The sequence below is a fragment of the Malaya genurostris genome, chromosome 1 (assembly GCF_030247185.1).
Source record: "Malaya genurostris strain Urasoe2022 chromosome 1, Malgen_1.1, whole genome shotgun sequence".
Taxonomy (NCBI): Eukaryota; Metazoa; Arthropoda; class Insecta; order Diptera; family Culicidae; genus Malaya; species Malaya genurostris.
Genome location: NC_080570.1, coordinates 59,421,676 through 59,565,854, shown reverse-complemented (window position 1 = coordinate 59,565,854; position 144,179 = coordinate 59,421,676). Strand labels below are relative to the sequence as shown.

At 36.8% G+C, this 144,179-nt stretch overlaps 6 protein-coding genes across 6 annotated transcripts; 1 reads left to right on the top strand and 5 right to left on the bottom strand.

Moving 5' to 3' along the window:
* Nucleotides 1-46,219: 46,219 nt before the first annotated feature.
* LOC131440190 (uncharacterized) lies at nt 46,220-70,136 on the bottom strand. The gene is made up of 4 exons (XM_058611253.1): nt 69,667-70,136; nt 66,079-66,474; nt 65,366-65,590; nt 46,220-47,185 (listed from the first exon to the last, which is right to left on the bottom strand). The coding sequence occupies exons 1-4, from the start codon at nt 69,988-69,990 to the stop codon at nt 46,976-46,978; spliced, it is 1,155 nt and encodes a 384-aa protein (XP_058467236.1). The 5' UTR covers nt 69,991-70,136; the 3' UTR covers nt 46,220-46,975.
* On the bottom strand, nt 47,193-60,974 carry LOC131440192 (uncharacterized). The gene has a single exon (XM_058611254.1). The coding sequence runs from the start codon at nt 51,387-51,389 to the stop codon at nt 50,592-50,594; it is 798 nt and encodes a 265-aa protein (XP_058467237.1). The 5' UTR covers nt 51,390-60,974; the 3' UTR covers nt 47,193-50,591.
* Nucleotides 70,137-73,838: 3,702 nt separating the features above from the next.
* Nucleotides 73,839-83,202, bottom strand: LOC131440189 (uncharacterized). Its single transcript, XM_058611252.1, has 7 exons — nt 83,022-83,202; nt 79,770-80,183; nt 79,035-79,569; nt 77,571-78,977; nt 77,334-77,505; nt 74,655-75,260; nt 73,839-74,591 (listed from the first exon to the last, which is right to left on the bottom strand). The coding sequence occupies exons 2-7, from the start codon at nt 79,822-79,824 to the stop codon at nt 73,911-73,913; spliced, it is 3,456 nt and encodes a 1,151-aa protein (XP_058467235.1). The 5' UTR covers nt 79,825-80,183; nt 83,022-83,202; the 3' UTR covers nt 73,839-73,910.
* Nucleotides 83,203-92,553: 9,351 nt separating this feature from the next.
* LOC131440188 (myosin regulatory light chain 2) lies at nt 92,554-94,990 on the bottom strand. Its single transcript, XM_058611251.1, has 3 exons — nt 94,831-94,990; nt 93,496-93,711; nt 92,554-93,423 (listed from the first exon to the last, which is right to left on the bottom strand). Exons 1-3 carry the CDS (start codon nt 94,831-94,833, stop codon nt 93,010-93,012), a joined length of 633 nt encoding a protein of 210 aa, XP_058467234.1. The 5' UTR covers nt 94,834-94,990; the 3' UTR covers nt 92,554-93,009.
* A 14,537-nt stretch (nt 94,991-109,527) lies between these two features.
* Nucleotides 109,528-111,513, bottom strand: LOC131440187 (pyridoxal phosphate homeostasis protein). Its single transcript, XM_058611250.1, has 6 exons — nt 111,443-111,513; nt 111,266-111,377; nt 110,432-110,644; nt 110,219-110,372; nt 109,921-110,162; nt 109,528-109,811 (listed from the first exon to the last, which is right to left on the bottom strand). The coding sequence occupies exons 2-6, from the start codon at nt 111,356-111,358 to the stop codon at nt 109,737-109,739; spliced, it is 777 nt and encodes a 258-aa protein (XP_058467233.1). The 5' UTR covers nt 111,359-111,377; nt 111,443-111,513; the 3' UTR covers nt 109,528-109,736.
* Nucleotides 111,514-117,074: 5,561 nt separating this feature from the next.
* On the top strand, nt 117,075-118,025 carry LOC131436535 (outer dense fiber protein 3). The gene is made up of 3 exons (XM_058605329.1): nt 117,075-117,206; nt 117,268-117,486; nt 117,545-118,025. The coding sequence occupies exons 1-3, from the start codon at nt 117,185-117,187 to the stop codon at nt 117,994-117,996; spliced, it is 693 nt and encodes a 230-aa protein (XP_058461312.1). The 5' UTR covers nt 117,075-117,184; the 3' UTR covers nt 117,997-118,025.
* The last annotated feature ends 26,154 nt before the right edge of the window (nt 118,026-144,179 follow it).

Sequence of the window (144,179 nt, the reverse complement as noted above, 5' to 3'; positions counted from 1 at the left end):
TCATAGTTCTAGTGTAATAGTAATCAATATCAACAAAGATTGAACTAAAATATATCTAAATTATCAAATGTTCACAAATCCATTACGAATCAATAAATCTCCTTTAACAAGTCAACAAAACGTGTGGTGAGCCCACTGCGCTCAATCACTGAAAATGTTCCTGGTTTCTATGTGTCGGTTTTGCCTGTTATGCTTTGTGCGACGATTCGTTCAACTCATGCTATTCTCATGTGACTGGTATTCTTAGCAATATTACTGTAGTATTCTTGAAAAAAAAACTGCTCATTTAATAGAAACAGGGAATTTTTTTTGGGTGTAAACTAGCGTAGACTAAAAACCGGAATAGATTCGAGCCCAAAATTAGAAGTTTTTTTTTAGTTTTTTGCAGTATCGGTCAAAGTGTCAAATTGAAATTTTAGGCTCACTTTCCCCCGTGGTCCCAGATTACCTTTCAATTTAGCCTATTATTTGTGAAAATCGGTTTGGCGGAGTGCGAATACGGTGGAGAAGGCGAATGAACCATGAACTGCACCAGTTGCTGGGAGTACCAACCCTCGTCCAAACGACCAAGGTCAGGCGGTTACGGTGGGCCGGGCATTTTGTTAGAATGTCGGAGAACAACCCGCTTAAAATGATCCTCGATAATGATCCGACCGGTATAAGAAGAAGAAGCGCGCAGCGGGCAAGATGGATCGATCAAATTGACCCTTCGCAGCTACCGAGGCTGGCGGCGAACAGCCATGAACCGAGTTGAATGGAGACGCCTCCTGTATACAGCAGAGACCCGCGTGGTCTACGACTGAAAGAGTAAGAGTAAGAGTTTTGAAAATCGGTTGAGCAATATGGAGACCTCTAAAGAAATTTAATGTCTATGGCTTGAAACTTACATGACCTATACAATTCCAAATATGAGCATGGAACAGGTTTGAGTCCATTTTAGAAGAATTTTTAGATATTTTACATTATTGCTCTAAACGACGGCTATCACATTGTAATTCCGGAAGCGGATGTCCGGACAAAATTCAAAAATCAAATTATCTCGTTAGTCGCATGAAAAACTGAGCACGCACTGTTTCGTTGTTTATCGCACCGAAAATCGCTTGTCACTATGCAACGCGTCGTGTTTACTCTAGAATACATGTTAATTGTTCGTTGGGAACAAATGAACGAAATTCAGATCCTTTAATGATCGCATCGCGTCGCGTGTCGCGCCCATTCTGGCTTCATTCTACACAGATGAAAATATTTCGTGAATTTATATAAATTTTCATGTTCATATTTGGAGCACGCAATTGAACGGAAAGTTACTCTATAGTTCTTCATTTTTCAATATGCTTTGAAAGCAAAACTAAGGATTTTTGGAAATGTACAGTCTTGTTTATTGAAAAATCAATGCATTGCAATTCGATTTTACATCGATCATGGTTTTAAATAAGGTTCTCGAATGAATTGATGTCTATTTCATAGTACTATCGATTCACATGTTGTGTAAATTTCATTTTTTTCGGTGTATTTGTAATGGTTCGTTTGCAGTTCCACTTCAAAGACAATGTTGACAGGCGGATTTTGTCCGTTATTTAAAAAACTACAAGGATCAGCCCCATGTGGTTGTTCGACCCATTGATGTGGAACAAGGCAACCAAAATTTCTAATGATCGACAACCAAACAGTTAAATCAATCGTCACACTTTTGAATCCGCTATTGCACGAGAGTCTGCCAACACCGAAAGTTGTTTGTTTTATAGCCGACGAAATTACACCAATATCCCAAATGTATGCAATTATATCTTTGTACATACTTGCGATACGGATTTTAATATTAAAGCTTCTCTTCGTAGAGCTTGTGTTCAAGTTTTGATTGCAAACAGTGATTTTTATAGCGTTAAGTTTCTCTACCATTCTGCGATTTCGGTTGAAGCGTTAAACTTCTTCTCATTATGAATCGAGTTCATCTTATATAAATTATTAATTAATCTTACACACTCAACATTTACCCTGGGGTAGTTGTCAATTTCTTAGGCGAAACGACATAACATGGAATTTCATCCGAGCTTGCATGACACAAAATCAGAGCATACCAATTAAAGCTTCAAATCGTTTTATGGCACTTTTTGTCTTGCTGTCTAGCAACAACCTACCTCTAGCATGCTACGCGTAGGACTGAAACGTTAGCTATAATTTCGGTTCTATTTATAGATTCGCGTGCTTCCTACAGCTTCGCTTTTGCATCTATTGACCAATCAGAGCGATTCTTTTCCTTTGATATATCGCTTACTCCTTCAAAACCGTCGTCTATGGCAGGGAAATCCGATATGCCGGAGATTTTTATCAGATAAAATAGGACACTGCTCGCTACTAATCGAAATTTCAATCATTTATAATTGAAAATACGTGGCTTGATACATTCAAATCGAATCTTAGAAATATTTCCAATCAAATAATGAAATAATATTATTAATGGATACAAAATATACTGAGCTGTAAGTGTTTAAAATCTAACCACATTTCTACGTGTATTTTTCCTTGAGTGCACCCCTATATAAAAAATAAAGATGTGTTTCACTTCAAAAATCCTGGACATTTTGACGAGCTTCCAATTTGTTTCCACCAGCGATTGTCCACTGTGCGATATAGTGGTTGTAAAGAGCCAAAAACCCCCTTTATCAATCAAATGAAGCTTTTCTCATGTATGTGCATCATTACAGTTAGTTAGGTAATTGTATGCAACTATTTTATGAGGAAAAAATGTGTACATACTGTATATAGAGGCAATAGTGCACGTGATGAATGCGAAATATTTCAAATGTCACGCTTTTCGGATTTCATGTGGTCAACAAAAATCACCTTCGTTATGCTAATTCATTTAATCGAAGAAGTTGCCAATACATATTACTTCATGCAAGTTGGCGTATTATTTACTGTCCACAAAAAAAAATAACTCCCGCAGAGCAACCTTACAATGGGATAGGTGTGGGTCTCCGAAAAACTTTCCCTTTCGAAACATAATAACATTGATCGAACGGGCAGCGAAAAGACACTCTCGAGCAGGTCATCAAAATTCCTACCCATCTTATCTGTCAATAAATAAATAAATGGTCAAGTGGTTTCGGTCGGATGCTGGAACTGTGGCTGTCCCTCCTTCTGACCGGGCGACGATGTTTTCTGCATTTGCTTAATTATATAGTGTTTAACACAAAGGATTGTTCAAATAATATTTCAGCGAACACCCAACCGGCCAATGTGTCAAAAAAGAAGTGATGAACAATTTTTATTAACATGAAGTATTTTGCACTTATTTAAAACATTTGCCATGCGGGTTGTAGTTTCACTTTCTTCCTAGTGCTCGAATAGTGATAGTTCACTGACCGAATTAATCAAACAAATTAGCGAGCGAAAATTATCATAATGTGTTTTCTTTGAATATTAAAGTACATGTTTAACTCATGGTCTTTGCCAAAGATAAATAGTTCCGCTGCTGAATAAACAACTCTCAATGTGTCAATTTAATGTAGCGAGCCGAGTCTGAAAATAAAAAACAACCACCGTCGTACCACGTACAGGACGGGTTTTCGTGCAGGATATCTGTCTAGTAAGAGGTTATATGAAGAGCAAAATCAATGTTGGTTTAGTTAAAAAGTATGATGAAATTCAGTCAGCTCTTCGAACTTTTAAGTTCAATTGTGTACATGTACTAAAAAATAAACCCCATTTAGGTAAAAAGTTCCCCAACAGTACCCATCGCTTCAATGTTTTTTTTTTGCGGGTAATTAACTTTATCGTACAATGAAAATGTAAAAAAAACATTCTTAAATTAGACCAATCTGCCGGCCATTGACCGACTAACCTTCTACGGGATGCTGTGCGGTCAGCAATGCGATGACGATCCGCAGTTTCACATTTTATGCGACGCGAACAGAGTTGTCCATCCATATTTATTGCGACCTGGGGTCCGAAACCGGGACCAAACATCGACCCGAACGCGGAAGGCGTTTTATGCTACAGCTCCAAATGAATGCGAAGAAAGCAAAAGGTGAAATGCGAAAGACGTTTTCATTTAATTCGCGAATGAATGACACCGGCGATTTGACACACCGGCGACGGACTCCGGGGAGGCGACTCATTCCAGCAATTCCGCAGTCGTAGATCGGCTTTCGAAAAAAAAGGATTGTTGATAAATGACCTGTCCGGAGAGGAACCACAACGAATAGCCATGCAGTGGAGGTGTGGTTCTCCTTTGACTGCGGAAAAAATTGCACCGAAAACAAAACAACACTTTCGCCCTTTTTGGTAAGCACAAGCGTCGGTTTCGGACCCCTCGGGGCAAATATTTCTCTCGATGGAGCCAAATTTTGTTTTATGTAGTGCCTTAATTGCTTTCGGGATTGTAGTTTGCCAGCGATAAAGACCGATTATGAGTTCGCAGCCGCAGTTGTTTTGCTGGCGAGCGGTGGTCATGTGACGGGATATGAATTGCGACAGCGGCCGGAAAAAGTTGCCTAACCACGAGTCACTTTTGTGCACGGGGCAATCGAATCTTTCCATCCTGACAGGACAGCATCACAGCCCGACATGGAATGAGCGTGGTGATAATTATTTAGCAGCGAAAGTTTGGCCCTTCCCCTTCATGAATAAATTTGGTATTGCGTGTGTTCCGATATTTTCGAGCTTGCAATTTTCGGCTGTAATTAGTGAAAACATCACCATACTATTGCACTAAAGCTGAGCTAAGTCAATCCTAAAGAAGCATGAAAACAAATCAGCAGAGGCTGCTGTAGAATACCGATCAACTTTTGACTGCACATCCCAAATATTTGACTACGTTCAGCAATGCATCAAACACTCCACATTGCAATTGAATAATCTTTATTTACAAACAATACTTTCACTCTCTCCGACTACGAATATAAATAAATACTATAAAATCGACTTCGAAGAAACGTACACTATTCAACGCATGAGCTGAAAAGTCACTGTTGACCAAAAACGGGAACGTGTTGATGATTCTGAGCTGTGTTTGCCCATGTTTAAACGTGACAAACCGAAATTTTAGCGTCGATATGTGACAATGGATGAAACATGGATTCATCACCTCACTCCGGAATCAAAACGATCGGACAGCAACTGGTGAACCTCGTCCAAAGCACAAAAATCGACTGTAAAGGTTATGGCCTCGGTATTTTGGGATGTGTGTGGCGTAATATTTATCACAGAGGTGGAAATAAGCCCATTTTGCGCACGAAATTGTGAATCCAGATTTCCGATTGTGAATCAAAAAACCGAACACTGTGAATTAAGAAATTGGGCGACAAAACTAAAATTGAAATTATTTTCTAAATTGTGGAAACTGTGTATTACACAGAGTACCAGCAGATCTTATGCATGTTGCGCTTAGATGAATTTGTTCTCTTTCTTAGAAGACAACCAAGCGCAAGCGAAGAACTTTAGCTGCTCTCTCAAAAACTCTTTCGCGCATTTATGTACCGCGGCAGAAATGGATGTACAACGTTTCGTACGGTCTCAGCGCATTTAGCCAAGAACGAGGTTCGAGTGACTTAACTCTCCACTAAGTCCCCGATAACAATATAACATTTATACAATTTTGTAAGAATATTAAACCCTATATTTTCGGCAGTTGTGTTTTCTGAGACTTGTTTAATTATTTTCCTTGGCGTACGGCGCAATTGTTAATGATCAGGATTTCAAAAATGGGGAACTCAACACCACCTTAAAATTTATTTAAAATTGTTTGCGTGGTCATACATAAAAACCATTCGAATATGATCTAGAATTAAATATAGAATTAAATAGGTAAAAGATCCTGCAGTAGAATTCTCGAACTGTTAACTTCGAAGATACTCTTGAATCAGGGCGGGAAAAATCAAGATCGCTGATCGCTTGTGATCTTTCCCAATAAAGATCAATCCTGATCTATTTTTTTTAAGAACAATTGATTTGTTCTTTGAATCACTTTGACCAAAATCAATACTGATCTTCCGTCACACAAAATCGGTAGTGATTTTGGGCTACTATTATCAGTGATTCCTGTAAGATCAAACCACTGGACGATTTGATCAGCTTTGAACATTGTGGAAGAAAATATGAGCAAGATTGATCCATATCCGAGAAAATTGAACGGTAATCAGTTTTGTCGTTTACGTCACGTATACCATTATATCACCAGAATCGTAAGTGACAGCCATTTGAACTTTAAACCTGTTTAATGAACACAGAGTAGCATTTAAACGAGCCTAACTTTGTTGAAATGTTATTTCCGAATAAGACAGTGATACTGATATCGATGAAGACATTTTTAAATTCCAAGTAAAACCAAAATTTATCCTATCGAAAATCATTCGTTTCAAAATTCATTGTAACATCTTGTTTATTTTATTTTGTTCATTTTAGTTTATTTTGGGAGCAGGGAAAAGCCCGATGGAGATGAAATTTGGCAATCTCACTCTCCAGCAGGCGTAAAACCTCTTCATCTTTCGTATCAACAGATTACAATGATCCAACAGATACAATAAGGCTTAACACTAACAACAAAGACTAATAATTAAAACTAAACCTATAACCCTATATCTAGTAGATGACACCAAGCACTACAAGGCAGCAATAGTGTTCTTGCTTAAACTGGCGGAGAGAGAAGAGAAAAATGGATAGGTAAATGGATGATGAAGGTAGGTGGAAGGGGTGGAAAGTAAGCGTGGGCGAACAATGGGGTTAGAATCGGCATGTAGATCTAATTCACGATCGAAAAGATGGTGGAAGACGGAGAGAAAAACGGGGTTAGAATCGGCAAGTAGTAATTAGTGATCGAAAAGATGGTGGAAGATGGAGGAAAGAAGGAAGTGCGAACGGGTTAGCATTTGCAAGCGAATCTGATTAGTTTCCAATAGAAATGAAAAAGACGAAGAAACTGTGAGGGGAAGCGAAAGGGTACAAAAAATATGTGATATGAAAAGATAATACTGACTATTTTTATTTACTGTGAATCAAAAAAATTACTTATTTCCACCCCTGATTTATCGACTATCTTGAGAAAGAAAATTCCATTAACAGTGAATATTAAATAGCGTTATTGGAGCGTTTGAAGGCTGAAATTACAAAGAAACGCAAATTGGCAAAAAAATTGTTTCATTAAGACAACGCACCGTGTTACAAGTCAATCAAAACAATGGCAAAACTACATGAATTGATTTTCGAATTGCTCCCACATCCACAGTAATCGCCAGATTTCGCTCCCAGCGACTACTGGCTGTTCGCAGGCCGGAAAAAAATGCTCGCCAGTAAGAAATTTCGCCCGAAAAGGCAAAAGGTAAATAAGTCTAATGAAAGTAATGTTAGAGTAGCGCTGGAATGATTGCGTTGCTCTTGATGGATATTGCGTTGATGAATGAAGTTCAATTTGAACCTAAAAATCGTGTTCTCTTTGTTGAGCAGGGGACTGTTCAGCTCATGTGTTATAGTGTATTAAGTGTAGAAATAAATGTCGACATATTAAATTGTATCATAAACAATGTATGGTTGCAATGTATGTATGGTTATGTATGGTTCAATCAACAACTGAAACAAGAAACTAAAAAAAAACACTATCCAAAATTATCTAGACCTCTTCAACCAACTCAAAAAAGGCAGTTCGTGCTCGCATCTCACACGACACAGTCGAAAATCATTTACGGTCGCAAATCATATACGGTCGAAACAACAGAAACAAAGACAATACAGTACAGTAAACAATAGAGTGTACGGAATGGTCAAATACGATTTAACAAAGCCGGAATCTTGGCCTACAAGACCAAATTCAATTTGTATAGATTTGAAGCGTTGCAAAGTTAGACCAGCAGCAAATGAAATTGAAATCTTACTTAAAGAACGAATGCATCTAGACGCTAATAATGTAAGTGAGATTCAATTTAACAAAGCGTCTAACTGTGTGTACATTATGTTTAAACGTGAAAGAGATGCAATTGCATTCGCTTCGGTTAACAACGAGGTGCACAGTGTTGAGTGTGATAAAATTAAATACAAAATTCCTGTGCACATGGTGGACAATGCCATAGAAGTATGGGTGCATGACCTCCCCCCGCAGGTCACCGATCAGTACGTTCGGGAGAACTTGTCGCGGTACGGTGAAATCCTTTCCATCGAAAGGAAAGTATTGCGGAATTTTTCCCCGGTATCCGGAATGGCGTGCGAGTGGTACGTATGCATCTACGTAAGGCAATTCCATCTTACATCATTTGTGGTCAAGGTGGGACACATCCGTGTAAAACGCTGATTACCTATGAAAATCAGCTGGTTACATGCGAGTTTTGTGAACAACCTGCACACTACGGTAAACCTTGCACCGAAACTGCGAAAAGGACATCTTCAACCAAAGACAAGGTCAACCGTTCAACAATGGAAACTAGTGAGCGCAGTACTCCTGTTTCACCATCAGCAACTGCAACCAATGTACAACAAGGCGCATCTACAGCAACTAGCAACGAGCTCAAGACTGCGAAAATCAAGGAAAACGAAAAGAAGACGGAAATCAACAACAAAACTTCGGTCACGTAAAGCTTGTACGCAAATAGGCCTGAATAAAAAAATACCTTCTAAAAAAAACTTAAAAAAGGCATTAATACAGTACAGGAAGAGTTTGATCTCATAATTGAAAATGAAATAAAAACATTTTTAACGACTTCTTCAACAACACAACAACTAAATCAAAAAACAACAATTTCCCAAATTAAACGTGTCTCGGCGGGCATGTAGGAAAGAATAGTATCTGCAATGAACCTGCACGTCTCAGAAGAACCTGGACCTGACGGAATACCACCTTAAATCTTGTGAAGATCCTACTCGACCCCCAAAAAACAACTTTTCAACATATCGCTAAAAATATATATTTATTCCAACATTTTCTATTCAGAAGTTTAATTTGATATTCTGAACTACCGTGCAAATAGTCCGTATCTCGGACATACTCAAATTATTCGAAAAAATTGTAAATGAGCTCTTCAAATAGCTAATGAATGAACAGCATGATCGCCTTCAAAGGCCGCTAAAATTTGTAACTGAACTAAAATCGATGCTCTTTTTACTTACTTTAGCGAAGTGTTCAATCGTTACGAACCAATACACCGAAACCTTAATTTACGAACTAAACGGGTGTTCGTAATTGGATGTAATTCGAAAAAAAAGATTTATATAATGAATGTGAAAACCCCCAATCATATGGCTATTTTCGGAACGGATGTGATAATCGGGTGCAAGAAAATGATTTTTGAAATCGTTTCAAAATCCAAGATGGCGATTCCCGGTTCATTGATATTCCTTAAAAACCCTTACAATATGGTTTTGTTTTGTTTCGATTATAGAGGTTTTAACCTTGAGGTCATTCGCCTCTTCGGATCAGAAAAACTTTCCTACCCTATGTGGGGGGTTTGGGAATCGAACCCAGGCGGGCTGCGTGAAAGGCATGGACTTACCCATCACACTGTACCCGTCCCCCCATATGGGTATTTTCAGAATGGGTTTGGTTAGTAGATGTCGGAAAACTATGTATACAGGCGTGATTTTTTATGCGGTTTCTTTTTACGCGGATTTCCGAAATTACGCGGTTTTTTCGCGGATTTTTAAGGTAACGCGGTTTTCTAGTTTTGTCCTAGAAATGCATGAATCGTCAAGATCTGGTGTTATCCCGAATTTTTTTTAAACCAACTCTGACAAATTTTCGATTTTTTTTTCAAAAATAATGTTCAGATTACACCAGATCTCGACGTTTCATGCATTTCTAAGACATTCGGCATCAAACAAAATTTTTGTTCCATTTTGTATTTTTTTCTATGCGGATTTTCGAAGTTACGCGGTATCAAATTCAAAGTACCAGTCGATTGAAGAAAAATTATTTTTAAAATTGCACAAGTTCTAGATGTTTCAAGCATTTCTAAGATAGTTGGCATCAAAAAAATTGTTTTTTTAATTTTTGATTTTTTTTTATTTCCGAAGTTACGCGATTTACTGTACGTTTTTTACACGGTACGTATCTCCCGTGTACTACATAGTACATATGTAAAATTTAACTTGAAATATTGCAACTTAGTATGGAATCCATATATTACCACTCACCTAGAACGCATTGAACCGATTCAGAAACATTTTTTATACACATTGAATAAAAAACATGAAGCACGTTGTTGTTCACCAGTAAACAAACTTTTAAACAGCTTACTATGTCTATTTAAAGGCTTTGATGTGCAAAAAATATCATTTTTGCGACAATTACCGATGTAACGAATATATACTGAAATTAGATCTGATACACAATTAACCTTATCATTGCGAATGTCACAAGGACAAGGATATTTGAAAACAACATATCTCTCATGCAGACGAGTAATTGAACCACAGTATGAAAGCTCTTTCGAAGTAGTATCGTATGTAAATAGTGTCATCTTCATCTTTCGATGATAAACAAGTTAGAATGAAAATGACTCTTTCGTCATACTGAAATGAGAGAGGCATAGAATATTCGAGAAAGTGGTATAGTTTTTAATTACTTTGTATAACGTGAAAAACTCAAAGAGATCAAAAATACATAAGTTTTCTTACAAGAATTGGTTTTAGGAGACTCTTCAGAATATACTTTATATCATGAATTCTATCTTCCGCACAACTAGGGGCTGGGGTCCACTAGGAGATTGATAGTACCTACTATCTTTCTCCAGACAGTGCCAGCCTAGATGCCGTGTGGAATCCGGCGGCAAAAAATGAGCCAAGAATCGATCCACTGGGTTTCTGCTTCCATGTCGTAAAAGGCGACAATTGCAGGAGTTCCTTTTCCCTTTCAGTTATTAGATATTTTCAATGTTTCACTTCTGATTACACTATTTTACTAAATTATCTCTTCATTCAACCTATCAATTTCCGTCTAGCTTCGGAGAAAAGTTTTATTTGGAATGTTTTCTTCTTCCATGTTTTTGATTGTCTTTCAGGATTATGAATTGAATGATTAAAATCAACTAATGCGCAAATACAAAGTTGATAACAGAGATAACATATATCGGTATATTGAATACATAGTAAAAAACAGTTGATATTAATATTTTAAACAATAAACTGAAATTTTTCTCGGTAGCCGGCTGTCCAGATCAACCAATATAACCAATTAATAATTTTAATAAATAATTGTGATAATAAAGAGGAAATAAAAAAGAATCAAGACGCGCGTGAAATCTGTTGACCTTTATTTGGTGATTTAAAATGATTTTATAACAATTGTTTAGAATATGTCAATGCAATGAATCAACTATTTTGTCTAAATCCTATTCACTCGTTTGTTTTGTATCACGTAATTTCATTTATAAAAAAGGCGGATGGGTAATGTCAGACATAACTGGATGTCGTGAATACGAAAAAACTGGCACGCTTCCATCACTTTTCCGAATATCAGTTAGTTGATTGATTGTATGAATTGTGCAAGCTTTCCCCTTTTTCACTAATAGAGTTTGAAGCGATACACCTACATTAAAGTACAGATTAGTTACATTAAACAGCTACTATTCTACAGCTATATATTCTAAACTTGAAATAATTCCTTTTTAATTTGCCAATATAGGAGGCTAGGTACGACAAATTTGTAGTTTCTTTTTATTGAAGCTATGAAGTTCGAAGATATCTGATTCTTCTCGAAATTTCAATTCGAAACAATTGCAATGGCCTGGTCTGAAATGTATCGACGATCTTCGGTATGCAAGTCATTTTAATAATAATAATGATACTAATAATAATAATAATAATAATAATAATAATAATAATAATAATAATAATAATAATAATAATAATAATAATAATAATATTAATACAGATTAATCTGTGCATATATGTATGTATAAATAAAATACAGATTAACCTGCATATATGGCAACACTGTATCGCATGGCATATTTTCACACGATCCCATACTAGTATAAAGATGTGTTCAACATCATCACATTCGCTTTCGCATTGCCGTTCGTAATTGAATGTGTTAGTGACGGTGCAAATTAATTTAGCTTCCATCTTGATGAATCTTTTGGTAGGAAGTATTGAGATCTGATATGGTTCTCGTGTGTGTCTTATTTCAGCAATGGGCCTTGCTGGACTTTTTGGCTGCTTTTCTACCGATTTTCGGTGTCATTGTGCTGACGGTGTCTCGTGCATTCAGATCGGGAAACAGTGAGGCGACAGGTCCTCGATGTTGCTCTCGTGTGTCTTGTTTCGGGAACAGTTGCTCAGCAGATGGTAGGAAAAATGAACCACTCAACTTTTATATGAATGCTCTTGTATAGATTCAGACATCTCGCGTTCTGATTGGCTGGTGCTTTCATGGGCTAAATCAAACAGGTTTTTCAATAGTGTACTATTGAAAATCTTCAATGTTGTTGCAATACACTTTCAAGTTAAAATTTTTCGATTCTATTAGTAGTTAGATTATATAAATCCTTCTACAGATCACTGAGCAATGAGCTTTCAAAATACGAGAAAGGCAAACGCGCCTTATGAATTATCTTCTTTGATACTCGTTTATACCAAACATTTCAGAAAAGTTTAATTTTGAACTATTTGAGAATATGTCACACAACTGAAAATTTTATTATAAAATTGTGATCGTATTTCCGATGGCGTGTAGCAAGAATTATGTTGATTCATTAGACATAACATGAGATATTCACGATCAAAAACTTATCACACTCTCAGAGGGTAAATTTTGAAAAGGCGCCCCATAATAAAGTAAGTCGTATTCACGACAAAAAGGCGGGTGGATAATGTCAGCGACATAACTGGATGTCGTGATTACGAAAACAACTGACATGTTCCTTAACACTTCCGAATATCAATTGTATGAATTATGCACGCATTCTCCTTTTTCACGTTTTTCGCAAAAACAAAGAAAGCTTCACTTGATCTCGATTACTGTGAATTTCACACAGCGAAAAGTGCACAAATCTAAGCAAACTGTTCTTGATTTGCAGTAAACTGAGGATATTTCTCTACGATTTGCAAACAACAAATCCTAATAGATCTTTAGAAAACTTTTAGAGCCATTAGAACGGCTGATCTTGTGCAATGCTCTCCACCGTTGTTTTTTTTCCCAATGCTAATGACTGAAAGTCGATTATTTCATTTCTGATTTGCATATTTTATTGAAAGAAACTATCAATATTCTGTAGGGATTCGTTTCCAGCGTAATTCTCTACGACATTAAATTCTGGAACATTTTTCGCAAAAAAGGCTTCACTTGATCTCGATTACTGTGAATTTCACACAGCGAAAAGTGCACAAATCTAAGCAAACTGTTCTTGGTTTGCCGTAAACTGAGGATATTTCCCTACGATTTGCGAACAACAAATCCTAATAGTTCTTTAAAAAACTTTTAGAGCCATTAGAACGGCTGATATTGTGCAATGCTCTCCACCGTTGTTTTTTTTTCCCAATGCTAATAACTGGCAGCTGTGACGTAATCGCTCTTGTCGAAAGCGTGCAGACGACACAAAACACATCTGCTCGCAGGGGCGATAGAATCCAAACTGATTGAATTTTTGCATTGCATAAATATCTGTTTATTAATCTTATTTTTGTGTATTACATCAACATTTTACAGTACAAGTGTTTTGACCCTTTGGCCTTTCATCTTTGTTGTTCATACGATTCGTTATTAATAATAGGTGTTTTAGTTACTCTTGTTTTACATACTAATGTTTAATCATAATATTTATTTTAATTATTTATAAAATGTCTACCTACTTATAACTATCCCTAACCTAATACGTACAAATTTTGAATTATTTGTATTTCAGAGATTGAGCACCTCTCTTCAAATTTCGTGCAGTATTGTTCGAATTTTTGTTCTAGTATATCCAGTGAGGCCATCTCATGTACTTCACTAGTCCTTGTCCAAGGGGGTAGATTTAGAATCATCTTTAAGATCTTACTTTGAATGCGTTGAAGCCTAAGTTTGTGTGTTCGTGCACAACCCCGCCAAACAGGGACTGCGTATTCAATTGCGGGGTAGATGATTTGTTTATAGACAGCCATCTGATTCTTCAGGCATAGTTTAGATGTTCTACAAATCAGCGGATACAGAGACCTAATGAGTATGCTGCATTTTTGAACGATTTTGTCAACATGTGACCCGAATATCAGATGTCTGTCAAAGGTGAGTCCTAGATAGATAACTTCATCGGACCATTGAATGACCTCATCACCGAATCGTATTCTGCATTCGTCTGATGGAACAAGTTTTGGAGATCTTGAATGTGGAAACAAGATGACCTGAGTTTTTGCTGCATTGATCACAATTTTCCAGCTTGTAAAATATTCTGTTAAAGCGTCCAGACCTGTCTGTAGTTTATTTTTCAGAGCATTAATGACACGACCTTTGTAAAGAATGGCAGTATCATCAGCAAATTGTGACAGAACACCACCACCTGGAAGAGGTGGGATGTCTGATGTGAAAATGTTGTATAGAATGGGACCTAGGATACTTCCCTGGGGTACACCAGCAGGAATAGTAAATCTTTCTGAAAGTGCATTATTCAGAGAAACCTGGAATGCTCTATCTGCAAGATAATTTTTGATAATTTTAATAAGATACATGGGAAAATTATACCGATGCAGTTTAAACACCAGTCCATCGTGCCACACATTATCGAATGCCTTTTCAATATCCAATATTGCCATGGCAGTCGTTTTGGACACTGATTTGTTTTGCTGGATGACGTTGTTAACCCTTGTGAGTTGGTGGATGGTGGATCTTCCTTTCCGGAACCCAAACTGTTCTTCCAGAAATATATCCTGTTCATCTGCGAAAGCAAGAATTCGCCTTTGTATTGACTTTTCAAACAGCTTGGATAGGGCAGAGAGTAAGCTGATGGGCCGATAGCTCTTGGAAAAGGAAGGATCTTTCCCCGGTTTCAAAACTGGGATAACTTTAGCTAATTTCCACATTGAAGGGAAGTAACCAAGCTCCCAGCACCTGTTAAAAATTTTAGCTAAGAAGACAAATGAGCGAATACTCAAATGTTTCAACTCAATGTTGAATGTGTTGTCGAAACCGGGGGCCTTCATATTTTTGGATTTTTTCACAAAAGCCATCAGCTCATTCGCAGTGACTCTACTTTCCTCAGGAACCAAGCTGTCTGATTGGTCAACCTCAGCTACGCTATCAGCAACGGCTCTTTCATATGGACTAACAATGTTAAGTCCTAAATTGTGAGAACACACAAACTGCTGGCCTAGCGCATTTGCCTTCTCTACTGGTGTGATTAAAGGTATTCCTTCAGCTGCGTCCTGGGGTGGCATCAGAGGAGGAATAGGCTTCGGTTTTTTCTTAAGCACCTTCGTTAAGGACCAGAAGGGCTTTGAATGTGGGAGAATTTCTCGAAGCTTTTGCTGGAAGTTCCTGTTGCGAAGCTCAGATATCCGTTCCTGGATTATCCTAGTTAAGTTGTTATAAGTAGTCTTCCTATCTAGGATGCCAGTTCGTTGATACTGCCTCCGGTAGATATTCCGAAGTCGGATGAGTTTCTTGGTGACACTGTCGATTTGAAGAGAGGAACTCGGCATATGTTGTACTGGAACTGTCCTATCACGAGCGACTGTGATTGAATGCTGGAAGGAAGATAGGGCCGCATCGATTTCCATCGGGGAATCTAGTGGAACATTGATATTAATAAGTTGGTCGGCGATTTGTTGAAATTGGACCCAATCGGTGCGATAATAGTTCCTCCGTGGTTGAATAGGCACTGTTTCTGGTGAAGATCCCAATTACTATATTACTGGAAAGTGGTCAGAAGAGAGCTCGTAGAAGACAACCGGAGAGCTGTCTATGGCGATGTTGCTGATGAATATATCCAAAATGGAATGAACTCCCGATCTGGAAAGTCGCGTTGGTTGATCCGGAGCGAAGATGTTGTATTGTCCAGCTTCGTAATCTTCGGCAAGTACGAATCCGTTTCGATTCTGTCTTCTGTTTCCCCACAGCTCATGCCGTGCGTTCAGGTCCCCAGCAATGATGAATTTGTTCTGTCGTCGAGTGAGCATAGCCAGATCTCGCTTCAATGATGCACACGTACCATCTCGAAGATTGGTTTGTTTGGGGCAGTACGCTGCAATGATGATGATGGGTCCCATCGTCGTTGTAATCTCAATTCCGATGGCTTCTATGAGTTGCAATTTAAAGGCAATTTCAGCAGTTTTGCTCCTGAGTGAGCAAGCATTCCAATTTACTTTAACCAACTCATTATATTGCATATTCGATGATGAATTTGCCTAAGGCGTTGATTTGCTCTAACCGCGTTCTGCAGTTTCGTAGTTTTGTTGTCATTGTTTCAAAAATGACGATCAGTTGTTCAGCAGAGAATAAATCACCAGAGTCATCCTTTGCTTGTGGTTGATTATTGCCCCATCCAGGAGGGATTCTTGAGGAAGATTCTTTTTGAGATCCAGCGGCTGAAGTCTTTGGATTGCTGCGAGGAAGTGGCGGCAAATTCGGAATATCCCTCTTCGGTGGGAGCCGTGGGAAATTAACTTCATCCTTCTGTGGAACATTCTTGCGCGTTGATTGTTTGCGGGACGCCTGTTGTCGAATTTTTGTGAACTCAGCACGTTTGGGACACGATTTGCTAGTAGATGGATGGTCGCCATCACAGTTCACACATTTTACAGCGATGTCATCTAGTAGGCAATCGTTGGTATTGTGTGGTTCGGCACATTTCCCGCACCGACTTTTCATGTGGCAATTCCTCGCTCCATGGCCGTAGTTCAAACAGTTCGTGCACTGTGTGACATCCCGATGTACCGGTTTATACTTTTGCCATTCGATGATTATGTGAAATAACGATTTAATCGTTTTCAGTTGACTCATGGTGATGGAGCCCTTCTCCAGATGAATCAGGTACAGTTGATCTCTAAACTTTTTATCCGTATTATGTCGCTTCATTTTGAACACCATCAAAGGCTTTAGTCCAGCCTCCTACAGTGCCTGCTTTAGTTCGGCTTCCATCATGTCGGGTAGTCCTCGAAGTACAACCTTCATAGGTTTGTTGGCGGCAATATCGTGTGAGAAGTATTCCGCTTTTGTCTGCTTCAGATAGCATTCCACTCCTTTGTAGTGGTTCAAAGCCGGAACAGTTATTTTGTAGCCTTCAGTACATAAACGGATTGTTGCCTGTAGTCCTTTGCTGATCAGTGTGTTGAAATCCGAGCGTAGAGTTGGTGGGAAGCCCTTCAGGTTGAAAGGCGGCATTTTTTCCTTCTTCTGCAGTTCCTCTTCGACATCTACTGGCAGATCAGCATATTGGTTTTTACTCAGCAAACGGTCGTTTACCTGTACATCACTTGGCTTCAGACGCTTAGCATCCTTTGGATCCTTCTCGGATCTATGGCGGTTTTTACCCATAGCTTGGGTAGGTAGACAACTGCGAATAAAAAATAAAACAAAATCGAAATTAGTCGTAGTAGGTTATTCGTCTATCCACATCGAGTGTTAGATGACGAATCATGATTGAATTTTTGTTAAGAGATTTCCTTTTATGTGATTTCGTTTGTAGCTTTTTCACTAATGGGCGGTCCTAACGGCTATAAAAATAGCCGCATACAGAATTTTATTGTCGATTATTTCATTTCGGATTAGCATAATTTATTGAAAGAAACTATCAATATGCTGTAGGGATTCGTTTCTAGCATTCACAAGGACCAAATTGAGGAACTCACTGCGATATTCACCACTTTTCGGAACATTTTTCCCGGACGATTTGTTGTACAGCAGCAGATTTTTTGTTCTCTTCCATAGAACGCGTTCTGATTGGCTGGTGTTGACATGGAGCAAATGAAACAGGTTTTTCAATAGTGTACTATTGAAAAACTTCAATGCTTTTGCTATACCCGTTTAAATTAAAAAATTTCGATTCTATTGGTAGTTAGATTATATAAATCCTTTCACAGATCACTGAGCTATGAGCTTTAAAAATACGAGAAAGGTAAACGCGCCTTATGAATTATCCTCTTTGATACTCGTTTATACCAAACATTTCAGAAAAGTTTAATTTTGAATTATTTGAGACTATGTCACAAAACTGAAAATTTTATCATGAAATTGTGATCATATTTCCGATGGCATGTCGCAAGAATTATGTTGATTCATTAGATACAACAATAGATATTCACGATCAAAAACTTATCACTCTCTCAGAGGGTAAATTTTGAAAAGGCACCCCATAGTAAAGTAAGTCGTGTTCACGACAAAATAGGGAAGTTTTTATTCTTTACGCGATAGTATTCAAAATTTTTCTTCAGTTTCCTCGAAAAAGTATTGTGAATCAAGACTTCCCGGGATTTCAATATAGGATATTGTTGGAACGTTTACTCGGCAGTCAGTGAGTTTAGTGGTGCATCTGAGCATCTTGAAACCGGAACATGCTGAGTCGCGCGCGAATAATACCAATACTGATCTTTTTACTAACAAATATCCTTCTCCCGTGACACTTGTGGAGTGCGCAGTAGTATATACGGCCTCTAATAACAATAAGTGTTGGACTAACATCCCTTCCCATTCCTTAGACGATCTACGTTCGGGCCTGGCCGGCGCCGGTACTGATCAATGAATTCTGGGGTTTCCAAAAGATGTACATTGAAGGATGATTTACCAGTCCCAGGTCGGATCATCTAGAAACTTCTTGTTTAATTTCAGCTAATCCCGATCAGTAACGGAGTAGCAATCAGGGGTGGTCGCTCAAGCTCAAGCTGAATTCTACCTTCCGCACAACTGTTTAAATGACTGGCACAACTTTGTCTAAGTTACTTAGCCCCTATGTTGACTCTAAGCTAAAATAATATTATTACCTGGCTTTTAGAGAGATTAATCATATTAATAAAATTTCCAAAAGATGGCATCTATCATTTTTAGCAACTTTGCTGAAGATACTGTATTTCGAAAACAACGTTTTTAATGTGTTATCAAATCAGAGCGTAAAATAGGACTTTTGAACCACTGTGCACTGGGGAGTTTATCATTACGTTTCGTCTTCCCATAGCAAGTCAACATGAAACCGTAATACTTTGAATAATACATCTGTAAGCACTTTTTCGCAATTAGGCTTTTAATTTTGGACAAAAAACGGCGGAAGCAAAATTGTACACCTGATAATAATAATTAATAATAATTATTAATAATAATAATAATAATAATAATAATAATAATAATAATAATAATAATAATAATAATAATAATAATAATAATAATAATAATAATAATAATAATAATAATAATAATAATAATAATAATAATAATAATAATAATAATAATAATAATAATAGTAATAATAATAATAATAATAATAATAATAATAATAATAATGTGGTTGAAAATTAAATAATTCCCTAACATTTAATTTTATATAAATTTGGAGGTTTTGAAGGTATTCAATGTTGTAAATTTTTCAATGCTTAGTTTCTTCTTAAGATAACAATTCACGTCAAATTTATCATGTCTTGAATAACAATTCTGTCCTGGTATTTGTTTCGTCATGCTTCACATATCAACAATATCTGGTCAAGATGTTTTGAACCAAAAATAAAACAACTTTGTGATACAACACATAATGAAATAGTGGATTTCGGCTGTAACTTATATGAGGTATAATTTTACAATGCGCATACATTTTATAACAATCTGTCAAGTGGTTGTCAAGATGTGTTTCAACAAAAAACCATGTTGGGAATCGACAATTTAACCAAGTTCTGTAGCAAAACAAAGTCTTGGCATTACATTGCTTTTGTGAAATTTTGTTTCTCTGCCTCAACAGACCCGCAGTCGGTTCTTAGTGTACATAACCAATCATCCTTCCAGGTCGGGGCTCGAACATACAACAACCGGCTTGTAAGACCAGTGTCCTATGCAATGAATCTAAGCAAAACAAAGAAATGCAACACTGTGATCGCAAGAAAAATGAGGGATTACTTCAAGCGCAATCCGAGCCTTCCGATTTGTGACGTGTCGGAGATGATTATTTCTTCCGATTGGTTTATCTAGCAGACAATGAAGCGGGCAGGACTTCATGTTTCCAAGGTGAGGAAGACACATAACCGATCCGATAAACGGAATACGGTGGCAAACCGCGAGAAGTTTATGCAGCTGAAATGGATCGTAATGAACAACCGAACGTACACCAGCGGGTGTCAAGCAGATCCCCGACTTGAAGTCAGCAAGACAAACCAGGATGTTTCGAAAAAGTTTGGGAAAAAAGGTCGGCAAATTTACCAAAAAGTGTTTGGTGTGGCAGGTAATCTGTAGGTGAGACAAATGCAGCAAGATGAACGTCATGCCCGGCACCATCAACGAAAAATTTATAAAGAGTGACTACAGAATAACTTGCTACCATACAAAAGTGATATTCGGTTTTGGGCAGATCTGTTATAAACCGGTGATGAAGTGATACGAAGCCAACGATTGTGTTTTTTTGGGCCAAAAGAGGCAAATCTGCCAAAATCGCTAAAGCTTCACCCAAATATTCTGGGTGATCATGGAAGGCAAGCTGTTGAAAATAGGAACGTTCTGCTAAAAATTGAAGGAATTGAAGGAAGTTTATATGAGAGATGGCGCAAGTGTTGCACAGGATTAATGGATAGCGTAAAGATTCGGCCATTTGAACTAGGATATAAGGTTAAATAAACTAACTTTGTGGAAACGTAGCAGATATGTGTTTTTATCATTTTTGTCTGTTTCAAATACAGTCTTTACGCTTAATATTGAACCGGTCTTTGAACCATTTTATTGCTCAACCATTTTATAGACTTGCATCTTGCATCAAATTTCGTGTAACAATAAGAGACATTTTAGGATTTTCTAAGTGATTTGTGCGCACATTTTTTTCCATGTAGCTTCCCTAGACTCTCATCTATCTTGGTTGTAAAAAAACAATAATAACTATGATTTAAAAATTACATTTCAAAGAGAAATGCAGAGACTTTCATTGATTTCTGTTCAGTGGAAAAAAAGTTATAGCTAGCTGCAAGAGTTGGAATAGTTTTGTTATCTCCTTTTACTATATTTTATTAGACTTTGAGACCTCAGTCTAATAAAAATTTAGTTTCAGTTATGCTGAGTGAGAAAGTCAACTTAGGTATTTTATACCTACTAATAAAAAATCCTTCAAGCGTTCAATAGAGAATTCAAAATTTTATGACATGTTGATCATCAGTTTGTTGGATATTATGCTTTCAATGACGTAATTTTCTGAAATGCTGAATTGAAACGTGGTCATGAAAACACAGATGACGCCCCTCGCTCTGGTCGTCCGAATCATGTGATGTTGTTTCGGAAATTGTCTCAAAAGTGTACTTCAACGTTATGGAAAATTAAAAAGAGAAGTTGAAGCAGATAGCTGACATTGTAAAGGTATCAAACGGTAGTATATTCACAATTTTGTATGAGTACTTGAATATGGAAAAATACGTTTCCTCACAGCTAATCAAAAACAATCAATAATCAATTATTACGATAGCTAAATTCAATCAATGGAAATTCGAATTGCTATCGCGTCCCATGTATTCGCACGATTTAGCCTCCAGTCACTAGTTTCTGTTCTAAGATTTTTTTTTACTGAAGAGATTTGCATCAAATGACGAGTTCATCACCGAAGCTGATGTGCGTTTTTTTTTGGCTAAGGAGAAACCTTGATGTAAAAGTTGTGTAGAAATTTCGGAACGAATGTATTGCTCCTAAAGAAGAAAAGTTGCTACACGGTGTGATTTTCTGGCCGACGTGTTATTTTCTATGGGATCGATACCAAAATTGAACGTGATTCAAAACACCCTTTTTACACTTCTCATTAGGAAAACAAACTCATGACTGTTTGACACATAATTGTATTATCTATGCGAAATAACTAACAGTATTCTCTTCTTTACTGCCTTGCTTCGATCGATGTTTATAAAATTGGTTTTAATTTATGAAAACCGACAGATTTGCCAAGTTAGTTAAGAAAAGTTTTATCGAATTCAGCTTAAAATTTGAATTCTTTGAACTTAAAATATGAAATCGTTCTCTCAGAAGAAACGACTAACTCGGCAAGTCTTTCGGTTTTCATAAATTAAAACCAATTTTATTACCATAGAATGAAGCAGTGCTGCTAGTTATTTCGCATAGATATTATTTGTCAAATAGTCATGAGTCATTAGTAATCTGTTTCTTTTACTTTCTTCGGCAATTGGTTTGCTCCGGACGATAGCGGATTTCACCTGCAGGAGCACAACCCGCGGATTTAATGCATCACGTGAAAGTGTTTTAATAAGTTCCTCTTTCTATATAACGCTTCCATCCTGTGATAAAATGCTCTGGGGCCTCTTGAAAGAACCGATCCGACCTACGGTGAGCATTACGCGCCACCAACAACGGAACCAAGCCAGTCTCGTTAATGTCTGGCTTGGTGGAACCTGATGCACTTTCATCGACCGCCACCGTAACCCAGGTGACCAAGGAGCAGCGTAAATTAATCTCGGTAATCTCGTTCCGCCACTACTGAATACTCAAAGATCGCCTCCGGTTTGCACTAATTAATTGCACCGGGGAGAATTTGCAAACTGCTATACCTACGGCATTGGCTTACGATGCAAATTGCAATTGATGTCTTTGAACCTTTCGACGGCTCTCGACGAATGCCCAGCGGCTATTTTCTAATCTATTCGCTCAGAGTGGCGATTATCATTTGGACATCCAGTTTGAATGTCTGAACGGTGATTATTAAATCAACTCGCTCTTACATTCCGACCATCGGCCATCCTCTGCTTGCCCAACCTTGTGCATTTATAAATAAAAAGATCACAGGTAGAGGGAGTGCGTTATAAAACTATCTTGTTTACACGATGCGCACTTTGCCTCCCATTCCGAATGATGGAGCAGATTCAACCTGAGCGGGTTGCATTTCGCTGCACCCTCAATGGAAAGTCAGACTGTGAGCCGAGGCTGCATGGAAGGCATCCAACAAAGAAGAAAACAAAATAAAATTGATTACTAAATAGTAACTTAGTGATGATCAGTTTAACTTTATATGGGTCAACAGATGGACGGAGGAGGCATGGCCACAGTCAAATGTCGATATAAACTTATCATCAGAAGCATTTCGGGTTGGTTGATGTTGGATCAGAAAACAGTTGATTCGAATTATCCGGCTTCGGCAAGTTTTCGAGTGAGAAATTTGTTTTACATTGTTTATAAAATTTTATATATGTCTCGAGTATACGCTGAATCACAGAAAACAGACATTAAAATGAAGATTTAAATATGTGTAAGAAGTTTAACGGTTGTTTTAAACAGCAATCACTAAGTAGCAATTCTCCTGTAGAGGCGCTTCGAGCAGTCCAGTAATCGCTTATGGGCTCTTGCGTTCGAGCTTTCATACGATGGTAATTCATGCATGCAAAGTCGTGTGCAACGGAAATTTTTAATGGATTTTCACTTGTATGCTTTACACAGCTTTTGTGAAAAAGTTTTTTATAGATTGGATGTCTGTTCTTCGTGGCGGAATTGACATTCGCATTGACGGATCAACATTGATTTTCTTGTTTAAGTTTTTAAAAATTTGAATAAAACTTGATGACTTTTTTTTGAGGATATCGGAAATGTTCATTGTTTCAATCTTGTGTTCTTTAGGAAGTTTCCCAACCTTTGTACTTCCGTGATTGTGAAGATTGACCTATTCCACGTGATCGCAGAAGTATTTGACTTTTACACCTAATTATACAAACGTTTCGATGTTGTTCAATCCTGAAAATCTTGTGTTCCCTTGATACACGTTTCATAAATAATTTCCAGGTTACCGAACAACTTTCTTTATTTGTCGACCTCCGGAAATGACTCTGACAGAGGCAGGCGGCTTTGAAATAATTCTCTAGCCCTTGCACTCCATTCGGAAATTGTTTCAAGCCGTCATTTAGTCGTTTTGGTACCGCATGGGTTTATGCTAAGTGCACATGACTATTATCTATTTTCACTCATATGTGCGTAAGCAGTTTATGTTGAACTGCTAACGTTACCAATGTCAATTTGGAATTTCGCCTCTACACGCAGTGATTCGATCTATGGAACTTTGGCTAAAAGTGAGTTATTGTTTGCACATTTAGAAACCGACATGGCGATTGTCCCGACAAAATCAGCATGTCAAGGAGCAAGAGACAAACATACTAACGGCATTAAAAGAGCAGCTAGGGTTACGTATTGGCAAAGACATCATATTAACAAGATATCCAGCTCTCACATTTCCAGAATAAATCATTGACAACATCCTTTTTTGCGAGCATGTTGCCCTCAGGTGAGTCCGCATCGAATCTCGTACATAGAAGTAGGTAAGAGAAATGTCAAATTCTTGCGCGCAAAAATAGCAGCACTGCGCAATCACACAATTGACATGATATGTTGAATGTGATGCCGTGCGATGGCGCTGCTAAACTGAAGATTGATTTCGCTCCAAACTGACAGGGTCTGGCATTGGTGAACCATTACCTGGAGGCAGCAACTCGAATGATGGTATCTGGGCCCGTAGATTTTTCAAAGAATATAACACAGTAGCGCAAATCATCGAGTTAAATGGAAATATACTTGAACGGTTTTTTATAATCTTAACGTTGATAAACAGCAATGTGAAGATTTCGGTTCCTGCTTTCCAGGAGTTTGCTGAACAAACAAGAATTCGTTTTGTGGAGCTGTATGGATGGTATGCTCTGTCGCCAACCTTGCATAAACTTCTGGTGCATGGGACTGCAATTATAAAACATGCTTTGCTTTCTATTGGTGTGTACAGTAAGGAAGCGCAAGAGAGTTAGTGAATCTAGAGAATGTATTCAAACGATTTCTATTTACGTCTGATCATGTAATAGCATTATCGAATAGAGTAACAACCAACGTGAGTGTACTCCATCTTCCTGATTATGCAGCTGAATTAACATTTTTAATTTTAACACGCTAGAAGACAGCAATACCTTATTTAAATATGTATAGCTAATAAATGTCTTACATGAAAGAGCATTTTTCAATCGAAAAACCCAATGTTTGAACACAATTTAAAAAATTTAAAAAAATATCTCCTCCGCCATTTTTTCTATAAACATGCTCGAAAGTATTTTCTATCAAATGAAAGAAACCGATTTTTTTTCGTTTGCTCCAATGTTAGATATAGCAGTTTAAAAATGATCTGTTTTTGAACTAGCTTTGCTCATAACTTCGGTTCAGAAAACGCTACCTGAATGCGCTAGTCATGAAAAAATTAGTTTCAACAAACTCTAAAAGATATTCAAAGACACCAAAATCGAGAAGTGAATATTAAGAAAGATAGAGCAAAAAATCTGATTTTTTTAGGAACACCCTAAGTTGATCTATTAAAATAGCTGTAACACTAAAACCGTTAGAGATACTACAATAGTGTTTTCGGCAAAGTTGCTTGATATAAGTTTTCTTACAATTTTGCCGAAGGATGCAGTCCTCTATCTAACACATACGAAAAATAATTTTTGGATCACCCTAATAATTAGAACCACCCTAATACCATATGCTTCAAAATATGGCTTATCTTTCACTGATCATTTGTTCCGAAGACATCATAGCTCTAAAGTATAAGGCTAAGCCACAAATGTTTTTGTCCCCCTAAATTGTGGATCCGGACCACTGTGCATTGGACTATAAACGAAAACTAACTGGCAATATAGCTAAATCGGTGTACCATCAATCGGCGTCATCTCAAGTGAGGTGACACCACCAGAAGTGAAGAAGAAGAAAAAGAAGACTTTTTTGAGGATATCGGAAATGTTCATTGTTTCAATATTGTATTCTTTAGGAAGTTTCCCAACTTGCCTTTGGACTACCGTGATTGTGAAGATTGACCTATTCCAAGTGATCACAGAAGTATTTGACTTTTACACCTAAACGTTTCGATGTTGTCCAATCCTAGAAGCTGTATCTTGTGTTCCCTTAATACACGTTTCATAAGTAATTTCGAGGCTACCGAGCAACTTTCTTTATTTGTCGACCTCCGGAAATGACTCTGCCAGAAGCAAACACTTTTGAAATACTTCTTTAGTCCTTGCACTCTATTCGAAAATTGTTTCAAGCCGTCATTAAGTGGTTTTGGTACTGAATGGGTTTATGCTAAGTGCACATGACTATTTTCTATTTTCACTCACTATCCTTTTAAGAACTTAAAACCCGTTGAATTTTAAGATGATAATTTCCTCCAACGGACTAATAAAATTGGACAGGGACGGGTATAGCATGATGGGTTAGTCGATGCCTTTCACCCAGCCTACCTGGGTTCGATCCCCAATCCCGCACATAGGGTCAGAAAGCTTATCTGGCCCGAAGAGGTGAATAACCTTAAGGTCAAAACCTCTATAATGGAAAAAAAACAAACAATAAAATTGGCTAAACTCCGTCTTCAGCTGATAAAATTATTAGGAAGGACGTTTTTCTTTCTCTTTTCATCTACTAGTTATTATTTTGGCAATATTCTTCCTTGACTAATACGTTTCTATAACTCCTTCTCATGTAAGAGGTTCGCTTATTTTCCATGAACTCTCCTTGGATTTGAAGTCCTGTTTCTCCAGTACGTTTTCGGTCTACGCATTGGCTCCTAACTAGCAATTCTAGAAATGGATAGCAAGCGAAAGTCATCAAACTTGGCATACTCTGATCTGTATGAAACATTGTTCAAGTCTTCGATATGACAAACCCTTTATTTTGCACGAATATATAGACCAACTCGACAGAGCAAAGCAAATCAGTTCGCTCTCACATTGTGTAGTGAACAATAGAACGATCTCGAAATGAGTAAACCAAACCATCAAAAGCTACTGCCGCCACTATGAAAGAAAACAATGATTATGACTTCAGGCAGTGCCAAATTCGACCTTCGATACGAGAACTTGAAGGTTTGCTTAAGGAGCAAACGCATCTTGATATTAAACGTGTGCATTTACTTCAATGCAGCAAGACAAATAATGTTGTTTATATCCAGTTTTATGAAGAGTTGGATGCAATTCAAATTGCTAATGACAATAATAATGTACACTAGTATTTATGGTAGATAGTGCTATAGAAGTGCGTGTGCATGATCTACCCTGAAGCATCTGTGATGCCAATATTCGCATAACTATGACCCAGTACGGAGAGATTCTTTCCGAGGAAAAAGAAAAGTGGAAAAACGTTTTTCCTCGGTATTCCAAATGGCGTACGTTTGTTACGCATGCGCTTAAAGAATGCACTATACCTTCTTATGTGAATTTCGGCCAAGATACAAGGGTTCCGTGCAAATCACTTGTTATTTATGAAAATCAGATGGCCACATGTCAATATTGCCAAAAAGCTATTCATTATGGTAAGCCATGTGAAAAACTGGACAAGAAGACATCTGCACCGACGGACAACAGCGCTCCCTCCACACCAACCCCAAAAACCCCAGTACATAGGAGACAGCTATCAACAACAATGAAGCTTGCTTTTCAACAAAACCAGTTGTACCCCATGTATGACAAGCTGCGCCAGCTGAAGCACCCACACGCTTGGACAAACGTAAGCATTAACGATGAATCCGCCAACAACAGTGACACCGAACCAATGGACGAGAGCGTGAAAAGCGAACCACTGTTCCCTCTTCATTCGCTGGATAGCAATGAAAACGCCTCTCCGCCAAGAAAGAAGATGACAATGAGATCCAGCAATTGAAAAAGAATTATTCCGTTTTTTTGATAAACGGCCACGTTTAGTCAAAGAGCGAATGTGCCGAAATAAAAGTTTTTTTATGAATAAAAAACCAAAGCAAAGTCTTGGCATTGCATTCCTTTTGTGGAATTTGGCCTTTCTGTTCCAACAGAATTTGCAGCTGATTCATAGCGTACAGAATCATTGCATGGCTAGTACTTCGATCTTACTGTCGCTAAGAATCCTTTCAGGTCGGGGCTCGAACATACGACAACTGGCTTGTAAGACTCGCTAACTAGAACAGACCGTACATTTCGTTTATCAGCTCTTCCATACTTAGAAATGTGCCTAATAACTAACACGTCCTACACCATCAATAACCGTTCTGGCATAGATGGACTTAGTGTGGTATACAGAGATGTCATTTACACAGGTTATCTGTATTATACAGATTTTTACATGCGCATACAGTTGTTATACAGAATACAGATATTTTCCAGATTTCCCAAATGCAATACAGATTGATACAGATTTCACAAGAAAAGAAAATTGTGCAAATCAGGGGTGGCAAGTTCCATGAAATATTTGGGGGCACAAAAAATTATTACTACAGATTATTGAATTTTGCAATATATAACACATTTTTATAAGAGGGAACGGTTAGAGCAAATAAAAAGTAAGCAAGTTTTGTTTCTCATCCGATTGTTTTGACTCGATCACAAACATTTTCCTTACTATTCTAGTAATAACTAATATTCGAAAGTGGTTAAGTATAACAATTGAAATACCAGTCAAATCAGTTTCAGATTATCAAGACTTCCAACTGCTGAACAAGTGCCATAATAAAGTGAAATTCTGGATATAATAAACTGGAGCAATTCAGAAACACCGCAAACATCGTTATCGACATCTACTTATCAAACCCAAATTGTAGGAATTCTGAGGAATATTGGAAGGAGTTTTGAGTAATATCAATAAACCGGAAATCGCCATCTTGGGATTCAGAACTACCTCAAACATCGTCTTCCGACCAGAGATGCCAGATATTTTCATAGAAAATCTGTATTGTTATGTATGAAAAATCTGTGTTAATCTGTATTCACTAATAAAATGTAATTTTTACAACAAAATGATGCCAAAAGATGTCATTCCAATAGATTGTGGTTGTAGGTAGGTAGATTCAATCAGTCATTGTTGCGCTCACAAGAATATTCAACGACGAAATTTCTTAGTTTTATATTTTTTATGTTTTTATCCACAACAATTGAATTGTAATTCCATATATTTATCTAGTTTGAAATTTTTGACTTCATGATATGACATGAAATTTCAACGCCCAATATGCAACGTCAAGTCGGGTCATAAAACTCTCAGTTTGACAGTAAAGTTTCGTGATGCCATTACTTCCTTGAATATCAGTTCAAATTTGTTTCAAATTATAATATAAATGGATTTCACAACAGATTTCCATATCAATTTGTGATTTGTCCGTTGATTGAAAGACTTTTATTTCATTACTGGAATCAAATACTAAAACATGCTTAGACAGAAAAGTTTAATTTTTTCTCACTTACTTTTTGTGAGATCTGTATAAATCTGTATTAAATTGAGGAAATCTGTATAAATCTGTACTCTGTATTAAATCTGTATGAGCATGTAAAAATCTGTATAATACAGATAAATCTGTATAAATGGCATCTCTGGTTAAGTGTGTGTTTTTCATCGGCTGTGCACAGAGATGCCAGATATTTTTATAGAAAATATGTATCTGCTCTATCTGTTTTCACCAATAAAATGAATCAGTTCAAATTGGTTTAAAATTTTAACATAAATGTTTATCAGTGTTCATCATCAAATATTTGCACAAAAGATTTCCATTTTAACAAGTGATTTGTCCGTTGATTAATAAACTTTTAAAGAAGTACTGCAATCAAATACTAATAGATACTCAGAGAGAAAAGTCTAACTTTTTACTTCTCACTTTTTATGAACCTTTACTAATCAGTATTAAATTTTAAATCAGTATGCGAACTCAAAAATCTATACAATACAGATAAATCTTTATAAATGGCATCTCTGGTTCTGCATTTTGTTTTTAGAAGGGCTAATGCCTAAATAGTAACAATTCTTTTTTTTTTGTTATTTTTATGTTCTCCAAATTAACTGCAGAGTAATTTCACTCGTCGAAATGATTTTTTCAAACTGTTTCTACAAATGTCGTGTGTTGTGTCATAGTTGACATTAGGCCCCTTTTAAGAAAATTCTGACATTTTGAGCCTGAGAGTGTAATAGTGCAATATTTTAGTTTTGATTGTTGTCGCCATTGCTAATTTATGGGTTGAATAAAGGACCAACGATAGGATGAATATAAAACCTTTGAGATGAAATTAGGAGCACAGTAGTGAACATATCAGAAGTGTTTTTAGCTGATTTTTTAAATATTATTTTAATTTCCAAGGAATGTGAATCAATTTCCAATGTGGAGCAAGGCGAACTAAGCAGAAATATGAAAAAATCATAGTGATTTTAGTGGCTAAATCAGGTTTTTAGGGTAACGTGCTTTCAAATGAGATGAAATAGGAGACCTTACCATATATGAAATTTGAGAAGATGATGTTGGAACAGGTTTACCAAACATGCGTAGGTAGAATATATTAATAAACGTGTAATTTGTGACAACTTGTTCGTAAATCATCGGGTTACGAAAGTCGTTATAATATATTTTGACAGACGAAAGACATGCATACACATTAATGAAAACCGAACATCGCATGTATCAGTGGTGAATATATGTAAAACAAATTAGGCAAATGATGTAAAAAAGGTTAACTGTGGCAGACCCTTTCAGCTCGGAGCAAAACCAGTCTTTATTTTAGCACCGCCATCGCACGGTATCATATTTACCATATTGGGTCAAATGTATCACTCGTTACCATTTGCGTGCACAAGTTTGACAATATGTATTCTCACATACTTGCATACACGAGTTTAGGTGCGCTCACGCTTGGGGTCGCCATGTTCGTAAAGGAGTTCTATTATTTATATTTTTTCTTGTAAAATTTGAGGACTGAACATCCTAGTAATTTATTGTCTTTCGCTGCAGGTAACAAAGCTAAATCGTGTTTCTTATTACCGACTCACGCTTGTTCTAGCTACAGGAATACTTGTCGAGTATTTATAAGCATGTCGGTCTCTATGAGTTTTTCGATCACATTTTCAAAAAATTGCGGTAGCCCATTATCACAAGTCCATGATAAACATAGAAAACCGAAATTACTCTAGTCTGAATATTGATGTTAGGGATTCATTAAAAAAAGACTTCGAAAAAAATTGCGTACTTTTTATCACCTTAATATTCATCATTTTACCAGTTCAAATAAGAATGCAAAGTACTCCAAAACAGTTTCCTGCTCAACCGACATCTTTCATAGCCCCGGACCACAGAGTGATGTTAATCTCTGAGCATGTGCATCTCCTCGGGTCTTAAAGACTTCCCCGGTATAATCCAATTTGGTCTAATTGCTACCTATGACCAAGCCAGAATTAGCTAGCTTCGGCTTTAATTTGTGGTGTGGAAGGAAGTATCCGAGAAACTTTTTCGTTAATTAATTATGACGACGAGAGGGTTTGTGGCCACGGAGCAATGGTGGGGTTCGTTTCCATTTCGAATTTTGTTACTGATACTTCCGACTTAGCTACGAATGCTTTCTGGTGGCAATTAAATATAGCTGTTTCTTCGGGAGATGCCCTTCTTCGCACCTGATTAAACAATATACAGTTCAAAAATAACAGTTTTCCTTAGTTTGCTCTACCGTCATCGGTGTGAAACATTTCATTCGAAAATTGGCAACAAATTATGTAAACATCCGATCCTTTGAGCTAGCAGCAGACATCACGCTTTCACTTTCGCCATCGAAGACTCCCATGTTTTAACTGCCATTGATTTTATCACCCCGACGGTAATCTCATCCGAGCACGGCAGTTATTATGTATATTAGTTAGACCTAGCGACGCGACTTGCGGGGTTGCGTTATCGTAGACTGAACAGTCCAGGACAAGCAACGAACTATTGCAGGAATCACTCCGCATACCTTTACCTTTGCTCGCTGCAATGCGACGTTGGAAGCATTCGAAGATGAATCTAGTCGCTCAACTCAATCAACCCAACCCAACTCAAACCTGCCACACGCTATACATATCATCAACCTGCTGAGTAGGGTGTGCAGATTTCAATTTGCCCACAGGCTAACGGTTGCTGATACCGATCAATCCGAACTACCGCTCTAGCATAACTAAGTGTTGCTGGTGTCCCAAAGCCACCGCGAAGTGATATAATAACCGTATCCAAAACAAACATTACAAGTGCAGAGCTTTCTCTCTTATCAGCGACCGCCCTAGGAGGGAACAGTATCCAATATCAGTGGATCTCAATTTGCCACGTGATTGATGCTGAGTTTATCAGTGTTTCCAGTTCGAATCACCAAACGACACAGGTACTGACTGTTTTTATAGTTGGTTCGTGTTATGGGCGTTACATAGCTGAACATAATTTTTCTTTGGGTGGGATACATAAATTAAATTCATCACTATAAAGTTTATGCCAACGTCGCTGGGAGGACCACGTGCTGCTGCATAAACAAAAGTATTTGAATTCCATTCCTTCCTAAACTGAGCTGTCGCATAGTGAGCACATAATTATTTTAAAAGTCGGATGGATAATGTCTTATTCATATCAGGTGTACAACTTTGCTTTCGCCGTTTTTCGATAGGTGGCTGTACCGGCTGAGGCTGGTCAAAATACATAGATGATAATGCCTTTAAAGTGAGTTTGTACAGTGCCTAACGAATTGTCATCGCCGTTTCAGTGACAGTTGTTCTTGTTTTCGTATTATTCACGCTCGAAAATGTCTGCTTACGTGCTCAATTCTCGCCATTTGCGGGAAGTTTTACTTTTCTGTAACAATTCGAAAAAATTGCAGCTGAAGCGCATCGAATGCTCTCATAAACTTACGGTGATGCTGCTCTGGGTAAAAGAACGTGTCGGGAGTGGTTTCAACGTTTTAAAAAAGGTGATTTCGATGTCGAAGACAAACATGGTGGTGGAAGAGAAAAAAACCTTCAAAGATGAACAACTAGAAACATTGCTTGATAAAGATTCGTGGCAAACCCAAGAAGAGCTTGCCGAATCGTTGGGAGTGAGTCAGCAAGCCATTTCAAAACGTCCCAAGGCCCTGAGCATGATTCAAAAAGAAGGAAACTGGGTGCCGTACGAGTTGAAACCGAGAGACATCGAGCGCCGTCTATTTGTACGTGAGCAACTGCTTCAAAGACAGAATCGTAAGGGGTGATGAAAAGTGGGTTCGATACGATAATCCTAAACGCAGAAAATCATGGGGAAAGCCCGGGCATGCTACTTTGTCGAAGACAAAACCGAATATTCATGGCGCCAAGGTTATGATTTGTATTTGGTGGGAACAGTTCGGTGTGATTTACTACGAGCTCTTAAAGCCGGGTGAAACCATCACAGGAGATCGCTACCGAACGCAACTGATGCGCCTTAGTCGTGCGCTAAAAGAAAAACAGCCACAATATCAAGAGTGACATGACAAAGTCAACCTCCAACACGACAATGCTCGGCCTCATGTTGCAAAAGTGATCAAAAAGCACCTGGAAACGCTGAAATAGGAAGTCTTGCACCACCCGCCGTTTTCTTCCGATGTGGTCCCTTCTGACTTCCACCTATTCCGTTCGATGGCACACGGCCTGGCAGATCAACATTTTAAATCCTTTGAAGAATTGGAAAAATGGATTGCTTCATGGATAGCGTCAAAAGAGGACTACTTTTTTCGAGCCGGTATCCGAAAATTTCCGGAAAGATGGGAGAAAGTTGTCGCTAGCGACGGTCAATACTACATCTGTAAGCACTTTTTCGCAATAAAGCTTTTAATTTTGAAAAAAAAACGGCGGAAGCAAAGTTGTACACCTGATAACAGTGCTGTTAAAAATAACGAAAAAAAAACTATTCGAACTACCAAATCTTTTCAAAAATGCGTGGACACTCTTCTCGAATAAAATAAAATAAATACTCAATGGACACAGCAAAAAAAATTGTAGATAACCCAAATTCATATGACCGGACTTTTTGTATCCTCGACAGTTTGCACCGTACGAACTATCACACAAAACGGAATCTATAAATATATGCTCCAACACATTTTTGGCATAAAAAATGCCTTACATTTCACTAAACGGGCCGGGTGTCAATTAAAAGTTTCAAAAATAGCCGCGTAACTTTTTTCTGTCATAATTTGAAACAATAATAACTCATTTGTTGATGGACTGACATTATTTAATAATCAATCAATTTGAACACATTTAGCTCAAACAACAGCAACGTCGTTTCAGTATTTCAATAGTATACTATTGAAAAATTGGTTTGAATTGATCTATGCTTTCACGAGCCAATCACAGTCGCAGTCACAGTACCTCAATTATGTCATACTCTCGTCCGATTTGCTCAGTATGAACTATCGCACAAAATGGAATCTATAAATATATGCTCGAACACATTTTTGCTTTAGTTAACCCATGGCTGTGAGCGAGTATTTCTCGTAGACCGATGAAGGTGTTTGAGTAGTGAGTGGATGACAAAACTGAAAGTTACATCCATTCGCTTTCTAGATAGTCGCTTTTGTGTGTGTGTGCGGTGAGTTAATAACGTATTCACTTTAGTATATTGAATACAAGTTAGCTGTTTATTTTGATTCTCCGGCAACTATCAGGCCAATTAAGAACTATCGGCGATAGATTTTTCGGACCTAATTTGAAGCGCTTGTATATCGGTGATTTGTGGCTATACACAATAAATTAAATGTGGCTAAACACAATGAACTTTCTCTCAGCATAATTTTTCAGATCCTATTATTGAACCAAAAAATAATCGTGTAACCTAATTAAATTGTTAGAAATAGATTTAGTCTTATAAAGCATAATATTTTGACCTAATCTTGCTTCCAAGAATCTCATAGAAAGGATCCAGACTAATACCGTTTTCGTTTATTGATCAGAGTCGCCCTAACAACTGTTGATGTGTTTGTTTTAGCAACCTGGGGTCGCTCTAGATCGAACTCGGTTCGCACAACGCATCAATGCAAGGTTGTTTATTTTTTATGAGTTGTTGTTTAGGGCACGTACCACGTGTTCGTTTTACTCGGAGTCAGAGTCGCCCGCGTGTAGGTTCAATAACGAAAACGGTATAAGTGTAACAAAAACAATGCAATGCTAATCGTTATGCAGTATCAATTTGAACAAGTTGTTGTCCCATCAGGAAAAAACGATTCATAATTTAGTACGAATGAATAGCATAGACTCACATATGTAGAATTACTAGATGGAATATCATATATTATCAAAGATAAACTCAAGTTAAGTTGATCTGCGATTTTATAACTACGACAATGTTCGTTCATATATTAATAATATCAAGTTACAATATAAATAAAATAATTAATTTAGTTGCGTGTGCAGTGCACTATGGTCCGAAACGGGAAATTAGCGTGACAAAAATATTTTCACTATTAAATATTAGTATTTTACAGTTGTTTATAATAAAATGGCGCTCTTTTTGATGAAGAAAGTTACTAGGGTGGTTCCATTTACAAACTTTGAATTTATTTTTAAAACTAATTTGAATAAGTTAAAAAAAATAACACCCTTCCGATTTTCTCTTAAATTTTTACTTATATTATGACCTTTCAGGAATCGCATATGATACCTTTTTATCGATCTGGCATCTAATGAATATTGATATTCGAAGCTTTACTAGTTTTTGATGGAAAAACAATCATAACTTTTTACTGGTAGTTCATATCAAAAAGCTTGGTTGAGCAAAATTATGCGCAATGATTAGTTTAACTACTCTCTTGAAGACAACTTTTCCTTGAACGTGTATTGCAACAACATTGATGTTTTTCAATAGTACACTATTGAAAAACCTGTTTGATTTAATCCATGACAGCATCAGCCAATCAGAATCAGGATGTATGTTGATACGTTGAGGCGTTTAGGAGTTATTCAATGTTTTTGAGTGTTTTGAAGGTATTTTTTAAACTAATTTAAAAAAGTTAAAAAAATAACACCCTTCCAATTTTCTCTTAAATTTTTACTTATATTTTTACCTTTCAGGAACCGCACAGGGTCCATTTTTATCGATCTGGCATCTAATGAATATTGATATTCGAAGCTTTACTAGTTTTTGATGGAAAAACAATCATAACTTTTTACTGGTAGTTCATATCAAAAAGCTTGGTTGAGCAAAATTATGCGCAATGATTAGTTTAACTACTCTCTTGAAGACAACTTTTCCGTAGAACGTTTCACAAAAAAGTTAGAACAAAAAAGTGATTTTTCTAGAGCCACCCTACTTTTACTCGGGAAAACTGATGTAACTCGATCAAATGAAGAGCTAGAGAGGTGCTTCATCCAACAAAGTAGCTTAAAATAAAATTTGCTACAATTTTATTGTACAAGAAAATCATTTTTGAATTCAATTAAGAAAGTTAGATATCAGATTTCAATCTAAATGAGGACAACCCTAGTAACTTTCTTCATCAAAAAGAGCGCCATTTGATTACAAACAGCTTTTGTGAAGACACCAACTATAAAAAACTAATATTTAATAGTGAAAATATTTTTGTCACGCTAATTTCCTTTTTCGTACCACTGTGCATTTGTTCCTAATATGAACAACTGAAAATCAATGAAAGTAACACTTTCCGAAGATTATCGACGCTTTTCAACGAAGGATTAATAAAATTACTCTATAACTGAGTTTATTTTTTCACGGTTATTGATTCAACATTTTTCGATCAAAATATATAAAATCTTCTCTTGCATCGCTGTTTATAAAATAATAAGTTTGTACGTTCTCTTTCTTGAAAATTTTCGTTATGATATAGAATCGTTTCATTCGTCCAGGTTTATATCTAGATGTAATTCGTATCCAAAATTGATCTTTTAATTAACTTTGAAATCATCAAAATTGACTTTCATTCAAATCTAAGTGCTTAAAGTAGAGTAAAATTGTAATTTGTCACAGTTTATCATCTTAATTTTTGTATTTATTATGGGAACCTTAGAATTATTTTATTTTTGATGTAATCGTGCTCGGTCGTGTCTTGCATACAACCCATTAATTTTTTTTTGCTCAGTAAACGCCTGGCTGTGATCGAGGCCGGTAGTTTGACTAGCGAGTGGATAACAAAACTGACAGTTACGTCTATTCGCTCGCTGGCTAGTTGCTTTCGCACTGTTTACGGAGTGAGGATGCTGCACACCGTGTTCACTTGAATACCAATTAGCTGTTGATTTTGATTCTCCGGTAACTAGCAGGCAATTTATTTGTTATTTGTGGATGAGTCTGCCACTTTGACATGACTCCGCAGTGTTACTTCAATATTGCATACTTAAAAATGGATTGATTTGTCGAAAAAGTCATGTGAATACTGAAAACTCCATTTACGAGCGAACGAGGGCTTGCAAATGGAATCAGTTCAAAATTGTGAACAAAGAAGTAAACAAATTAAAGTAGCATAGTTAAAGTATTTTTTTGTCGTCAATACTTTACTATGAGGCGCCTTTTCAAAATTTAGGGGGTAGAGTTTTTGATCGTGAATATTTCCTGTTGTATCTAATGAATCTACATAATTCTTGCTACATGCCATCGGAAATATGATCACAATTTTATGATAAAATTTTCAGTTGTGTGACATAATCTCAAATAGTTCAAAATTAAACTTTTCGGAAATGTTTGGTATAAACGAGTATCAAAGAGGATAATTCATAAGGCGTGTTTGCCTTTCTCCTATTTTGAAAGCTCATAGCTTAGTGATCTGTAGAAGGATTTATATAATCTAACTACCAATAGAATCGAAAATTTTCAACTTGAACGTGTATTGCAACAACATTGATGTTTTTCAATAGTACACTATTGAAAAACCTGTTTGATTTAATCCATGACAGCATCAGCCAATCAGAACGTGAGATGTCTGCATCTATACAAGAGCATCCATACGAAAGTTGAGTGGTTCATCTTTCCTACCATTTGCTGAACAACTGTTCCCGAAACAAGACACACGAGAGCAACATCGAGGACCTGTCTTCTCACTGTTTCCCGTTCTGCGGACAGGAAAAGGAATTTTGGCAAAGGGACTGTCCGTACACCGCTGCCAGTAGCAGGTATAAAATGAAATTAGATGTGAGAAAAAGCGTCATTTAAGTAAAAGCAGCTACTCTGAACGCACGAGACACCGTCAGCACGATGGTTCCGAAAACCGGTAGAAAGGCAGCCAAAAAGTCCAGCAAGGCCCATTCAAAGCACTTTTCAGACAATTTAAAGCACTTTTCAGGGCTTTTCAGACAATTTAAAGCACTTTTCAGTGCTAAAGATCAGAATAAAGAACTAGTTGAATTTTGTCGCTTTCCTACCGTTTTCTGAGCAACTGTTGTCGAAACAAGACACACACAAGAACCATCTCAGATCTTGTTGATTGTGACAATTCAAGGCACTTTTTAGTGCCACAGATAATCATAAAGAGTTAATTAAACTTTCAATATTTCCTACCAAAGGATTCATCAAGATGGAAGTTAAAATAATTTGTACCGTCACTAACATATTCAATTATGAACGGCAATGCGAAAGTGGAAGTGATGATGGTGAACACATCTTTATACTAGTATAGGGTCGTGTGAAAATATGTCATGCTAAACAGGGTTGCCATATATACAGATCAGGCTGTATTATTATTATTATTATTATTATCATTATTATTATTATTATTATTATTATTATTATTATTATTATTATTATTATTATTATTATTATTATTATTATTATTATTATTATTATTATTATTATTATTATTATTATTATTATTATTATTATTATTATTATTATTATTATTATTATTATTATTATTATTATTATTATTATTATTATTATTATTATTATTATTATTATTATTATTAGTATTAAAATTACGATACATTTCAGACCAGGTCATTGCAATTGTCTCGTACTGAAATATTTCGAGAAGAATCAGATATCTTCAAACTTTATAGCTTCAATAAAAATAAACTACAAATTTGTCGTACCTAGCCTCCTATATTAGCAAATAAAAAAGGAATTGTTTCAAGTTTGGAATATATAGTTGTAGAATAGTAGCTGTTTAATGTAACTAATCTGTACTTCAATGTATGTGCATCGCTTCAAACTCTATTAGTGAAAAAGGGGAATGCTAGCACAATTCATACAATCCATCAACTAACTGATATTCGGAAAAATGATGGGAGCGTGCCAGTTTTCTCGTATTCACGATATCCAGTTATGTCTCTGACATTATTCACCCGCCTTTTTTAAAAATTTTTTAAATTTTCTTAATTTTCGGCGGTTGTGTAAAGTCAAAAATGCGATTTTTCACTAAAAAATCCATCATTTTGTAGCTGTAAAACCTCCAAAAAGTAACGAAAAACAAAAAGGAAAACGTTGGGGTCTAACAATTTCGAAAAATCATATTGCGTAGGGTCTAACAATTTCGAAAAATCATATTTTGCTTTGTATTTTTTCATAATCAAACATTTCAAGAATGTTTTGTCAAATTTTCAAGTAAATCGAAGCAGAACTCTTGGTCCTGTGCACCGAGTTCCTACTTCTTCGCAGTATGAGATAAGCAAAGGTAAAAAACCCATAGCTTCCAGAGTTTTGTTCCGATAGTATTGGAAATTTCACAGAACAGAAATGTTTTACTATGAGAAAATATAGAGAAAATTAAGTATTTTATAGAAACTTTTGTCCTACTTTGTATCAGTACGCGAACGCAAAAATCTATACAATACTTATAAATCTGTATAAATGGCATCTCTGGCACCGCATTTTGTTCTTAGAAGGCCTAATGCCTAAATAGTAACAATTCTTTTTTCGTGTTTTACCAAATTAACTTTACAATAAAATTAACTTTACAATAAAAAGTTGAATTTGAAACGAAAGATAACGGAAGCGACCCGAAAATTTTCAAACGACGAAATGATTCTAAACTGGTTCCAAAAATATCGTGTGTTGTCCCATAGTTGGCATTAAGCCCTTTTTAAGAAGAATCCTGACATTTTGAGCCTGAGCGTGTAATAGTGCAATGTTTTGTTTTGATTACTGTCGCCATTGCTATTTAATAGAATGAATAAAGAAACAACGAAAGGATGAATAAACATGATCTACGTCCTTTGAGATGAAATTAGGAGCAGAGTGGTGAACATATCAGAAGTGCTTTAAGCGGGTTTTGGAATACTAGTTTGATTTCCAACAAATGTGAATCAATTCCAAATATGGAGCAAGGCGAATTAGGCAGAAATATGAAATATTTATAGTGATTTTAGTGGCTAAATCTGGTTTTTGAGGAAAAGTTCCTACAAATGAGATGAAATAGGGAGCCGTTACCCTATGCGAAATATAAACGGTTTCGAAGAGCATGATTAGCTGCTACTAATCTTATACGATTTTGACTACCGGTTTGGGAACTACGGGTTGACATATAAGAACACTGAAATTGCACAAACCGAAAGTCGCAAATTTTCATATAGTATTGTAAGTGACAATACAGTATCGTTGAAATGAACAGTGTGCCCAGATATTAAATAACCCCAAATTAAAATATGTGTCACAAGTATTCAACCTTTCACACTAGTACATATGTCCGCACATGAAAATATGCCAGAATGCATAAAACATATGTTAAATCCACTGTTTCGAACTTGCCGTGTTAAATCATCACGCCAAGATGTTGTTTGTACTGAATCTTTTTGGCTACAACAATTCCCATTTCAAAGTTCCTAAAGACCTATTTGATATAATAATCCATAGTCTAACGTATATAAAATTAATCTAATATATCAATTGATTTCGCACTTATATCCACACCTAACCTGAAGCTTCTTAACACCGCCATGCATGATTCCCAACAGTGTGTTCCGGTTCACACCGTCCAGACAACGTTCACTTTCATCGAGCATTCCTCGACAGGACAGTTCCTTATCACTTCATCTATTCCACCCCGCTGCTGAGCTACAATGTTGACCGTCGACTTCAGCAAGTTCAATGAACTTAAGCAAAAAGCGGAGTAAGCCCCAACCGCGACACCATAACTCAAATCGGTGAGGTATTTCAGCGATCCGGCTAGCCGTTGCAAACCGAATGACCGAAAGACGGAGTCCCAAACTGGTCGAGGTAAAGGAAAGGAGAAAAAAAAACATTTCAGTATAATACCAAATTGATAAACGATACCTGGTCCACATGAATCATACCGCATCGTTCCCTCTCTGCCCATTACTGGAATGGAGACTGCCAGCGGAAGTAGGCCAGCTGGAACCCCATAGGCAACGGCGATGGTTGTCGGATCGGACGCGTGCTGTCGAACGCACTTTCTCGTGGTTGCGCCATTTAGGTGGGTAGTTCTGACAAAAGGCTTTTAAGAAATATGATATCTATTGTGTACCGTTCAAATTGGCTATGAAAAAATCATGATTAGTAATGAACATACCGCACAAATGTGTTGCAGAATAGTCACTTGTATTCATTGGCAGTGCAAAACCTGTCCAATAAACTACAAGAAACAGTCTAATAAGGTTGTTCGAACTGTTGGCGTAGGACTACAGAATCATTGCTGAAAACCTGTTTTAATCCACCTAGTAGTGTAATGATGCCTTGCTCATATTACTCATAACGTCATAAATATTACTGTGGAAATAACAAAAACAACTGCTCATTGAATAGAAATAGGAAAGTTTGGTCGGACTTAATTTAACAAACACTACAAATCCTGTTTATCCGGTAGTTCCGGAAGCAGAAGTAGTATCCACAACAAATTTAGGAATTCCGTTTGAAACTGTAAGACTTTTCCTTTGAACCTAAGGGTTTGTGAAAATCGATTTGGCCAGCTTGAAATAAAAATGAGAGACATCCTTTTTGCAGTTTTTAACCACCATTTCCAATTCTTCCGAACAGTTTTGAACATAGTTAAACTTAGACTTACTATCTCATGCTCTATTTCGAGTGAATCAACTAAACGAAATTTAACTAACGAAAGGAACTTGTGTTTATGTTACGTCTGCATATGTAAGTCAAGCAAAATAACATGAATCAACAGCATCAACCGGCATGGTATTACTTCACTACTGGCTGTGAAAATTGTATATGTTTTTCATATAAACTTCAATTCATTGACATTCGTTAGTTTTTCTTTTCACAAAATTTATTTTACACCGGCTTACATTCTTTTATTCTTTCGGTCGCACTTATCATGAAATAGCTAGAATTTTTATCAACAGCAGCGCCGTCTTTTACCAATATCGCACACTAGTAGCAAACATTCGTAACCGTTTCGTTTTATTTATAGCGTGTACGAAATAGAACAAAGCACACATCGTTCGTTTTGTGTTTTGTTTTTCCACCGTTCCACCACGTACTGGTGCATAGTGTGAAAAAATCTATGAAAGCCCGCAAAGAATTCTGTATCTTATGAACTATTATGTAAAAATGTCCAAGGAATTCAATGAAATGTTTTACAATGGCCGCACGAATCGCAATCCTGCTCGTTTTACCACAAATGTACAGCAGTTTTGGGGTTTCCTATAACATTCGCTCTGTAACCTGAAAAGAAGTCGAGTGCGGTATTCTGGAATAGCCTACGTTCATGTGAAAAGGTCTGGAGAATCGATTAGAAGAACCCACACTGGCCGCACGAAACGTTTTGGTGGCTATTTTACCCTCCATTTCATGAGATCCTTACTGTAAATTACGTCCTTAAATCTTAGTAAAACTTCTTTCAAGTTTGCTCAATCTAGCTTACCATATGTAGAAAGGTCTGGAGAATCGAATGGAAGATGGTATTTTTTTATAAATCGTTCTTAAATCATGGTAAAACTTATTGGAAGTTTACTAAATCTAGCTTATGTTATGTAAAAAAAGTCTGTAGAATCGAATGCCAGAACTTATACTGGCCGCAGGAAACGTTTTTCCTCCAATATGTGAAATTTTCATCTAAATCACCCTTAAGTCTTAAGCGAACCACGTTGAAAGCATACGAAAGCTATCTTATATTATGTAAAAAAAAGTCTGCAGAATCGAATGGAAGAACCTACACTGGCCGCACGAAACGTTTTAATGACTATTTTACCCCATTTCCTCAATTTTAAGGTATTTGATTGTAAATCGGTCTTAAATCATGGTAAAACTTATTGGAAATTTACTAAATCTAACTTATCTTCTAGAAAAAAATATGTAGAACCGAATGGAAGAACAATAAGATATCATGAAATAGGGTAAAATAGCCACCAAAACGTTTCGTGCGACCAGTGTACACTCTTCCATTGGATTCTCCAGACATTTTTACATAAAATCAAGCTATTTCAGTAGACCGCACTCGATTTCTTTTCAAGTTACAGAACAAATTCTGCAGAAAACCCTAAAACTGCTATGCATTTGGGGTAAAACGAGCAGGATGGCGATTCGTGCGGCCATTAAAAACCATTCCATTGAATTTCTTGGATTTTTTTTACATAAGAAACACTCTAGTTTGTTGCCTTTTTCCATGGTTCCCGATATCTTTGCGGGTTTCCTGTTTTTTCCCTACTGTACGGTGTTGTACATATTGTAATTCTATACGGCTACTTGAAAACTTTGACATTCATCGCCCTGTAACTTCGGAACCGGTGGTCAGATCCGGATGAAATTCCACAGTAGCTTTAATGATAATATGAGCTTAAATTCAAATCAAGATTTATGAAAATCGGTTCAATCATCACAGAAAAATCGAAGTGAATTCTATTTTTGGAGTTTTACTTCACCACTTTGGGTGCTTCCGAAACAGGAAAAGGGGGGACCTAATTAAGTTCACATGCCTACAAACTAACATGCTCTGCAAACTGGAACAATTTATCAGACAGTTTTATGGGATTTGTGCCTGATTTTGACCATCGTTCGTGAAAAAATCCTAATGAAATTGGAATTTTTCCACTTATCACACTTTAGTTCCGGAACCGAAAGTCGAATCCGAATAAAAGGTTCTACTAATTTTTAGGAACCTATAAGACCTTTCATTCGAATCTCAGTTTGTTAAAATCGGTTGAATCGTTTCAGAAAAAAATGAGTGCACACTTTTTCTCTAATTTTCACATATTACCATGTAACTCCGGGACCGGAAGTCGGATTCAAATCAAATTCAATAGCAGGCTATGGGTCCATGAGATCTTTTATTTGAAGCTTATGTCGTTTTTCATTGAAAAATACTGGTAGCGTGGAATTGCTCTGCTTTTGTACTTTCGAGCAGAAGTGCAACTTTTTGACGGTGTTTTATTGCCATTTCTGCTCGAAAGTTCAAAACCAGAGCAATCCATGCCACCAATGAAAAACGGCATTAGTTTGTGAAAATCGGTTCAACCATCTCTGAGAAAAGTGAGTGCATATTTTTGTTTCACAGAAACACACATAGACACACAGACATTTATTCAGTTCATCGAGCTGAGTCGAATGGTATATGACATCGGTTAAAAAGTCGGTTTTCACAGTGATTGCATAGCCTTTCTATATGAGAATGGCAAAAACCGTAAAATTTTGTTTAGATGTTTTGAGAAGTTTGAAAGTATTTTCTGTATTGGAAGTAAAGGGTGATTTTTTAAGAGCTTGAGAACTTTTTTAAACAATAAAACGCATAAAATTTGCAAAATCTCATCGGTTCTTTATTTTAAACGTTAGATTGGTACATGACATTTACTTTTTGTAGATAATTTCATTTAAATGTTGACCGCGGCTGCGTCTTAGGTGGTCCATTCGGAAAATCCGCTTTTTTATCGACAAATTTTGTTCAGCGATGAGGCTCATTTCTGGTTGAATGGCTACGTAAATAAGCAAAATTGCCGCATTTGGAGTGAAGAGCAACCAGAAGCCGTTCAAGAACTGCCCATGCATCCCGAAAAATGCACTGTTTGGTGTGGTTTGTACGCTGGTGGAATCATTGGACCGTATTTTTTCAAAGATGCTGTTGGACGCAACGTTACAGTGAATGGCGATCGCTATCGTTCGATGCTAACAAACTTTTTGTTGCCAAAAATGGAAGAACTGAACTTGGTTGACATGTGGTTTCAACAAGATGGCGCTACATGCCACACAGCTCGCGATTCTATGGCCATTTTGAGGGAAAACTTCGGAGAACAATTCATCTCAAGAAATGGACCGGTAAGTTGCCAACCAAGATCATGCGATTTGACGCCTTTAGACTATTTTTTGTGGGGCTACGTCAAGTCTAAAGTCTACAGAAATAAGCCAGTAACTATTCCAGCTTTGGAAGACAACATTTCCGAAGAAATTCGGGCTATTCCGGCCGAAATGCTCGAAAAAGTTGCCCAAAATTGGACTTTCCGAATGGACCACCTAAGACGCAGCCGCGGTCAACATTTAAATGAAATTATCTTCAAAAAGTAAATGTCATGTACCAATCTAACGTTTAAAATAAAGAACCGATGAGATTTTGCAAATTTTATGCGTTTTATTGTTTAAAAAAGTTCTCAAGCTCTTAAAAAATCACCCTTTATATTCAGTACATACACTTATGAATATCCATGCAAAATATATTTTCTAAAACATTACGTTGAAATTTTTTGATGCTCCGAAAAGGGCCGTCTAATTTTTTGGTGTTTCTAGAGAGAGGCACTGATCAAGATTATCAAAAACTCTATGATCAAAGTCGCGCAGCATTTTCCTCGAATACGATAAAAATCAATGTCTCAGCCCACTTACTGATGAGCAAGTCACCCTTCTTAACGACGTTAATTAAAATTGGAGTGCATCTACTGTGCACTGAACAATGATGACACTGTCATCAGATTACTTAATAAAAAAAAATAACTCAATAAAGGACTGATGAATCACAAATGTGTCGTTTTTCTTCATGGCAAGGTTCGACCGTATACATTTGCATTACTCGTCAAAAATTGTTGAAGCTGAATTGGATGCTATGCCGCACCCTTCGTATAGCTCTAATTTTGCACCTTCGGATTTTTATTTGTTTTGCTCTCTTCGTAACTCACACACTACCATCGAGTTTCAAATGTAGAAAAATCGATCGGCAACACATATCAGTTTTTAATTTGACAACTGATCGAATAAGTAAAACTAAAAAGGTTTCCTCGGGATACTTTTATTTCAATACTATTATCCCATAGGGTGCTGCCAGACTAAGCACGATTTGTGAAGCGTTTTGATGCGATGGACTTATACCGCTTCGCATTTACTCTGACAGGTTTGCTTGGTCAAATGTAACTAGCTCGCATGCGGCTTCACGTAACTCTTGTCCTTAGAGTCAAATTGTGACCATTAGTCATTAGCTATTCGTGAAATGATTCAATGACCTATGGATTTAGTTGTAAAGATAATCTGGTTTTCGGAACACAATTTGAATAGACAACTTATTTTCTGTTTTCGCAAATTACAATTTATTATTTCATTAACTAAACAACACACGGTTCATGATGGTAAGCTGCAAATGTCTAATCAATCACTTGTTCGAGAAATGTTGGGTCGAATCATAATTTATTATTTCTTTCTTTTAACCGAACTATCCGTAGATGGCTTAACGCTTAATCGCACACAAAACGAGACACTATCAAGTGGTAATAAACCGATGAACTTTAGTATCGTTAAAGTTTCACCCGTCGGAATAACGACGATTGCAAATGAGCTACCGTAATTAGAGGTGTGTAACATCGAGATAAAAATGCTGCCGTTACAACTGATGCCAGAAACTTACATATATAAATATGTGTCGTTTGGACATGCATTTCTCCAGATTGGAAAACCTAATAAGAAAGTGCAGTTTGTCTTTTTTCTTTTTATTAATCATTTAACGCATAGTAGACCCCTTAGGTTCAAGTGATGATCAACTCTTGACTTAATGACTAATTTTATTTGTTTTTTTTTTCTCTGATCGTTTTATGCACTAAAGGTTGACTACCACATACTGCTGTTTATTCGGTTTATTCCGGTCATGCTTCATTAGACTACCGGTTCACAATAGATGCGAAATGAATGATGGCGAAAGCTGGGGATGGTAGAGTTATCGTCTGGATAGTGACCGAATCTCAGACCCCGGCTCCGGTGCTGATAGTGTCACCAGGCCTCGGGGGCATACGTACCGAGGCTTGTTTTAGGCTATCCCGACGTGCTTACTCTTGAACGGTGAATGTCAGTTGCTTTCCTGTGCGGGACTCGAACCGGTTCGGTGGTTTAATATCCAGTATTGCGCAGATGGCAATCGATAAGCCGACCGCCATGAACGTCGTGATAAACAAACCGGACCAAATCGGGCCGGTGGTAAAACCAATGCAGTCCCAGGCGCTGCCGAACTTGGTACCTCCCTCCAACGCTGGTTGAACCTGTGGTACGAAAGGTAAGGGAAGGTTAGTGAGAAAAGTAAGACTATAGTGCAACTGGAATGCCACTCGAAAACGGAACAGACAAGAATGTCATAGTCATATTCTGCTGCTATATAATTTACGGTCCATGTGAATTTTTGGTCAAAACAGGATCGTATCTGTAGAGAAATTTGAATATAAAATATCAGGGAAAGATTATGTTTTATACTTCCAATCATTTGGATAGACTACCTTGAAAATTTATGATGTTTTAGTTTTCTACACTGGTGGAGCAGGAAAGCACATTGTCTCAAAGACGGATTGAGTAATAAATTCTTACTCGACTGCACGTTTCTGAGTGATCGATCAACCCAATTGACAGTGTCGTTAATTTTCGCTCACATTATAAATGTGTTAGTGTGAAAGTTAGGCGACACCATTTTATTACACTCCAGCTAGAGGAATGAGTAATGTCAAATAAGTTAGGCTTATTTGTTGGTTTCCTTCAAATTCAAAAAAATCATGCTGCAAATCTAGAAAGAACTGGTCATTTACTAGTTCTATATATACAGAAAAAAATGAAAACTTGAATTTCTATTTTCTATTATAAAAAAATTTCATTCCGAATTGGACTAATATTCAGCAAGAAAACTGAGAAAATCTCTTCTCTGATTTTTCCTGTTTTCTTCACGAATGGACAATTAAGTTCGCCTTTCTCACTCAATTCGGACAGATTTCCGAACCAATCGGTTGAAGGCAAAGTATACTCGGGATCGGTTGCTGAGAGTATCACCTCTAAACAAGCAGCGCCTCTACATTTCATTGTAGCGTCATTGTGCCAATCGGTTGTAGGCGAAATTCGTTTGTAATCGGTTGCTGCACAGGAGTCCGCATTGATTCGAATTTCATACTGAATTCCACATGGAAATCCGAATTATAAATGAACATTTTTCGCCCACTCGGATTTGATTCGAAATTCATTTCGAACTTATGATGTGGGAAAGGTTGCTCTAATTACACTTAAATTCCCACATTATCAGTTCGGATTGAATTCGAGTGGGCGAAAAATGTTCATTCTGAATTCCATGAGGTATCTAGCATTAAATCCGAATAAATGCGGGCTCCAGTGCAGCAACCAATTACAAACGAATTTCGCCTACAACCGATTGGCACAATGACGCTGCAATGACATGTAGAAGCACTGCTTGTTTAGAGATGATACTTTCAGCAAGAGCTGTCAAATCGGTAGGAAAATTTTTAATTACTTAACCTTTTTAACGATTTCCCATGAAAACGGGCAAATTCATTTGAAAAATAATAATTTATTGTGTGAAAAATAACGTTTATTTAGAATTGAGCATTATACTTGGTTCAATACCATTTTTCAAATGCCCGGAAATAACAAATAAAATATATAAAATAAATGGTACTCGATCGCAAAACATTCTAGTACTCGAGAAATCATTATTGCACTGGTTTCTGTTTAAAAACATAAAAAGCAAAGTCCTGGCATTACATTCCTTTTTGTGGAATTTGGCCTTTCTGTTTCAACAGACTGCTGGTCCGAAAAAACCTAACCTTACCCAATTTTACATATTTCTAATGATTTTCCATGTTTAATCGTAGTTTACACTAAAAAAAGTAGTAGTCATCGTTTTGAAATCGATTTTCATCTACTCCGAGTTTTTTTTCATTGCTGATATCTATTAGTACTATTGAATAAACAAAAAAATCGTTGCAAATCACTACTGACGATATGAAAATTTTCGGAAGAATCCTCATTTTCTTGGTTCCATTTTTCATTGGCAGGTGTCGCTACCTGTAATTCAGCTTTGCGACAATGTTATTGGCAATATAGTGGTTTTCAGCTGGACATAGAATGCGACGGAATCGTCGCAGAATAGCGAAATAATGAGCGTCAGAAGCACAGATGCCAGGTTTACAGAATGGTATGTAAATTTGCAATTTAGTTTGTTAGCAGACTTTGCAATTAAGCAGACTTTTTTGCAGATTTTCGAAGTTTTTATAAACAATCGTCCAATTTAATGACTTTTGCTATCACTCTAAGGGTTTTGTTTGGTTTTTCTCGTCACACTTTTGAATTTTGAGCTCGCATAGGAGCATTTCTAGTACGCAGACGCCGAAAATTTTACTTGGCATCTCTGCCAGAATATTGGACTGTTGGTTTAACCCCTTCGCTGTCTGTTGTATTGAAATTACCTAACATTAGAGCCACAAAAAATATCGGCTGGTGGATTGAGGTCAATTGCAGTTTTAACTGGTAATATTCCTCCTCTGTCAAAAATGATCAACTTTTTAGAGAGGACGATTTACGATTTTTTGTAATAATTTATTTTTATAGATAAATCGACAATGTTTCGAATAAAGCACGAGGTTTTGAAGACTAAGGCGTCGATTAATACAAAATATTATTGTCTGTACGGATACTATCATAAAGCATTATCGATACATCAACTGGCTGTCATTTACGGGAAACATGACAGTACAATTAAAAAATGGATCAACGAATATGAGGAACATGGATATTTATCGGGAGTTTCTAAGGAAGGTAGTGCAAAGTTTGGCGAAGAAACAAAGGAATGGATAAAATACCTATACAACTGCCAACCAACACTGTATTTATATGAAACTCAGAAAATATACAAGAGAACGTTTGGAAAATATATCAGTATAGCAACTATAAGTCGCATTCTAAAGAGCGTGAGATTCACCCGCAAAGTATTAGAACGTCGTGCAATTCAAATACGAAAGAGTGCAGTTGCAGACGAAGTGAGTATTGACAACCGAGATTTATTTCGAAACATGGGGTACGGCCCTAAAGGGAAGCCAGTTGTTGTGAAAGGGGAATTTCGTAGAAGGCCTCGTGTTTCCTTACTGTGCTTTCTTGGGCAAAATGGAATTTTGGAAGCGAGCAGCACAGATGGAACATTTACTCGAAGATCGTTTTTTGAAACCTGCAGAAGATTTGCATTAGATGGTAAAGTGCAAACTTTCCCAGGGCAACATTCTGTATGGATAATGGATGGTGCTAAAATTCATTTAGATTCGAATATAGTTCGATATTTTCGGTCTTTGGGCATACTAATTATTTTCCTGCCGCCTTATTGTCCTATGTTAAACCCAATCGAAATAATATTCGGATTGATGAAACGTTGGATTCGGAAATGTTTCGATAGTTCAATAGATGTTAAGCATGCAGTAAACGTAACATTGGTTCGATTTCGCAGTTACAGATCAACAAACCTATTCAGAAAATGTGGTTATTTTGCAGGAGGAACATTCGATTCAACCGGTCCAATGAATGAGCACAATACTGGTAACGAATAGCATATTTATTTTCATTTCGTGAATTATAATTGAAGAATAAGGATAATAAAAGTGCAAACAAAATAATTAGTAGTTATCATTAGTTATCATCATGATCAACATCTGGCATATCTGTAATTTCAGCTGCAATTGATTGAGAAAATTCGTCTTCTGATACGGTAACAGATTCTTGAATCATTTCCAGCATACAATGTCTTTCTTCCATACGAATTTCGATTTCAGATAATTTTTCTCCAAATGTTTTGACAGCATCAACAATTGCGTCATAAAATGATCTCAATGACGCAATATCTGACTTTGCTCGATCCATTACGTTTTCAGCCATACCATCATTTTGTCTGATGGTGTTTAGTCGTTTGGTATTGGCTGGCCCATCGATATTTTTAAAGAGACATTTATATTGCTCTGGTGGTTCATCTTCCATCAATTGCTCTCTTTTATGACCAGGAGCATGTTGGATAAAGTTAGCCCATTGTAGATAGACACTCTCTGTTGCATCATATCTGCTGCCGTGTATTCTTTTTAATTTTGCAACCAAGGACATTAGACTGCACGTCGAATCAGCACCTGATCGATCTTTCGAACCTGCATCGATAAGGTTCGTTTTCACAAAATCGAAATCTTTTTGACTGATAATGTTTGTGGTATAAGGATAAACTATCACGAATATAGCTTTAGAGCGCCATTTCAACAGAAGTTGTTCAGTTAAATCATCAAAATTATACGACTTTTTAGAAGACTTGTCTTGGAACAAAATAAATCTATTCTTGTCTGCGTAACATGGTTCATGAGATGCCCACTCAGCCACGCCTGTTGAACCATCACGAGGAGACTGATAAACTACCTCTTTTTTGCATATTTCGAGCAAATTCGCCATACCTGGTAGAAATTATAAATCTAAGCTTAACACTATATTTATTCAAAAGTTAGTTTTACCTTTTTAAAGTATTCTTCAATATCATCCGCAAAGATCGTGTATAGTTTCACTGACTCCGATTTTTTTTTTGTTTGTACAGCCTCACATGCACTTCTAAAGTGTTCTCGAATCTCGGTAGCTTCACTAGTTCTTCAACTGGTTCGTCTTCAAACTGCAACCATTCCTCGAGATTTGCTTTAGTATGAAGACTTTCATCCATCAAGTTTGCAGGTTCATCACCATCTTCAAAACACGGTCCGGAAGTAGAATTATCGACCACAATGCAACGATCATTGTGTTCTTCTTCTACGAAATCAAAAAATAATCCATCCATTTCCGGTATTGGCTCCATTTAAATATTCAAATTTTCTTCTTGTTGATATCTTAACCGAGTTTGAATGTCACGGTCGGAAACAAAGTATGAATAAAAAGGACACATACTAAGCACAAAATAACCATTATGTCAAATAAATAGCACGCTTAAAAAAATCCGTGCAAGTTGTAGCCGATGGCAGATCACATTATCAAAATGAATTCATTATGACTGAAGTTTTCTTAATAATAAATAAAAATTTAGTCATTGTAACGGTCAATTTAAAAAATATTTTTTTCTGGCTTGTGGTCTCGAAGGGGTTGAATCGATGCGAATGACAGTTTCGCTATCTTTGCGGCATTTTGTCGCTATCTTATCGCATCGCAATCTTTTCTAGCCGACAGTGAAAATCACTATATAACGCAAAACTAATTTTACCTTACCATCTAAGTTTTATTCTTTGAACCTTTCATAGGATGATGATTGAATTATACACGGGCCCTTAAGGGAACTCATATAATTTCAATTATATTGCAGAATTTCAGGATCTGTTACAAGAACTGTTAATTTGAAAATGTAAAAAAAATAATGTTCTTTTATTTTGTGTAATCATTTGTGATTTTATAAGATGATATGTAAAAAAAATATCGAGCTCCGGAATTTGTTTCGGCTCGGTTGAGGATGTTTTGAACACTATTGGCACATTGTCGCAAAACTAAAATGTAGAGGCGCTGCTTGTTTAGAGATGATACTTTTAGCAAGAGCTGTCAAATCGTTAGGAAAATTTTTAATTACTCCACCTTTTCAACGATTTCTTATCAAAACGGGCAAATTCATTTGAAAAATCATAGTAGAAGTTGAAAAAAGAGTTTTTACTCTGAAGTGGTAATGTTGATCTTAATTCATTGTTCGAAATCTACCGTTCATTCAGAATGGAGCATTAAACTTGGTTTGATACCATTTTTCAAATACCTAGAAATAACAAATAAAGTTTCCAAAATAAATGGTACTCGATCGCTATACATTCTAGTACTCGAGAAATCAACATTACACTGGTTTCTGTTAAAAAAAAATGTTGTTCCAAAAAAACCTAACCTTACTCAATTTCACCCATTTCTGAAGATTTTCCATGTTTAATCGTAGTTTACACTAAAAAAGTAGTAGTAATCACTTTGGCATCGATTTTCTTCTACTCCGAGTGTACTTTTATTGCTGATATTTATTTGTACTATTGATTCAACGATAAAAATGTTGCAAATGCCGAATTTTCGTAAGAATCCTCCTTTTCTTGGTTCCATATTTCATTGGCAGGTGTCGCTACCGGTAAATCAGCTTTGCGACAATGTGGGAATGATGAGAAATGGTGTTTTACCGCCTTATGATTTAGTTCTATTGGCACATTGTCGCAAAGCTGAATTACCAGTAGCGACACCTGCCAGTGAAAAATGGAACCAAGAAAAGGAGGATTCTTTCGGAAATTTTCATATCGGCAGTAGTGATTTGCTACATTTTTATCGTTTATTCAATAGTACAAATAGATATCAGCAACAAAAGTACACTCAGATAAAGTTTCCAAAAAAGAAAATCGATTTCAATTTTTACTACTTTTTTTTAGTGTAAACTACGATTAAACATGGAAAATCTTCAGAAATGTGTGAAATTGGGTAAGGTTAGGTTTTTTCGGATCATTTTTTTAAACAGAAACCAGTGTAATGTTGATTTCTCGAGTACTAAAATGTATAGCGATCGAGTACTATTTATTTTGGATACTTTATTTGTTATTTCCAGGTGTTGCGAAGTAATACAACCATCGGAGATCCCCTCTCGACACAACCTGTTATAAAGAATACTTCCGTTGAAGGCAAATCTGAAATGTCAAACGTAAATGGTAGACATGTGAAGTGCTCGTGCGATTATTTGTGGATAATTAAATTACGGAATTGATTAAATAAATTTGAAGATATTCAGGCGTATTAGTATTACTACATTTGAGTTGCAAGTAAGGTTATTAAAGTGAACAAGAATAAATGAATTATTATATACAGTAAAATAAGTGCAGTTATAATTACGATTGTTGGGAATTCGCGGTAAAGTGAGGTTAGCTTAAATGTAAGTTCTCATTTCATTGAATTATACACAAAAATATTAATAAAACTCATTAGCTTTAAGCGAGATTATACACATATGAATGCTGCGTGTTTGCTAAAAAGACTTTCTATCACAACGATCCCAACTCCAGGTATGCTCTTTTCTGAATAAACGGTAGATTTCGCACAATGAACTAAGATCAACATTACTACCTCAGAGTAAAAGCTTTTTCTTGAACTTTTACTATGATTTTTCAAATGAATTTGCCCGTTTTCATAAGAAATCGTTGAAAAGGTGGAGTAATTAGAAATTTTCCTACCGATTTGACAGCTCTTGCTGAAAGTATCATCTCTAAACAAGCAGCGCCTCTACATTTCAGTTTTGAGACAATACGCCAATAGTATCGCATATTTGGTTCGGTTGGCGCATCTGTACGGTTCTTCATTTAACATTTCATGACGTACGCGAAGAATAAAATCATCATGATCAACATAACATTTTCTCCCATGCTACAATTAGAATTGAAAATTTTCATCGTATAAAAAAGAATTTTTGGTGGTGCAAAAATAACAGAGGTGGAAAATGATTTTTCTCACACTAAAATAACGTTTCGCTTGAACAAATGACGTTGTAAATCAGTATTTTGACAGATAAACTTGCAATCATCATCCTCGCACACGTACGCCTCTAGCTGTGAAACACAACGATAAATCGCCCATTGGTTAGGAAATCTGTTGGAATTCAGTGAGAAAAAGCGAACTAAATTGTCAATTCGTTTTCCTCTTCTCTGATTTTTTGGTTAACTAAATTTTATACATTTTATATAATTGAAAACATAACTTTAAATCGTCAAACTTTCCGGATATATAGAACAAGCAAATGACAAGTTCTTGTTAGAATTCAAGCAGAAATTGTTGAGATTTCCCGGAAACCAATAAAAAGACTTACCTTGGTTAGCATTGTTCTTTTCTCTAGCACTTAGTGTACTGAAATTGCTTCGCCTGACTTTTACACTAACAAATTGTCACTCACTTTTCTAAGACGCAAATGAAAAATCTTGAAATTCTTTAAAAATTCCTCGAAAAGTTGATCCAGATCCGACATCCGGTTCCGGTATTACAGAGCGATTAGTGAAAATTATCAATATCGAGTATTTTTTCACAAGCGATGGCGAAATGAGGTACACATTTTTATAAAATTTATTGCTAAATTCATCTAGTTGGCAGATCCTGTTAGTTAATGGGTAGATAAACTTGCAATTTCATCCAGATCCGGCTTCCAGTTCCGAAATTATAGGGCATTGAGTATCAAAATTTTCAAACTGTCATACAAAATGATGCAAAACCGGTACGCATCGGTACGTGCTGGTACGGAAGAAGAATACGCCACCGCCTAGCATACAGCGTGCTTTGTTCAATTTTGTATAGCGTGCAAGGTTGCACATTTAAATCTATATTAACTTGACATAACTGTTTACAAATTGAAAAGGTGATGATAGTGTTACGTTGAGAATCGTTCTTTAACAGTTAGTATTTTCGTGCACATTTATGAAATATCAATTTAACTACGCGCGACTGTACAATAGTGAGCAGCAGCTAGGGTGAAGCGAAATAAGAAAAGGGCCAATATAGGCTCATAATGCACCAGCGCAAGATGATTCACGTTTAGATACAAAGCACAGGGCAGGTATAGAATCACATTGTTAAGATAGGCTGAACTACGCATGAGTAATTAGACCACCCGAATTTTGCACTGCGAAAATTGCACAAAGCTAATCAAATTATTCTAGATTTGCTATACACTGATGGTTTTAATCTCGGATTTGCAAACAAGACATCTTTATAGTTCTTTAGATAACATTTGGAGCCATTAGAATGGCTGATTATGCATAATGTTCCCCATTGCTGTCCACTTTTCGTTGTATTTTGCTCCAATGCAAACAACCAGCAGCAGAATGATGCAATCGATCTTCTTTGAAGGGAAACTGTCTCTGCGAATGTCCCGTAATTGATTTAATACTTTACTAAATTATTGATACTGTAACTGGAACTGAGCTCTGAACCTGAACCAATCGAAATGTTCCAAAAAGAACCGATTTATAAAATTCAGAAACTGGATCTCAGTTCAAGAAAATTACAAAGCTAGAAAGGAAGTGCTCTCATTGTAATGGATTATCGTATCTAATTTTACAAGAGTAGCGTTACTAAAAGCACAATAATCAATACAGTAATAAATCGAATGACATGAAATTTTGACAGATGACGATGAAGAACGTCTTTATTGATTGCTAGAAAGATTTTGAATTAGTCTTTCTGTCAGACCGAAGACTCACTGACCGTAATGATATTTACAAAAAAAATTGTGATGCAGTCAGCAAAAACTACAATCACGTATCTTCTTCAAACATTTCAATGCAATATTTGGAAGCCATACTCATGAACAAAACACTAATAGCACAGTTAATCGCGCAATGAGTCACGTAAGAGATCACTCATATAAACATATGACCCGCTGTGGGGTGATGAGCCATGTCATGGTCTCAGGAGAAGATAGCAATCGTGATGGTATGTATCTTCACCAAGCACATCATGAGCATACCATGGTTACATCGTACTGCGAACCATCACCTCTGCTTCTTCATCATCTATGATAATTACATATCCATATCTCTACTATCCAGGTGGTATAGCATGCCCACAACACAAGAATTAGTACAACCTAACCTTTTTGTTGAAGAAGAGCAACGTTCTAGAGTAGAGCTTTTCGTTTTCTGGTTATAACTATTAATTTGTATAGAACAATTTTTTTGAATTATGTGGGAATTTGATTATTATCACTGGGATGTCCGTTGCTTTCGCAATTCATTTGTTTTCGTTATAAGATTGTACCTAAACATGATTGTCATGTGTAAGGGTAGAGTTTCATCGCTATTTTTTTCTAGGAATTCTAGTAGTTATATAATACAAACTTTATCCTAAAAATTCGTTTCCGAATATTTAGATCATCATTTCTGTTTATCATTGCCAAACTTTCGAATTGTCATTATCTTTGTATACCAAAAAGCAACGATGCTCTTGTCACCCCGATGACTAGTGGCATCACCATATAATGTTATTTTTTGTAGTACGCTTCGTATGTTCAAGCTGATCATCTTCCATTATGGAAGCTATTAACGCACTAATCATGCTGTGCATTTCTCCGAAAGAAACTGGCAATTCGAATACACTTCGCACCATGCTCGTCATGATTTATTCAAATTTTGCACCTATTGATGCAAAAAAGGCATCATAAAAGCTAGGTACCAACATTCCGGAGATGCGCCTGAGGCCGACGGCAGACGCCTCATGTAACGAGCAGTCGTCTTTGTTAATCAAACGCGTGAATAATTCTTCATTTATATGGGCGTACTGTCATGTCTGTTTTTTTGTAAGTCAAGACGAAAAATTACGTTATGTCACGATACGTGCTACACCAAGTCTCCTACCAGTTGCGACTTGATTGTTAAAAGGTGTGAAAAAATACTTTTCCTGTGTACGTAGTCGGTCTTACGTTTTGATTGTCGGCTTTTGATGCAAACAATCAGCATCCTATTGAAGATTAGGTGAATATATGAGAAATTCCTGATTCCATCGTGTATGTTTCATAGAAAACAACATTATCTGACAATAACAACATTAAAAGACAATAATAAAAACGTGCTTAATCCACCTAGCAGTGAGATGATACCTTTTTTTATCAATCCGCATGTGTTTTTTGTATGAATATTCTTCGGTGTTTCAGTTTTCATGACATTATTCTAATGTCCGTCATTTTAAGTGACAATTTGAGATTTTAATCACTCATTACTCTGTAATGTCAAAACTGCAAATAAGATCGAATTTGAATCTAGAAGTGTAACAATCATTCCATAATATGTCGAAATAATTTCAAGAACCAGCATAACCCAAACCGATTCGTATGGCCATATGACGAATAAATTGCAATATTTGAGTCCAACTTTAAAGCTTTTCTGGATTGTCATCTTCTATATCGCTTTGAATTTTAAAAATTCATCATCCTACAATTCCAGAATCGGAAGTCAGAATTTGATAAAATTGGATTTATTTCAATTTGAACTTTTGTTTCTGAAATTCGATTTGGTTTTTTTTTTTGAGAAAACGATTGAGTTTTGAGAAACGATTCGATACTGGAACCGGCACTCGAAATTCGATGTAGCCGAAGTCAAACAAGTTCACCTGAGTAGCTTTATAGTTTACATTTGTTTCAAAATGTTTGAAAATTTATGTAGACATCTTTGAGGAATCGTATTGCGAATTGAATTTTTGGATGCCTTCCGAAACAAAAAATAAATACAACCAAAAATGAAATAAGTTTATTTGGTTATCGACTATCCAAATCTGCTAACCCGATATAAAAAATGTAAAATAGACATTTTTATACTAATCACCCAGTATCTCCGAAACCGGAAGTTGGATCTGACTGAAAAACAAGCTGTTTTATAGAATCCTAAAACTTTTCATTTGAATCTTAGATGATTCTTAGATTTCATTTGAATCTTAGATCGGTTCAGCCATCTACGAGAAAAATGAGTTACACAGTTTTAATTTCGTTTCTCATATCATCCTGTAATTCCGGAACCAGAGGTCCGAACCAAACATAATTCAAGAACCTTGTTTGGGAGTATACGACTTTTCATATGAATCTGAGTTTGTAGAAAACGGTTGAGTCATCTCCGAAAAAAATTGAGTGAAATTATTTGTCACACACGCATTTGCTGATCTCGACGAACTGATTCGAATGGTATATGGCTGTTATGTCCTTCCAGCATTTATTGCTGTAAGTAGTTTAAATCAATATAATTATGGAATTGCTTTCAACTCAAAAATTATGCCATCATCTGGTTTTCATATGGCATATTCAAATGATTATGTTGCCAAAAACGAACCGTGCTAAAATCGGTCCGAGGCAAAATATCATGCTGTACACAGTCTTTTGGGTACTATAAATGTATGTAACAGTACAAAAAATCGTGTTTTATGTTGCTCCCAAACATTTCTTTGCCAGACAACGCTCAAAACTTCTACTGCTGGAATAGGGGAAAAAGTCGCTTACACAAAAATTTCGATGTCTCCGTTAAAAATGGACGGATTTTAACAATCTATGGCTTGTTGGATAGGTATTACCTTGCGGAATCTAAGTCTATATTCTGTTTTCAAGGTCAATTGTGACAGATACTGTCAAAAAACTGAAAATTTTGACATAAAACTTCGTATAACTCAAAAAGTAAACATCCGATCTCAAAACCATTGAATAGCGTTCAGGGTGACGGGGAGACCTTTCATTTGCGACTAGTTTGATCAAAATCGGTCCAGCCATCTCTTAGATCTCGACCTCTTAGTTGACAACACACATACAGACACACACACACACACACACACACACACACACACACACACACACACACACACACACACACACACACACACACACACACACACACACACACACGCACGCGGACATTTGCTCAGTTCGTCGAGCTGAATCGATTGGTATATGACATTCGGCCCTCCGGGCCTCGGAAAATTTTTCTAAAATTTGAGCGAATTCTATACCTATTTTTTATATATATAAAAAAAAGGTAAAAAGCATATTTATCTACGGCAGAGACATAAAAATTACCGAAATGTTCATCAAATGTTTGACTAATTGATACCAGAAGGAAAAATCCTTTTGAACTGTAAATTTAATGTTCGTTTATTTAGTTCATCGAGTAAATGTATATATATCCGAGTTTATGCCTCATAAATTTTTATTAAATTTCGATTTGAACTCCGGTTTCAGTGTTACAGGATGCTGAGTGATATCATATTTATTTCATTTGAGTTATACAAAACGGATCCGAAATCAATTCTCACATATCAATTTACGAAAATATATGTACAGAAAAAAATTAGAATTTTTCAGGTGACATATTTCTACAGACGTTACGATTCATAACAACCTAACTTGTTAAATGACGCAATTTTACATTCGTGCTAAATTTTACAGGCTCCTAGTGTTATTTGTACTCGACTATAAAGTGACGCTTTATGGTTTTATGTTTATCATTTGTTCATTATTCAGACACATGCAACTGTGGTTCAGTCGATTAACTGACGTGTTTTGTGATCTGGTGGTTCTTGGGTCAAACCGCGCTGTTCGATCTTTTGTTTTTTATTTCATTCGATTTCAAGCCATGTATATTCAAATCCCACAATTTTTCATGTTCTTGAATATAAATTTGTGTGAAATACGAGGCACCATTTATGTGCATCTTATAAGATTTGTTCTAATGTGGTGCGATTTGGCAATTTGCTTTTGAAGACGAATTCAAATACTCACGATCTGGAAGTATTGACTACATGACAGGAGCAGCGGTTTTTACGTAAATGGGGCCTTGAATATCTCTCGTTGTGCACAATTTTATTGAGAACGTTTAAAAAGTAAAAAAAAATCATTCTAGCCTATTGACTGATCATAGCTTTTGAGCCAGTGCAAAATAAGCACGTAAATTCGATCGGCCCAGGCCCACATTAATAATCTTGATCGAAATTTGCGCTTCCGAATCGAGGTTCAGTTTCAAAATTCAATTCCAGAATTCAGGTCCAGAATTCAGCTCTACAATTCATTTTCAGGAATCAATTTCAGAATCCAGGTAAGAATTTAGTTTTAAATTCCAGCTTCAGAATTCAGTTTCAGTCCTGAATTTATATTCATTATACAGTTCCGCAATTCAGAATAAAAACTCAAGTCCAGAATTCAGTTCCAGAATCTAAGTTCAGAACACAAAAATTCATGTCCGGAATTTAGGTCCAGTTTCCAGATTCAGAATTCAATTGCAAAATTCAGATAAGAATTTAGTTCTAGAATCAAGGTCCAGAATTCAGTTTCAAATCCAGGTAATTCAAATCCAGAACTCTTTTTCCGAATACAGCTTCAGAATTTAGTATTTGAATCCAGGTATAGAGGTAAGTTTCAGAATCCAGGAACGAATTTAGTTGTAGAGTCCAGATCCAGAATTCAGTTTCAGAATTCATATCCAGAATTCAGTTCTAGAATTTAGGGTCAGAATCCCAATCAAGAATCTCTGTCCTGAACCCAGGTTCAAAATTCAGATTTGGAATCCAGAAATACGCATTTGCAGGAAATTCCATCAACATTAAAATAGATCGCAGTGATTTATTTGCTCGATTCGATTTAGATCAGTAAACTTATCCCAAAGATCTAACTACGTTATATTCTTACATCAGAAGAGGTAAATTGACATTTTTCTGATCTGCGTTGTGCGCCGTTCACCCTACACGCAAGGCAATTTTTTCAACATTTTAAATTTTTATGTTTTAGGTGGTTTAAAGTTTGTATGAGATTTAATATGGGGAGACTGACGTTTAACGAAAAACCCTCATCTGGAGATCCCTATAGAGTCTAAAAATCAACGTATATGATATTTTCGAGGAACAAAATTTAACGAGGGAGAAATCCTTCAACGAGTTCAAAACAACCCGACTTTTGTAGAAAACCGACACAAAGTCCGAAAAATGGCTCATTCTTGTGTAAATAGTTTTGGAACCAGAAAATATGATCCTTCACAGTTTATGTAGAATACCCGTAGTAGGCGGTTGCTCTTTTCTGTGGCTTCTTGTTATTTCATGTAGAGTGCCTTTAATCAGAGTGACGACAACTGTTCGTTTGGAATGACAGCTTCCAATTCCAAACAAGCAAACGACCTGTCAATTACAATATAAAGCTAATGACACTGCCAACATTTCGGATTAAAGGTTTTGAATTGTTGCCAAGATTACAAATGAGATATCGTCACTCTGATTATAGGCAGCCTAATTTCATGGTATGTTTTACGCCGTACAGAGTACTACTTGTATTCGGTTTTTGCTTTCCGAGTATTCAATGTTTTCTGTGAGAGAGTCGATTTTGCTGAGTCGAATGAAGAAAAGAGTGATATATAAGAAAAATGTTATGAAAAAAAAGTTTATGTTTCGTTTCTGTCTTTTTCCATAAATAGAACACGGAAAGGCGCTATCGTATGCCAATATAGAATAACAACCGCGACTGCAAAGTTCTTTACGGTAGTAGTTTGCCATCAAGTGGCTAGTAGTCATTACATTGTTAACGGTTTTTCGGTAACAGTGAGCCATACAGCTGCAGATTGCAGATGCCAATTCAACCCTTCATGTTGGTTGGAAACAACATTTTATTTTTTTAATTGAACTAAAAAATAGTTGAATGGAAATGGAGTGCGCCTTTGCTCAGAAATAACAGCACGTTTAATTGGTCAGTTCAATTAAAAATGGCCTTTTTAACTAATAATTTATCATTATTAAGGAAATTAGCATTAAAAAATCTAAATTAGCAAAAGTAATTTGAATCGAAAAATCAACTAATTTGCTCGCCAAAATGCTGATTTCGATCTTTCCGTGCAGTTCAATATTTGCATTGCGTAAAAGATTTTTTGTATACATCTCTAGTTTTTTCGGAATACTACCTATAATTTCAGGTAAACCCAGATTGTGTTTACACGGAAAGACCGAAACCAGCATTTTGGTGAACAAATCAGTTGATTTTCTGATTATTGACATTAGAGTGATTCTAAATACACTGATGTCTCTTTTAATGCGGGGCATACAAACCGTGTAAAAAAAACATGCAAAAAAAATCTCGTTGTCTCGGAAATCTGCGTAAAAATAAACCTCAAAACCAAAGAAAAGATTTTTTTTTATGCCAAATATCTTAGGAATGAATGAAACGTTCAGATCTGGTGTAATTTCAAAAAATTTTTTTGTGAAAATCGACTTGGGGACTTTGAGGCCACGTAACTCAGGGTAAAAGAACGCAAAATGAAAGAAATTTTTGCTGATGGCAAAAACCGCGTAACTTCGGAAATCCGCGTGAAAAGAAACCGCACAAAAAATAACACGTAAAAAGAAACCCCAGTGTAAATACTCATTCCCCTAAAAGTTTACGACATTTTTACATACTGGTTTAAAAATTTAAATATGGATATATTTTAACACATGAGAAAAACATCTAAACAACCGGCGAACGACCAAAATCAGGTCAAAGCCGAGTATAAATAAACAATATCAAAAAATCAAAACAATTTGCAAGCAGTTTCAAAAAGACTATTCTTTATAGCTTTTTGAAGCATTGGTTTGCTTTGACACTTCTCGAGAGTTTTTGGCTAATAAATTTCATTTTTGTTTGCTTTGTGCTGTCTTTCAGCAGTGATGGTGACAGATAGATAGAGTCGAATTTTCTGATTTTAATCACAAAATCAGTTGTCAATGAGAATTTCGTGCTGAATTGAAATTGTGCTGGTTTGTGTCCAGAATATTCGCCAACTAAACACATTCTCTAAAAACAAGACTTTTTTCAGCAAATTAAATTCTGAATTCCAACTAATATATTGTTGAATCTTTTTCCGGTGAACGACCGTAACTAGGTTAAAGCAGGGTATAAATAAACGATATAATCAATCAATTAAATTTGTTTTGTTAAAATTGTTGTTAAAATCAACCAATTCAAAAACACTAATACTAATTAGGCGCAAAGCTAGCTTCGGTCGTTCCGTGTGTGTATTTCACAAAATAGTCATCTAACCATTTATTTAAAATCAATTTTGTCGGTGAGGTTACGATAAACATGTAACGATATTGAGTCGATCTTGCAACATTGTTCTCAATTACGTTTTAAACCGTATAATTTCGTTCGTTTGAACAGGACCGGTGTTATTCTGCAGCAAGAAGACGAGCGAAACGCACAGCCTCTGGAAGAAACCCTTTTATACATTAGATGCAAAAGCATATCTCTATCTTTGGTAAACTTACCTTGTATAATTCATGCTCCAAAATTAACAATTTCATCGATATCTGCTGGCTGATCTAATGCAAATCTTTCCAACAATTTAAATCGCTGCTAGGAGAACCACCTATCGTACGGACAGCTAAAATCGGACGTCTACGATGGGCTGGGCATACCATAAGGGCATATTCAGGAGTGTTATAGTTCTAGATGCATAATTTATGTCAGTTTTAAAATTTAAATCTAGAAATTATAACAAAATAAACTGGCAGCCCCAGCAGCGTTTTATCTGTGTTTCAAATATGGAAAAAAATAGAACGGCAGAGTATACCAGTTTTAAATTTGACAGTGGAACTGGTCGAATAAATAAAACTAAAACGGATTGCTGGGGATACGTTTGTTTCAGTTTCATTTACATTATAGACCACCCATATGAATCTTGCAGCTGCTGAATTTGCTCTAAGGATGTCGGACGACAGCCCAGTGAAAATGGTTCTTGAATCTAATCCGACTGGTACAAGAAGAAGAGGAGCGCAGCGAGCAAGGTGGATCGATCAAGTGGAGGGTGATCTCAGAAGCATCCGTGCCTTGAGTGGCTGGCGACAAGCAGCCATGGACCGAGTTATGTGGAGACGTATGTTGATACAGCAAAGGACACCCCAGGCCTATAGCTGTTAGGTAAGGTAAGTAAGAATGATTTTGGAATCAATTCTTAGTTATGAAATCAATTTAAAAAAACTACAAAGTAAGATTTTCAGCAAAAATTTATCTATTCAAATTCGAAACTCTTAAATTTGTGGCAATCGAGACGTTTTGAATTTTTTCGATGGTGCACGAGATCGGCGAGTATACAAAATGCGCTAATGTTTTACACGGCAAATTTGAAAACTTCTTTAGGAAATTTTCGACAACTATCCACATTATCTGCCGGATCTGGACACAAAGCATTACTTTTGACTATGGAGTGCATAACTAGTTGGTTGTCTGGATTTTAACTACGTTAAAATTTTCCGCCAAATGGTTCTCAGCCTTAGTATCCAAATCAGAAGAAAATACTCATCGTTGGCCCAAAATGGTTCATCCTAAATTACCCAGTGCAAACCTTACGTAACCACAGATACTCGCCTACTTTTCAGAAACTATAACCATGCGCAAATTATTCCCACAGTCCTGCCTTCATCATTTGGTGCAAAATACCCAAAAGCAAATGGTCAATCTAGCAATGTAAAGCAATTGTTTGGCACTTAAAAACACGCTCAAGTGTACCTCTTCAACAAGTGGATAATACTTCGGTTGGATGGTTGTTTGGTTGGAATAGTGAACTGAAACAGGGCGAGAGGGGTTATTTATTTCTGTTTTGAATCTTACACCATTCATAGCAAGGCACTGTGCCTAGTAAAGCCACGGGGCCACGCGGTCAGTATAATTGTAGCACTTTCATCGTACTTCAATCATGCGGCCAACATTCGCGGAGTGAGCACTGGGTGCTGCAATCGGAGTACCTAATCAATAGATGCATTGATGGTGAATGAAAATTCGTTGTTCGAAAATTTGTTTATCTGCGTAAGGGTTTCAATGGTACGATAGGGGATTATTTCTTCTTGCTCGATAATCATTCACTATTGATTTCATTATTGACGTTACATTATACTATCGGCGTTGTACTTTGCTGTTCACCTACCTGTATGTTCTCCAATGTGAGTACCGACGAACCATTGCGGAACACGAGCTGCCTCGAGCAGGAATAGGAAAATCCCAATGGAGCATACGGAGCATCACCGTCGATTTCCAGCGTAGTGTCAACGCTCTTGCTGCCATCTTTGCTCTTGGTATCAATCAAAAAGACGTCTACTTTTGACATAGTCCAATAACCGGAATCCACTTCGAAGCGAAACTTTAGTGTTAGCTGAAAATTGTACAGATAAAAAAATATGTTAATAGAGCAATCGTGCCCATGTACAAACATTTCAGCTTTTCGATTCATCCCATCAATTAAAACCATTAGTTGGAGGTAAAATTCCCTGGCTGAAACGATAGGATGGAAATTGACAAGTTCGGTCTGATTTTTTTGTTTACTTTAACTCACGCTTTCCATTTTCATTACCAATTTTACTGTTTCTCAGGGTCGAAGAGAATACCGATTTTAATGCAAACCGTTATTTGTAAGTCAAGTACTCAATAAAAGAAGAAAACCAAACAGCATGATGAACAATCATAATGCATTGAAAATTAAGAGCCATTATAATAAAATCATTGCAGCTTATCTGTGACATCATGCTGATCATAATGCAAAGGCTTACTGATTGGGTAGGTATTGGAATTGCACTTCCCAATTTCTAATTCAATAAGATTTGGAGAATTTTCCTAAAATGTCATAAATTTATAGACCCTTACCTTGGTCGTGTCCTCCACCTTGAACGTAACGATCAACTTGCTTTCCCGCTCCCTTGCGTCATACGTCGCCACAGTGTGTTTGTTTAGTACGTACTCATCTTCGGTGCTGTTGATCGTAAGAATCGGAGCCGAGGTAATGTAGATCAGAGCCTTTCCGGGTACGTTGTAAATAGCATCGTCAATTTCAGGCTCATCCGTTGGCCCAGCCGGTGTCGTCGTGCTGGTAACCGAGTCATCCGATTTGGCTTCACGTTTGTACAGCGCGCGGTGCGGCTCATCCCATCTGTTAGCCAATATACCCAACACTTTGTGGTCTCCGTAATTGGCAACCGAGTCGCGGTACAGTGCGGAAAGCTCTACATCCTGTTGTGCGGGTGATCCGACCAGATTTATTATCTACAAAGAGAAGATCAAAAATATTAGAGTAGGTAATTATAGTATACGACAGTGTACCGTATCCATAATGGTACAGTGAGTATTCGAACCACAGATACTGTGAACTGCTGCCATCTGGTTGTCAATTTTTTATAACATTTGAGAAAATAGGTAATTATTTGATTGGATCCAAGGTCAGAATGTTCACGATTCTGGTGCATTCCCCGCATCTGTCAAATTTTCTTGAGTGTCTGGAATTCGGAATCCAGCTCCAGAATCCTGCTCCAGATTTAGACCCAAAACCTTCATCAAGAGCTCAAGCCAAGAAATCAGGTTCGGGTCTAGAATCTAAATCCATGCTCAGTATCCCAGTGTAAATTTCTGTCTCAGATTCAGAATCTCTGTCAGAGATCTGGTTCAAAAACCATGTCCAGATTCAGTATTCAGATACAGAAACCTTGTCCAAGTCCAAATCCAGGGTCCTTGTTCAGAATCCTGGTCTAGGTTTAGAATTTCTGTCAATAATTTAGGTTCAAGTTTAGAATTGAGGAATCCTAGAGAACTCAAGTCCAGATTCCAATCCAGAATCATAGTCCAAGTGCAAAATAAGCTCAAAGCTTAGTTTCGGAAACTCTGTCAGAAGTTCAGAAAACAGAATTCTGGCAAGTTCAAGGGGCAAAAGGTTTTACCCCCTAGTTTATGCTAGGTGCACATAACCATTTTACAAATTATTTTTTTTATTTATGTTGAACCGTCAGGTCGGAGATAGCAGTTCAACATAAACTGCTACGCACTGATGAGTCTAATACAAAACGTAAATATAAGAATTCTGGCGCAGAATCCAGGTACAGAATCTAAGTCAAGGTCTTTGTCAGAAGTTCAGATTCACAATCTAACTCCATGTCTAGAATCCAGATCCATAGAACCAAATAGTAACAAATATAATAAACACAGTCATGTACATCTTTATCACCAAAACTCAATTTCTGTCGTAATTTCGTCGCTTGAGAATCGCAAATAAAACGTTTGATTTAAAATATTTTCGTTTTTGTCTCTCACACAAGAAATGAAACCAGAACTAGAAATGACTCAAAAATTTATTTTTGAGCGAGCTTTTAAAAAAGCATAGTGTTATCCACATACGCCATTAGAAAACACGCTTAATGCAGAACTTTTCTCCATTCCCAAAGAAAAGACAGTCTGGAATTATGACTGATAAAATGAAAATAATTAAATCCAAAATCTGGTTTCATAAGCTTTCAGAGAGATATAAATTCGTCCGCAGTCTTCTCAAATACGGGGAAATCGCTCTGTTAACTGAGCTACTGTGGATGTTATGATACACAACTCAGAAGTCTTCTCGCTAGAAAAGAATTTGGTATTTGATCTGACTGTGCACGGTCGATTAAGTTCACATGTCAGTTGATCCCTTGTGATCCAATTTCGTACTCAAAAACTTCATTCCTCTCCCAGTCGATCAAATATAATATATTTCTCCGGTTGAGCAATGATATGTGAGGCTTTGTTGTTGTTTTGCTTACCCAATGTTTGAACGATAGGGTCTTGAATCACTTCCGGTGAAACCCTCAACGAGTGAACACGTCGTATCGTGTTAGTGCGGTGAAAATTCGAGTATTTCGCGAGAAAGAAAGGATTTTCATCCGTACTTCGGTGACTTCACGTTGTCACATAGCGAGGGTTTCACTTGTAGTCCAGTGAAAAGAAAGTCCATTGGACTATAAACGAAAGCTAACTGGCAATATAGCTAAATCGCTGTGCCATCAATCGGCGTCATCTCAAGTGAGGTGACGCCACCAGAAGTGAAGAAGAAGAAGAAGGGTCTTGAATTAACAATTTCTACCGCGTTGGGATTGGGAAGTAAATTATTGTTTGTATCATTTCTATCTATTTTATATTTTATCCTCGAGTTAACTGCAAAAATGTCAATTGTCGCAGAATTTCAATAATTTTGTTCTACTTGGTGGATAGTAGAACGAATAATATAACTAACTTGAGATTACACCGAATCGATGACATAACAATTTAGGCTATATTATCCAGTTCATTTTTGTTTATAGTCAAACGGATTTTCTTTTCACTGATCTACAAATACCTCGCAGTGTTGCGACGCCGAGTCGGCAAAGTACGAGAAAAATGTTTTCTTTCTCGCCAAATACTCGAATTTTCACCGCACTTACACGATACAACGTGATCACTCGAAAGTTTCACTGGAAGTGAATATTCATTCTACCAAATGGCAAAGAGGATATAAATTTGGTTTATCTATATCGGCTCACGATATAAGGACATATGATTTAGAAAAAGGCGGGTAAAATATAACTGGAGGACGTGAATACCAATAAAATGGGCATGCTTCTTTCACCTTTCCGAATATCAACTATCATTCGTATTAGTTGATTGATTGTGTGAATTTTTCGAATTTTATTGCTTCGCTTACAGATTCGTTACTGTCATGAAACTGTCCTGTACGAAAGGAGTATGATGAGAAGTGTGTTAACAAGAAAAAATAGGTATTGAATGTAGTGCCAAAATTTCCCGTTGTCTTGTTTTTTTTTCCTTAATTCTATCGAGTTTAACATTGCTCCAAGTCGTAGCATAATCCTTCGTCACGTTGGATTTATTAAGATCGGAACAATTATTTTACGAAATATGACTTGATTCAATTGTTGAGATAAGGCGCTTGTCTCGTAAGCCAGACGTCGTCTGTTCTAGCTCCGCCCACGAAACTTACTTTTCAGAGTCAGTAACAATAAGAATCGGCTGCGAAGTATGTCGAAACAGATGGTCGAATTTCGCAGCTGCATGTGTAGTTTCGGTCTATGCTTTTTCACATCACAACACAAATTGAAACTTCAACAAAGCAAACAAAAACAAGTTGATTAACTGTATACTGGACCACGGGGGAGTGAAAAATCTGTATCTCAGGTTGTTTTATCAATGTCATGTGACTCGGAGAAGGATCAATACTTCTTCTTATCGAAAGTCATACTCCTATTTATGAAAATTACACTTCCAATTAAAAACATCTTATAACTGGAACAAAAAAAAACTCAGTTGACGATAACGAACGTTTGCAGCACGGTAACTTTTAGAAATGCGTATACTATTGAATAAAAGGTTTAAATACCATGAATCGTCAATTCCCAATATTATAGAAAACATATTAATTATATAAAAGCACAATTCATTTACCTCAGCATTGACATTGTAGTCCATCGGGTTAGAGTTCAGTCCCTGCTGTGGACTGTAAACATATTGGTGTTTCTCGATGATCCTCCGGAAGCTAGGAAAGTTATCATCGTTCAGTTTGGCTGTGCCATTTCGAAGAAAAACGACCACAGCAGCAGCATTCGAGTACAAGTCGCGTAGAAATTTATCATCTAGCTCTTCCAGTGCCGAAACTTCGACGCCTTTCAAATCATCAAGCCCCCAGAACAAAAAAGGCCCACTGTAGTGAGCACAGACATTGCTCAGTAAAAATCCAAAAAGAAACGCTATCTTCATTCCACAATACATTTCTGTTGTTTCACTACTTATGTAGCACTACTAATTCCACCAGATGCCGATGTTGGTTATTAATAAAAATAAATTTTGCAAGGTAGCAGCAAATCGTACGATAGTGATGAGAAAAATTTTCTCAACGACAGTAACGGGTCGATATTCGAGATTTTGGTCGGAGTGTTGTGGCGCATGCCCAACAAGGATAATCGGAACGGAAAAGATAGATTTATGGTGATGTTTCTGTCTTTCCTGTGCAATGTTTTCAGGAAAAAGCACGTGGAAATGTTTACAAACACGTGATAAATCCGGGGTTGGAGAACACATAGAGGAGTGATCCTAGTTTTGATGCAACAGGATAAAGTATTGTAAAATGTCATCAAATAAGAATATATTGAGATATTTCTAAATGGATTGTTATTATTGCATCATTTTATTTACTCAACCCAACATTTTTTTCTTGGTTCTGAAAAGATAACTAATAACAGTAATTTTAATTGCAGGTTTTTAAGGTGTCGAAGTCGAAATATAGTTCTTATCGAAATGTGGTGTGTCACTGAAGAGTACCCAATGTATTTAGACGAAACCGCAAGAAATTAGTAGTCGTTGGTAGGAGTGTATGTTTTTCATTGGATGAACTGCTAATGACTCAAGTAAGAATAGTGTAAACATAGATTTACTACAATAGTAAACGTAGTATTGGAATTCAAGATTCGGTAGAATGAATTACTCAACGTCAATTTTGAAAAGCATGTTGAAGTTGAGTGAAACCATAGTTTTAAACTTTGTATCGAGAAATATGCAAAAAGAAAAGTTGCAAAATATACTTCGAAAAACTCAACGAACATTATCTTTTTGCCTTTCTCATAAAGAAAGGCTATGCAATTAGTGTGAAAAACGACACTTTCACCGAGGCCCGGAGGGCCGAGTTTTATAAACCATTCGAATCAGTTCATCGAGTACGCAGAATGTCTGTCTATATGAGGAAAATATACACACTATAAAAGGTTCTATTGTTCCATACAATTTTTTTTTAAATTTGATAGGGATCTGACTTCCGGTTACAGAATTACAAAGATTGCACAAAACATGCACTCACTCACCGAAGTGGCTGAACAGATTTTAACAAACTCACCTCAAATGAAGCACTTTTTTTTAATTCCACATGGATCTGACTTTCGGTTCCGGAATTACAGGGTGATGAATGAAAGAACTGCAAATTCAAGTTTGCCTTCATGGAAGAAGATGAAAATTTTTTAAAACTAGTAAATTAAATCTTCTAGATTAAGAATCTTGTAAGATGAAGACCACACAAACTCACATCGGATATACTGGTTTTCGGAATCCGGTTCTGGAAGTATCAGAAATAGTGGTCAACAATTCCAAAGGGAATTAACTCACTTTTCGTCACGACGGCTGATCCGATTTTGTTAAACATAGAATTAAACGAAAGGGTTTGCGGTTCTTTATAGAATTGCTAAATTTGATCTGGATCTGACTTCCGGTTCCGAAATTAAAGATTGATGAGTGTTTGAAATGTAAAGCCGTCGTATAGTGCGACGATGCAAAAAAGGGAAATATTCTTCTTAATTTGACCAGAGCTGCTAAATGTCACTATCAACGACCAACTTTGCACGACGAAGATTGGAAAGTTTATGTCACTGGACTGCTGCCGACCAGGCTCTACCAATCATCATATATTGAGTGTCTGAGAGCCGATCTGTCATAACTTAAATTCTCTTGATATTACACTCACCAGGACGCTCATTGATTGCCGATGCGATTGATATTATCTTCATTTCTCCTGTCACTGCTTGATTACGATGTGACTAAATATTAATCAAGCAGCATAAACATTGAATTAAATTAATGTACACCAATAAACTCCGAAATCCGATGACTTTTTACAAAGAACAATTAACTTGATCAATTTATGTTTATGTTAGTACTCTCATGGATTATTTTGCTTCAACAGGGAATAGGAGAATGAGAGAGAGAGAACAAAATGCGTTATACTTCTACTTGGTCATTGAACTATCGAGTATCTCACTTTGACCGTACCGATTACAGTTGATGATTTTAGTCAGTCTGTCAAGGTCATTTGACATAATTGACAATTTGCAGCTCAAACCGCCATTTTGACCGATGCTGCAAAAAAAAAACTGAAAAGAACCTCTAGATTAGGTTTAGACTAAACCACAATAACTGATCGTAATAATGTTTACCACAGTCCCTGACCATATTATTAGACCCAAGCATAAAAATTAATATTTCTCTTAAATATTGTTGTTTTGTTAAACTATCAAACATCTACCGAACAGTTCAGCCGTTGTGTTCGATTACATGTTGTATTTTTTCACCGTTTATATTTAACAAATTGGCGTGCTGTAGCTTGTTTTGAACAATGTTTTTTTGCTTCATTTAATCGTCACAGTAACGAGCAATATTGTGATAATCGTCTAAAACGCCATCTACATGTCATAGTCGGTGTTCTCAGATTTAATCATAATGGACATCGCTTATAATCCTTGTGTCAAACTTGAAGACAATTTTATCGAATGTTGGGGTTCCTTGAACCATGTGGTACACACAGAGAAAATTTTTTAAATATAACCAAATATGGGTTTCTCGCAACGGTTTTTTTTTGTTGAAATAGTGACAAAAGAAAATCTGGTTTGCTATAGAAAAAATTGCTGCTTGAAACTACAAAATATGATAATCAATTTTACTCAGTGGGTTAGTTTGTTTTAAACGACATTTTGATAAAAACAACAAATATTTCACTTAACAGTGAATTCAATTCGAAAAATCTGTTATTAATGAACAAAATTTTGATAAAGTTAAGAATTGTTGCGCTTCAATTTCACAAACTTTTTAGTTGAAATAAATTACCTTAAATTTAGCAGTTTCAACTAAAGCTATTGTTTGTTGGAATCATGCATTTTTATGCTTTTAAGAATAAACCGATTTATTGCAAACTTATTTACAAGGTTATATTTTATACTACTTTTATTTCGATTTATATTGTTTTTAAAATTTCTAAAAAACAGTTATGTTTATTTTGAAATTTTTTAAGACATTTGACCGTTTCGTCATTCCCGTTGCTACACGATCGAATTATTCACATACCACAGTCAATCCCTGTTTTTTTAAATTTTTATAGCTTCCAAACGATTCGGTGCTCCATCAGTCCGGTTAAAATAAAGAACCTGCATCAAATATTTTTTGTAAAGAAAATGTGTTATGTAATGTTATGCAAATTTCTAAAATATACTTGCCGCGGGAGACAAACATGCTATGGTTTATATGCGCGAGAAAACATAGTTCCGGTTTATATGAAATAAAACTAACACGGTTAATCTACCTTAGTAGTATCTTTATACAAATAATAAATATATTATAGATAAATTTAACCCAGTTTTTTCTTGATTTAAAGATATAACAGGATTGGGTCAACAAGGACATTACCGATAACATTAACTTAACTTTGGTTGATATGTAAAATATAGTTAGTTTATTTTAACAATAAACTCAACCGGAACAAATATATTTTTCGTTTGGTTAGATCAAAATTTTGATTCAAATCAAACAGAGATCATTGTTTTTATTGAAGGGAGAAACTGGTTTGTAACAATCATATTCTAGCTTGAAATGAATATAAATCAAATTTAAAAATCTACTAATTGTTTTGTTATTTTAAACATGCTCGATTTCTCTGCGTGTACGTATGAAATGTGTGAAAATGATGCCTTTTCTGAAAAGAAAACTATACGGAAATAATTGTGCATTTCAAGTTACCCAATAATCAACTAAAGTCATATATATTTTTGTAGGGATTAGCAAACATGGTAAAAAAACTCGGTCAATGATTCGACGGTTAACATCTTTTTATTTCTTTTATTTTGTTTCAACAAAGTTACAGAATTCTAGGAATTCAGCTAATCTCTTATATCACATACTGAATAATTGAGTAACGTTGTCAGTGCATACACTATGAATGCTATAACCGTCAGGTCAAATGAGTTCTTCGTTGAACCAGTTCCACTAAAGAAATCTTTACTGTTTTTATCAGTAGGATCACGAACTCCGCATGTTCGGTAAGAAAGTGTCTTCTTGCGTTTCGGATTCACGTATCCCGGAATATAGATACTTGGCTGATCGAGTCGACCGATCGCTAGCAGCTTGGAAAAGTCCTGCTCGATCTGATGTGCACTAGGACCTTTGAAGTGCACGATCATTTGGACGCAGGCATCGTTATGAAGCGATTTCGTGCTTCGTGAATCGATTGCCAACATCCACTCGGGTAGTCCCATGACAGTGCGAATTTCTTCCAGGAACTGCGCTACCACGAAACGTGGTGGTTTCTTGAGGTTAATGTATTTCACAATATCGTGATCGGGTTCAATCTTTGCACAAGCGAATCGATCCGGTGACTTCTCGGGTCCAAAAATGACTATAGCTCGGCCTAAGGCACTTACCGTACCTTCAAGTGGAAAGTTGCTATCGGTGAAAACCATTCGGCGCTCTCCGATGTTGATGGTACCTAATCGAGCTGATACGTCTCCGACATAGCACCGTAACGGATTATCAGGGCCACACTCTTGACGATAGAGATCTTGCTGAAAAATTATAGGATAAAATGAAATCTTGTACTACTAACACCATCTACCATTGAAACTCACATTCAGTGGATCCGCTAATTGGGTGTAGTAAGGATTCCACACGTAACCGGCAGCAACGCATCGGGTTTCAACTTGCTTTACTGTGGCATCCACACCGACAGGGTTTACCCAAATTTGCCAGTTGTGATTGAAGGTCATGTTGCGGTCATGTTTTCCAGGGTATCTCAACTTCACCTCGATAATTGTATCACTTTGGCTACCATCATTCCCGATCAACTGGGTCATCCGGATGTAACCGTATGCGAACCCAACCGGATGATGGAACGACGCGATAGCTCGTATTTCTCTTGCTTCACTGGGACTGTACCCACGTTCCAGTGTACTGCAAGCCCATCTGCGATTTCTTTCCTTCTTATGAATGACGATCGATCGACCGATGATGCTTTCGTAGCCAAACAGTGGCAACCGGGAATCGTTGTACGACTGTTCGTACATAGAAACTCCATCCAGTGTACCGAACTTTCCACTTAGATCACCAATCTCGTACTGATCTGTACTACCCATTGCTGGAGCAGGGGATTGCTTTGGATCGACGTTGCGTGGATTCCAGTGGCCATACACGGAGGAATCTTCACACGGAAACTCCAAATCGCCTTCGACCGGTGCCTGGAATCATAATGGAAAACGAGTTATGGCTTGTTGATTAGTTTTATGACAAATAACGGTAACGAACTAAAGTCATGATTTCTAGACTGGATGTATATTCAATCCTCAGAAAAATGATAAATAGTCTAGCAGAATTTTAACATGTTTTGTGAATTTTTGGTATGAAGGTAGATTTTTTCATAATGATTTAACGAATATCAAATTTTTCCATTCAGATTTCTGGAGAATTTTCAATGTACAAAATAACATAATTTTAAATTTAAATTCAAGCCTAAAAGCTTATGTAAGTAAAATAGGTATGTGACCCTTGATTAGGATTACCACTTTGAATGTATTCCTCGCCCAGTTATTTGGAGAGAAAAGATTCTGTCTGTCTCCTAGGCTTAAATTTTCCTAGGACTAGATATCCCAATCATACGCGCAGTACTCCCGCTCTTCTGTTTGTACCACCGCACGGCTTGGATGCGGTCAAGAAGCAGGCTGGCGAGAAATCCTCGTGCAACGTGACCAGACTCACCTGAACCTTCCGAATTTTCCATGGTCAGTTCGCCAAACAGTCAGTATTCCAATTTATAGCACAATTCGTTCGAATACTCCAGGAGTCCATCGCCTAAGTTCGTGGCCGTAGAGGACAACTGATCTAATCAGTGTTGTCTACATCACTAGCAAACGTTTGATATGGGACCACGACCCTTTTCACGTGAGGTGACAACCGCCAGCAGAGTATTTGGTATAGGTTTTTGTAGACCGCATTTGGAATTGTAATGCCCCGGTAGTTGCAGACGTACGACATTGTCCATCTATTCCTCCGGTAATTTTTACTCTCCCAGAACTTAGAATGCACTAAGTGAAGCGCTCTAGCTAACTGATGTCTTCCATACTTTATGAGCTTCTCCAGTCACCTGATCTAGTGCAGTGGGTGCTCCAAGTTGGGCTTCAAAGCCATAACGGTACACTACATTTTCGTTGAAGAACTGCTTTAACCTGTCCAGGCCAAGCCTAGGTCTATGAGAAGACTTCCCTCGAACAGTTCAGCTTGCGGTGCGAAGCCTTTGTGGAATCGATAGACCTTCTCAGAGAACTTGCGCGTCTTATTCTGCCATTCTTCATTCAGCGAAAACGCTCAAACTTCTATCTGGAACTTCGTTGACTGAACGACTTTATATTGTTCCGCGTTCTCTCTCTCTCATACCGAACTGCAGCTCAGCGCTGTAAAACTTCATTAAATTCAAATGAAAGCGAATGTGGCATACATTGACGATTTCTCTACTACAGTAAACTTCACATTCTAAAACACAATCTTCGCTGGCGTACAGAACGGGTAGCATTCAGTTCATCTCTTGAAATAAAATATTTCTTACAATTGGATAAGTAAGAGGCCTTCAAATGAGGTTCATATAAACATTCGATTTGGTTCAAGATAATGGATGAAAGATAAACCAGTCATAATAACTGAAATATCAAATACAAAATAAACATAAATTAATTGTCCCCTCTCTCAGTTTATATTTTTAATACTTTGGTTTCTATGAATAATTAACATTCAAACAACACACCAGTTAGATTGTAGCAAAAGCTTTACGGACCCTAGAATTCCTAAGGATGGCTACGTGCTTTGTAGAAGTGCGCATATGCAAATCCAGTTTAAAATTGCTCGGTTGTTTGGAACCCATGCTACCTGAACGGTGTTCATAGAATTGAGTCGATACAATGCAGATTTGTTCGCTTCGCTCTTCATCGGTTGCCGTAGAACGATCATCATAAAATTGCGTTGAATGAAAGTGGCGGGTTACTAATAGGTCTCGATACAAAACAAATGCAACGCGCATTAATAATAGCACATGTGTTCAACGATAAGATTGAGCTCTCCGTAGCAGTGCTTTTCTTTGACGCTCTATACGACGTTCCTACTACGGCACGAACGGTTCTGGTATTGCGAATGAAACAATAAGAATCTTTAACAGTCGTACTGCGGCCCGAAAACTGCTTCTAGGCACGACACGTACAGGTGACAACCTTACCTGTGATGATCAGCCGTACAATTAGTACAAATCAATAGGATAGTATACTCACAATATGCACATGATAACCACTGTTAGCCACCAATCCTTTAAAGTCCACCTCTGCATTCGTAAGATCGTACTCGGATTGCTGTATCATCTCCAGTTTGCCTTTGATTGTGAATGGATCACCATTTGAGTACCAATCCCTAGCGACCACTTTTCTCCGATGATAGCCGCCTATTCTAAAATATTGAGAAAAAAAATTCTAACCATTGCTCCCATTTGCATAGATCAGCATCATACTTACATGGAACATGCCAAACGTTCGCCTCTCGCCTGTGGACCATGATCATCGTAAATTACAATTGATCGACCAATTATACTCGATGGACCGCTCAAAGGAAGATTCTGATCGACAAACATTCTGCGGCTGATGCGTTGACTTTCTGCTTTGTTGCCGGCTATATCTAGCGTTCCTAGTCTATTGGATAGATCTCCTATTCGACATAGTTCCTGTGAGTACAATGTGCACTTTGATTCCCATGTTTGTGCACCGAAAGATGCTTTCTGCGGATTAAAGATGACTCCGGTGCTAACACACCTATTCTGCCAATCATAGAAATCCTTCCCGGGAGGATCATTAGTTACTGCCCAGCGATGTATTGCCGTGTTGTTCACTTGTGAACCATCGGCATGGATTAAGTACTCTATTACTATAGATGTATCTCCCCAATACTCATCTTTTACTTGTCGGAATAAAATTCGCCCCACTATTGGATACCGGAATAGGACCTGTGCCGTAACAATCGGAATTTGATATGGTCTGCTGATCTCATATAAAGCAACCGAACCACAAGCCCAGGGCACCTGTGTTATATTGGAAGGGTTCGTACGATTATAACGAAGAACATTAAAACCTCGGAAAACGATACTACTTCTACCCTGTAGAGGAAGAAACGTATCCCAGTAGAATCCGCTGAGCTCAGCGCTTATACCAGGAAGAAACATTTTGTGGTTTTCACGTTTATTGCGGTTGGTAAGTTTACCGCTCAAATCTCCGATCGGGTATTGATCTTGCGTTCCAAATCCGGGTGGAGGTATGTCTCTCTCCTGGATATTGGTGGGATTCAATGTTTGTCCTGAACTCAAGCAGAAACTGTCTAAGTGTGCCGAGTATGATCTCAACGGTAGCTCATTTATTTTAAAAGCTGCAACATCTTTGGCGTAATTCTCGTTGTCCTGGGGCTCATCGGTTACAGCCGAAAAAGAGCCATTAATCCAAGTTGGCTCGAAACGTGATCTCTGTACAAAACGGATCTCGCCTTTTATTCCACCTCCATTGACCAATGCTCTGGCTGATTTAGATTTCAAATGTCTGAGCTTAGCACATGATAGGAACGTATCCGGATGGACTGGATCGAAAATTACAACGTACAGTTTTCGCGAAGGACCGTACAAGTCACTTGGCAGAACGACAAACTCTTTATCGTTGAACAATTGGGGATATTTGAACTTTTGCGAATCTGTCGTTATCTTTAAATTGCCTAATCGAGCATCGATGTCACCAACAGCTTTTCCAGTTCCACGTACCTGTGGATCGAACACTAGTTGAAGTTTATTGCAATTATCTTCGACAGCGGCATTATCGTTTTCGAAAATATCTGTTACGTAAATTTTCCAAGCGTGTTCTGTGTAATCTGGATTATTCAGTTTCCTGAAAACCAAAGCAATCTAATCAACATGGCACATTACATGCTTCAAACAAAATTACCTGGATTGTTCACGAATATGAAACAGGTTCGAGTAAATCAGTGTATCGGAATGATGAGTCTCCTTCGATGCTAACCAACGGAAATATATGGAACCGGTGACGGGACCATTGAACCTTGCCTCAGCAATGTGATCTTGTGAGCCATCTCTGGTTGTGACAGTTGCGCAAATTCTGAAATTACTATTCGGATCAAACAGCACCAACGATTTGCCCCACAGTCCCTTTTCTCCTGTCAACCGGATGTCGTTCAGCCACGTTGAAGATTCATTACCTGGGAGTGTCAAAAAGCCTAGGTCATCGTCGAACGACCACAGTTGCTCGCCCAACGCCTTCAGATCACATCTGTCTTTGGGATCGACGATCGTGTAATCAACCGGTAGTTGATACACACCCCAACTCCACGCTTGATCTGGATATTGGAGTGTGGTTTCCAAATCGGTTGCTATTTGAACCTGTCGTTCGGTGTACTGTGAGAAGGAAATCTCACCATGCAGTCCATGTTGTGAAATGTAGGCTACCAAATTTACCGCCTCCGCTGGAATAAAAGTCTTTCTTTATTAACTGAGTTTATTTTTATCAAAATTTATCAATATGAAGCAGAAATAATACATCAATTTCAATGATTCAGTGTAGAAAAACATTCCAGCCCGGAAATTCCTCAGATTTGACGTGGCACGAACAAAAAAAAGAGAAACGAAGTAGAAATTAATTGACCATGCAATCACTGTTACTCACCATGGACAACCAGCGACAGGACAAACAAGCAAATTGATTTTATTGTGGTAACCATTATATAAAACAATCGATCAACAGTCGAGGAATTACCACATTTTATAATAACAACATTGTTTACGACAATGTATGACTACTCTTGTTCCCTTGACAGCATGAGTAATCTTCCTCTGGTGATCGCTTGAGGAATGTTCGACCGATCGCGAAATCTCACGTCCAACTGCCTCTGCCGCTCACCGTAAACTAACGAACATTGATCAAGCTCTGGTCAGGTAAAGACAAAAACATTCTCTTTCTTTCTGAAATTTTCCAGTCTTTGCTCTTTCGGTTCTGTTTTGATACTTCAATCCGGCAAAACGAATCACATGGCTTCTCACCGTTGTTTTGGAACTTTATTCGTGATCGACACAGGTGAAACTAATACATACAAACAAGAATATGTACCGTATGTGAGATTATATTGACCGGTGAATAAAGAATGTTAGACATGCTGCGCGATTCAACAAAAATTTATTTTAATATCCAAATATCTCGAAAGCGATTAATACAAGAAGAAAGAATTTTATTTACTTATAATAATCGCCTTTGATATGTAGTTTCCGCGTTTCGAGGGATTTGATGAAAGATGGTACAGTAGGAAAGATATAGCTCTGGAAATAGCATAAGCTAGTGTCCATGAACACAATTAAAACCGATTCTCGAGTTCGGCATAATTAAATGCCGAATTGGATCGGCAACACGGAATTTTACTGATTGTTCAGTAATTCACATGCTCATTGCCAAATGTCGTTATTGTAAAGTTCTGATATCTCGGTAAAGCGCATTTTATTGCCGAAGTTTGGCATAATATGTTGCTGAACTTGTCCGTAAACAACAAATATACCGAAATCAGCAAATCCGTTTGCCGAGATTTCGAACAGTGTGTTAGCTTTTACTGAAATTTGGAGCTGAAAAATATTTACGAATTTGGCGAATGAAAGAGATTTCAGTATTACGTGAAAAGCTAAGTGGAATCAAAATGTTCCTTTTATATATACTTTTGAATATTTGTTTATTTCCAGGTAAGTAATCAATAATAAAATACACTCTTTCCCCAAACTTAGCTTTCGTGATAAGTTTTTCGTGCAATAATAAAGCAAAATCCTTTCTACACTCGATTACTGATGACTCGGTAATCCATGATTCGATCCCAATTGCTTTTGCCGAGCTAACAGCAAAATTGCTGCTGACTAGGGATGTCGTATTATCGATCGATTAATCGAGTAATCGATTAATAACCCAGATAATCGAGTAATATTTAATCGATTAACTTAAAACTAATATTCGATTATTGAGCTAATCGAATAATTAAGAAAATCCCATAGCAATAATCGAATGAATAATCGAGTAATCGAATAATAACCCAGCTAATCGAATAAATTTCAATCGATTAGTTTCAAAATTTTACTCGATTACTAAATAATCGAGTAATCAAAAATTTCCGACATCCCTACTGCTGACAAGCTCGGCAATAATTGACAGTTCAGGATTGTCGAAATTCTCAGTAATTATACATTCAGCAATGAATTTTTTTGTGTGTAGATTTTGAACTATATGTTAAATCAAAGTAAGCGATACGTAAACTAGCTCGTCATTTTTGCCTTTCTCTATGGAAAGGTATTAGAATTGCTGGAGAAACCGACTTTTGAACGGAGCCTCGGAGACCCATAGTGTTTTATATCATTCGACTCAGTTCGACGAGATCGGAAAATGTGTCTGTCTGTCTGTGTGTGTGTGTGTGTGTGTGTGTGTGTGTGTGTGTGTGTGTGTGTGTGTGTGTGTGTGTGTGTGTGTGTTTTTTCGAAGATATTTTTACCGCTCATTTTTCTCAGAGATGGCTGAACCGATTTTAACCAATTTAGGCTCGTTTGAAAGCTGCTGTCAGGCCATTGATCAAGTTCGAAGACGAAATGGCTATGACTTTTGGTTCCAGAGATATGATGGTAGAAATGACGTAACCGACGAAACGTGTGGTTTTTTTTGCCGCGCAAGTTTCTCGGAGATGGCTGAACCGATTTTAACAAGTCCAAGCCTGTTTGAAAGCTATTGTTAGGCCATTGATCAAGTTCGATTATCAAATGACAGTTTCTCGTCGAATAAATTTTATATTGAACTCCCCTTTTTGCCTTTCTCATATAGAAAGGTTATGCAATCACTGTGAAAACCGACTTTTGAACCGAGGCCCGGAGGGCCAAGTGTCATATACCATTCGACTCAGTTCGTCGAGTACGCAAAATGTCTCTGTGTGTGTATGTGTGTATGTAACGTTTTTTTGCACTAACTTTTCTCGGAGATGGCTGAACCGATTTTCACAAACTTATATTCTAATGAAAGGTCTTGTGGTCCCATAGAAAATTCCTGAATGTTATTTGGATCCGACTTCCGGTTCCGTAATTATGGGATAAAATGTGCAAAAAATTGTGAAAATAAGTGCACAAATTTGAATCCGACTTCTGGATCCCGAAATATAAGGTAAAGTGTGTTAAAAATTTTATACCATCACTGAAACAATTAATAGTTTTTATCAGTAGACGGTCAAACAATCCGATTTTGGTTATTCTTTTAAGAATCGAAGAAAATTATTTTGAAGAATACCACAGTATTTTATATGATAGTATGATTGATATGAGCAAGGCATCATTACACCTCAAGGTGGATTAAAACAGGTTTTTCAATTTAGATCTTTGAACAGAACGGAAGTGTAAGGGTGAAGCCAGAGAGAAAGCGACACGCGACGTGAAGTGAAGCGATGCGAAATTTGACAGATCGCACGGAGTCGCGCATCGAGTTCACGTTGCAAAGCGACTACAGTCCGATCGCATACACACTTAAATTTTCTTGTTGAATCTCGGCAAAAAATGCCGAAATTTGCACAGTGAAGTGCTCGGTAATCGTTTCGGCAAAATGTAAAATTACTGAGAATCTCGGCAATCCAAAATTGGTAACTGTCAATTATTGCCGAACTTATCAGCAAGAATTTTGCTGTCAGCTCAGAAAAAGTTATGAGGATGGAATTATGAATTACCGAGTTATCAGTAATCAAAAAAAGGAATGATTTTTCTTTATTATTGTATGAAATTAATATCACAAAAACTAATGTTTGTGAAAGGGGTTTGTTGATGTTCATTTTAATTTAACAAACAAAATAAGCGCAAACACCCAAAGAAAACATCACGGCTAAATATAATTGTTTTTAGTGCTCCTTAACTCCCCTACCTGGAAATAAGCGGATATATATAAATATATATGCGCAGTAGATAGTTTTTGATTTTTCTTTTTCGTCTGGTGTTAAATTTAATACTCTGTCTTTCATAGCTCGCTTGCAATTTCTTTCGAAAGTGGAAGTTGATAGGTGGCCTATTGGCCGTTCTAAAAAAAAAACGCGTGAAATCCTCGTAGGATACAATTCTCGGTTTATTTTTCATTAGGGCGAATAAGCAAGTGACAGTTTCTCTTTGTTTACTTTTTCTTCTATTAATTACCAAGCGGTTTCCACGTTTATCACTCAACTCTTTGCATGAAATGATACCCGAAACTTTCAACTTTCAAACAGAATAATGATATCAAAGAAAATCTTTTCAATCACATCACAATAATCGAAAGAGAGAGTGATTAAAGAGAAACTGTCACTTGCTTATACGCCCTATTGAAAAATCAACCGAGAATTTAAAGATTTTTACACTGGTGAAAATCTATAAATTGTATGCCACGAGGATTTCACATTCTTTTGTCATTCAAACAATTTCATTAAAAATTTTATACTAATTTGAGTTAATTTTAGGCACAAATGCATTCAGAGAATTTTGAATAATTAAAAAACCCTGCTCCGATATATATACTGCTTCTTCGCTAACTTTTCCGGAATCTAAAGTATCAGCAATAATACAGTTGAACTGAGCAGAACAAAAAAGTGCGATTTGTTGGTTACATCACTTATACGACTACAACCGAATTGGTTTGCTTGTTTGTTACTTCCCAGCAGTACTGCTTTTCAATGACATCCGCCACGAGATAGCATGAACTGTCGGAGCGCAAAGTCGAAAGCCCAGTCTACAATATGTGTGCAAGCATATGCCGAACTGTAATGGCAACAGCGCTCGCATGCCTAAATGAATGCTGTCACTGAGACAGTTTCTACTCACCAGTTTGATGAGAGTATTCTATCCGGAGAGTAGTCAAACCGAACGGGCTGTTTGTATCCTGTTTCTTTCTGTTCGCTCATTCGCATAAAATGTTACGGGGACAGCCTTAGAAAATCGAAGACATCCTTTGATTTTTAGGGAATTACTGTTACGAAGGGCTGTCGCAAGCCGGCTGTCTCATCAATGTCTCTTGAAGCAATAAACCGGCTGTTTCTGGAGACGAGCTGTGGTTCATAGTGCGCTCGCACTATTTCGGCTGCCTCAATGAAATGGTACTAGTTCTTACGATTGCGTTGTTGGGATTACCTTTGCAGGAAATTTTAGGGTTTCATTACATTACCATTGTGAAATAAAGAAATTGTTTTAGATTTATATATACTGTCGACAATGAATTTTAATAACCAACGAATATTAAAAGATAAACACAGAGTTTTGTGTAACGGCTCATATATCTGAATTACTGAAGTATTCATCCTTAGTGCTTCCTTCTTATTCCTAAAGAAACAGATACACTAGCATTCATTGATAATACTCCGAAAATATCTTATGCACCCTTATTCTGTATAACGACGTTTTGATTTTTCTGTTTCTCCTAGGATAACTAAACCAATGATTTTTTTAGGGTCGGAAATGACAGCCACAATATAATAATTATTATTATTATTTGATGAGTTGGCTAGAGCTGGTGAAATGAATGATTTTGTTGGTCCTGAACCAGCTTTACCACTTTCAACTAGTTGGATAAAGCACAAGATTCGTTCTTGGGCTGCATCCAAACATGCCAGCTACTGGCGCAGCTTGCAAACTTGCGCTCAGACAAAAGCATTTCTACCAGATTTAAATCTGAAAATGTCAAAGTGTCTACTGTATTTTTCCAAGCATCATTGCAGTATTCTGGTCAGAGCTCTGACTGGACATAGCAAACTCAATGATCACATGGCTACTATTCAACGTACTGAGTATTATTATTATTATTATTATTATTATTATTATTATTATTATTATTATTATTATTATTATTATTATTATTATTATTATTATTATTATTATTATTATTATTATTATTATTATTATTATTATTATTATTATTATTATTATTATTATTATTATTATTATTATTATTATTATTATATTTATTCCCGCTTTCAAACTTAATTGTGGTCGTTCACCGGGGAATCACACCTACAATATATCATTTTTCATTTTTTTTAACATAATTTCTTTTCAGAAAGAAAACTGTTAAATATATGCAATGAATTCGACTCTCAGAATGTTTCACTATTCATTTACAATATTTAAAGTTCCAAACGTTTGATTTTTTTAAATGCGGATACAAGCTACTTAGCCAATTAGAGTGGAAAATTTTCGACATTCTTAGATTTGTAACTGCGGAAGTCGGATCCGAATTAAATTCAATAGTAACCTATGCAGCCTTTTTATTTCAGCCTGATTTGGGAAAATAGGTGCAGTCATGCCTGAGAAATTGAGTGACGTTGTTTGACACATACAATACACATGCATACACACGGAGGAATTGCTTAACTTATCTTAGTCGAATGTCAACTTTCACTAGTCGAATTTTCAAGTAATTTCAAAACCTTTTTTTATGACAAAATCAAAATCTATGTATAGACACTTTGAAATTTTTATAATTCCAATGGCAGATATAAGATTCTTCAAAACTAAATTGAGCTTGAATTCATGTTTAGGTAGTTTTTGTTACTTACCATTTCTGGAAATATAAGTGTACTTTATAGGTAATCGTACTTATCCCCAAATTTCCCAACCAGAACCGGCAATGAACTTCAATACGATGAATCTATAGTGCATCGAAATGTGAGGGCGTGAGAGCCGACTGAAACAGAGAACCAAAAATGTGTACGAGAATTGTAGCAAGCGCATAGAAACTGGATGTGCTGTTTGAAATTTCAAGGCACCGCATCTTCTTCTGCGTGCGGCTGGTGATTGCAACATCTACATTTCCAAAATTGGATTGAGCGTAAAAGCACATAGAGGAAATGATTACGATACTTCTCAAAGTTTACATGAAATTGTCCTTTTAACTGCAGCTATAAATTTGGGCCTCAGTTACTTTTATATCAAGTTTTGTGATAAACAACGACATTAAGCTAAAGAATTCAAAATATACTGAACACAAGCTTCTACTTGATGAAAGATGCGCTTCAACCGAGTTTTAAATTTTACAATGTAAAGTGACAGTTTTAACGTGTGTAAAAGTCGCGAACTTCTGGTAGCTATGACCAAAATAATATAATAGTTAATATGCCGTTTCTAGAGATAAGATAATTCAATGCATAACTGGAAGAAAATGAATTCCAGATTATCAGCACATATGTATTTTGGAATATATTCCAGGTTAATAGAAACACTATACTATTCATATATAGAAGATAACTTGATATGTCTGGAAAGCTTGAGACCATATTACTCAAGAAAGACATTATTAAATAACTTGGTGAACTAAAACTTTTTTCTAAATAAAACGAAATAAACATTCGAATCTGTTACGGGCAACCATGCTGCATTCCACGCTTGGAAACATGTTTTTTGGAAGAACCGGAATTTTTCATTCAGTTTTTGCATTCAAAGCTTTGTTGTACGATACCTGCAAATAAGTTTCTAAATGATTTTTGTATTGCTAATTCCGACTCCCAATTTTGCACTCAAGGTTTTTATTCGATTGGTGGTTCAATGTACATATAACGAACTTAACGAGCCAGATTTTGTATGCTTCAGTTCTGACTTGGAAAGATTTTTAGTGCCCGTAGTATTGCAACACTGACCATGCAATAGTCCCGCGTAGACTTACAAGTCGACCGCAAAGTTGAATGCTATTCAGAATCACGCTAACTAGTATCGAATACAGAATCTTTGATTTGAATATATCTTTTGCTACAAACATTCATTCATCGCTTACATCAAAAATCTAATTCAATTGACTTATACACTCTTGTATAAGAAACGATCGCGCCTTTGATATTCTGAACGAAGAGATAAAGAGGATGGAAATAATGCTCCACGCACATCAGTACGCGCCTACACTATGAATGTTACAGCCCACAAACCGAACGTAAACTGCCTGAAACGAGCACGCCGAACTGTCTCAGCTCTTTAATTATGAATATAATTTCTTGAGAACAAACTTTTCTTTCTATAGAATTTCATTGATCGATCGATTCATAGAAGATCGACCAAAATATAAAAATTAACTATTCTTTTAAACCAAAGTCCGCTCTTAAATCCGTTTCGTATTAGTAGTTTCGTATATTATTAATTATCAATTATATTGTTATCAATGCCCTACCAACGGTGATTGCTATGCGCAATGATCAACCGCTGCGCAAAGCAATCACCAAAGGCAAAACTAAAACCCACATGCTTGCCTCGAATCTTCATAGCAAACCAAGAGCAACAAATTTGAACCGCACCGGCTACTGTCGCAGACCTGGTCAAGGGAGAGTAATATTTTGCTCTCGACAGAAACAACGCAGTGACTGATACCCGAAGTTTACTGTCGCAACAGCGAGAACTTCATGCTTCTTCGGCTGTCGTGGACCATGACAAAATGTCTTGTGATGGAATGAACTGTCGAACGAAGTGAATGACGGCAACGTTGGCTGTACAGAACTATTTGTCTAAGGGCTGTCGTGATGAAACCTATCACAAGGCTGTCATTGAAAGAGTAGCAAGACAGCCTCAATAATAATGTCGCGCGGCGGTACATTTGGGAAGCCTGGTTACGGGTGGTCAGATCCATTTTTTTGCACATATTACCCTGTATTTCCGGAACCGGTAGTCGGATTCGAATAAAATTCAGGAACTTTGTGTAGGATTACAAGACCTTTCATTTGAATCTAAGTTCATCGGTTCAGCCATCTCCCAGAAAAGTGAGTGCAAAAGTGCACACATATACACACATACAGACAATTTGCGTACTCGACGAATTGAGTCGAATGATATATGAAACTCGCCCTCCGGGCCTCGGCTCAGAAGTCGGTTTGCACAGTGATTGCATAACCTTTCTATATGAGAAAGGCAAAAAGACTAGATAAACTTGTTAATCGATGTGTAAGTGAACTGAACCGATTCTTACAAACTTGGATTCAAATGAAAGGTACAGTTGTCCTATACAAAATTCCTGAATTTTATTTTGAGCCGACTTTCGGTTCCGGAGTTACAGGATGATTAGTGAAATCATTCTTTTTTCAAATAACTTCCTCACTTTTCTCAGAGATGGCGTGACCGATTTCAACAAACTTAGATTGAAATGAAAGGTATCATAATCCCATTACTAAACTGTCAAATTTCATCCGAATACGACTTCCAGTTCCGGAATTATATGGTGAAGAGTGTTAAAAATTGGATACCGTCACTTGAAGCGGCGAAACAGAACACGTAAAAAAAATTTTTTAACTTCCCTCAAAACTATTCCAATCGGTAGCCATTGTCAATAGACAACCAAACCCGATTCCAGCTATGCTGGTTCTCGGTTTCTGATTGCGGTAGCAAAATAAAAAAAAAATAATTTTTAAACTTGCCTCAAAATCATTCCAATCGGTAGTCATTGTCAGTAGAAGGCCAAACATTAATTTGGCTTTCCTTGTTCTTGGGTGTTTGATGAATGACCGAAGATTGTAGCCATAGACTAAAAAATGGATCCCAATAACTTTTCTTGAACCAACTTCGATTATACGGGTTCCCAGTCTCCGGCTTCGGAAGTACCGCATTTCGTTTCCTCAGAGATGGTCTAACCGACCTGAGTACTGTCCCTCTGTAGGACAAACCTTTTTGTTTTTAAAGAATCAAAGAATAGATGAGAATATGTGAGATATGAGAAAGGCATCATTACACCACTAGGTGGATTTTTTTACTTTGCCACCGACACTGATTCGTTTTGTTTGCTATGTCGCTTATACCATTACATCTTCTCCGGAACAGTGGCAGCAATTTCATCTTCGAATTTGAACAATGACCCAATAGTAGTCGACGAATAAACCTAAGCTTGTTGAAATAGATTTTACTATCTCCGAGAAAATTTAGCGCCTAGAAAAATCTATGAAAGATGCAAACGCAGACACCTTCCGATCTCATCGAGCTCAGTCGAATTCACATTTTGTGAATTATATAGACCTGTAAAAAACAACTAGTTTCAATCAGGCCCGTACCTAGGATTTCGTTTAGGGAGGGGCCCAAAGATAAAATGTTACTGAAGATTGCTGATGTACCTAATTCTCGGTGTGCCTTTTACGGGTGTATTTAACAGACACTTTAAACTTTTCCCCTGGAACTGTTATTGTATTACATTTCTTTAGGTTTACTGTCTTGTTATTTTTGTAACACATGTCTGAGACCTTCTAAATAATAATATATCTGATTTTGATTTCGGGAGGGGCCAGGGCCTCTCGGCCCCCCCTTCTGGGTACGTGACTGGTTTCAATTATTCGACTCTAACTCATTAGGCTATATTCTCTCAACACAGTGTTTCGTAAACTTGGTTGTGTGAAAAATATCCGATGGCGGTTCAATGCATAGGGCGATGATCTTACAAGCCAGTTGTCGTATGTTCGAGTCCCGACCTGGAAGGATTCTTAGTGTCAATAGGATCGTAGTACTAGTCATGCAATGATTCTGTACGCTTAGAATCGATTGCGAAGTCTGTTGAAAAAGAAAAACAAAAGGAATGCAATATCTGGAATTAGCTTTGCATTGGGATGAAAATCTTGTAATAATTTGGGGGATGAAAAAAATTCATAACAACCAATTCAATATTCTTTCAACTTGTACCTTATGTTTATTGCTGGTTAAACGAACTGATTTCGGCTTGATCTGTTCCCAGTTACTAGTTCTGGAAGTACCGGAAATAATGGTCAAAAATTCAAAAACGGAACTCACTTCATTTTCTCAGAGACGACTGTACCGATTTTCACCAACTAGTACAAATGGAAGGTGTTACTGTCTCTTAGACTGTTATTGAAATTAATCCGGAACCGTCATTTACAGCGTCAAAGCGAAAAGGGAAAAATTCATTCATATTTGGATCAAAACTGTCAGTGCTGTAAAACTTCATTCAATTCAATTGAACTCGAATGTGTGCACACACTGACGAGCGCTCTACTGCAGTAAACTTCCTATTCTAACACACACCCTTCGCAGTCGCACCGAATGGTCATCATCCCGTCTTTCATTCGTTTCTCAGTTTAACCATAGTCAGTTCATCTCTTAAAATAAAATATTTCTTACAATTGAATAAGAGAGAGGCCTTCAATGTAAACATTCGAATTGGTTCAAGATAATGAATGAAAGGTAAGCCAGTCATGATAACTGAAATATCAATTGCAAATAAACATAAATTAATTGTTCCCTCTATCAGTTTTCATTTTTATTTTTTCCAAACACATCTCAATACATTTCAAACAGCCGAAATTATAGATTTTAACATGAAAACAGATAAAATTTCAGAGTTTGTGAAAAAGCCCAACAATAAACTTGGATGCCAAATACGTAACGATGAAATCATGATTGTGGAATCCCAAACATCTATGCACATATGCGACGTTCCAAACGCTTTGATTGTATTTATCAATGCAAGCAATGTTAGTGATTATATTTCCAAAGAAATTAGAAGAGATGAATCATACTTCAGAAATCACATTGAACCTAAAATAAAAAAAATTTTCAATGAATTTCTTGTGAAAAAAGTAATTCAAGATCAAATTTCCATTAAAAATTAAAAGAAAAACAAATAATTTTGTATATTTTTATTAACAACTCGTGCAACAGTATAGAAAAACGACATAGTATATACCAATTTAACCTTTTCTCAAAGTTCGCACTTTAATCCTTTCTCATATCTTAATACTTTCTCGAAGTTCGCGTGAAGTATAATCGAATATCGATCTTCATCGATATCAATACTACTCATTGAAATATCAAGTGTATTTTGTATGTGTATTGGAAATAAGTCAAATGCACATCTACAACATAAACAGTCGTAATACACTAAAATCTAACACAAGCAAACCTGGTTTACTCTTGATCCTTAATTACCAAGTAGTTTCCACGTTTATCACTCAACTTTTTGCATGAAATGATACCCGAAACTTTCGACTTTCAAACTGAATAGTGATATCAAAGAAAATGTTTTTAATCACATCACAATAATCGAAAGAGAGAGTGATTAAAGAGAAACTGTCACTTGCTTTTACGCCCTAATGAAAAATCAACCGAGAATTAAAATTGCCGATATGAATGAACGTTTCTATTTGAATTTGTTTTCAGATGGAATAGCATTTTTAGACTTCGTATATAATCACATCACACAATAAAAGAAGTTTTACACTTGGTGTTGGCAATCCATATCCACAATTATTGAATCGAAACCTTTTTATGATAAAGCTACGCATAGATTTCGGAGATTTGAGGCCGACTCGCACTAAACCGATTCAACCGATCCGAGCTCTCCGGCACCGACCTTTTTCTGCTTCGGCTATGGCTGAGCAGCACATTCACACAGCTGTATATGCAGTTCAGCCGTAGTCAAAGCAGGAAAGAAGGTGGTACCGGAGAGCTCGGATCGGCCTTGTGCGGATAGACCTTAAGTTGACGTAGAGTATTGATTACATGATTACACGTTTTGCGAATTCTATTGTTGAATATAAGATTTTGTTCATTTCTGTGTAGCGTAGATGTAGTGATAGTGGGAGTAAGCTCATCACCCTAAGCATTTGGGTAGGGAATATGAACTGTTTTAAGCATATCCAATCTCTCAATTATTTGTAATCGGCTCAATATTTAGTGATAGCATTCTGAAAACTTAATTAATTCTCACTTAGTTTGGAGATGCTGAAACGATTCTCATTTTGAAGTAACTATGATAAGGTTGTTGTGCTCAACTGGACAGATTATTGTATAAAATTAGAACGGTTCGCGTTGATGGTAGCTGTTTTGATGTAGTACATTTTCCTGTTTAGCGGCCAGTTCTAGTGATCCTGGATGTCATTACTCCGTTCTGCGAATCTCATACGGGGAATTTGAACTAACGCAGATTATAGATGCGGTTTAGGGTTAACCCGTGCGGCATCACAAAACTTTTACCATGGATTCCAATAACGCATTTTCGTGTCTTTTGTCCATAGCTCCTGAATGTCTGAAAACAGATTATCAATTTAAAATATACAATAATGTACACCTGCCGCAGATTTTTTTTGGCAATATTACAAAACAATCAACAGTGTCCATGGAAATACTGCTTTCAGGTATTTTTTTAAGCGTTGCCAGTTGTATATAAATTTTTTTAAAGTACGCTGTCACTCTGGCAATTTACCTAGACAGTGTACCACGTATCGTAAAATGTGTCCTCGATAATTTGTCGAAGCACTCCGTATTAATATTTGTATTTGCTTCACGTCTGCCTAGTGGTTTATGTTGAGCCGTCAGGTCGCGCTAGCAGTTCAACATAAACTGCTACGCACTAATGAGTCAAAAGCGATGTAAAATCAAAGTTGTTAATTTTTTGTTTTAAGAAAATACTTGCAAGATTTCGAACCGTTAATCAGTAAAAAATAATTCAAATCTACCCGCATAAGTGCTATTTCAACGAAAACATTTATTTTGCCGTATTTCCAATTCTACACATTCCTAATAGTTCTGTTAGAGGTTTCATCCATTCTGACTGCATTGCTGACACCGCGAGGAAAGGAAAGACCGGTGGTACCTAGTAAAAGCTTGTTTTCTCCTGCATGAACGTTTTGCAATTTTTTTTGTGTTTATTTTGTTTATTTTTTATATAACGTTATTCTCCTTACAGCTTAAAATTCATGTCTTATCATAGAAAATAAAAGTAATAATTTAGAATCAGATGATGTAAGCAAATGGAATTGTGATTACATGAAGATGTTCTTCGTATTGTTGTTGTTGTTGTTGTTCTTGTTGTTGTCACTGCTTGTTATTTTTTTTGTAGATGTTGATTACAAGTAAAAGTTTAAAATAAATAGAAGCTTTTGGTATTCCAGTGTATCACACCACAGAAAAGGGTGAGAGATTTATTCTTCCGCTTCCTCTTCAGTGCCGGTGAGCATGGAGATCAGGGCGGCAGTGTCGATGAAGCCCTTATCGTCGATGATCATCTGGTCGAAGGCATCGTCAACCTCGTCCTCGGAGAATTTGTCGCTTCCCCAGTGAGTCAGAGCGTAACGGAATCGGTCACCATCGATCTTGCCATTCATGTCGAAGGCTTTGAAGGCATTGATGACGACATCGTCGTCGTCCGAACCACCACCGGACATGCGGTTGGCGAACAGTGTCAGCAGCTGGGTGAAGTTGAGTGGGCCCGGAGCTTCGCCAAGCATTTCGTCTAATTCCTTATCCGAACACAGTTTGCCCAGAGCATCGAAGGTCGAGCGGAGATCGCTCTTGCCAATCACACCATCTTTGTCGTTATCCATAAGCTGGAAAGCCTGAAAAGGGGATAAACGAATTGTTGATTAGTCCGATTGTCCAATTTGAACGATTGAATCCGGAAAACGTACCTCCTTGAATTCGGCAATCTGCTTCTGGGAGAAGAGGACGAAGACGGAGGATGGGGCTTTCTTGGCTTTGCGGGAAGACGAGCCGCGGGTGGATCCTCGCTGCGAGCCGGAGTCCGAGGGAGTTGGTGCCGCCGGGGTCTCTGCCGCTGGGGTATCAGCAGGAGTTTCTTCCTTGGAGGAGGCCTTCTTCTTGGTCTTCTTTTCCTTCTTCTCAGACTATTTTGTAATTGAAGTTCAAAAAGATACATATTAGACAAAAAATATCAACCGGCTGGCGTCGTCGTCGGCTGTTTAAGATTCCATCTTGCATCATTGAAGATCTTCCTCATTTCACGCTAAGATGAATTTGTTCGAGATATTGTATTCTACCAACACGATCACCGTCGTCCTATTTTTAGAGACACAATTTTCACGACCTGTGCCTACCGTCGTTGTGCGTGTAGGTCGTTTTTACATAACCACCACCTCGTGCACTACATCGCCGAGAATTGGGCAAACAAGATCTATTTTTGGAAATGTGCAAGTCGGAGAATTTTCCTACACTGTTTAGCTGATGGACCAGATTTCGATCTAAATTGTGAAGGAGTATTTGGAAAATTGGGAGCTGGATGGCCTTCACGATCAAACTGTTTCTAGCTAATTACATTATGAACTATGCAAGTTTGGAAAACGATAAGCTGTCTAAACGAATTCTTTCCATCATAAAGATAGCATAATTTTTATATCGTTACTCGTTCTGACTATTTCTTCTATAGCAATGAAATCTCCTACACGAATGAAGTAGAAATTTAGCAAGTTATTCTTAAATTTGATAATTGGATTTAGGAAGTTATTCTTAGATTTGATAATTGATTGGGCTTTCTCGGTGATTCAAATCCGTTTATCCGTTACTAAGGATAACTTTCTACCAGTAGCGTAACTCAAATGACAATCTTTGTTGCGAGGAAAATCCCAATTCACCAGTTTAATGCATGCTTTATACTGATGTCGTATTCATTGTGTAGTTTTTGTATTCATTGAAGTTATAATATTTTTTCATTGATTCCTTCATCATATATCTACTAGTAGTGAATGAACTTTTCGCACAATTCCTGTACATTTACACTACTTATTTGGCACATAACTTAAATTCCATTTCACTTATAGCGTTACATAATTCCGAAAGCAGATCCGTTCACCTGCAGGCACCTGTTCGGAGAACCATTCAATCACGCACAATAATCCTCAGGGAAGATGTTCAATGATACCGTCTAATAGATCCGGAATCCAAAACCAAAACGATTTCACCAAAGTGGCACAACTGCTGGCACCACCCACCACCCAAAGGGAACTTACCATGATGCTTGGGTGTTCTTAACTAGAGCGACTTGACTTGACTGAAGCCTCAGAGCAACTGAATGCCGTGGTGCGGACCCGTTGATAAGTACAGCTGCCCGGTTTAGCGCTCGGGACACTCTCACAACGATCGACTCGAACCGTTCGTTCGCACACTTGCCTTTTTTAGATCAAGTCGGGGGCCCCAAAATTCTTTTTATATTTTTTCTTGTTACGCGCCAACATTCGCCGACACTGAGCTGGTAGGCAGCAAAGCAAAAGGGTCTAAAATTAGTCACCCACAGCGTAGATTCGGCATACTTATTCTAGAGAAGCACGAAGGGGATTGTCGATTTGAACGGAGTCCTGAGAGGACGGAAGACAACACACATGTTCAGGTGGGTGGGAAAATCGGGTGACGATCTGAACGTCTTACGTTGTGCGGGATTTTCTTAAAAATTGATGCTACGCACAATGTATTTGGTTGTGAGCTAATGCCGCACAGTGGGACGTTGATTGCTGATGTAAAATATTTTCTTACTGAAAATGAAATGCATTTTTCTGAAATTGCCTTAAATATATATATTTCAATGCCTAAACGAGATTTTCTTTTTGGAATCGATCATGAAGTAATAAAAGTATCATTAATATGATTGAAAATTAATTTAAATACTAAGCTTAAAATATTGGAACACCGTGATATTGCATTATTCAATTGGAAACAATTGAAATTCTTATATTTCTTTAAAGTTCTTCAAGTCTTCTCATTGACTCTTGAATAAAAGTAAGAAAGTTTGTGTAGCCAGCAACTAACATAACTTACGCTATTAAAGGATTTGAGTTTAGTTTTTACGATTTTCTACATCATCACTCTAATGTTTTTATTAAAAAAAATGGACAAAAATTGGCGATTTTTCATGGCTTTATCTGCATTGACAAAACTAGCCATGCAGTATCAATCATAGTAACCCAGTCAGCAGACAAAATTTGACAACTCTGGGCTGACCGTGAACAGGGAAAATTATAGCACGAAATGCCTCCCGGAAATTCGTTCATCAAGAAATACCATAAGGGCAAAGACGCAGTGTTCTGGCCGGATCTGGCATCAGCCCACTACTCGAAGCGATCGTTGGAGGAGATGGAGCGACCAACATCCTCCAGTAGCATCCCATCGAGAATTTCTGGGCCAACCTGAAACATAAGATCTACTTCAACAATTTCGTCGCGAAAACTGAGAAGGAAATGATAAATAAAACGAAGAAAGAACACAAAAACATGCCTACACGCATGTTTTTGTCCGCCATGGCCATGTTCCGGTTAGTAAGCTTAAATAATTACCTTCCATGGGAAATTTATCAAAAGCAATTATCTGTCTTAGTTTTTTTCCATTTCTCCTAGTCCTTAGTCCATTTTTTTTAATGCAAATGTTTAAAGACTGTTTGAAACTTTTAACACATTTCACTCTGTAATTTCAGAACCGGAAGTTTGGTCCAAATAAAATTTACTAGCAGAATGTGGGATCACGGGATTTTTTATTTGAATCTAAGTTTGTAAAATCGGTCCAGAATTTCACGAATTTAAAAAAAATTGCCCTACCGTGAACATTCGTACAGAAATCCTAGATCAAATGTAATCGTATTGAAAGCTTAGTAATCTGTCGACAATATTATATCATTTCGGCATCATTATTGTATTGTAACTTCCACTGTCGGCTAGAAAAAATTGCGATGCAATGAGATAGCGACAAAATGTCGCAAAGATAGCGAAACTGTCATTCGCATCGATTGAACCCCTTCGAGAAGCCACAAGCCAGAAACAAATATTTTTCAAATTGACCGTTACAACGACAAATTTCTACCAACGAAATAATTATTAAGTAAACTTCAATCATAATGAATTCATTTTGATAATGCGGATGAGATCCGCCATCGGCTACAACTTGCACGGATTTTTTAACTGTGTGCTATTTTTTTGGTTGTTTTGTGCTTAGTATTTTTTCTTCTCACTCATATTTTGTATTAATCGACGCCTTGGTTTTCAAAACCTCGTGCTTTATTCGAAACGTTGTTGATTTTGACTATAAAAATAAACTATTACATAAAATCGTAAATAGTCCAATAAATAGTTTGACAGATGTACATTTGTTGATGCTTTTAATAAACAATGAAATAAAACTTGTCGCTAAGGAATATTACCAGTTGAAACTGCAATGACCTCAATCCACCAGTCGATTAATGTTTCTTGTGACTCTAATGCTAAATAATTTGAATATGATCATTCAAAACGAATTTGTGGATTTTTTAAATATTTTCTGGTGTTACCGCCTCATTTGGACGTCCACTGCGTTTTGCATCATCGGTGTCTGTATGACCACGTTTGAAGTCAGCAAACCATCGTTTTATTGCTATTTCTGATGAAGCGGAGTCTCCATAATACTTTTGAAGCGATTGCTTCGCTTGAACGGTATTTTTCCCATTAAAAAGCGGTGTAAAACTAAAACACGAAATTATTTTCCATACATTGTTCTAAAAATAACAAAAGTAGCGTCATGAAATTTTCACAGCTGCCTTTTAAAGGTTAGTACTAACTGAAAAAATGTAACCGAATAAAACTAGCACCATCTATGTGTTAGGCCCGGAACTTTTCAGCCCATGTGATAAGATATTTCAAAAGTATTAAAAATGAAATATAACATTTTTCAAGATCGAAAACACGTCTAACTTCAAACATTGCCTTAAACAACCTCAAATGAGCGATTAAAATTATTATGTTAGTAAAGGATGATGTTTTTGCTGGTATCTTTTTGGAAACACTGTTTTTAACAGATCACGTGAGAATCGTGTCTTGTGTCGTTGTCAAACTTGTTCAATTTGGCCTATAATTTAATCATAAATCGACTTACGAACGAACAACGGACGCAAATGGGCGCTGACAAAGTTAGATGAAGATTCACTTTGTTATCGAAAAATTATGTTCATCGACGAAGCTAAATTTCCTTAAACAAGCAAAATTTCCGCATCTGGAGTGAAGACCAGCCAGAAGCATTACAAGAGCTACCAATGCATCCCAAAAAAGTCACTGTTTGGTGTGGATTATGGGCCAATGGCATCATCGGGCCGTACTCCTTCAAAGGCGACGATGGGCGTTACTGTGAATAGTGAGCGCTACTGCGATGAATTTTTTTAAATGGTAGAATTGGACATGCCTGACATGTGGTTTCAGCAAAACGGTGCCGAATTTTACACGGCACGCGAGTTAATTACCAATTTGCGAGTCGTCTTCGGTGAACAGTTTATCCCACGTTTTGGGCATGTCAATCGATCGCCTAGATCGTGTGATTTAACTCATTTGGACTATTTCTTGTAGGGCCATGTAAAGGCTTCTTTATAAGAAAATTATCAGTAGTATGAGATATCCACAAATAACTCAAAATTTATGATTTTCTAACATGTTTGGTATCAACTAGTATCACAGAGGAAAACTCATGACAAGGGTTTACTTTTCTCATACTCGGACAATGGTTTCAATATAGGGAGCAATATTACATTCTCGATTTACCTAATTGGTAAAAATTCGAACCGAACATTAGAGCCTACGCTGTTGACTGAGTTCAGTTTAGTACTCTATAAGCACGTCATTTAAGTCGGTCTAACTCCAGGTTCAGTATATATGTACAAAATTCAGTTCTAGAATCAGTGCAGCATTCAGTTCCAGAATTCAGGTTGAAAATCTGTTTCAGGTGCAGAATCCAGGCTAACAACCAATCAACTTATGAAAACGATTATCGATATTTGTTGGATTTTTGGAAATGTGAATTATGCATGTCAGTTTTTTCGTATTTACGTCGTCCAGTTATGTCTCTGACATTACCCGCCCATCGTTTTCTTAACGTGTTGTCTTCGATAGGTGTAAAAAAACGTGATTAATCCACCTAGCAGTGAGATGATACCTTTTTTTATCAATCAGCATGTGTTTTTTGCATGAATATTCTTCGGTGTTTAAGTTTTCATTACATTATTTTAATGACCGTCGTTTTAAGCGACAATTTGAGATTGTAATCACTCATTACTATGTAATGTCGAAACTGCAAATACAATCGAATTTAAATCTAGAAGTGTGATAATCGATTAAACATGCCATGATATGTAAGTTCCACTTTAGAGTTTACTGTAATTTAGGGTACTTCCAGAGCCGGTATTCAGGAACCAGCATAACCCAAACCGATTCGTATGGCCATATGACGATTAAATTACAGTTTTGAGGACAACTTTGAAGCTTAATTGGATAAAATTCATTAATTTTTGTATGTATATATAAAACTAATTAATTTTGTATATAAGTTTAATTCAATTTGAATTTTTGTTTCTGAAATTTGATTAGGCTTTTTTGAGAAAACGATTGAGCTTTGAGAAACGATTTTATACTGGAACCGGAATTCTAAAATCGGTATGGCCGAAGTCAGATAAATTCACCTGAATAGCTGTATAGTTTTCATTTGTTTCAAAATATTTGAAAATCAGTGAAGACATCTTTGAGAAATCATAGCACGAATTAAATTTTTAGGTGCCTTCTGAATCGACAACTGAATACCACTAAAACTGAAAAGTTAATTTTTTTTTATCGACTATCCAAATCTGCTAACCCGATAAACCTAATTAATTTAGGTGGAATAGACATTTTTATACTAATCACCCTGTATCCCCGAAACCGGAAGTTGGATCTGACTAAAGAGCAAGATGTTTTAAGGAATCTTGAAACTTTTCATTTGCATCTTAGATGATTCTTAGTTTTCATTTGAATCTTAGATCGGTTCAGCCATCTACGAGAAGAATGAGTTACACAATTTTGATTTCGTTTCATATATCATCCTGTAGTTCCGGAACCAGAGGTCGGAACCAAACATAATTCAGGAACTTTGTTTGGGAGCATACGAATTTTCGTATGAATCTGAATTTGTAGAAAAGAAATTTTCAGAGAAAATTGAGTGAAATTATTTGTCACACACGCATTTGCTGATCTCGACGAACTGATTCGAATGGTATATGGATGTTATGTTCTTCCAGCATTTATTGCTGTAAGTAGTTTAAAACAATATAATTTTACAAAAATCTGCCATCATCTGGTTTATATATGTCATATTCGAACGATTATGTTGCCAAAAACGAGCCGTGCTAAAATCGGTCCGAGGCAAATTGTCATGAAAAAGGATGCTGTACACAGTCTTTTTGGTACTTAGAAACAATTGTATGTAACAGAATAAAAAATCGTGTTTTCCGTTGCTCCCAAGCATTACTTTGTCATACAGCGCTCAAAACTCCTACTGCTGGAATAGGGGGAAAAGTCGTTTACACAAAAATTTCGATATCTCCGTTAAAAATGGACGGATTTTAACAATCTATGGCTTGTTGAATAGGTATTATCGTACGGAATCTAAGTCTGAACACATATTCTGTTTTCAAGGTCAATTGTGACAGATACTGTCAAAAAACTGAAAATTTTGACATAAAACTTCGAATAACTCAAAAAGTAAACATCCGATCTCAAAACCATTCAATAGCGTTTTGGGTGACGGGGAGACCTTTCATTTGCGACTAGTTTGATCAAAATCGGTCCAGCCATCTCTTAGATCTCGACCTCTTAGTTGACAACACACATACAGACACACACACATACACACACACACAGACATTTGCTCAGTTCGTCGAGCTGAATCGATTGGTATATGTCATTCGGCCCTCCGGGCCTCGGAAAAATTTTCGAAAGTTTGAGCGAATTCTATACCTATTTTTACCTTTTTTTATAAGTATAAAAAATAGGTATAGAATTCGCTCAAACTTTCAATCTTTATCACAAAAATATCGATATCTCCGTTAAAAATGGACGGATTTTAACAATCTATGGCTTGTTGGATAGGTATTACCGAGCGAAATCTAAGTCTGGAAACATATCCTGTTTTCAAGGTCAAATGTGACAGATACTGTCAAAAAACTAAAAATTTTGACATAAAACTTCGTATAACTCAAAAAGTAAACATCCGATCTCAAAACCATTCAATAGCGTTCTGGGTGACGGGGAGACCTTTCATTTGCGACTAGTTTGATCAAAATCGGTCCAGCCATCTCTGAGATCTCGACCTCTTAGTTGACAACACACATACAGACACACACACATACACACACACATACACACACACACACACACACACACACACACACACACACACACACACACACACACACACACACACACACACACACACACACAGACAGACATTTGCTCAGTTCGTCGAGCTGAATCGATTGGTATATGACATTCGGCCCTCCGGGCCTCGGAAAATTTTTCGAAAGTTTGAGCGAATTCTATACCTATTTTTTATATATATAAAAAAAGGTAAAAATGAAAACTACACATGATGCAAATCCAAACATGCCATATTTTCTTAGACGATGACGGATCATTACATTAACTAACATTTAAATAAAGTTTTGCATCAATTTGGATGTCAAATTAAGATAAATCAGCTGTAAAGTCAAAGACAAGATATATTTTTACATGCTTTGGGTTGTAAATGTGAGTTGTGTCGCTCCTTTAATGTGCATCTACCGAGTCGCTTTTCTATTTTGGATATGTGTATTTATTAATTTTTCATTGCAAAGTGTGGAAAAATTCAGTGCCAGTCGTGGCTACAGTTTCATTTCCAAATAAAAACACAACCAATTTTTTCATCAGTTGTTCACGACGTTAAAAATTGAATTAGGATTTCAAACGCCAACTTCATGTCTCGATTTACAAGAATTATCAGAGCCTTCGAACACACTGTGCAATCTATCGCGATCTATTGATCTATCGTAATCTTTTGGTAAATTATAGAATATTCACTGAAAATTTCAATAAGGCATCCGTCTTCCTCCTGTATACGCTGGATTACCTACCGATTACCGAAATAAAGTCTTAGTGTGTAAGCTTTATTCGGTAATTTTGGAATCTTTTGAAGAGTTTTGAACAGCCGAACTGCCGATCATTTTCATTTTACTGACATATCAGCACGAATAAACAAGGTACCGCTGTGATAAAATGCTATTTTTATTAAAAAACTACAAAGATCAGCCCCATTGCGTTGTTCGAGCCATTGATGTGGAACAAGGCAACTAAAATTTCTAATGATCGACCTTTTCAATTAATCGTCAGACTTTTGAATCCGCAAATGCACGAGAGTCTGCTTAGATTGATCTTAATTAGGAACCAACACCGGACACGCGAACCCGGAATATTGACTCTATTTGTCTTGATTTGTATTTGTTTTGTAGCCGACGAAATTACATCAATAGCCCAAATGTATGCAATTATATTTTTTACATGCTTGCGAACGTATATCGATATTTAAGCTTATCTTCGCCAAGCTAGTGTTCAAATTTTGTATGCAAGCAATTATTTTTATAGCGTTTCTATACCATTACTACCATTCTGCGATTGCGGTTGAAGCGATAAACTTTTTCTCATTATCAATCGAGTTCATCTTATATAAATTAGAAATTAATCTTATGCACTCAAAATTTACCCTGGGATAGTTGTTAATTTCCCAGGCGAAACGACATAATATGGAATTTCATTCGATCTTGCATGACACAAGATCAGAGCATACCAATTAAAGCTTCAAATCGTTTTATGGCACTTATTGTCTTGCTGTCTAACAACAAACTACTTCTGGCATGCTACATGTACATGGACTGAAACGTTAACTATAATTTCGCTTCTATTTATAGATTCGTGTGCTTCCAACGGCTTCGCTGTTGCATCGATTGACCAATCAGAGCGATGCTTTCCCTTTGATATATCGCTTATTCCTTCAAAACCGTCGACTATGGCAGGGAAATCCGGTATGTCGGAGATTTTTTGCAGACAAATAGGACACTGCTAGCTATTAATCAACATTTCAATGATATACAATTAAAAATACATGGCTATGAACATGCGAATCAATACGTAGAAATATTTCCAATCAAATGGTGACATAATATTAATAATTGATACAAAATTGACTGAGCTGTAATTGTTCAAAACCTGACCACATTTCTACGTGTATTTTTCTTGAGTTTCTAATTTGCACCCCTATATAGAAAACAAAAATGTGTTCCACATTAAAAATTACCTATTTAGATTTGAATAACTGAGATCAGAAATATGATTGAGCTGTGCATGCAAGTTTTATGTACACTTATGAATCGGCTGCGAACTCAATGGATTCAGAAGGCTAAATTCTGCTCCAGCATGTAGTCTGACTCCATGATTCGATATCAGTAGAATGGAAATATTCGGTAGTTCGGCTGTTCAAAACTCGTCAAAAGAGGCAAGAATTACCGAACGAGATTAAGTGTGAAAGTCATATTGTGCATCTGTTGTGGTGTACTTATGAGCTGCCAAAGCCAGGCGATACTATACCGGGCGATCGGTATAGGTTGCAATTGATGCGTTTGATGTCGTGCATTACGAGTAGAACGGCCGGAATACAAGCAAAGACATGATAAAGTTATTCTCCTGCTCGGCATCATGTCTCAAAAGCCGTGAAAACATATTTGGAAACGTTCCAGTGGAACATTTTACCGCCCCCATCGTATTGTCCTGATATTGCTCCTGCTGATTACTGGTTGTTCCGACGGATGCAGCTTTGACTTTGATTTGTGATTGGTGTGATATGTTTTACGGCCATGTAAAACTCAACAAACCCACTGTTCTTACAAAGGAATTCATTCCACTGTTTGTGTATTGGTGAAATGATCTAATTTGTACTGGTACAGTCGGTGTGTATCCTCAATTTTTCTAGGCAGCTTTCGTCATTCTTCATCTGTCGCGCTGAAAGACATTGAGTGATATTGAAATGGTACATTCAATGCAAAATGTGAAATTGTTCAAAAATGTTTAAAATTCTAGAGCTGCAAGATTTTAAAAATAACAATGAACCATAAAACATATACATTGAACTTCGCCGACAACGCATCTACTTAAAACAGGCTGTTTTCTTCTCGATTAATCAAATGCTTTGCTGTCAATGAACGTCTGACCATAAGTCACGAAAACATAAATATAATAATAACTTTGTACTGCATTGTGCAGTTACACTTTGTTTTCCAACACGATACGATACAATTCATTTATCTCTCAGATGTATTAAAGAGTATTAAAAACATAGTCAAGCATTTGAACTAAATTACTATGAGGAACCTAACCATTCGTTTTGCTAGACTTCGTAGAGGATATCTAATATATACTTTGGGTCACGATCCACATGACTGTTGGAACGTAAGCTAGTGCCCTAACCTTGTTCAGGTTTTAACCAATCAAGAAAAATAAGATAACTGTCAAATGACTCTGTTTTATTTCATTTTTTCGCGTTTTTATCCCACGATCTAGAATAAAAAACAATTCTAATAATCTGTTGCGGATGTTCCAGACCAAGAAGTAAGTCTTAAGTATTGTGAAGCAATTTTGTTACAGTTCGTCCATATTTGAATGAATATTTTATTTGTTGGACATTACGTGATATTCCATAAATGTATGTGACCTTTGGAGATTATTTCTGAGTAATCCCCAAAAAAAGTATAAAAGCCGGCTAAACATTCCATAGCTTTTCTTATGACTCACTGCAGCAGTCCTATACATGGTCGTTGGCCACCGAAGCAAACATGATTGGATAAGATTTACGTACAAAAATAACATTTCTATAACGTCCGACCAACCACTCATGATTCGACAATAAACGATTCACACGAGCAAATACAGATGCAATCTCACCGGCATCAGTTGTGGGATTCGGAAAATTCGTCTCATTTGCCACGCAAATCAGGTCTATTCGTAGCGATGCGAAGTTCGTTTGCCGACTTCTCGCTCATTAATTTGGTTTGCAATGGAATTTTCGAAAATTTCCACCGACCAGTGAAGTGGAAATGTACCTACACTGTTGCACCTACCAGTGTCGTATATTCCAAGCGAGATTGACGTCACTTTTCATCTCTACTGGTAAAGTGTTCTCCTTTTTTTGGTTAAATTTGGCGCTCGCTTTCTACTTTCATATTGAGCTGGTATCCGTGGCTTACGGGTAACCCGATGACAATGAATATGAACTGCCTAGAACCTATTTTTATACATGCGATAATATTTTTTTCACAATTTACCTCTAAGTACGAGAAATTTGAATATCTCTAATTATATCCCACACGCTCGCCGTGCGATGTTTTACAGTATCTTCACATAGACGTTTTTTTTTTTGTCAAGGAAGCTGACCTCGGATCTGCCCATCAAGAAACTATTTGTTTACTTTTACGAGTAGTTGATGAATGCTGAATTGAGAAGACTATCCCACCGCCTCACTATTGCAAACAATATTAGGAAGAATGCAAACTTAATACCACATTCAATTATCCTTGTACTTCAAAAGACTAGCCCATAAATTGGAGTTATAGCAGTAATTCATTGATCCAAATTTAGAAAGATATATTTAGAATCAGCTCGGTTATTCGTAGAAGATAATGAGTAAAATTCATTGAGAAAAGTTAGCCGTGATGTCTTGCGAGTTTTGCAATTCGTTTTTCAGTCCGATATGTTTCGAAGGTTGTGCACCATTTTGCGACATTTTGAAATTTCGTTCCGGTTTTGTCGGTCCTCGATATTCGTTTTCGGAAATACTGAAACAGTGTCTAAAAACTTTTGATATGAAAATTACATCGATTTCACATGTACACGTCAATGAAAAATGCGTGTATTATCACACCACTAGGTAGATTAAAACAGTTCTCTTTTATAAGTGACAATGTAAAAAATAAGAGTTCATCCAAATTGGTTAGCGAACTTATCTAGATTACAGATCTTTTGAACTGATGGTCAAACCAATCGATCTTGGCTATTCCATTTCCCGGTTTCCCGAAATAACGAAAATAGTTTTTAAAAACTGCAAACAGAAACGCACATCGATTTTTCAGAAATGGCTCAACCTGGAATGTGTTTCTGCAATCTCCATTTAGAATGGCTTTCTACCTTTAAAGCATGCTTTCAATGAGGTTATAAGCATAGCTTGTTGAAAGATAACGCATTATCTTTGCGTTGGAAAGATTTGAAAGCCAATCAACGCTGCCAACTATACTGATTTATCGGTATATCGATGATTTTTGTAATCGATACAGTAATACAGATACGAAAAACGTGGATCCCAAGTAACAATTCGAATCTCAAGTAACAATTAGAATGCCTTATGGTTCTGATTATAATTTATAAAAGTTTTTAAATTGATTCTACAATCACTACAAGTATTATAAAAACTATAATAAGTGACAAGTAATATAATAGTTTTTCAAGCTTCTATAAAAACCTTTTACCCCTACCATCAACTGTACTAAAAATATAGCAATTTGTACTAGAATAACACCATACACCCTTAATATTGCATAATAATCTTTGAAACATTATTGACAGTTTAATTTTTTTATAAATCTAGTCTCGTGTGTGCGTGTTCATTGAATGACAGTTTCTCAGAACAAATTTGATGCGGTTCTTAACTATATTTATGACACATTTGTTGTTGGCTATTTGATTTATTACTACTTAGTGTAATTTGCATTGTGAAAAATTTCTTGGCCGAAATTTCGATGTTCTATACCGTAGCATTTATTGACATCAAATAAACCTCGAAGTACAGAAACGAGGAAATATAAAGGACTTTTATGATTTTCAGAACGTATGCACAAGGTTTGACACCACGAAATAGATTTATACAAAAATGACGATGAATCACAAAAAATAATTTTCATACATCATGGAGACTTTCGCAAAAACCGCATTTATTTAAAGGCGATTAATTTCTTATTTTTATCTATACATTCACGATAAAAATAAAAGCGCACGAAATTTTTACATTCGGAAAAGCATCAAGAAAAATGTTATCAAAATGACAGTATATTCATTGCGGTTTCAATTCCATCCGAATAAATTTAATGTTGATCGTAAAGCTGGTTTCATAATTTTCTTGAACTTGCAATCATTTCGAGAAAGATTAAGGGGGGGGGGGGTTTTACTGATTCTTCACTTTGCTTTACAAACCTTATAAAGAATCGGTGAAAAAAATCATCATTTTTGCTAATTTTTCCAGAATTATCGTTCAACAAAATAAATTCCTATGTTTTGCATGATAAAAACCATCGAAAAAAATTTTGTAATTTTTTCGTTGAAAAATATTGAGAAATAAATCGGTGAAGAGATATTTTTGATGACACTTCCAAAAAATCATGATTTGCGGTGTCCACTGCATCCCAGCGCAGACTAATCGGAAGTGAACAAATGAACGAAGCATAGTTAGAGTAGAAGTTTTTCTAGACCCCAACGTTTTGGTTTGATTTTTTTTTTTAATTATTTAAAATTTTGGTAATTGTTCAAAGTGAAAACTACGATTTTTCAAAAAAAAATCCGCCATTTTGTAGCTGTTAAACCTCCCCAAAGTAACAAACAACGAAATGGAAAACGTTGGGGTCTGATTTTTTATAGATACTGATTTTTTATAGATTTATAGATACGTAGAAAGTGTTTGCAAAATTTGAAAAATAAATTGGTGCAGTAGTTTTGGAATGACGATGAACACGGACTTTCATTTTTAAATTTTTTTGCCTATAAAATCAATAGAAACAATTTATTGCTCCAGGGAGCCCGCAGGGTCTTACATCTTCAAAACATAATATTTTTTCTATCATAATTTATTATAATGAAACATTTCAAGAATGTTTTGCCAAGTTTTGAAGTCAATTGAAGTAGAAATCTTGGGCCTGTGCGCCGAGCTCTTGCTTCTTCGCAGAATGAGATAACCATAGATGAAGGTCCATAACTTCCAGAGTTATGATACGCTTGAAAATTTCACAGAATATTCTGGAAATGTTTCACTATAAAAAAATATAAAGAAAATAATAAATGATTGTTCAAAAGTATTAGACGTCGTCGGTTAGACCCTACCCGCCCCTTAAGAAAAAAGTTTGAGCTTGGATGTCTGTTCTTTGAGGTTCGATGGCGCGAAGAGAATGCTTTTTCCATTGCTCTGTCAATAACTTGTGGACACGGATGTCGAAGCCTGCTGGAGAAGGAGAACAAAAATCTCAGTTCCAGTGGGCTTTTTCCTTGCTCCTAAATAAATAACTGCTTTCAATATTTTACATCACTTCTTGAAATCCACAACAAGTGAACAGTTGTATGGTGTTAGTGCGGTGAAAATTTTGGTATTTCGCGAGAAAGAAAGAATTTTTGTCCGTACTTTGGCGACTCCACGTTGTCACGCAGTGAGGTTTTCACTTGTAGTCCAGTGAAAAGAAAGTCCATTGAACTATAAACGAAAATTAACTGGCAATATAGCCTAAGCTGCCGTGCCATGAATCGGTGTCATCTCAGGTGAGGTGACACCACCCAAAAGTGAAGCAGTTTTTTACATAAATGTTTTTAGAACCTATTCTAAATGACGAACCGAAAATTTAAACACATTTTACCTTGGTATATCTGAGCCGGATAATATCCAATCACAACCGATGAGACCATCAGACCTTCCATTTGCACCAAAGTTTGTGAAAATCGGATCAATCGGTGAAAATTATGTGAATTCCATTTTAAAGTTTTAGGCCACTGCACGGTAGCTGCCTATCATAACATAAACATAACCTACAAATTGAATAAGTTTCCAGCAAAATAAAAAAAAACTTTTTTTGCGTTGTTTGAAAATCTAATCGCTATCAACCTGTAATTCCGAAATCGTGGAATTCAATAGATAATTATGGAATGTTGCCTTCAGAGACAAGACTGAAACTTGCAAAGCTTCTCTAATCTCTGGAATTATTTAATCCTTTTCACTATCCTGGGAACCCATTCCATTGAAAAAAGCGTCGTACATTTGTTCTTCTCATGACCCAATAATTGAAATATTTTCTGTGTGGGTATAAATGAGTTTATTACACAGTTGCACAGGTAGGAAATGATTCACTCTGCGTGATTCCATTTACCCGATAAAAATATATGACATAATAAAATCTACACTACTTTCTATGAGATTTCCAATTCGTATGTTGCAATCGAACTGATTGCTAGGATAAACCCAACCGAATTTTGTTTACTATGGCCTCTTAGCTTCCTTCGCCTAGCATATTTTTCAAGCGCCTTCGTTTTTATACAACTGATAATTAAAATAAATTTTTCACGGATCAAAAAATCACAAACAATACTACCGGACTAGCGGATTTTCTGTATCATTTAGAAAAATTATGTCTAGGAGTTCTGAACAAGGGTTCAGTTTTTCAATTGATGAATGCTTTCACAATTTACGATACTCAATAAATTGGGCTCAATTGGTTTTCGCCTATCGATCGAACATTGCAAATCCATGAACAGAAAGTTATATTTAGGAATAAAACAGTGATGTTTTTAATAAGTCATAATAAATGGGTTTGAAGAGAGAATTTCGATTTTATTTTCGTATTTAAAATGCATGCCATATTATATTTTTTTTTTTGTTTCTATTATAGAGGCTTTAACATTAATGTCATTCACCTCTTCGGGACAGAAAAACTTTCTGACCCTATGTGCGCGGGGTTGGGAATCGAACCCAGGCAGGCTGCGTGAAAGGCATCGACTTACCCATCACGCTATACCCGTCCCCCCATATTATATTAATATTTGGTATATCACTAGGTAAATTAAAACATGTTTTATAACTGTTCTAAGTACTATATATTGATTTTCTCGATGCATACAGAAAGATCATCTTATTGAAAAATATTTTCTATATTTTCAATCTAAACTGTTTCTTTAATCGAAAATAACTAACAAAACCCAATTCCATATGACGAATCGGTCAAATAATAATGGCAATCCGGCTAGACTTGCGCCCGTGTGTGCTAGTAGCAAACAAATTCCTATACTTCGAGTTTCTTCGCTCTGACCCCAAAAATAGAACTGCCTACGCGTACAATTGTGCTGCCCATCTCAATCTGTGAAATACAGAGAATACAAACGAAGTTTTCATCACAACCATATTACATTGTGTGCGCATGTTTCACTACGAGGCTATCGAGGTTGTGTGACGAACAGTTATCTTACCGCTTGGACAAAGTCGCCTGACATTCCCATCGATACCTGTAGCTCGGTAGGATTCTTTTCGAAGGTGCTGCATATGTCTTGATGACATTTTATAAGCTCTATAAAATCCGGATTGGGACCAGCTGTGTAGTCATGTCCTAAACGCCCGATCGTCATGATTCCTTGACAGTTCAAATTGGGACACTTTTCGGTAACGAATCGATATAAATTTACAGCCTCTGATGGTTCGGTGCCATTTTTTTCTACAAAGATAAGAGCATAATGAATCGCATCGATAATTCACTATTAATTTTCTCACCATCTTCTCCGCTGGTGTTAATTTGAATCAACACATTGAGTTTGTTCCTGTCTGGTTTTTCAGTTTTCACTTTCTCCCACGCTTTATTCAAACTTTCAGCCAATTTCGTGTTGTGTACGGTTTCGATCATGTACAAATTTGGAAGGTTTACTATCTACGGTCAAATGTGATTAGTGCTACCGGTGCCCGTGCACAAAAGCTCTTGCGACAAACCTTATTGATTTTGTTGCTTTGCAAATGCCCAATAAAGTGCCATCGGATATCCTGACACTGTTCGAGAATTCTGGAATCATTTGCTTTTTCAATAAGCTCCTGAACGTAGTTCTCACCAAAGTCGCGCTGACCCACGGAGTAACCATCCAATATCATCTCAACGGGTTTGGTCTTGCTAACTGCAACCAGCAGTGGTTTTGGAACGTTCATAGTCTAGCAATAGATATTTGTGTTGGAAAGAAAAAAGAAAAAACGGGAATGACTAAATGAATTATGCTGTTTTTAAAAGTTTAAAAAAGTTACTTTTTAATATGGATTTTATGTAAAATATTTGGTACTTTATACTTCATATTTGGTAGAGTATGAATATTGTAATGGTTGGTACTTAGTGAATATTTTCAACACCTTTCGCATTATTTCATGTAAGAAAACATCTATGTTTTCCATTTTTCGGAAGATTTAATTGGACATGGAAAATCTAACAAACATACAAGCGCAGGATATGCCTTCTTTAAACATTGATGAACTACATAATTTAAGATTATAATTTTGTATATTCTATTTGTATTTTATATATTATATTGTTAAAAGCCATCTTTGATTGGAAGCGTCTTTAATAAAAATATTACATTATCTTCAAATTTTCTCTAATAGCAGGAAAACAGTATTCGACAAATGTCAGCGGTAAAGTAAGTTCCAATTTCATTGTTTACACTTTAATATCTCCTCCCATAGCATGAGAACATGTGCGACGTTCAGTTTAATATAAAATAGTCCAATCTAACTTTTTATTCTTAACCGAATCTGAAAACACTAAATACATTCAACACTGACCTGTACTCGCTTTGCATGAGCTTCCTCAATTTTGGCTAAAGTTTGCCGGATGCCTAATTTAACGTCCATCTCGGTCATTATTCGACGATACATTAAATATCACAGACCAAAACTGAAATAGAGTTAAATTTAGTGTTTTTTTTTTGCAAATATCTGATAACCGATTTGATTGTCTACCTTATCAGACCACTAAATCGCATCCATGCAATGAGAAAATGTAAACAATGACAGTTGAGTTGTTAAGCCGGACTAGAACATTGATTGCTCGATTTAACCAATGCGCTGAAGAAAACTTTGAAGTCTGCATTACGATATTTGATAGTAATTGAAAAATATAGAAATCGACTATTAAATCAAACATTGCATTTATCATCGAACCTAGAACCTCAAGAAATAATTCTATTGCTCTCTACTCTATAAGAGGCACATGAATTGAGGATATATCAGCGCCAGAGATGCCATTTGCATTGAATTTAGAAAATAAATAAAACAGAAAAATTGAATAAGGAAACAAAATTTTTATTCTTCAGATACTTTCACGATATTGTAGTAACGGTGTTTTTAATGCTTTTTAGGCTAAGAAATGTTTGAACTATTTCTGAACATCTGTTTTTGAAACAGATCAGAAATTGGACAATCTGATTGATAGACCAGTGAGAAACTAAATCAAAAACTAGTTTCAACTGATTCAAGTGCAAAGCATTTCATTAAGAAACTTCTGAATCACTTAATTTACGTCTAACTTTACATGTAAATCATATCAATACGAGGTGGTGTTTCCTGAGGGGGAAAATCCTGAAGGTGTGTCTTTTAATGAATCAAAAATAACAAAAACGGGATAATTTCAGAGAAATGAAATAAAAGATTATTGATTCACACCTTTTTGGAAAAACGCAGTATTTCCGAAATTTGATTTTATCAGTGGACGTTAGGTTTTTTTTTAAAAATTATCTGGCATCTATGCGCCAACGAAAATGACATTCGACGATCGTCAAATTTTGTTCGTCAAGTTTCCTACAATCTTTCACAAAATGTTGCATTCTACCTTTCAGCAAATATGGCAAACATACGTGAGCCGAATGCCTAAGAGGCCGAAGATTAAGCATCCCACTAAGAAAGTGGCAAGATTTTGAAGTACAAAGAGCGAACTGCATACTGGACGAAATGAATCGAACTGAACGCATATTTTCTTCCAGCTGGTTGAAAGGGTTTCAATGAGTCTCTTCAACATAATTGAAGAGAAATTGTTCTTTTCTTTCCCGAGCTAAAAGTGCCAGGCAGGCATTTGATTAAAAAAAAAGAGTTCTGACAGCACCTCCGAAATACTGCCATAAAACTAATCCAACGGTGGTCCAATCAAAAATAAACTCAAGATTACAATGTCCCATACGATCCATCGAAAAATAATAATCGTGAACCAGTGAACTTAGCAATAGTGTAATCGGTTGTTGTATCTGATTCGAAATCCATTTAGGAATAATGCTGAATCCCGATCCGAACTCTAAACGATTCAACTAGTATCTGTCATGCCTTTTCCCCGTGAATTACATTATGGTTTGAAGTGCGACAAATATGCTTACGCTATGCTTTTTTGCAGATGTAAAATTTGATCATCAGACGCTTCCGGGAGAACAGATCCACTGGAACTTTAAACCCCGGTGTAGAGTTGAAAGAGGGGATTCACGTATTTGAGGACAAATGCACCGAATTAGCCTTCTGCTCTTGAATTGAAGCCAAGCTCGGCTCAAAAAGGGGTTTCTTACGACGATTTTTTTAACAAATAATTTTCACGACACTGATTTGGGTTCACACTTAGTAGCGGTGGTGTTAGCGAAGCCACACACACAGGTTAAAACTGACTGACGATTTTGAGTTCAATGTTGTTAAATAGGTTCGAAACTGGCTTCAAAACAAACAGGTTTAACAGCAGTTAGGATGAAAACTTCATTATGACATCAATCGAGAACAACATTATTCTGTTTACAATAAAAACAACTGGATTTTTCATTGATGGTGTATTCGTTTTCCACAGGTGCAGATGGTCTGCTGAATCAAGTATTTCGGTGCGAGTTTCGTCGTTTTCTGCTTTTCGAAACAACTATCCGATACTAGAATTTAATCCTTTTGCTGTGTAAAATTCCTGTCCTGGCAATTCTTTGAAGTCAACTTTGACGTATGTATCATCCGCGGGTTTTCAATGTGAGCCAATAACTTTTTTACGCGTCTTCTGACTCACTTTCATAATGTCCGCAATAAAACGCATAACTAGGCTATTCACAGGATGTAAATAATACAACTTTAAAACGGATCTGCGAATTCGAAGGTGAATTCTGCCGTAAACGTAAATAGTTTCGTTAAAATCTACCCAACAATTAAACTTTTCGCTTTCAATTAATACAATTGTATGGTTATTAAATACAAAACTCGTCATCGTCCCGGTCCTGCGGTCGGTGGTGGTAGCAGGGGCTTCCAGTTTACTATCTCAGGCGAGTACAATAGTTTTTGTGAGCCTGCTGTTCCTGAAAATTCTTCACATTGCAGTGCTACTTTTTTCAACAACCTTACCATTTACTACCAAAATGTGCGTGGTTTACGGACCAAAGTAGAGACATTTTTCTTGTCTGTATCGGAGGCAGAATACGATATCATCGTTTTAACGGAAACCTGGTTGAACGAGCAAATTTACTCTGCTCAACTTTTTGGACATCACTACGCTGTGTTTCGAACCGATCGGTCACCGTTAAACAGCCGTAAATCACGAGGTGGAGGAGTTTTAATCGCTGTTTCCAAAAATCTCAATTGCTACATTGAACCTACATCGATCTCCGACACCCTAGAACAGCTTTGGGTTGTCGTCAAGTTTGCTGAGATAAATGTTAGTATAGGTGTTATTTATCTACCACCCGATCGAAAAAATGATTATACGAGTATTAGTGATCACGTGAACTCGCTGGGATCGGTTGCCTCCCAATTGAGCCCTCATACACCCTCGCTTCTTTTCGGCGACTATAATCAATCTGGTCTTCGGTGGCTTTTTCCCGAGAGAGGCGCTCCGCGCATTGATCCGTTGCATTCACACATGTCTGCTGCATGCAGCACTCTTTTTGATGGTTTGCATTTTCACGGTTTTAGTCAGATTAACAATGTACTCAACAGAAATGACCGCTTACTGGATCTCGTTTTTGCAAACGAATCTGCCACACCGTTATCTACTATCTCCTTGCCAATTGAACCTCTAACGAATCTCGATGCTGACCACCCAGCAATCAAAGTCATATTCAGATTGCCAATTCCAGTGGTTTATGAAGAGCCCACCATTTCACATGATCCCGATTTTCGTCGAGCTGATTACAATGCACTGAACGAGCTACTTTCTTGGACTAACTGGAATGCTATCGATTCCTCTACCAACGTTAATGAAGCTGTTGAATATTTCTGTACAGTAATAGATCACGCTGTTTCCCGTACTGTTCCTGCCAGACGACCTCCGCAAAAACCTCCCTGGTCAAATCTTCGTTTACGAGCATTAAAACGTGCTCGTTCTGCTGCTCTCCGGAAATACTGCAATTGTCGGTCTCCGTATTTCAAACACCAGTTCAACATTAGAAGCAATAGATATCGTCACTACAATCTATTCCTTTATTCTCAGTACGTTAAACGGATTGAGCAAAGCCTTCGTCGTAAACCCAAACTGTTTTGGTCGTTTGTAAATTCCAAAAGAAAAGAAACTGGTCTTCCTCGTTCAATGTTCTTGGAAAATGAGACAGCCAACAATGAAATCGAAAAGTGCTATCTGTTTGCTCACCATTTCAAGCATGCATTCCATGAACGATGCGCCACAACGATGCAGATTGATGAAGCAACAGCTGGATTACCGCGAGACGTACTTAGTTTCGAGTTGCCATACATAACGCAGGATATGGTTATTGCAGCCTTGAACAAACTAAAGCTATCATTTGCTGCTGGTCCCGATGGAATTCCTTCGTCTGTGCTTAAGCGCTGTTCATTCGTCTTGAGTTACCCGTTAGCAATGCTATTCAATCTTTCGGTTCAACAAAGTGAGTTTCCCACGTGTTGGAAGTCGTCCTTTATGTTTCCGGTTCACAAAAAAGGCGACAAGTGCAATGTTGCTAATTACCGAGGAATTACCTGCTTGTGCGCATGTTCAAAACTGTTTGAGATCATTGTCAACGACATCTTGTTCGTCTGCTGCAGAAATTACATTGACACCCAGCAGCACGGATTTTTCCCTAATCGTTCCGTGTCGACGAATCTCTTACAGTTCACTTCGAACTGTATACGAAACATGGACCGTGGCCTGCAGACTGATGCGGTTTATATTGACCTTAAAGCGGCATTTGACCGGGTTGATCACGGAATTCTTCTAAAAAAATTAGAGGTACTTGGAATCTCTACACGAGGAGTTGCATGGTTTAAGTCTTACTTGACGAATCGCTTTGTTCGGATTAAAATTGGATCTTCGACTTCGGAGACCTTCACGAATCTTTCGGGAGTGCCTCAAGGTAGTATCCTTGGTCCGTTACTGTTCTCTATCTTCATTAATGATGTATCAACGCTGTTACCGCCGGAATGCCGTTTGTTCTATGCTGACGACACGAAACTTTTCAAAATTATTGAAAGTCTGTTAAATTGCCTGGAGTTGCAAAAAATGCTTGATACATTTCAAATTTGGTGTACCAAGAATTTTTTGAAATTGAGTATCGAAAAATGCAGTGTTATATCTTTTCATCGAAAAAGTGCATCAATAGTATTCGATTACAAAATCGCTGAACACACGCTAACGCGAACAGAACATGTGAAAGATCTCGGTGTGATTCTTGATCGCGAAATAACCTTCAAACTTCACTATGAAAATATTATTTGCAAAGCAAATCGGCAATTGGGATTCATATTCAAAATTTCCTCCGAGTTTCGCGATCCTTTGTGCATACGATCATTATACTGCTCGCTGGTACGGTCAGTGCTTGAGTCGAACGCGATTGTCTGGTGTCCATATCATTCAAATTGGATATTGAGGATTGAAGCAGTGCAACGCAAATTTGTGAGATACGCATTGAGACTTTTACCCTGGAACGACCCCATACAGCTACCGTCATATGTGGATCGTTGCCGTCTCTTAAGCATTGAACCCCTGGAATTAAGAAGGACATATGCTCAAGCTACATTCGCAGCGAAATTGCTTCTTGGTGCTGTTGATTGTCCCGCATTACTCGAACGTCTGAATATGTATGCTCCAGAAAGATCTCTTCGACAGCGTAATTTCTTGCTCCTTGAAACACAGTATACTGTATACGGACAGCATGAGCCATTTAGATCCATATGTCGACAATTCAACGAGTTCGCTGAGTTTTTTGATTTTAATTTGTCGTCCAATTTGTTTTATCGTAAGCTACTTGACCTTTTTCGTGTTGTGTTTCATGATAATTTAGCCTAAGTTGAATGATTTTTAGTTTAGTTTACTTTATTCATTAAGACACCTATTGTCAGATGGATTATATAGCAACAAATAAACAAATAAACAAATAATAAAACGTACGCAATCTTCAAAACCCCTACTTTTTGGCAATTTGTAAGTTTTGTTATTTATTTATATCTATGTTTGTTAAATTCGTCGATTGAATTGTCTTTAAAAATCTTTATAAGACCCATTTTGTAGATTTTCACCGTTACTTCCGGTGCTTCCCGATCCGAACAACGGTATAGTCGAAGTCAAAGTTTATGTGTATGGACATTAGCACAAAAACTCGAAACCGGCATAGTTCCGTTTCAATGTTCCAAATAGAAATCAACATAAGTAGGCCTAGTAACAAATAAATTGATTATTCATTTTCTGGATTTGGAGGAGGTGTAAGCAAAATTTTTAGTTCAAGATATTTAAAAATAAATAGTGATTGAAAAATGTATCAAATGTCGAGAATTGGTATAAAGTAGAAATATATTTTCAACAGCTACAATTGACGTGATTTAATCCACTATTGTAGGCTCAGGACCGGCAGGCTACGGCCTTCCCCCGATGATTGGTTTCGACAAGCACGATACACGTCGGGAACGCAAACCAATGTACACGATGCGAATAAGGCCAACAACGCGGTTCGATACCCTGGGACCAGGTCCGGCAATTTACGACCCAGGCAAAATGACCAAAACTGGACCTCCAAATACGCCCAAATATTCGATAGGGAAAAGATTCAAATCGTTCTGTAAGTTCGTTCAAAATTCAAAACTTGTCAGAAGATAAATATATATTTTTACATATAGCAAACGACATTACTCCCGGTCCGGGCGCCCACAAAAACGACACCGCTCCGTTGATGAAGGAAAAACGACCTCCTGTATACAGCTTTGGAAAGCGGCTGTCACCTCTGCCCAATGATCTAGTACCAGGACCCAAGTATTCATACGACCTGAATATCTATAAGACTCGTAATCCTGTCTATAGCATGAGAGCAAAAACCAATTTTCCCTATGCCTCAGAAGGACCCGGACCCGGTAAATATGGACCGTTGGATCGGAATGTCACTCACAAGCGCAGTGCTAAATATAGCATGCGGCCGGTATTCCCGATAACAGGAGATAAAGGTCCTTCACCGGGTCCCAACCGTTACGGGCTAATGAACATGAAACCAGGAGCGTCTGCACCGTCGTATAGCTTTGGTGTCAGGCACTCGATGTGGCGACCTCCGATGGTAATTCCTGGTGATAATTGTTGATTGAATAAAAAAAAGTCATTAATCAACAACATCGTTTAGATTTCGAGGTCACAATGAAAATCACTATTCGGGGACTGATTTATGAGTAAACTATCAAAGCTTAACGCTTGTTTGTTTTGAATGTTTCAAGGGGCATTAAATTCCGATTCGATCGAAATGCAGACTAGGAATGATTTTCCAAGGGTTTTGAGCTACAGCCGTTGAACCTTCATTGAGATCGGCTCGCGGGAATCAATCGAACATTTCGGTGAAAATAAATTCACGCAATCGACAGGCACCAAACATTAGCCGCAGACGATAACAAATTGGGATCCAATCAATTTCAAAATTAATTTTGATTGCGTCGATTTGTTTTCTTGATTTGCCGAACGGTCATCATTCGTAGTACATTAACACGTTTCCAATCGGGTTGCTTTCCATAATTCGATTCTAGGTATGATGAAGTATCTGGTATTTCTTTCCAGGTAGTGAAAATATCTTCAAGTTCCATTCCATTCCTTTCATTATTGTGGTTATTTGTCAGGCAAAGGTTGTTCTAAAAGCTGTGTCTATTTTTTTTGTTCAGAAACTTCGTTGTAAATGGATATCTTCATATAAACAGAAATGTGAATTTGAATTTTATTTATCAGTCTCAAGTCAGCATTCTATTTCACATAAATAGTTCAAGTTCCTAAGATTTCGTTCACAATTTTAAGAGGCTATTCTCACACACTCTAATGATCTGTTCCGTTTCGCTCAAACGACATCTTCAAAATCTTTGAGTTTCGCTCAAAAGACACTTTCAAAATCAGTGAAATTCTAATCGATTAAAAAATTTTTCAATAGATTACTCGATTAATTGTTCAATTGGTATTGGATTTTTTAAATCATTCGATTAGATAAATAATCAAATATTAGTTTCAAACTAGTCGATTATTGATTAAATTAAAACGCGTTGAGTGACACTTCAATTCTCCGTGATGGAAAACTACTAGACGGAAATAAAGCTTCGTTCTTCTACTTTCCGATGCCGTATTTTCCCTCCCTTGTCTAGTTCTAGTGTAACCGGAGAACAAAATATGTCAGGCTCCTTTGTGCAACCCTGTACAATCTAATTTTAACTGTACTGCTATACTGGAAACACCTGAATTAGCTGTCACAACTCCAACATATAATTCGATTTCAAAGAATAAGGTCAATAGATTTCGATAAACTAAAATTATAACGAAAGCTCTTATGGTCGCATACGTTCCCATTGAATTGGATCCGGGTTGAACTTCCGATTCCGGAAACACAGGGTGTAGTTGTATAATCCAAAACAGAATGAATATAGAGCTTTAGCCCGAAAAAAACATAAAATTCGTTTAAAATGGTTTTACAACTATTCTAATTTAAAACTGTGCTCAAAAATAATTCAACTCAAAACATGCCTTTCATTATGTCCCAACACACATAAATTTCATATAGCGGTAACCACACCTTACTCACATTTGAACGACTTTTGGTTCCTGAATTACATGTGCTAAAATATTATATTAATATGCGCTCGTGCCCACATTATCGAAATGACGGAATGCGCAATGAATTCTTACTCGACTGCATGATTTTTCAGTGCTCGATCGGTTCAGTGCTAGAATTTTCGCCTGAATTGGCTGCTCGATCAACCCGATTGACAGTGACATTATAAGTGTCATTGAATATTCGCTCATTTTATTAATGTGTTAGTGTAAAATTTAGGCGACTAAAGCCATTTCACTAGAGATGGGAAATATCGAATAAAATCTGTTATCGATAATATCGATATATCTCTATTCAATATCGATATTATCGATAAATATCGATATTTGTCACCCCTTCAATGAAAATTTATTAAAACAAGAAAGTATATTTGATTGAAAAAATAATTTTAGGTTCACAGCCGAACAAATTACATTTTCAAAAATTGAAATATCCCTGGGCTCAAACAAGCCGTGTTTCCCGCTGTGGAATTGACTCTTTCAGCGTCTTTTTTTTGCTAGAATTATCAAAAGACGCTGTGCAATAAATTTCTGTGTAATTTTCCCAATAAGAGAAAATATCTGTTTTCTCTGGTGCTTGCTCAATACTTAGCCAACAAAATACTTAACATTAAGTACTGTTCGCCCTTTACAAGAGTTGCGTGCAGGAAGTCAATTTTAACAGACCCTGTCAGCTTGGAGCGAAATTAGTCTTCAGTCCAGTAACGCCATCGCACGGCATCACATTCAACATATCATGTCATTTGTATGGGCGCGTATTATTCGTGCGCGCCAAACGAAGTTGACATTTCTCTCCCCTACTTCTATGTATGAGATTCAATGCGAACTCGCCTGAGGGTGCCATGCTCGCTAAGAACGATGTTGCCAATGATTTGTTCGTGAAATGTGAGAGCTGGATATCTAGTTAATATGATGTCTTTGATTTTAGGTAAGATTTTATTAACGTATTTTTGAACATAGCCTAAATATCTAATATTAGATAAAAACTACACGAGCGAAGTAATAATATGAAATTATAATTTTACTAAACTCCATGGTTGCAATATCGAATATCGATATTTTTCGTCTATGCTCTGAATTATCGATGTCGTCGATATCGTGGCAATATCGATATTATCGATAAATATCGATAAGTTTCCCATCTCTACATTTCACTACACTCCAGCTAGAGGAATGGATGATGCTGACTAAGGTAGGCCGTTTTATTAATTTCCAGCGAATTTCAACAGTTGGAATTCTAAGAAGAACTGGTTAATTACTAGTTCTGTATATCCGAAGAACATAAAGGTTTAAATATGTATATTCAGTTAAATAATGTTTTCATTTAAAAATAAACTGAAAAAGAGCACGAAAATGTGCAAAATCGGGAAAGAAGAAGAAGACAAATTGACAATTCAGTTCGCATCTTCTCACTCAAATCCGACAGATTTCCGAATCAACCGGTTGTAGGCGAAATTCATTCGGAATCGGTTGTTGCATTGGAGTTGGAATTGATTCGGAATTCCTCATGATTTTCACATGGAATTCCGAATGAAAATTTCTCGTCGATTCGGATCTGATAATGTGGGTGGTTGTATTCGAGCTTATTGAACTCCCTGTACTCGAATCGTTGCGTATAGAGTGCCTATAACCAGAGTGACGACTTCTTATCCGTAACGTTGGAAACAATTCAAAATAATTAATTCGAAATGTTGGCAGTGTCGTAAGCTTTACATTGTAATTAACAGGTCGTTTGTTCGTTTGGAACTGGAAGCTGTCATTCCAAAGGAAGAGTTGTTGTCACTCTGGTTATAGGCATTCTAGTTGCGTGGAAATATTTCCAAGGAGAGCTGATTGCAACTTGTAACTTGTGACCAAATCTACAAAAAAGTTTCTACGGTTCGAATTACAAAGATTTTATGTGCCATGGGAAAAAGATCCAGAAAAAAGAGACGGGTGGATAATGTCAGAGACATAACCAGACTAACGTGAATACAATTGACATTGGCTCTCTGAAAATGAAAATGTACCCTTAAAAAGCACGATATCAACTATGGCGAAAGACAAATACAGGTTAAAAGCAAAGCCTTGGAATTATATTCCTGTAGTGGAATTTGACCTTCTGTTTCAACAGACTTCGCAGCCGATTCAGAGTGTACAGAACCAGTGCATGACTGGTGCTACGATTCTACTGACACTACAAATCCTTCCAGGTCAGGGCTCGAACATACGACAACTAGTTTGTAAGACCAGTGCCCAATGCATTGAACCGCCAACCCGGAACAAATAAATACAGGTTAAAATTGGGGCTCAATAAAAGGGATGCAAGAATAATAAGTTCAATATCAAATATAACACGAAATATCAATATCAAATATAACGAAAGTATAAGAAATGATTCGTTTTTCGTTGTAACACCGCGTGGGTTATTTAAAATAACAAACATTTAAACTAGAGTTGTTTTACAAATCAGGGAAAATATTCTGTGAAGCATATTTTCCTTGTATCTAGAACCTAGAACGGTTGTTGTTGTAAATTGTAAAATGGTCTACTGGCCTATGAAACTGAAATTTGGAGATGCAGATCATTTTCAGCAATTTACTTAAGGAATCAAAGGGTGGTATATAATATTTACCAATATTTGGATCGAATCTAATGTGAGGTTTTTAAAGAATATCGACAAATCGGAAATCACCATCTTGGTTTTTGAATGCTCCTAAATTTCAAATTTCAAAACCAGAAAGACGCCATCTTGGATTTGAACATTGCATAAAACTTTACTTTATGACATCTATTCGTCATACCCGTTCTAAAAGTACCAATATTGTAAGAATCTTGATAAAGTGGAAGCCATCTTGGGATTTACGTTGACTTGAAACATCAATTTTTGAGACCTAGAGACCTACTCGTCGAACTTGTTCCAAAACGCACATATGTAGAGATTTGAAACAACATAGACAAACCGTAGCTAAACATACTGCCATCTTGTAATCTAGTTACCATGTGTTAAATAATTTCGACAAACATATTTTTTTTCAAGGATGCCAGCCCTATGGAATTATCCGCAGATCTAAGAATTTGTCTTCTCTACGGATCTACGAATGAACCTCTTGAAATCTACGGATTTTGAATTAGAAGATGGCTTTGTGTTCATTTGTTGCTTTCAAAATATTTATTTCACGTTTCACAGCAAAGCGATTACGAATATTTTTCGTCAAGTAGGTTGCAACATTAAAAAAATGTTCGATCTATGTCGATATACGCGGGAAGTGTTTGTTGTAGATTAGTCGTTTGTAAACATATAAGTTTGAGTATACTTGAAACCAAATCTACGGATTCGAACTCAGGGAAAATAGGATGCCACTGGTGTGTAGTAATGATCAAAACCGTCGGCCGTGTGTGACATGCTGTGATTGGCTCGCTAGAACATAGGTCGATTCAAACCGATATGTTAATGGTGTACTATTGAAATAATAAAACGACGTTGCAATATGTGTTTAAGTTAAACGTTTTTTGATCTATTGGTAGCAAAATTATATAAATTCATCTACAACAGACTGGGTTATATTCGTTCAAAATTATCACAGAAAAAGGTATCGCAGCCAGTATAGATAAGAGTAAGGAATTTTTAATGCCAATACTCATGGTTTATTACCATACATAGTTTGACGAGCCAACAATACATGTCGTAAGGCAACTGCACTCAATCACTGAAAGTATTTCGTATTTCTATTTGTAGGTTTTGCACTACACGTTTTGAGCGATGATTCGTTCAATTCATCCGGTTGAAATTTTGCGCACCTTATTTTGGTACTGAATTTCACCGTAAGGCTCGTTCATACCAAACATTTGAGATAATTTCAATTTTCATTCATTTGTCCTTATGTCATACTACTGAAAACTTTATTATAAATTATTGACCGTATTCCCGATGTCACGATTAAGAATTTACGTAAAAGCCTTGACCATAAACCACCCTCGAGCTGTAGAGTTTCTCTAAGACTGTGAACCATTTCGTTGAAGATTTAATCTTTTGTATAACATTTTACATTCCAATAGTTAATTTTTATCGAATAAGTAAATTTTACTACAGTAATTTATGTATTTATGGATTTATTTTGCACTGATGACAACAAACAATATGGTAACTTACCTCGATTGACAAAATATCTTACTTTATGTTGAAGTCGTTTCTTTAGCGGATAGTATAAAAAAAATTACACAGAATCAGTGTTGGTGATTGTAGAAAATTTAACAGAAGCGGTTATATTGCTATCTATATTGTATACAACATTTTCAATCCGGTAGAAGATGCTACAAGAACTCGAGTCTCTCAATGCATCAACCGCGAGAGAATTTTTCTACATTTCTTCGTTCCACTTCACACTCTGAGTATTTCACGGTCCTTAAACAAAATTACAGTCTAATAATGATAGTTACTGTGTGGAATTTCCCAAGAGAGAATCGCAAGTTGACAATTATAGCAGAAAATCGAATAGATGATTCGACTTGATGATTCTCATACTAGGTTACAATATTTTAGAAACCCTTGTGTGGAGCATTAACATACATTTTCATAGACACAACTTATACAAAGGTTATATGCACATAGTTAGAATAAGCGATAATAGTAAAATGATTCTATCGCAATTACTGCCCATACAGAATCGGATCGCGAAACGAGAATAAGCGACCGTTTGTTGCTTCAGAGAGAATCCCCGCAGCAGCGTGCTAACCTTTGATTCTCAAAAATGTCATCGAGAGAAATTCGCTCTCGCACTGGTGTCTATTCTATGTTATTCTAGCCATGCCGGGTTTTTGTTGTTGCGATGATATCCGTATCTCTTTTTTGTTGTTCGCGAATCCGTATCTCTCTAATGGCACTGATTGAATCGTGTGAAGGGTTGCTAGCGAGCGTTCTTTGATACGATAAAAGCCATCCTTGCACAGAATTGATATTCACCTCTATTCTGTATTTCGATCGTATCGAATTTTGTCGAACGAATGTAAAAATTTGCATTCTCTTATTCGATCGAGTGATGATTTTGTATGGAAAACTCGAACTCGATCGAGCTACAGAATGCCAAATTTCGTAATCAATCGAAACAGATTTGTCCGATTCGAACGAAGTACAGAATCGGGCTGAAACTGACAGATTTTTGCAATATATTTTGCACTCGACTGTCAATGGGGAGAGCTGGCATCACTGAGAGAGTGATGCGGTGTTTAATTTCAATGCGCATGAAACAACATATGGTGAAGTTACCCTCTTAAAAAAAAAAACGTTCAACGTTGTCGCGACCTTTTTTTTTGCTCGCCAAATCAGTTTTGCGTTTCATACTTTTTAGAAAAATGTCTGCTAGAAAGACATACTTGCTGACTCCAGATGTTTTTTGGATATACAGACATTTGAAACCCTGTCTGAAGATTTTTGAAATTTATACCTGTCAAGATGAACAACGTTGAGAAGACGAAATGATTCCCTTTCAACAACGCTAAAAAAGTTAAATATATTATCAACATAACATCATAATTTATTGCTACGATTCATTTTCAAATATTACACAAAGTCTGATAAAATCAGGCATCCCTGCAAGCAGCTGATCGGCGCTGACAAACTTTTACATAACACAAGGGGTAACACAACTAGTGCATCACGAACATTTATTTTTATAAGAATTTACCCATAGTGTCATGTCTGTTAGTCTGTAATTAAGCGATGCGATTTTACCGCCAAATTTACATCAACCGATCGAAGCGCCATCTGCATATCATTGTTGATGTTATCCGATTCATATGGAATGTGTGAAAATTTACAAGCCAATCGTGTGATTCTAAAATCTAAAATTGATCTACAGAAAACCCACCCGAGAGTGTTTTTTTTCAGTAGTGGTGTGTCATCCCGCGTTGTTTACAGCAATGCGAATTGGCATATTGTGTTTAGAGATGATTCTTTCAGCAAGAGCTGTCAAATCGGTAGGGAAAGATCTAATTACTCCACATTTTCAACGATTTCTTATGACAACAGGCAAATTTATTTGAAAAATCATAGTAGAAGTTGAAGAAAAAGTTTTTACTCTGAGGTGGTAATGTTGATCTTAGTTCATTGTGCGAAATTTACCGTTTATTCAGAATAGAGCGTTGAACTTGGTTTGATATCATTTTTCAAATGCTTGGAAATAACAAATAAAGTATCCATTTTCACACATTGCTGAATTGCACATTGTTTAATCGTAGTTTACACTAAAAAAGTAGTAGTAATCACTTTGAAATCGATTTTCTTCTACTCCGAGTGTACTTTTATTGCTGATATCTGTTTGTACTATTGAATAAAATGTACAAAAATGTTGCAAATTACTACTGCCGATATGAAAATTTCCGAAAGAATCCTCCTTTTCTTGGTTCTATTTTTCATTGGCAGGTGTCGCTACCGGTAAATCTGCTTAGCGACAATGTGCCAATAGGAGAAGCAAGATACTGGTGAGATCGTTCCTTAGAGATATTTAACATTTTTGTTACTTACAAACTTATATTTTTCCATACTAAAAATAACTATCGCACCGTTGAAAACAACAATATTCATGAAATGTTTTGTCATATATTTCCTCGAATTATTATCATGATACATATTCAACAACTTTCTAAATTTATTGCAATTCAAAAAGTCTTGATGGTGCCAACAATACTATGACCTGCAATGAACAAGCAAAATTGAAAATGAAGAAACAATGAAATTGTCTCCTTTGCCTATATTTTCTAACGAGCGGAAAATTGAGCACCATAAGATGCCGCTAATTACCGTGACAATCCTGTGCTCGGAAATTTCCCATCGTTAACATTAGAATTCTGTAGGAAAGCTGTGAGTTAAACGGACACTGTATCAATCAAACGGAAGTTTTTTTTCAAAAAAAGGTAAAAAAAAAATATTTCATTTACTTCCTGATACGTATTAGATGTGAAATTTTCTTCTGATTTAATATCATTATAATGATAAACCGTAGTGACAATCTTTCCCATAGTTCCCCTTCGTGACAAATCCACTTTAAAGTAAGATATCGATTTGATTATTCATCGATGTTAAGATTGTTATGTTCGGGAAAATCTTCGAAAAATTATATCTTTCGAGGATTGATGACCCAAATTTCAAATCACATATTAGTAACTTTTATCACTGCTTATTATCTGAAATATTCTAATTGATTTACTTCAATTTCAAAGATTCAAAGTATTCCTCACACAAGAACAGTAACCTAGTGCTGACAAGGACCGATGAGCGAAGACATAGTTCTTACAATAGAAAAGACATGTTCAGATATAGGAAAGATGACTCGTGCAAGCGATCCGAGACGAGGGACGCCATCCCTCGTCTCAGACTATCCGCAGACCGCCACCATGGTAGCAGCTTGTTCGGTGGTTAACACGTTCCCGGGAGGTCCTTTCTCTAATACTGCATAATTGTTACAGCATGTGTCACTCTTTCCATTCCTTCTTGTTAGGCTACTTTCTCGCAGCCAAATTCGATATCTTGCCAAAACGATCAGTTCCAGGTTCAGGAATTGATGATCGGAAGCCTTGACGAAGCAACATCTTTGCTGGCTGCTGGCCATAAAATTATGTTCCCTGGAAAAGTGGATAATTATTATGTGCCAAATAAACAACAGAACGATGCACTGGCTTGACGAGGGCCAGAGGAATCAGCATAAAAGTTATTATGCTTCTTGTTAGCAGAAGTTTGACTCTCTTGGCGTTGAGATGCGACCACTTTACGCTTCTTGTTCATTTTTATTTGTTTGAAAACGATCTCGAACCGGCAGCTGGATGGGGAAGAGAGAAACAGAGAGAGAGGAAAAGTGAAGGATCGGTACATGTAAGCCGTGTTAAGTAAACCAGAAAATGCAGTAAAATAAAATTTATGCTCATCTTGATTTTATGTGAAAGCTATGTGTTTGCCTTGTATCGCTGGTTGCCAAAACCGAGGGGTGGGCGTAATCGATTCCTCGTATTTGGATTATTTAGTGGGGCCTGGAGCTGTCAAGGTTAGTTAAACTGTTTATTGGGAGAAATGATATATCTTTGTCTGAATGTAGTTGATGAGCTCTTCTAGTGACGATGTTCTCGTTAACCATAGAAAATGAATGAGCCACCGTTTAGACTAATGATCGAACATGTTGATGTATAGCACGAAGGAAATTGAAATTTTTCACTAGTTTTCCGCTCGTAGTTCCCAGATTAGTGACTAACGGTTGCTTTAGTAGCTCACAGTTAGAATAAGCTCAAACATTTTCCTCAAATTAGCGACGATTACATCAGTCCGAAAAATCTTTATGGCAATCGTGGAAGGACCGTAATCCAATCACTTGATTAGCACTCGCTTCCAACGCATTTTGTGCCCGAATAAGGCACCATTCCAGTCCGTGGCTAGCCCGTCGAGCCGGAGCTCTCACGGCATCTAATCAAATTAACTTTTTATTGCATCTAATCGAGCAAACTGCCATGGGCTGAGAACTGTATTCATTCCCGTCGAAGAATTCCGGGCGGCGGAAATGGCCGCGGAATTACCGCGTCAATGATGTTCCAAATGGCTCGTTTGGAGTCAGATTTCGTACGGTCCGATCGTGGTTTGATGATCATCCGGTTCAGGCTCATCAGCATCTTCCTCCCGAGAAATGTGCGCGAAAGCGATCTCTCCGAAGCGATTCCGAGTTTATTGCTTTATTGATATGCTCATGACATTTTTCATCCGGTAAGGTAAAGATTAAGACTTTAAAAATGCCTGCTTTTCTGCACTGTGGATGGACTGCATAATAAATGAGTGGCCAGGCGGTAATTTGATCCTCGTTATAACGTTAATTGGTGTTGTCCCACGAATGCGCGGGCGGACACGGCAAAAGGTGGCGGCTCGCCGCTTGCTTCGATTGGGCATATCAGGTATGGTCATTTTGTCATAAGTTGTGTTATTTGGCTCGATATTAAATTGAGTCAATAAGAGTAATAAAAAACAACATTTACGAGCGTGTGGAGAATGATACCTGGATGTGTCGTGTTTTCAATTTAGTGGCTAATGACCGACAGGATTGCCCTACAGAAATCACACATTTCTCATGTAACTAAAAATACTGCATCTTACCGGGGTGTGTTGTTATACAACTAGGAAATGTGTTCTTAGCTCTGGAAAGTTTCATCTATATATGAACAAAACGAAATAATTTCATTATCTGTGTTCATATTATGGTTTTTGGTGTCATTAGCTTATAAAATTATATTACAATTTATTATCATATGGAGCAGTTTTTCCGATACTTTTTTTTGTCGAATGCTCATTTTGAATATATTCTCCGTTTTACTTCCCACCAAGATGAAACATTTATAAAGGCACTCGATTGATCATTTTTGCAGTTAAGTTGAGATTCAAATTAGGTTATAAAGGTTAAAAAATAATTAGAAATGGAACAAAAAACTACAATGATCAGCCCCATAGGGTTGTTCGAGCCATTGATGTGGAACAAGGCAACCAAAATTTTTAATGATCTACAATCAAACAGTTCAATCAATCGTCACACTTTTGAATCCTCGATTGCACGAGAGTCTGCTTAGATTGATCTTGATTAGGAACCAACACCGAACACGCGAATTCAGAATATAGCCTTTGTTCGTCTTGATTTGTATTTGTTTTATAGCCGGCGAAATTACACCAATATCCCAGATGTATGCAATTATATCTTTGTACTTACTTGCGATACGGATTTCGATATTTAAGCTTTTCTTCGCCAAGCTTGTGTTCAAGTTTTGTATTCACGCAGTCATTTTTATAGCGTTAAGTTTTTCTACCATTCTAAGATTTCGGTTGAAGCGATAAACTTTTTCTCATTATCAATCGAGTTCATCTTATACAAATTAGAAATTAAACTTAAGTACTCAAAATTTACCCTAGGGTAGTTGTCAATTTCTCAAGCGAAACGACATAATATGGAATTTCATCCGAGCTTGCGTGACACAAGATCAGAGCATACCAATTAAAGCTTCAAATCGTTTTATGGCACTTTTGGTCTTGCTGTCTAGAAACAACCTACCACTAGCATGCTACGCGTAGGACTGAAACGTTAGCTATAATTTCGGTTCTATTTATAGATTCGCGTGCTTCCAACAGCTTCGCTTTTGCATCGATTGACCAATCTGAGCGATGCTTTCACTTTGATATACCGCTTACTCCTTCAAAACCGTCGTATATGCCAGGGAAATCCGGTATCCCGGAGATTTTTAGCAGACAAAATAGGACACTGCTCGTACTAATTAAAATTTCAATAATTTATAATTGAAAATACGTTGCTTGATACATTCAAATCGAATCGTAGAAATATTTGCAATCAAATAATGAAATATGATCAATAATTGATACAAAGTAGACTGAGTTGTAAGTGTTTAAAACCTGGCCACATTTCTACGTGTATTTTTCATTGAGTTTCTGATTTGCTCCCCTATATAGAAAATAAAGATGTGTTCCACATCAAAAAATTCCTCCTAATCCTACATGATAGATGTTAAATGTTAACTTAAAATCATATCGAGCAAAAATTGGGTAAGCACAAAATGGAAGACACACAAAAAGACACAAAAGAATCTAGAGAGTTTCGATTTGTCGGTGAAATGCTCGATAAGTTTTTGCGTGCAGAATTAGATCACAGGGGATAAACTAAAATTTTAACCACCCTGGCCGTCACAGTCAGATCAAATACCTAGCTCTTTCCTACCGGGGAGTCTTCTAGGTTGTGTTTCATGTCATCCACAGTAGTTCAGTTGTCAGAACGATTTCCCCGGATTGAAGAAGGTTGCGGATTTGTAACTGTTTCTGAGAACCAGTTTTTGAATTTTGTTATTTTCATTTTATCAGTCCTATTCACAGTCCGTCTTTTCGTTTGGTAATGGAGAAAATTTCTGCTTAAGGTATGTTTTCTTGTGTAAAATTTCCTTAGGTGCTTACCCTAAAGTATATTTTTGTGTCATTTCAGGTTTCAGTTTCACTCCTTGTGTGAGAAATAAAACACAACATTTGATTAAGATGGACATGATTATGTTTATTAATTTCATTAGTATTTGATTCTGCGATTGTTAGAAAAATTTGCATGTCCTCCCACATAATTGAGCGATATCTTAATTTGGTAACCAAAACTACATTGAATCTATGAAGAAGAAATCGTTACACTATTTATTTCGATAATGTCAACTTGTCTTGTAGTTGAGAATCTGGCTGGAATTTGTTAATGGGTTCAAACAGGGACATAAAAATTAAAAATCATCGAATCTAGAAATGAACACCTTCGAAGGAAATTTTATATGAGTGCAGTATTCCTACAGATCAATATCTTTAGCCATTCGTTGGGCGAAATTCGGAGAATATGTAAACTTTTGACATCTCTTATCAGGCCCGTACCTAGGATTTCATTTCGGGAGGGGCCCAAAGATTGTCCCGGGTTGGCAGTTCAATGCATAGGGGGCTGGTCTTACAAACCAGTTGTCGTATGTTCGAGCCTCGACCTGCAAGGATTCGTAGTGTCAGTAGAATCGTAGCACTAGCCATGCAATGGTTCTGTACACTCTGAATCGGCTGCGAAGTCTGTTGAAACAGAAGGTCAAATTCCACTACAGGAATGTAACACCAAGGCTTTGCCAAAGATAAAATGTTACTGAAGATTACTGATTTACCTAATTCTCGGTGTGCCTTTTACGGGTGTATTTAATAGACACTTTAAACTTTTCCACTGGAACTGTTATTGTATTACATTTCTTTAGGTTTACTGTCTTGTTATTTTTGTAACACATGTCTAAGACCTTCTAAATAATTATATATCTGTTTTTGATTTCGAGAGGGGCCAGGGCCCCTCGGGCCCCCCTTCTGGGTACGTGACTGTCTCTTATTGTGTCCAAACTTCAAAAGTTTGCAACCCAAGCTCGAAAGTTTTTGTCTTAATGGATTTACTAAAATTAGAGTACCAATTTGTTTAGTACGCCAAGTCGCATTCGACCTTAACAAGCCTCATGTCTACTGTTTGATTTTGATATTTGCTTCTCGATTGTGATAATGGTTGTCAAAATTTTGCTTGCGCATTACGAAAATTCATACTATACACTCGCAAAGTTATCGAAATCTATGAATGAGACCAAATCAACTGTTACTAATGTAATAAAAGTATTCGGAGATCGTTTGTCGACAGCAAGTAAGTCCAGAACAGGAGGGAATCAAGAAACGGATATCGCAAAAACTTCGAAAAGTGTGGTCATCTTTTACAAGTGGAATTCCAACTTCTCCATCTATGAAATGTCGTCTACTATCGTGCATCGAACTAAAAATCCAGCAGGACTGTTGACTTACAAGAACCGCTTGACTGTTGACTGACTAAGAGGTTGTACAAAACTTGATGGAATGAGTCGAATGAAAGGTCCGGATACATGCATTTCTTAAAAAAAGGATGAGTGTATATTTTTGTCTGTATTTGGTCTGGATTGAATTATAAATATTATACGTTGCTTGAATTTCTAATGCAACATTTAAATTATTTACAAAAGTTAGGCTGGTACTACGATTCTACAGAATCCTTCCAGATCAGGGCTCGAACATACGACAACTGGCTTGTTTGCAAGAATATATAGAAAAGTTTCCCACGTGTCTATACTAACTTGTCGTGAATACATTTGCTCAGAGCTCACTTTTTGCGACTCATTGCCTATCTGTAGACAATTTTGAGTTTACTGTCCACTACAAATGCACTAATGCTCACCGGTGGGCTGTAAGGAGCACTTTGTGAATCACTAGTATAGAGTATGAATCATGAAAAATATATTTCCTTGTTCATGATTTGTTTCAGTCTTGTTAAGACGTAGACCGTTTTGAGCTAGTTTTAAATTTGATCAGTACCTAACGGGGAAAACAGATTTAAAAAAAATGCGAATGAAACAATGTAATAGAAAACCGCAGAAAATGTTACCGTATAGACGGAACTCGAACCCGTAGTTAGTTCCTAACCGAAGAAAGTGTTTTGCCAATTAAACTACCCTGACTGACTAGAAGAACATTGACTTGGACGCTACAACATTCGATTATAGTTTTATCTCCTTTAATTTTTATTCCCAGGTATTTGGATGTAACAACAATTTTCCAGGGAAGTATAATTTTTGTCAGCACGAGTCTAATTATATGGTCAGGGACTGTAAGTTATATCCGAATCCAACTTACTGTTTCGGAATAACAGAGTGATATGCGCAAAAAATTGTGAAAAATATGCACCACATTTTCACAGAAATAGTAATTTTAAAAATTCAAAATTTAGATTCAAAATGAAAGGTCCTTCGAACTGAGTTCAATATGCTTCAAATTTCAAACTGTCACTTAAAACAGTGAACCAAAATAACGGAAAAGCCGTTTTCAAGGATGGCTTTTTTCGTATCGAAGAACGCTCTCTAGCAACTCATCACACGATTCAATCAGTGCCATCAGAGAGAGACGGAAATCATCTCAGCAGCAACAAAAACCGGCATGGTTCATTTAACATAGAATGGACACCAGGGCGAGAACGAATTTCACTCGATGATCCGTCTGAGCATCACTGGTTAGCACGTTGATGTGGGGATTCGCTGTGAAGCAACAAACGGTTGCTCATTCTCGTTTTGCGATCCGATTCTATACGGGCAGTGAATAATTGCGATAGATTTTACATTTTACTATTACCGCTTATTCTAACTATATGCATGTAACCTTTGTATAAGTTGTGTCTATTAAAATATCCGTGAATGCTCCACACAACCGGATCAATACATTTGTTTTGGAAGAACCGGTTAAGTTTTTGTTCGAAATTATTTTGTCCGGTTCTTGCAGAAAAGATCTTTTTAAACGACTCTTGCATTGCAAAATCCATGTCCGGTTTTTGCTCTCAATGTTTTTTTTCTGATTTTTACATTCAAAAATACTTAAACGGCATTTGGGGGGTTGGTACTTCGTGGGTAGCCAGTTTGTGCAAAGTGCACATGACTTATTACTTAAACAGGTTTTCAAAACTAAGTTGCACTTATCCGATTTTTGCTTTCAGCCGTTCAAATATTGTACTCTAGTATGAGAATCATCAAGCCGAAACATGGATTCGATTTTCTGCGATAATTGTCAACTTGAGATTTTCTGTTGGTAAGTTCCACACCGCGCCGATCATTGCAAAACTGTACCTATTTTGGTAAGGGCCGTGAAATACTCAGAGTATAACGTGGAGCGAAGAAATGTAGAAAAATTTTCTCACGGTTCATACATTGAGAGGCAACGAGTTCTAGTAGCTTCATCTACCAGATTGACGATGTTGTACACAATGTAGAAAAATATCAAACCGCTATACATACAGACATTTTGCTATCTCGATGAAGTCGTAACTTATTTTTGGTGAAGTTTTTTAGAACTAACTATGCACAAAATGGTCAATCGAAAGATGCGTTGTTATTATCAAAATTGTGATATAATTGACCTCAATACGACAACCAAATCAAATAGAATTACAGTTAAGCCTTAGAAATAGTGCCTAGTATTTGAGTAATCATTGTAGACAATAATGTGTAATCTGCATTTGAATGACGAATAACTAAAATAGATGAATAAATGAATCGATTGACAAATAAATAAATAGATGAATAAATACATAAATTAACAGAATAAATAAAAAGCGTTTAGCAAGTGGAAAAGATATAATGGAGCTGGCACATTAGACTGGTCAATTTAGAGTAGAATTTTTTAGACGCAAATCCTGTAAAAATGTTTGAACCATAATATGAATCCAATTTCGCAAAAGCAAGCCTCATAATTTTGATCAACTTTCTTAGAAAATTCAGAAAAGGAAAAAGCTTCGTTGAAAGTATACGCCGACGGTGTCAGGCCGAAATTCATGCTGTAGAAGTTTAAACTTAATACTAAAGTATCGAACAATAAACGTGCGAAAACAAAATCTGTTGTTATAGTCTAACTAGTGGTCGAAGGATGGGCTTCATGTTTTAATTCCGAAAGCTGGAACAGACAAATTAGGTGAACACTTAGTCGTTTCCGTTGTCCGGCGTTTTTTTTTTGCGCTGCCATCTTTCACTTGTCGGTTTGATTTTCCTTAAATGTGTGCTACAATTAAATGACGAATTTCGAGTTGTATTCCGATCCTGTTGAATAACGCGTTCTAGATTGTACAGATCCCCAAATGATCCCATTTGAACAATTGTGGTGAACTTCTATTACGCATTGTTAGCTATAGCTTTAGCATTATTTCCCACACACAAAAAAAGCTCTTTGTTTGTAACTTTTTCTTTCGTTTATTAACTCAAAGGTAAAAACGAATAACACCGTGATCATGTTTAAATATTATTTCAAGCATTAAATGTTCCGAAATTTGTAATGTACCCTTGCCGTATGGTCTGTGGCCTCTTGTTCATTATCAGCAGCCTAAAATATATAGACTACAAACTGAACAACAAATATTTTACCTGTAATTGTCTTAATACCCGCTACCAGTGTCAGAGCAAGGCTGAAAGCGACTTAATTAAGTTTTCAGGTATATTCTCTCCGAACATTGCATTTACAACCTGTTTACCGGAGCCTTTGAAAGCTTTGACCGCGCGCTACATGGCCATTTCCAGTGCGCCTATCTCTCGGTGAAGCCGCCAATGGGTTTACATTCTGCAAACACTTTCCCTCGGATCACACATTGTATTGAAGGTACTCGCAGCCGGTCAACAGGTTCGCAATTCGAGTACTTGACACTGAAGCGCAACTCGTCACCAACGGCGTTGGTAAAACAGTGCACATGGAGAACGGTGCTGCTTCCAGAGGGCCCAAAACTTATACGGAAAATTACTATTTAAGCAATTTTTCATGATCATCACAGGGCTTAATTTAAATAAAGCGTCATTTTTATATTGCCAGTCGAATATGGATATCTCGATTCCAGGATTCAAAGTATCCTGCTAGTAGCAATTCTGACCATCTAACCCAGTAATCGTTCCACTGTTCGTTGTGATGTTGCTCATGTACTGCACTTGTACTTTTCACGGATAAGTAAGCACAAATTAGAGCGTAGAGAACAATATACACACAACTGTATGAAAACAACAGCCCATGTCAGAGTGGTTGCCGGTTGAGGTAGTGTCGGTTGGAGCAACCTGGCTTTGTGCACGATTTGCAACATTGTTCTCCCGGGTTGGTCAGTGTTGGTATTATTTTTAATTTAATTATACGCATTTTTCTACGAGTGCGCTCGTAATGACTCTATAATTAATTCATATTTTACTGTTTCTGACCATCCGCAGCGTGTTTCTGGTTCTCGGGTCCACTGTTCCGGGATCTAAATGAGGTATGATTCCGGCTGTTGCTGGTGAAGTTTTGCATACCATTAGCAAGCGACCGCAAATGAGACAGGGAACCTGCTACGGACAAGTGGAGTTTTTTGCCTTTCTGGTACCTGTCACTCACGGCTCACGGCAGGTGCGTTCTGTCTGTGCAGAGAACGGGAGTCTCCGGCGATAGGCAACCGATTTGTCCGGAGGGAGATATTTTTCGATTTACATAGTGTAATGTAGTCCGTATTCTGTAATTACGGTGAGAACATAATCTATTCCAGAGTATCGAAAGGGGCTTCGCAATGAAGATTAATGTTTTAATGAACAGCTATATTTTATAATATTTTTCAACATACCATACCTAGCTACTTTTATTGGGAATAACAATCTTAATCACACAAGGTTGCTGCTCTTAAAAGCCAGATGACATATCTTTAAGTCCCAATCCGGAAGGATTCTTAGTGTCAGTAGGATTGGTAACTCAAAACAGGAACAATTGAAGAAGGATTGTTCTCTCAAGGTCAAGTTTCGCAATGCAGAAGCTTTTAGCCCTTGTCAACACTTACTAGGCTTCAATGCAGTAAAACTTCATTCAATTCAATTTAAACCAAATGTGAAACACACTGACGATCTCTCTACTGCAGTAAACTTCACACTGTGCCACACGTAACGTTCGCTGACGTACCGAACCGGCAGCATTCAGCTCTTCAATCGATTCTCTTCAAATCAAAGCTCAGTTTAACCAAATACAAATAATAATACTCACACAAATGCATCTTTTTTTTGGTTCACCAAATGAACTACCTAGCCCACTTCTCTGTTTCGTCGTGACAGTTTAGAAATGTTGAAAAAGAAATTATCTGGCAACGCTACGACATCAAAGCATGCATTTGGTTACTAATACCGTTTTCGTTTATTGATCAGAGCAGCCCGAAAGCTGACCCAGAGTCGCCCAAACAACGTTTGATATGTTTGTTTTAGCAACCTGTGGTCGCTCTAGATCGGACTCCAATCGCGTAGTTTCGCTCTGAAAATTTTCTCGGGTCGCACCACGCATCCAGCCGAGTTTGTTTATTTTTTCTTTTTTTTTCATGAGTTGTTGTTTAGGGCGCGTACCACGTGTTCGTTTTACTCGGAGTCAGAGTAGCCCGCGTCTAGGTTTAAAAACGAAAACGGTATAAATCAACAATTTCTTTTATTTGTCATTATCAGTAAACAATTTTGGCTTCGATATGTTAAAGATAATTGCAAATTCAAGTTTTACTGCAGGAAATTGCTATCTGCACTGTTATTAACCAGTACTTTTTTGCTTCTTAAGAATTACGTGATGAAACGTAGTTTAAATCATTCAGAATTACTTAATAAACCGTTCATTCGATTTAACGAAAGGCACTCAAAACACCGATCCATTCGTCGTGAAATTCGCATCAACTCACCGCTAAATATCACAGGTAGCAGTTATTATACACGGCTTTAACCTTTACTTTCACATTTTCCTATTGTCTTATACCTCGGGGACTCAATTTATCCGATATTATTTCAATTTGAAAATTGAATAAAATTCTGTAAATTAATCACTTTTACGTTACTACAAATTGACAAAAATAAAAGGAAAAAAGTTTTCTGATTGGTCGATAATTTAAAAATATTGTATGCGTTAAGAATAAAGTACCTGCTTGAATAGCTTTCTCTAGAGAGAATGTTAAGACTTACTCTTCTACAGGGTGATTTTTTAAGAGCTTGAGAACTTTTTTAAACAATAAAACGCATAAAATTTGCAAAATCTCATCGGTTCTTTATTTTAAACGTTAGATTGGTACATGACATTTACTTTTTGAAGATAATTTCATTTAAATGTTGACCGCGGCTGCGTCTTAGGTGGTCCATTCGGAAAATCCGCTTTTTTATCGACAAATTTTGTTCAGCGATGAGGCTCATTTCTGGTTGAATGGCTACGTAAATAAGCAAAATTGCCGCATTTGGAGTGAAGAGCAACCAGAAGCCGTTCAAGAAATGCCCATGCATCCCGAAAAATGCACTGTTTGGTGTGGTTTGTACGCTGGTGGAATCATTGGACCGTATTTTTTCAAAGATGCTGTTGGACGCAACGTTACAGTGAATGGCGATCGCTATCGTTCGATGCTAACAAACTTTTTGTTGCCAAAAATGGAAGAACTGAACTTGGTTGACATGTGGTTTCAACAAGATGGCGCTACATGCCACACAGCTCGCGATTCTATGGCCATTTTGAGGGAAAACTTCGGAGAACAATTCATCTCAAGAAATGGACCGGTAAGTTGGCCACCAAGATCATGCGATTTGACGCCTTTAGACTATTTTTTGTGGGGCTACGTCAAGTCTAAAGTCTACAGAAATAAGCCAGTAACTATTCCAGCTTTGGAAGACAACATTTCCGAAGAAATTCGGGCTATTCCGGCCGAAATGCTCGAAAAAGTTGCCCAAAATTGGACTTTCCGAATGGACCACCTAAGACGCAGCCGCGGTCAACATTTAAATGAAATTATCTTCAAAAAGTAAATGTCATGTACCAATCTAACGTTTAAAATAAAGAACCGATGAGATTTTGCAAATTTTATGCGTTTTATTGTTTAAAAAAGTTCTCAAGCTCTTAAAAAATCACCCTATACATCATCTTCTGCCAGTGGTCCTGCATTACTCTCCTGGGGCTGTTATTGGAGCAGTTCCGTAGTCTGCAGTTGTGATTTATATCGCTTTTAATCGACCGGACAGTCATCCTTCGGAACTACTTGATGAGCCGATCAGTGACAAACTGAAAGTGATGCAGTAGTACCTGGGTCTGTGAACGAATCGTACAAGGAATTTTGATAAGAAAATTTATGGCAAGCTCGATTAGATGGACCTACGTGAAGGCTGATTTGCGCGTGAGAACCAAAAGGTGCTCTAAGATTTCTGGCCACTCTTGATTTTAGTGTGTATCGGCGCTTAGATATTTCCCTAGCTCTACATCTTTCTATAATTCCTACCGTGAGTTTGTAGTAACCAACTCGGCTGCGTAGAATGCATTATTTTGCTTTATAATGCTCTCAATTCTCGAGTCCTGAATGTTTAGGTTTTTGTGAGATCCTTTGACGTCGGTAAATTGTTTGGATGACGTGACTTTTGTTGGAGTTATCTGCTACCTTTCCGACTGAAAACAAATTATTCTCTGTATAAATTAAATGTAATTATCGTTGCATTTAATCTACTAACCTATTGGGCCGTATGAATAAAATGTAGTAAAGTCTGTTGTTTGTAGTATCTTCTCATAAACAAAGTCCACAGAGTGTAACGCGGTTTGGTATGAATAAAAAACAAGTTCGATCATGTAGTTAATGCTACTTCCGAATTTAAACATTTACTGCATACCGTATCGACACAGAGCCGGAAAAGCTGGCATAAGCATGCACAAAGCAAGAAACGTACTTACATCTGTAAAAATGCCACTTTAATAATTTCTGTTCTTCACTTTATCAGCTAACACACGTGTAGCAACCTCTAGAGCTACCTACCGAAAACTTGTAGTAAATACTACAGTTTGTAGCATATTTTGACAGGAACGTGATCCACACGTAGCATTTACTACCGAAATTCAAGCATGCTACGTTTTATTCATACGGCCCATTGTATCGATTGAATCGGCAACACGCAATTCAACTATTTTCACTTCTTCATTATAATAAACAGTAACTATGGTAAACTTTATCTTACCCTTCAACGTTGACAGTTTTATAGAAAATTCATACAAGTACACTGTCACTATTACAGTGTAACATGAAAGTGTACCGCATATCATAAAACGTATACTCGAAAAATCGTCGGGGTGCTCCATATTATAATTTGTATTTGGTTTAACCACCGTCAGTTCATCTATTGAGGTAACAAAATATCTCTTTCAATAGTGTGAGAGCGGTGTTCAAATGAGGTATACATTCGAATTGATTCAAGCAGTCACGTACCCAGAGGGAGGGGGCCCGAGGGGCCCTGTCCCCTCCCGAAATCAAAAACATATAATTATTTAGAATGTCTCAGACATGTGTTACAGAAATAACAAGACAGTAAACGTAATGAAATGTAATACAATATCAGTTCCAGTGGAAAAGTTTAAAGTGCATGTTAAAACAACCGTAAAAGGCACACCGAGAATTAGGTACATGAGCAATCTTCAGTACAATTATTTTTTAATCTTTGGGCCCCTCCAGAAATGAAATCCTGGGTACGGGCCTGGATTCAAGATAATAGATGAAAGACAAATTAAATAGCTGAAATATTATTTACATTAATAAAATAAATTAAATTAATAGTTTCCTCCTTCAGTTTCCATGTTTAATATTTTACTCCATTTATAAATCTACTCATTCGAACATGCTCACTACCAACAGTGAAGACAATGAAGCAGCTAGACTTGACACTTCAAACTGAGCAAGCAAAACTTCTAATGATTAGGTACGATTATTCAACTGACGATAAATTCTGGGAGCTTCACTTGAAAATCAGAAACAAAGACTGCTTTCGAGACATCACGGCGAACGGATAGCAGGTCAAGATCAATTAGCTTACAACGGTCCTGGTAGCTGGGAAGGTTATGAGGGTCGTTCCAAGGAAGACGACGAAGTGCATAGCGACAAAGTTGCGTTGGATAAATTCAATACGGTGGATGCCGTTTTGATAGTACGGTGCCCAAACAACAGCAGCGTTCTCGAGAGTAGATCGGACCAAAGCGCAATACAGCTTTTAAGCAGTATATATCAGTAAAGTGCTTAGTTACGCGGAATACGAATCCAAGCATTTTAGAAGCTTTTGAGATAATGTATTCCATGTGTTCCTTGAAACTTAGTTTACAATCCAAGAGAACGCCTAGGTCTTTGACTACGGATTCCCGCTTGATAACTGTTTGAGCGATTGTATAGTTGGATATAATTGTTGAGCGTTTACGAGAGAATGAGATAACGACGCATTTGGTTGCGTTCAATACCATCCTATTCACGTCACACCACATAGTGAAATTATCCAACTCTTTCTGCAAGAATACAGTGTCTTCAGAATCTCTGATGAGCTGAAACAGTTTAAAATCGTCGACGAATGATAGTTTTAGGCACTTCAGAGATAAATTTAGATCGTTCAAATAAAGTAGAAATATGAAGGGTCCGAGATGACTGCCTTGAGGTACACCGGAGCTCACTCGGAAAAGCGTGGTAATACAGGTACCAATTTTTACTGCCATGTCACGATTTGTTAGATAAGACCGAAACCAGGCCAAAAGTGCGTCATTGAATGCACGCCTTGCTAATTTAGCAACCGTGTTAAAGGAATCAAAAGGATTACATCATTATGGCATGCAGCAATTGGCTCGTGAAAACATAGGTAAATTTGAACTGATGTTTCAATGGTGTAAAATTGAAACACCAATACGAACTTGCAAGTGTTCAAGTTAAATGTTTCCGAATTGATTGGTAGTTAAATTATATTTTTCAATGAACAAATGACTGAGTTATGAGGCTAGTTTTGAACTTTTTATTTGACACCCGGCTCCGAGTAACGAATAAGGCAGATAGTAAGTTAGATAAAATTTATCAGTATTCAAAAACAACTAGTTGATAAATAATGATAAATGATGATGAATTCTAAAACAAATATTTGAATAAAATTTTTAGATGGGCAACGCTTCATAAATTTACTAATCGTATAGTCAACATTGTTGCTTTTTATATGATTATATGGTCATACAGAATTATCGTATAAAAAACAAGGAATACACAATTTATACAAAAAAAAAAATTCCTTCCGCGCAATACTTTGTAAAATTGACGCCCATCTGTATGATAAAGGGTTTTGTAAAGCAGCACCATCTATCCTAATTATTTCTCACCATAACCGAAATTTGGCAGCTGCTTTCAATGATCCATCATACTCAGCTCGTATCTCATTGTTCGTTTCGCTTACACTTTTTGCCGAAAGATCGATGGCATTCATGAGACTGACGGGTCTCCTCTCGGCTCGCTATGAACAAGTTCACAACACTGCGGTCGAGTTCCGACCAACAACGGTCGGACCATGCCGATAAAAAGCGCCAGCCAAATTACAGTGCATATAGGAACAATTTGCATAATGGATTTTATTATTGCTGTTTTACAGTGCACGGCCGAATCGCTTCTTGATAAGTGTATGTTTTATGATGCAATGAACGAAAAACTGCTCGACTCTTCACAGGTTAGCAGCAATTGTGCTTTTGTTAGCGTGTCGAAAGAGGCAGTAACAGCCGGTATCTCGGAACTCCAGAGAGTTGAAAAAATGTACTTGCTGATTAGTGAAAATTTTATTAGAAAATACATGCTGTCAAAATTTTCTTGTTTTTTTTTTGTTTCATCCTTCGTTAGGATTCCTTCCTGTTCGATGCAATCCCGAAGGATTATGAAGCTCGTTTTTTGCTCCCAGAACGACGAGAAAAAATTCAGTGCGGAAAGCGAAAACAAGAGAATACGCCGAAGTTGCTAATATATCGTTAAAATATGCCGAAACCACACTCGTTAATAATAAACAATCAATAAATTAATACTGATACAATGCAACACATGCCAATTACGCAAGCTCATCCCGTCCGTTGCAAGTATGGCTACGGGCGAATGCACGCACTTTAGCGTACGTACTTGGGAAAAACGAAGAGATGATCAACCGAGTTCTGCTCTGCCCGAGGCTCTGGTACTTTTGCAATAAATGCAGATAAAAGAGGGGAACTCATTTAATACACTTATTAGAGGTCCAAAGCCGATGAAAGCTGTAATGAAGTACAAGTGCTTCTCGGAACAATTCAAACAGATACTTGTGCCAACATACAGTGCAGCATATTTCCGCTGCCCAAACACAGAAGCAGAAAACTGGAATCTTCTCAAACATAGCATCGAAGGTGTGGTTGAAATATTTACCCAGCTAGCACTAACTTTCGGAAACATTTTTGTAGAGTGCATAAAAGTTCTCTCGTATGAGAAGAGATGGCAGGTTTGCAGTAGAGATGGTTGGGTTTCGGGTACAAATATATGTTTGTCCGTTACGGGTGACGATTTTTTTCATTTCAAACACGTACGGGGCGGGTTCGGGCTCAAAAATCTTATATGTTTACGTTTCGTCCACCACTCGATTTTTTCGGGTTCAGATCGGGTACTGATATAGATTTATATTTTTTATCGGGTACGGGTCGGATTCGGGTATGGAAGAAAAATCTCGGGTTCGGTTGTGGTACGGGTAAAAGTTTTTTTTACTTCCGATTGGGTACGAGTCGGGTTCGGACTTACTCGATTATCTCTAGTTTGCAGATATGTCTAAAGATACAAATATTTAATTTTTGTTGAATTTTTAATGTCTTGAACAAAACATTATTATATTATTAAACCATGTTACCAATCTAAACGTAACAGAATTGTATCTGGTATAGAACTTTGCAAGCTACTGAAAATGCATTGATGTACTTAGGAGTAACGTCAACTATTCATGCTTGAACCCACCTGTTGGTTCGTTCGAGAAGGGAACGTCAAGCCCGTTTCAAACCACAGAGAACAGACATCCAAGTAGTTATTTCAATATATGTAAGAAATTTCACGATTTGGCAAAGTGATCACCCAGTAGATAGCAATTGACCTACAGGGGCGTTTCGAGCAGATTAGCAATCGCGTATGGACATTTCGATAATTTCCCACAACAAAAGAGCCTAGCTGCAAACAGGGCCGGTGAAACATGTTAAACCCAGGTGGGTAATTTTTCACTATTTCGAAGTATTTCTCTATTCTAATGGAAATGATATTTATCCCTTAAAATAGAATATTGATTCTATAAAACTTTTCATGAAACGCGTAAATTAGAAGAGTTTTCGGTACTAATTTTTAAAACAAAATTTCGCATCTAAGGTTTAACCTGGTTTCAAAATCACTACCAATATTTGTTTTCAATTCAAAATACCAACCTTCAAAGAACATTTAACATCAATAGCACCACGAGCATTGAATCTAATTGATTCATAAAAAATGGAAATAACGAATTCCGTATGTTGCTAAAACATTGCTTTTAAAGGGAAAAACACGCTAGTCCAGCTATAGCTTGAGAAGTGTTTTCCCCACTAGGATCCATTAAAAATGAAGGTTTGTGGTATTCTGATTGTGAACGTGGCTAAATGAAGCAGTCAACCGGGAAAAAAACTAAGCAAGTTTTGATAATCGTGATTTATGAACGCAAAATCAAAGTTCGTGAGATTAGATATGCTGAGATCGTTAGCACATGAACTGGAAGTTATTTTACGATCTTGTACGAAAATCTGAGCATAAAAAAATCGTCACCAAACGGATCTCGACATGG

Excerpts from the sequence above, each read along its gene's own strand:
- LOC131440190 (XM_058611253.1), bottom strand. The coding sequence starts at position 69,990 with ATGTATTGTGGAATGAAGATAGCGTTTCTTTTTGGATTTTTACTGAGC. Across the intron at positions 66,475-69,666 it reads ACTACAATGTCAATGCTGAG|ATAATAAATCTGGTCGGATC; the intron begins GTAAATGAATTG and ends TTCTCTTTGTAG. Across the intron at positions 65,591-66,078 it reads AGGTGGAGGACACGACCAAG|CTAACACTAAAGTTTCGCTT; the intron begins GTAAGGGTCTAT and ends TACAATTTTCAG.
- LOC131440192 (XM_058611254.1), bottom strand. The coding sequence starts at position 51,389 with ATGGCGAATTTGCTCGAAATATGCAAAAAAGAGGTAGTTTATCAGTCT.
- LOC131440187 (XM_058611250.1), bottom strand. The coding sequence starts at position 111,358 with ATGTATCGTCGAATAATGACCGAGATGGACGTTAAATTAGGCATCCGG. Across the intron at positions 110,373-110,431 it reads AAAGCAACAAAATCAATAAG|ATAGTAAACCTTCCAAATTT; the intron begins GTTTGTCGCAAG and ends ATTTGACCGTAG. Across the intron at positions 109,812-109,920 it reads CAGGCGACTTTGTCCAAGCG|ATTGAGATGGGCAGCACAAT; the intron begins GTAAGATAACTG and ends TGTATTTCACAG.
- LOC131440189 (XM_058611252.1), bottom strand. The coding sequence starts at position 79,824 with ATGGTTACCACAATAAAATCAATTTGCTTGTTTGTCCTGTCGCTGGTT. Across the intron at positions 75,261-77,333 it reads GTGGTTATCATGTGCATATT|GCACCGGTCGAAGGCGATTT; the intron begins GTGAGTATACTA and ends TTATGATTCCAG. Across the intron at positions 74,592-74,654 it reads AATTAGCGGATCCACTGAAT|CAAGATCTCTATCGTCAAGA; the intron begins GTGAGTTTCAAT and ends ATAATTTTTCAG.
- LOC131436535 (XM_058605329.1), top strand. The coding sequence starts at position 117,185 with ATGTATCAAATGTCGAGAATTG. Across the intron at positions 117,207-117,267 it reads GTATCAAATGTCGAGAATTG|GCTCAGGACCGGCAGGCTAC; the intron begins GTATAAAGTAGA and ends CCACTATTGTAG. Across the intron at positions 117,487-117,544 it reads GAAAAGATTCAAATCGTTCT|CAAACGACATTACTCCCGGT; the intron begins GTAAGTTCGTTC and ends TTTTACATATAG.
- LOC131440188 (XM_058611251.1), bottom strand. Across the intron at positions 93,424-93,495 it reads AGATTGCCGAATTCAAGGAG|GCTTTCCAGCTTATGGATAA; the intron begins GTACGTTTTCCG and ends TCCCCTTTTCAG.